The sequence below is a fragment of the Empidonax traillii genome, unplaced genomic scaffold, assembly GCF_003031625.1.
Source record: "Empidonax traillii isolate 1590-97213 ecotype Southwest subspecies unplaced genomic scaffold, ASM303162v1 scaffold229:size1690559, whole genome shotgun sequence".
NCBI lineage: Eukaryota > Metazoa > Chordata > Aves > Passeriformes > Tyrannidae > Empidonax > Empidonax traillii.
Window position 1 is genome coordinate 733,172 of NW_020955422.1, and position 144,179 is coordinate 877,350.

The 144,179-nt window shown below is 40.0% G+C and overlaps 3 protein-coding genes across 16 annotated transcripts in view; 2 read left to right on the forward strand and 1 right to left on the reverse strand.

Annotated features, from left to right (window-relative positions):
- Positions 1-2,763: 2,763 nt before the first annotated feature.
- On the forward strand, positions 2,764-84,922 carry ARFGEF3 (ARFGEF family member 3). 5 transcript variants are annotated; one of them, XM_027888050.1, is made up of 36 exons: positions 2,764-3,150; positions 4,248-4,299; positions 18,782-18,863; positions 22,188-22,319; positions 36,060-36,128; positions 39,967-40,089; positions 41,682-41,724; positions 42,739-42,817; positions 44,141-44,245; positions 46,462-46,786; positions 48,175-48,287; positions 49,029-49,939; positions 53,109-53,192; positions 54,348-54,514; positions 56,565-56,730; positions 58,120-58,227; positions 58,496-58,711; positions 58,970-59,080; positions 60,429-60,579; positions 61,168-61,482; positions 63,085-63,218; positions 64,764-64,909; positions 66,425-66,604; positions 66,982-67,126; positions 68,219-68,341; positions 70,564-70,667; positions 71,409-71,553; positions 73,772-73,900; positions 74,445-74,621; positions 75,174-75,288; positions 76,067-76,169; positions 76,805-76,936; positions 79,120-79,250; positions 80,538-80,546; positions 82,377-83,610; positions 84,360-84,922. In XM_027888050.1, the coding sequence occupies exons 1-36, from the start codon at positions 3,066-3,068 to the stop codon at positions 84,549-84,551; spliced, it is 6,636 nt and encodes a 2,211-aa protein (XP_027743851.1). In that variant the 5' UTR covers positions 2,764-3,065; the 3' UTR covers positions 84,552-84,922. The 5 variants fall into 5 exon arrangements, with proteins under 5 accessions (XP_027743851.1, XP_027743853.1, XP_027743856.1 ...); XM_027888052.1 differs by lacking the exon at positions 80,538-80,546; XM_027888055.1 differs by lacking the exon at positions 39,967-40,089.
- A 3,348-nt stretch (positions 84,923-88,270) lies between these two features.
- Positions 88,271-111,104, forward strand: SMIM28 (small integral membrane protein 28). The gene is made up of 3 exons (XM_027888056.1): positions 88,271-91,360; positions 103,094-103,333; positions 109,831-111,104. The coding sequence occupies exons 2-3, from the start codon at positions 103,223-103,225 to the stop codon at positions 110,227-110,229; spliced, it is 510 nt and encodes a 169-aa protein (XP_027743857.1). The 5' UTR covers positions 88,271-91,360; positions 103,094-103,222; the 3' UTR covers positions 110,230-111,104.
- An 11,981-nt stretch (positions 111,105-123,085) lies between these two features.
- NHSL1 (NHS like 1) overlaps positions 123,086-144,179 on the reverse strand; it is a 177,422-nt gene continuing 156,328 nt past the window's right edge. For 5 of the 10 annotated variants that reach the window (XM_027888000.1, XM_027888004.1, XM_027888006.1 and 2 more), the window contains 4 exons: positions 142,646-142,777; positions 130,479-133,892; positions 129,805-129,934; positions 123,086-126,289 (listed from right to left, as the gene is read on the reverse strand). In XM_027888000.1, the coding sequence (XP_027743801.1) occupies positions 125,566-126,289; positions 129,805-129,934; positions 130,479-133,892; positions 142,646-142,777 (4,400 nt within the window). In that variant the 3' untranslated portion in view covers positions 123,086-125,565. Of the gene's footprint in view, positions 126,290-129,346; positions 129,399-129,804; positions 129,935-130,478; positions 133,893-142,645; positions 142,778-144,179 lie in introns of all 10 variants that reach the window. The other 5 variants (XM_027888002.1, XM_027888005.1, XM_027888009.1 and 2 more) reach the window with 4 other exon arrangements.

Sequence of the window (144,179 nt, forward strand, 5' to 3'; positions counted from 1 at the left end):
GTGTTCAGAGCTCTGGGTGTATCCCAGGATATAATCAGCATTCACATAATGCAAAAGATCAGCAGCACTGCCAGGTGAGAGTTACAAAAGCACACTGCATATCTGCCACTGCATCTTAGAGATATATGACCAGTGCATCCTGCAGATACCAGATCTGCATAGAAGCCTTCTGAATTCCAGCTGGACAAGGCTTCAGCTGTGCAGGGAATCATCAGAACTGACTCCTAGGTAGCCTCTACCACTGTAGAAGGCTACTGGCTTTCAACAGTCAGGACAACGCAAGGAGGACTTATGAACTCTAAGAGTGACCATAGAAAGCTTAGTTGTCTCTTCATGGCAGAAGACAGGAGGTTTCTTCACCATCATCCCTACTCTGTACCTGGGCTTCCAGATATTGTGACACTCTAGGTCACTTGCCTTAAAGGGGATTCCAAAGCGCACAATTAAACATGACTTCCTCCCTAAGCAAAACGTATTCAGTGACTGACTTCCAGTAGGACATGGTTACTGTGTATTTATGTGATTGATACAGATAACAGACTCAAGGACTGATGGACTCCTGTTCACATGGAAATGGAGGGCCTCACATTAAAAGTGTCAATGAGCTGACTCATGGTACTCTGACATGCTCAGGAAGAGTCATCATGACTTACTTTTTCCATCTGCATAAATCTTATTGGCTCTAGGGAGCCTGAACACGTCCTTTGTTTCTCTCAATCTGGTGACATAACTACAGAGAAAAAGTGTTTAGCAGCACAGAATCCATTTTGCTTGAAGACATCGGACAGTGGGTGAAATACAAACAAATGCAAATTTTGGTTCAGTAAAATCGAGCATGCATGAAAGCACTGTAGCTCTGGTGAAGATTCCAGCTGCAAAGGCCCTCCTGTAGAGACCACAGAGAAATTAACCAGTGAGTTGATGATGCATATACTTAGAAAATAATCTGAAATTAAAAATTAATTAAGTTTCATCAGTGGTTCCCTGAAAATAAGCAATTAATTATTTACTACTTATAGATACATATTTATCTTTTAGCATTTTAGAGGTCCAGATGAACTCTGGTACATCATTTCTGCATTAAAAATACCTCAAACACCATCATAGTCCTTTTTGTTTTTTCCCTCAAAGAAAAATAAAAACAAAGCCTTGAAAAGACAGAAACTGACTCTCATGCTCATTTGCTCTAAGCACAACACAGAATAAAGAAGAAGCACATAGGTGGGGAAACAATTCATCACCACTTCAGCTTGAGCATTTACTTAAAACATCATAGTGCCCTGACAAACCCAGCCACTAGCTACATTTTTTTCATTCCAAGGAAGGTGGCAGGGCATGGTCAGAGATAAGAAACTTTGGGAACATACTTTTGGTTTCTTAGAGATTGGTTTATGCCCTGAAATTGGAAGCTTAACGGTACTTCTTTTAGAGATTGGGGTTTTTTGCTCAGCTGGGTTTTTTGTTTGGGTTGTTTGGGTTTTTTAACCCTTACTATTCTAGCAATAGGCATTCCCTATCCACCTCCTTATCCACCTTTGTGTCATCATTCTAAATCACTTTCTTCAGAGAGGAGTTTTACATTCCAGCCTTAAAAGACAACTATGGATTATGCATTCATTATACTTCTGAACACAGGATGAGCCCTTGTAAGTATTTGGATAAGGGACAGCCTTTGAAAGCCCAGTATCCTGTGGGAAATGCTATGGCTGATTCACCAGGTGCCAATATTCTGCCTGGTAATTCACAATTGGTACTCTTCCAATTAGCAGTAGGAGACATAACCGCTAATACTGCCAGCTGCTACCTGGAATGCCTTTTTTATCTGTGGTTGTTTTTTTTTTTTTTTTTTTCTTTCTTGTCTGCTTGTCCTCTTTTTACAGAGATTCTGCAAGAAGACAACGTCATTGTAACACTCAGTTAACCGATGCAGTCACAAAAAGGGCAACTAGGTATAAACTAGAGATAAGGCAAAAGAACAGCAAACTGAAGAAGGCAGGAGGCTTAATGGGTAGGATGCGTTCCGAGCCTGAGGAGGACGATCCGACTAGCGGAGTGGCTGTTTTCTCCCCGAGGGAATGGCTTGATGGGGGGCACATGAGTGTGCGTTCTTTTCAAGGCTCAAGACAAGCGACAAGTCGTGACCTTCTGCATTTGCCAGCTGGGGAGAGAGGCGTGGATCCCGCAGGGCTCACGGCCATTTATTTGACCCTAGTCATTTCAGGGGATAACCAGAGCCGGTACACACGGCGGTGTGCAGGCCTGGCTGCTCCTATCCGTCCGGTGCGACAGCGCCCACGGCTCCGCAGGACGCTGCGGGCCGGAGGGATTGCGCTGCGGGCCGGAGGGATTGCGCTGCGGGCCGGAGGGATTGCGCTGCGGCAGCGCTGCCTGGAGCGGAGCGCCAAGCTGGCAGGGCTGGGGAGCGGCAACCCTGCCCTGCAGTCCCGGGCCGCGCTCAGCAGCAGGGGGGCCGGGCGGGAGCAGGAGCAGCACACTCGCCCGACCACAAGAGTGCCCCGTTGGATCCCCGGAGCCCGAGGCGCAGGCGGCTCCCAGCGCGCCCCTCCCGCTGCCCGGGGGCGGGCAGGCCGCGCTGTCGGCGCCCCCCGCCGCCGGTCGCCATGGCGACCCGGCCTGCCCGCGCCGTGCGCCTCCCGCGGGGCTCCTGCCGCCGCGGGGTCCGGGTTCTGGCGGCGTCGGCACTGCCCCAAGGGTTCTCCGCACCCCCGCAGGGAAGGGAGTCCCTGCGCTCCCGCGGGCAGGGCCAAGCCCGGCCCCAGCCCCGCTGCGCCACCGGGGCCTGCCCGGGGTGGGAGAGGAGGAGGAGGAGGAGGAGGAGGAGGGACTCCGCAGCGGCAACAACTGACGTGTCCCCGCCATGGAGCTCGGCGTGATTCATCAGCGGCGGCGGGGCGGCAGCGGGATGCCGCGCTCCGCTCCCGCGTAGGCACTGCTGCGGCGGGGGCAGCCCCGGCACCGCTCTGCCGCCCGCACCGCCCTCCTCCTCCTGCTCTCCGCCTGCTTCTCTTCCCCCGCGGCTAGGCGAAGATCCCGAGGGAGGCAAGATGGAAGAAATCCTGCGAAAGCTGCAGAAGGAGGCGTCGGGGAGCAAGCACAGGGCCATCAAGGAGAGCTGCACCTGGGCCATCGGTACGGGGCGAGGGGCGCGGGCTGAGCCCGCCGCGGCCGGGCTGCCGCGGGGAGCGCAGCGGGGCAGGAGCCGCCGATGGAGGGGTTTTGTAACGGCGGGGGCAGGGAGACCTCAACAAACTTGTTCCGCGCTGGCTGCTGAGCCTCCGGCGGGCGGGGAGCGACAGGAGCGCCTCGGGCTCTTCGAAATGCCCGGGAGCTCTGCGCTGCTGTAAGAGGCCGTGGCACCTGCTGCCGGTCCCGGAGCGTATCCGCGTCCTTCGCCCTCCCCGCCTCCTGGATCTGTTTCGTGGCGCTTCCCAGGCAGATACGGGTATCAGTAGCTGTCAGTTTCCCCGTCAGTTTCGGAGGGACTGTCTTTTTCTTAAAAGGCCCCCTCGTTCCCCTAAATCATCGTAAAAAACCGTCCAGCATAGTTTTTACTGCTGGCTTATGTTCGGGAATCTATTTTAAAAGCTAGGAGTTTTGTTTTACTGGATTCCATGAGCTCTTTTATCCTTGCTAAATAATGGAAATAATGATCAGTATAACGAGTTCATTTTTTTAAGGGAATACAAGCTTAGGTACATTTTAACATCCACCCATTTTGCAAGATTGTTTGTGGCTTGAATTGTTTTTTGACGCTAAGAACCTGGAGCACTTGTCAGCACTCGTCAGCAAGACCTCTAACTTACATCATCATAACTGTGATACTTTCAGTTACTTTAAATTTTTATTTTTCATCCATACGTAGTGACAGCATTCTGTGATAATTCATACGTGTTGCTGTCTTATTACTGGCCTTTCATCCTGATGTTCCATGCACAGCAGCCATGCAAATACCCCATATACTGTTCCAGTTTTAGTATCTGTGCTGCCGAAGTGCTGATATGTGAAAATGGAAAAGATGGTACTCGATGCCTTCTCATTGGGCACCCAGGCTCCTGACAGATTTCTGCAAAGCTTTGTGGACTTGGAGCAGCAGTGATTGTTGTTTTGTCAGCTGAAGTAGGTGTAAACTTTAGGATCGTTAGTTCAGAGATTGTAGCCAGATGTATTACTGTGGTTGAACTCAGAAGTTTCTTTCAAAAGCCCTATTGTTTCTTTTGATTATACAGAAACCTTGGATTCTCCTGATGCTGCTATCAAGATACCTCCGTATCAGCTAAGGTAAGAACATTTAATGTTGAATCCTGTGTGTGTAGCTGTAAGTATTTGTAAAATTGAAGCAAAAGACTGAATTAAAAATGAGGTGGACAGAGGAGGGGGCTGAATCTTTATGATTTCTTTAGTTTATAGATACACCTATCTGTGCTGATAGTAGTGGATAACTTGCTGATGATTCCTTGGCCTGTGGCCATGAATGAAATGTGTTAGAATGGGTATGTATAGTGGTGACACTGGTTAGAAACCTTACGGTTTGAAGAGTTTTCCTTCTAATTACAGCTTTCGGTATAAATGATAATGTTTCCCAGCCTTCTGAGTGTGTTCGTTTTCTTTGCAATCTAAATCAGTTTTTGTTTACTGAAAATAAAAATTCTGGCAACTGAAAAATTATTATATAGCTAGGACACTGACTAAAAACTAAAATAATGCAGTTTCTATGCCTAATTCTTCCTTTAGCCTACTAGATTATCTTGAGTAAGCCTTCTTCCTTCTTCCTACCTCCATTTGTACACCTATAAAATGGGGGAGGTGCACAAGATCTCATTTTGGAAATTCTGATTGTTGTGGAGTCAGTGGATAAGCAAAATTAATCATTGTCACTTCTGACAGAACCATTGGGAATCATCAAAAGGAACTAGAGAGCATATTGTTTAAAACAGAAGGAGGCTGTTTCACACAGCCTAATCATATAGATGTGAAATACTTATGCTTGCCTTATTAAAGAATGTAATGGATGCTACAAAATTGCATGAGTGCAAAAATCACCTCAGCAAATCCATGGAAGAAATTGATTGAAGTCGATCAGGTGCAAAGGTACCCCATCTTATTCAGAAGTACTTTAGTCAGAGGTGATTGAGTTTTTATAAAAGGGTATGTAGGAGTCTTGCTGGATATGTGGCCTGTCCTGTAGTTCTTCTAGATATCTGTTATGAGCTGCTGACAGAGGTACCATTTTTTTACCACAATATTACTCTCAGTCAAGCAGTCACCAAGGTATAAGAGCAGTTCTTTTGCCACTCTAAAATCCTAGCAGCTGCAGTCCACAAAAGGCCTCAATGAAGTGGGGGATGGATGTAGCACAGGTCTGACGTAACCAATGCCAGACACATGCATCTCCAACACAGACTGGAAACAGCTGGATAACTAATTCCTTGTAGCTTCATTAGAATTAGGTTTACTTGTCACTGTGGCTGGAGAACACTTGGCTCTTCATCTTCCCTTTTATCAGCCTCTATCTTTATGGTCTCTCTCTTTTTAAGTGCTATTGTCTTTCCCTGTGAATTAATTAACTAGCTGTTACCACACTACTTCCTTTTTCACTTGCCTACTACCTCTTTACAGATATGTCTACCTTTTTCTCTTCTTCCTCCAGTGTTCTTAATGATGTATTTGTTTATTTGGGGCGTTTTTTCCACTGTAAATCCTAATCATTTTAAATAAAGCTAATGCTCTCACAGGTGTAGCTATGATGAAGTAAACTCTTAACGTTAGACTTGTCAGTAACAATGCACTGATTATTACTGAATGTTTTGCAAAATAAAAGGTACACAGGAGAATTTGAATAGAAGCTTTTGTTGTGGGACCCTTGGTAAGTCTCTGCCACACAACCTCAGACAGTGTGAGAGCTGTTGCTGAACTGACTCTTCCCTCTTTGATAACAAGAGGTGCCAGGCTCCAGATCAGCACACTGAGCCACATCTTGGGCTGGAGTTCACCTGCATGGTTTGCAAATTAGATAAAATTTCTTCTTTGCTTGGTATTTGTGGAAGAACAGCACTCTGATGGCTTGGGTCCTAACACTGGAAAAGAATAGGCTTGAAAGTATTGTGGCAGCTACAACCAGAAACACAGCCAGGATACAGGATGGAGACATCCTGACCATACCTCTTTCCTGCTTTTGACTTATATCAGGTGCAGGTTGTATCACCTGCTGTAATGCAGGTCAGCCTCTGACTGCTCATCCACTTGGAATCTGAGTCTGCACTTCACACTTTTTTCTATATTATTTTTGAGTGTAGTAACAGAGCATGGGAATGTGTTGTGGAATATTCCATAATACTAGAACTAATCTTTCCACGAATTAACCTTCGTCCACAACTCAGATCTGAGATTCATAGTGACAACATACTGAAAATGTTAAAGGCAGTGTGGCAAATAGTTCAGGAAAAAATGTATTTATGAGCTGAATTTTGAGTACCGTATGGGGGTGGGGCGAGGATGTTCCAGCCTGTTTAGTAATAAAGTTTGGGGTGTCCTTAGAATATAATGGATATAAAGAAAGGACATCAGCACTTCTCTACAGGGTATTTGGGAAAGTTCTTGATCTAGGGCACATCCATACTGCATAGGAATAGAGAACAGATTTATGAGCTACCACATCCAGTTGAGATAGATACTGACTTGGTTTCAAAAATAGGAAATGAAGTAAGTACTCCAGTCAGTATTGTTCTGTTTCTCCACAGAGCAGTGTTTGGCTTCCACTAGTGAGTTGTACTGATGTTATTGACATTTAACAGGTTGTCTGTGACTATGCTTAAGTTCTTTTCCTTCTAAAACTGAAGAACGAAGACTAGTTTCAAAAATGAGAGTGTGTAAACTGTATACTCACTTTTTTGATTTATAATAAGAAAAACCATTTGCTGCTTTTGACACCCCAGTTCCAGATGAGTAGAGGTTCTTCATAATGTTTTCTTGTAAGATCATGATCCTAGTGTGAGAATGAAGAGCACATGGTGTCTTTTTACATTTCCTCAGCCTATGACCCATTTGAGTTCAAGGGTTTTTTAACATATGTCAGCTACATACTTGTCTCCACAATAGTGTTGAGGTAGGTTCTGTGTTCCAGCTTGCTCCTGATCCCTCCATGGCTTCCTCTCTTGTTTTGGACCTCTGTTACTGAACATTAAGCAGACTACATAAGTTCTCTGTGCAATTAATTAGGGGCTTTAGCTGTACCATTGTATGGGAGCTGTTTCTAGCACTTGTCTGGTAGCAGATACTACAGGCCTGCTATGTTTGGGAGCAAGGGAATCTCAGTGACTGGACATTCAACCTGGAATGTCATTCTTTAATTAGTTTGATAGACATCTGTTGGATATATCTTTAGGGAGCTAAATGAGACTATTTTGCTGTTCCACTTCCCTTGATGTTAATTGGACTTATGAATCCAAATCCCACTTAATGACCTTGCATATTAATTCTAATGAGGGGCATCATTTCAATGTCTCACTTCCTAAAGAAATACAAATCTCCAACAAATACGGAGTTTCCCTTGTCAGCTCTGCCTTGAGATAGGAGTATGTGTGACTTTTTGGGACTTCCAGCTTATGTTCAGAGTGTTGGGCAAGGTTTGAGATAGTAACGAAGATTAAAGTGGATCAAGATGGAAATGACTTGAAGTTGGTTCAAGGCTTTGTTGTAGATGTTCTGGGAATTCTCCAGAAGGGAGAGTCACATAACCTATTGGTAACTGGTCTCTTATTAGCTGCGTAGTATGATGATATTTTTCTCTGAACAGGAGTTGTAACGATTGAATATATACTAAGTCCTTAAGGAGTCTGGATGGATGACTTCAATCATGAGTTAGATCAAAGGAATTGATGTGCTCGTGTTTTAATTGGTGAATTGATCACACAGAAAATAGCTTAAGAGTTGTCTGCCAGCAAACAGTTGTTTGCTACTAAGTTGGGCTCTGTTTACTTCAATATTTTCAAGATGACAAATTCTTCCCTAAGGCCAACAATATACACTGAATAAGCCTCTCTTCTTGGCTAATCCCCTGCCAGTTCCTCTACTGTGTTTTTAGAGGCTGAAATATGACCTATTACAGGTAACTGAACAGACACAAGAAAATAAGCTTTGAAAAAGAATGTTTGATCAGAGCAGTTTAATACTCATGAGAATTATCACCCTATCAGAGAATAAAATAAAAGGCTAGACAGCGCTTGCCAGTCACAAACCACTTTCAAAAAACTTGGGTTTAGCAGAGTTTCTTGGAACACTTTATAAACTTAAGTCATGCCTTATAGGCTATGTAAAACTTAGTGGCTTTTTATCAGCACAGACTTGGTGCTGCTAAGAGGAGGTGGATGGGACTTCTGAGAGAACTTCTTTTTGGAAGGAATGCAAATTACATCATGTACTGTGCCAGAAAGGCTCACTTGAATTCCTCTTGTATTTCACATTGGCCTTTCAAAAATTACCAGGATTTCTGGATATTACGACTGGGAAGTCAAAAGTCAGTGATGAGCAGGGTCCTCTGTAATAACCAGCTTACATCCAGTTCTGTCTCTTCTGTTTGTGTCCCAGTAGTAGTCATCTTGTGTCCCACTAGTTTTTGAGGGCAGTTTGGGAACTTCGGTAAGCCAATGTGATGAAGACCTGTCAGGAACAGACATATGTCTTAAATTTAGCTGAACTCTGAAATATCTATCCTCCTTGCATTTTTTTTTTTTTTTTAATAGTCTTGGGCATCTGGGGATGAAAGTAGTAGTTCTAATCTACTGCTTATTTTTACATCTCTAGCTTTGCATTTGACGTACTTCTTGAGAAATATATAGCTTATAAACTCTTAAATAAAACAACGTGCTCACTCACTTTATGTTACATGTGCTCAACAAATAATAAAAGCAGTAATTGTGGTGAGAACATTACCAACAACTAATGCTATTGAGACGTCCAATCCACTTACCTTTGCAGGTAATTCATCCACTTAAAGAATCTTGAGTCTTGGAATGTGTTTTGGCTTCTCCATTGTGAAGAAGTGTTTATGATTTCATCATTTTTGTATTTTCCTATCTCTTAATTTTGATCATATTTTCTGTTGGTTTCTTTCTGCTGGGAGAGGAAAGATATATATTTATAGCAGATCCCTAACCAGAAATAGTGAGTGTGAGAGGAGGAATGGCTGTCTCTGGGGTGTGGCTTTAGCATCTCTCTCTCTATTTTACTCTTTTGCTTTTTTAAAACACTTTGTTTCCAGCTCTTGCTCTCACAACCACCTGGCATTAAGTGCTCCTCCTGGATGTGACTGTTGGATACGAGACTCATGCTGCTCAACCACTCGCTGTCTGGCATTCAGCAAGTGGATTATGAATTCCCTGGCAGGCATGTGGCCAAAAAGAGGTTCTAGTTGCAGAGTGGATTGTTGAGCTCCATCTCTTGTGTTGGCAGTTTACAGTCTTAATCCAGACTTTTGAGGGCATTTATGTAACTCATTTGGTGTTTTGAATGATGTATACATACTGGTCTTGATTCAAAATGTTGCAATCCCAGTTCTAATGTTGAGGAGTAGGTGAGGGGAGGAGATTAGTGTTTAGAAAGGTGATGTGGCACTGTGTAATATAGTATTTGGATCATTCTGCATGTTCAGTCTGGGATATGTAAGTGGCTCTTCTGATGGGCAGGTATGTAATCTCTGCAAAACTTTGTTCTGGGACCCAAAAGACAGCACAGCTGAAGAGGAAAGGGATGTATAGGGTCAGTTTCTATAGTGCATGTCTGAACTCTTGCTGTCAACACAAGATTTCAAAAGTTTTCGAAGGCCTCTAGATATAGTACCTAAAAACCTGCTAGCCAGGGCTATTGACTCATGAATGTATCAAGCAAGGCAAGGTTTAGTGTTGTAAGGGAAACGGTGCGTGATTTCTACTACACTTACTTGTGGGTTTGTTGTGAGGGTTTTTTGTTTGGTTTTGTTGTTGTATTTTTGGTTTGGTTTGTTTGTGGGGTTTTTTTGTTTGTTTTTGTTTTTTTGTTTTGTTTTGTTTTTTAAGGGCAGTGCTTGCTGTTTCTGAAACTAACTTTCTACCCTTCCTGATATTCTCTGTGGTAGTGAACCTTAATATTCACCACTGCCATGGGTCTTTATTCCTTTTATAGATTCTTCTGAAAATTCATTCTACGTTTGTGACAAAAGTCCACCTTGTACTGGTCTTGGCTGGGCTAGAGTTGATTTTCCTCATTGGAGCTGGCCGTGTGGGAGTGGAGAGCATCTGAGTGGGGCCAAGGATGAGGGCAGCTGTAGTTTTAGCTGTTTGTCTAACTTGTAACAACAAATACAACTGAAATATTGACCTTAGGGTCTAAGGATGATAATGGGATAGCAGTGTGTGTCTTTGCTTTAAACATTTGATTCCTTTTAGTGCTCGCAGAGAAGAAAATGAGAACATCATGAGGCTGTTGATATTTGCCTTAGAGAATGAAATATTGTTGAGGGTGGGCAGGAACCAGGAGATGGAAGAAAAGTGGCACGGAAACTGAAAGGACTGTTTTCCTACTAAATGATGCTTTACTCTGCTGTGGTCTTTGTGTGATGCTGTGCAAGTCATGACTTTTCTTTGTTTTGAAAATGAAAGGGTTAGTGGGAATAATAAGTTGTTTCTGACATTTCTTTTATTTACATTCCATGAAAAGTAACAAACCTGCAGGAAATTCACTACCTTTCATTTCCTTGAATGTTTGTTTGCTTAAGAAATTGAATATGCTGAGCTGCAGTGAGTATAAAATTACATAATACATTGCAAAGGTGGGATATTTTTAACAACCATACCTTAAGGCTGTCAAGATTTAGCATTAAACTGCTGTGAAAGTTGAATGGCATTGCAGATTGCAGCATTGATATTCAAAATGTAACCAGTAATGACCAGAAATGAATCTCATTCTCCCATTTCTTCATCAAACTTCTGTAACTCACTGCAGGACATCCAACTGTAATGGAGAAAATAAGATAATTGGCAAGTTCTCTATGCTCTAGTACCTCTGTGTCTTTTTTCTGTTCCCTCAGTGCTACCTAGTCCCAACACTGTAAAACTTCTCCTGCAGGAAGTTTAATTTTCATAAGAGACTTTGTTTGTTATTTTCAGGGAAAAATCCTTAGCTTCCTTTCCAGGCTTACCAAGTAGAGGGAAGAGAATTAATGGACCAGTTTGATAAGCTTTAAAAATTGTACACTGACCAAGTCCAGTATGTCCTCTACTTAAGGGCAAGAGGTGTACACTAAGGATGAATACTCGGCTTCTCACCTCATCTTCAAATTGTAATCAAGGAAATCACCTGAAGGATACGGGTTGCTATATAATTAAGATATTGTAAAGTTTGCATGTCATCAGATTCCTTAGGAGAAGAGTTACTATAATACCTTGTGCACAAAGAGCAAAAGTCTGTAAGGGTGGATGTTCTAGGGAGAGTGATGATAATGTATCAGAGAGAGGGGAGCTTTGGAGACTGGCAGCATCTGATTATTATTTTGGCCTGGTCCATTTAATATTGTGTAGAATCTTTTGTTGTCTCTCTTCCTCTCCTCTCAAGTAAAGGTACACCATGTGCTTGTATTTTTTGTTTTGTTCTGTTTTGTTTTCATCTTGACAACACTGTCAGGCTCCTATCTAGGAACTTTGTGTTGAAATCAAGATGTTATTAGCCAGTATAGCAAGGAAGCAAATGACCTTAGAAATGCTCTCCAACTGAGTGAGTGTGCTGAGCTACTTAATTACAATGGTATGAATTTTGTGGTCTTGGCTGCATAAGGTTGGCTGGAAGATTAAATTGCTCATGTTTGCTTTTCCATAAGTAGAGCTGTGCTTCTTCTATAATGACAAATCCATTTATCTTGGAAAGTATGTAAATAAAGAAGATTAGAAATGCCATTATCTCACTTCTTTAATAGCAAGCAGTTTTAAATTGCTGTCTCGTTCAAAATTCCAGGTTGAAAAAAATTATTAAAATTCTAGCTAAGAAACTGTATGAAATTACATTTAGGCATTATTCTTCACTTCTTTTTTTCTGTGTCATTAAGCATCCCCTGATAAGCAACTCATATACTTCCCTCCAAAGGTAGGTTTGTTTAAGTGTTGAATGATTACTTTGTGTCTTGGTATGAAAAGCAAATAGATTGAAGGGAAGAGGGAATACATAAAACAAAAAGGAAGGAAAAATTAAATACTGACTTGGAGGGAACTCCAAGAGAGAGCTGATGTCAGCAGCTGAGGTGAGAGAATCGGATATGGAAAGGAGAATTAACCTCAAGTCAGATGAAAAGAAGCCTTCCATTGTAACTGGATAAAAGCAAAAAGTCTTGTACTCTGTAGGGAGGAAACAAATGAGATTAAAAAAAAAAATAAGATGCAAGTGGTGAGACAGAAAAATGAAAATGCTTTCAGCTAGAAATGAGAATTTTAGTTATTAGTAAATGTGGAACCTCACCTGATTATGTGAGAGGCAAATCTCTTGACATGAGAAACATGCACGCAAGTGTCTATGATTCTGAGTAACTGGAGTAAAATCCTGGCTCTGATGAAGCCAGTAAGCATTTTTATCTATATAGTACGACAACAGTCCCCCAACTGTTGGTTTTGGTTTTGTTTTGTTTTGTTTTGTTTTTTCAGGACCTGTAAACTGCAACGCTGAATGCTTATTCATTCTTATGTAGCACTGCAACAAGTTGTCTAATGCGCATGATCATCTTGTAATGATACAGCATCACAAAGATAATTTGTTGTTGGTTTGGGTTTTTTTCTTAAAAAGGAGGGTTCTAACTGGAAGTCTTCAGATTTTGTCTTTTAGAGACCTACTAGAGCAATAGGATAAGTATTACTGACAAACTCGTACTTGCATAGAGGCACAAATTTTAGTGCTAGAGCGGTCTGTTGTAGTCATCTGGTCTGACTTCCTGCATTGTGGAGGCAGGAGAACTTGCCCTATATTTATACACTGTGGACTCCAAACCTCTCTCTGAGCTTGACTTTAATACTCTTTGTACTCTTGTCATATTTCCCTAGTAGATAAAATCAATCATTTCTCTAGAATGTGAGCAAGGACCTAAAATTTCTCTTCTTCTCGAAGAGCTGTTGCTTGAAAAAGGATATATTTATTTCCTGTTCCTCCTCCAGGTTTTAAGTACGTCTATTATAAGCCATAAATTGTTGGTGGAATCTTTTATCAGTGTTCTCTAAGCTAGCACAGTAAGTTTCTACTTTTGTAGGTACGTGTGTTCATATATACAGCACTGGAATTTGTTTTACGTAAATTAAATCACCCCCTTTTGTGTAAGGATAGTGTTTACTTCTGTTTGGTTTATTTAAGAGTAACAGCTATGGGTACCTCCAGAATTCTGAGAATTCGTCCCTACCATTTATCTTTTCTTCATGGGCCAACTCTCTTTGTGAGTAAGTGAGGGTAATCATGTTACACTGTGCTACTCTGTTCGTTTTAAGCAGCCAAAATGGAGAAGGCCTTTCAATCATAAATGTTACTCTGGCTGTTACTGTTATCCCGCCTAAAAAACAGTGTATCAGAAAATGGCAACAGCAGCTAATCAAATTCTTATCTGTTCTTTAGTGGGTTTGTGAATTGCTCGATGGAATGCAAATTGCATGCTGATAAGGCCTTGGAGTTCTGAATTTTGCTTTCAGCAGGAAGATAATGCTGAGAGATGTCTTATTTTAAATCTTTAATTTTCAGAAATGGGATTAAAAATAATAAGTTTATCACCAATTGCATGAAGGGAAAAATGCCTCATTTATAGTACCCCTTTCCCTAAGTCAAGAAGCAGAAGGTAGGTTGAGACTGTGTTCTGGGCACTAACAAGAAGGAGTTAAGGTTGGGCCATTTTCTATCTTCCTTACAGTTTTTATCATGAGAATGAATTAATGTGCCATTATTCTCTTCTCACTGAAGGCTTTCTTCACTACAATTAGAATAAAAAAAATTTTATGATCTCTCTCCTTACAATAGTAATCTGTCTTTCTCTGACCTTTTTGGCAGTCTGTTTTGGCTGATGTGTCATAGCACCCCTTGTTCCAAACCTGCAGGGAAAGTGGTAGGTTGATGAGCCACTGCAAACACAGACAACTAGAAAGGTCGTTGTAACCTAGCGTGCTGAATATAAAGGCTATTTATTATTTATTTCTTCTCGTGATTCATTCTGGAGTTTGTGTAGTTGACAGTCACGGAGTGGGGTAATTCAGGAAGCACAGCCTGGTCTTGGATTATGCACTTGGTTCTGTCTCTGAGCTTTTTGCTTGACCCTGGGCAGATAACTTCCCCTTCTCTAAGTCAAAGGTTCCCCCTTCCATTCATCCTTCCTCTGTTTTGTACTCAACTCATCTCATTCAGGGTTAAGTTGGCCTTTGTGCCTAAAACTGCATGTGTATGTATGTCCATACCTGCGTGCAACTTAAGAGTTCCAGTGTGCAACTAGTTTCTGTACATTATGTAAAGGGAAAACATTCTTAAATGTGTTTTGAAGTATACTGTTGTGCACCATCTTAATCTGAGAACTTCACTTACGTAGAATATCTTACATGTGTTGCATTACAAAAGCTGAATGAATTGTAACTTAACAGTACAGAACATCAGACAGTGCAGTAAGCAATGGGATCCCATAGTTTGGAACCACTCAAAACAGGGTCGAATTATAAAAGGGCTGTAAGGTATAAGAGGAAACCTCAGTCCCTTACTTCGTTGCACTCTGAGACCAAATTCTGGTCTGCATTCTCTCTTGTGCATCCTTATTCAATCCAGTTTTTTAATGGTAGACCTTAGAAGGGACTGACTGAATTTACGTCATTTTCTCCTGTTCTTCCTGAGGATTATCTACCATGTCCTTCTGTGTTCTCATGCTATCCAATGATGCCTTTAAATAGCAGGTTAAACTGAAATGTAGAAGGTGCTCAAGCTAATCAAACATTGCAAGGTATCTCTGCATGTGTTTTATGGCTCTAGCATGGAAATGCTAAAGGTTTAATTGACTGAGTGTGTAACAAGAACAGGAAATGACACAATGGCAATTCATTTTCTCCAAGAATACAGTGGGAACACAGTCTACAGCAACCTTAATTAGATTTTCAGTTAAACTTTTTTAGCAAGGATGGGAAGTTCAGCTAATTGAATCTGTTCTAATTTCCATTCTCCTGTTTATCATTTTTTATTCTTCATTTTGGGACATATCTCAAGGCTCTCATTGTTCTCTGCTCATTGCAGTATGTGATGACAGATGGTAGGCAACATGCTGATGTGCAGGGTAGCTACACATAAGCTGTAGGAGCTCCCACCTGTCTTCATTATAATGAAACTGAACTGGATCCACTCCAGTAACTTTTGCCTTCCTTTTCTCCTCTCCTCCCGGTCTCCATCCACTTTAATGTGAGAATAAGTTTGTTCTGTATTAATAATGCCCAAAATGTTTATATGCTGTTGCATCGATCTGTAGAAAGTCTAAAAGCAAATATGGTGTTCAACCCTGAAGAGATTAAGGTCTAAATAATCATCTGGTTTTAGCATCTCTGCAGTTAGTATATACACTATTGTGATTTTTTTTTTTCCTATCTGTGTCTGGATGATTGAGTACTGGTTAATGCAAAGGTACCCTGTTTTGGCATCTGTTGATCTACTAATTTCAAGTGTGAGTTCTCTCCCACAGGGTGATAGTAAAAACTTCTTTAAAAGAGGTGTGATGGTTCGGACTTGGCTCCCTGCCAAATGCACAACCCCCAGTAGCAGCCCTTCTCTTCCCCCCTTTCTACTTCCCCCAGGGCAAAGGAAAAAAAACTATGCAAATTGAAGAACTCAAAAACCAAGCTAGTAATATATAAAAAATATATATATATTTTGTGTATATTACAGTTAAGATGCTATGTACACAGCAAACGGGAATCCAAACACCCCCTGAAGGGATAGGGAAAGGGGAGAAAAGGGACAAAAGGAAACAAAAAGGGACACCGAATAGATACGCACAATCAAACCCAAGAACTAGTAAAATAACTAGTAAAACAAATCTCACCACGTCCCTTAGAAAGCAGGATTGGCAGACACGGCCAGCACTCTCCAAGCTTCCACGTGGCAGGTCAGTGGATGCTGCAGGCCTCAGCCTTAGATAAGCGAGACCAACACAGGGACCCACTGTTCCCGAAGTTCAGCGGAAGAGAAGAAGAATGAAGGCCGCTCCTCCCCTCTTATTTATACCACGATTTACGTAAAAATTGTATGGAATACTGGGAATACTGCCCCTTCCTTGGTTACAAACTGGTAACCAGGGAAGGCCTAGATTAAAACCACCACAAGAGGAAATATGTCAAAGTCACAATGTAAAAGTTAGCACTTAAAGGTGCTTTGTGGATTAGAGATGTATTGCTGTGGCACCTCACTATCACAGTTTACCTGCAGGCTATATACGTTTCCAGATCCAAGCAAAGTTGGCATTAGATACATAGATGGTAACCAACTCTATTCTGGCTAGAGGATTGGTGTCTGAACTCTGGAGTAGATGTTTTGGCAGTTTCTGCAGATCTGGATTGTATGACACTCTTACAGGAAATATTTCCTAGCTGTTATGTAGTTCAAGCTGGTTTGGATGCTGAGCTCACAGGTTTCAAGAGTCCTTCTAGTTAAATTGATTCCAGAAACATTGAAGAAAGGAGCTTCTGCAAAAATTGGGCTTTGTGCTTGCCTGTTTCTCAGAATACCTCACAGAGCAAATTGTTACCTTTAAGTTAAAAATCTATTTTAAAATATACATGTAGTGTGCTTCAAGTTCTTTAGTATTCATGTTTCTTTAAAAAGATTCCAATAGTGTTATGCCAAATGGCCTTTTGCAAGTTCTCATAACCTGTGAAGAAGGTAAAAATTAAGACCTGCAGATTCTCAAAAATCTTTTCCAAATACAGAAGCTTGCTATATTGCTTAACTGAGTCATGCTTGCGACTTTCAAGTCTTTAATTTATCATTAGAGGAAGGGGTTGCATTTCAAAGAACAAATAGCAGATCTGTGCCCCTTAAGGTAGCTTGTAATTTGTGGTTTTTTTGGGAAAGGTGGAGAGAAAGGAATAACAACTGAACTAAATGAAAATAGAGTTGGTTTTTGGAATGGAAAATCAGTCCCTCTGCAACCAGGATCCACTGAAAGAGTTACAAGATGGGTTCCCCAAAGGTGAAATGGCCAGTGTTTGGTAATCTCCATTGAAATGTTTTTAAAAAGAAAGTTCAGGTTGTAGACTTCCTGTTTTTGGAGTGGGGTTAGTAGGTTATGGGCAGACTGTGCAAGACTTTAGGTAGCTTTGACAATGCCTCTGAAACTCCAGTAATCATTATTGCTCTGCTCTAGGGGTTCTCCTTAGCTAGTTATGAAGGAAGAATTTCCAGCTGGGTAAGAGGAGACTCAACTAATTGTTTTCTTCTTACCTTGCACACAATTGTCTTCATGGAGAGGAAATTAATGCGATTCCAAAAGGGCTCCTTGGGGTACAATCACAGAATATGCCAAGCTGGAAGGGACCCACAAGGATCATCAAGTCCAGCTCCTGACTCTGCACAGGACCATCCCCAAGAGTCACACCATGTGCCCAAGAGTATTGTCCAAACACTTCTTGGACTCTGTCAGGCTTAGTGCTGTGACCACTTCCCTAGGGAGCCTGTTCCAGAGCCCAACCACCTTCTGGGTGAAGAATCTTTTCTAATATCCAGCCTAAACCTCCCCTGAGACAACTTCAATGCAGACACTGGGAGTACTGAGACTCTTAAGGGCTGGCACAAATAGTTTGCCATAAGCAAATATGTCTACACAAATGTGAAAAATAGACTCTATGTACAGATAAGTGCCTGTTATGATATGTAACCTAGTGAAGTGCAAATCTTCAGGGAGCTACAGTTGGACATAGGCTGAGTATCTCTGATCAGGAATGAGTTTCCTGCCAACTAGCAGGATTTGCTTAAAGGGTTTGTGGTTACTACATGTTTATCAGATGCTGCAACCCTTTTCTGATAAAAAGCAAGGAGTAAACAGAGAAGTCACAGTTCCAGGCAGTGTTTGATTTGGTCACTAAATTAAATAAATTTAGTATCTGAGCACTGAGTCAAAAACATCTAAAATAATATCCTAATTAATAATTAATTTTATTATTAAATTTTTGCTATTCTATAATCAAAGTACAACTAAGTCATAGTTATAGCACATGCTAATTCAGGTGGAAATTGAACTCATTAATGTTGATTTACTTTTGTCTATGCCATTTATAGTTGGAGGGAGCTAACACAACAGGGTGCACTGTACTGTAGAGCAGGCCATAGACTAAAACTCAGTAGAAGGTGGATTATGAAACCAGTTTTCTGGAAACTTGAATATTAAACAGAAGGTAAGTGACTGAAGTCTAATGTTCAACACACTGAGTTGAAAGAACACTAGAGAGTTGTGAATCAATGTCATCTTTATGCTTTGCACATTCATATGCATACAGAGGGCTAACAGTTGTGTTTTGTGAAATTTCAATTGAAAGACCATTCTTAGCAGTGTGTGAAGAAACATGCCAGCTTTTCACAGAGTTGTGAAATTATCTTTGATTACTGTTTGCAAGTGTGATCTTACTGAAAGTGATACAGCCTTTCTGGAATGTTACTTGAATACCACTTTTAGTTTCATTTTTCCCTCTCTGTCTTTTTTTTTTTTTTTAAATTTTTTTTTTATTTTATTTTTTTTAAATTTTATTTTCCTCAGGGAGAAGTGTCTTCTTCCTCTTCAACTGGCTCTGGAATCCAAGAGCATGAAGCTGGCCCAACAGGCTCTAGCAGGGATGCAGGTATGGCTTTAGAGTGGGGGTGTGTTGGAAGGCAGTGGGTGTTAAGGAAAGCTAGGCTTTCCTCTTGAAAAATAGCACAGAAAAGGTATCTGTCCTCATGTTGATCTAACAATAATGTTTGTTTTTCTGTAATGGCGTTAAGAGGTTAGGATGCAAGCAAGGCCTGGTGATTCTGTAGAAGCTAAAAATATTTGCAGATAGATAGGAGTTCCTGGATTTTAACGTTGAAATGTAGATGTACTCTTCCTTGTGTGACCCTTTCCTAGTCTCAGTAAGCTTACCTCTGCTAAGCATCTGAGAAACTAAGCTGAGTCAAGACTTGCTGTTTTCTTTGATTGAAAGTGAGTATAAGGATGTAAGTGGATCATTCAAATTCATTTAATCCAGCATATAAGGTGTCAGATATTTGGTTAGAGTGTGCCCCATATTGGGGCACAAAATAGTTGTAGTGGTTCTAGAAGGCTCTGGCTAAGGAAAATGGTGTTTTTTGAAGAGATTCAGTAATACGTGTCTTCTGGAAAAGCCAGCGATCACCTTCTTGCAGCATGGTACTCTGGTCCCACTGACATCCTGTGCCCTGTGTTTCAGCTATGGAATGGAAGTTGCTTTTAAAGTGAAAAGTGGGACTTAAACAAAGATATGTCTGTTGTACTAGTGTGAGGATGCCTGTTAGAAGAGCATTGCAGCCTGAAGATCAGCAAAGAATAGTAGAAGAATTGTGAGTGACCCACTGTGTGTTGTAGTGTAACTTCCTTGGGAACACTCGATGAGAATAAATTTTATATTTTTAATCTTCTAACTTGCTGTACGTAACACTTGAGTTCTGTAAGAACTGGAATTGCAAAGTTGCAAATTTTCAGTATGGTAACAGTTAAATAAGAATGTTACCTCTGAAGCCTAAATAGATAATCCAGGCAACAATACAGTCCTTCATCTGCATTTATGATATATGAAGTTTTACGAAGGGCAGAAAAGCAATCCACATAACTGCTGATAGGGAGGTACGTTAAAAAGTAGGATAAAAGACAAAAATGAGATTAAGTACAACTTAAATTTATCCAAGTAGGTCACAGGATGGTGGAAGTTAGCAGGGACGTCTGGAAGTCATCTGGTTCAATTCTGCTGCTCATATAAGGTCACCTAGAACTGTTGCCCAAGTTTGTGTCCAGATGGCTTTTGAATGTCTCCAGGGATGGAGACTCCACAACCTCCCTGAGCAGCCTGTGCTTGATCACCCTTACAGTTTCCTGATTTTTATTGTTTCCTGATGTTTGGAGGAAACCTTCTGTGTTCTAGTTTGTGGCCATAGCTTCTTATCCTGTCACTGGGCACCACTGAAAATATCCTATTCTGTTCTCTTTGCAATCCCTCTTCAGATATTTATATATGGTGACTACATCCTCTTTGAGCCTTCTCTTCTCCAGGATAAATAGTTCCAGCTCCCAGCTTTTCCTCATAAGAGAGATGCTCCAGTTTCTTTGTCATCTTAGCAGCCCTTCCCTGGACTCTCTCCAATAGCTCCCTATCTACTGTACTGAACTAAACATTCTTTATGTAGAAAACCCCATTATTTTCACTGCAGTTTGAGTTAAATCTCATCAGGCAGTACAGTGCTAAAACACTTAATGTACTGATATGTGGGAAATTCTTTAAAACATTGTTTTGGGTTAATCATGGCTGACAGTTCCAAACCCAGCCACTCACTCTCTCCCTTGCAGGGGAATGGGAGAGAGAAACGAAAGATGAAAAGTGAGAGAACTTGTGAGCTAAGGTGAAGTTTAATATGGAAAGCAAGGCTGCATGCACAAGCAAAAGCATGTATGGAATTCATTCACTTCTTCCCGTGGACCAGCAGGTGTTCAGCCATCTCCAGGAAAGCAGGGCTCCATCATACCTCATAGTTACTTTGTAAGACCAGTGCCGTAACTCTGAATGTCCCTGTCTTCTCCACTTCCTTCTTCTTTCCCCAGCTGCTGTTGCTGAGCACAGTATCATATGGTATGGAATATCCCTTTGGTCACTTTAGGGTCAGCTGTCCCAGCTGTATCCCCTGCCAAACTCTTCTGCACCCCCAGCCTACTTCCTGGTCAGCCAGTCTGAGAAACAGAAGGCCTTGATACTGTCTAAGCTCTGCTCAGCAATAGTAAAACATGGGAGTGTTATCAATGCTGTTTTTTGGTCGCATATCCAGAACAGCACTCCATGAGCTCCTGTGAGGAAAATTAACTATTCCAACCAAAACCAGTACAAGCATAGAAAGTAGGAAGGAATGAACCAGTGAAATGTGCTACAGAGTTGAAGGTGAGAAGGAGCATCAGTACAAAAGTCATGCAAAATGTGCAGGGTGAAGTGGGCTGCACGAAGTCTGCACTGGGACACAGCAAGGTTGTGTTCCTGGGATCTAAGACAAGATAGTTTTGCTCTGTCGTGGGAGTTTCTAAGAAGATGGGAACTGGGAAAAAACTTGAGTAGGTATGTCTATTGCAGGATGCCTGCCACTAATAAGAGGCACCCATGAAGGTGGTTACAGACTAAATAGAAGAAGCATTTCTAGTAGAATTCCAAGGAAGTAGTACCACTGATCATGTTGATAGTTGCTCAGATACTGGCTTTTTCCAGGCAAAACAAATCTGATCAGCCTAAAATATTCAGTCTGAAGTTCTTTCAGTCTGTACTGAACACACTCCTGTGTATGTTTGTGTTAGTCACTTACTCACAGTACCCTTCCTTCTGAGAACTTGATTGTATCCATTATTAATCAATTTCTGAATGACGCAGAACACATCTTGTCCATGATCAGAGGTGCCTCCTTCACTGTGCTTCACCCTGTACCCTATTGGAACAACTGGGACAAGAAGTGCCTCTGTCACCTGCTGGGCAGAGGATCTGATAGCACCAGTTTGATGTCAGAATACTAGCCTGAGTGCAGCTTTTGGTTGTTTTTAGGTTTAGGGGGCTGCAAAGGTTCCACTCTCTCCCCACTTCTAAAATGTTGAGATGTTTTGCTGAGGGCATTACTTGCAGTGGTTTATCAGTTACTGATGCCCACTTTCTTCTGGACATTGGTGAAGTAGGATGGGGAAAAGATGATACCAGAATGGCAGCCGTCTCAAAAGATGTTGACTCCCCCACACTGGCTTCATGGCACGTTTCCCAGTTTTGCTGTATTTTTGCATTTTGTGTTATTTGCTCCATTTGAAATTTTTACATAAAAAACCTAACACCGTGGTACCAAGCACTAATAAGTTAGTTGCAGTAGTTCACAGAAGAATTGGGCAGAGGTAGTTTTGTCTCAGCCAGTACATTGCCATTTTCTCTCTGCAGAAGCTGCTGTCTGATGAGAGGTTTGTATCCGTGGAAACAGACTCAGATGAGAAACAGTTGCTTAATCAGATGCTGAATGCCGTCAAAGTGACTCCTTCACTCAATGAAGACCTGCAAGTTGAAGTGATGAAGGTTAGTGTTTCACACACATCAGTGCTTGCAACAGAGGCTGCATGAATGAATGCTGGAGTTAGCAAATAAATTAGCTGTTGCCTTGGAAATTTTCATTTTAGGACAGTATTTGATTCCCTTCTTCCTGATGGCAGATGTTGGTTGGCTTCATTTCTGCTTTGTTTGTGTTTCCCTGATTAAATAGGAGATAGTTTATATTAAGAGTCAGTACACTGGTGGTTCCAGTTTTAGCAAACTGAAACAGAACAATCAATCTGTTCCATGGGAGTTCACAGATAAATGACTTGTAGATTTTTAAGTTTGTTATTGAGCTTTAGTGGTCATGAGGTGGGCTGTGCAGGCTTGTAATTTTGTACTGTACATGCATAGGTGCTTTATAATTTGCTAGCTACATTTTCTCTTTGTAAAATTCTAATGATCAAGCATAATTTGTTTAAGCACCAAAATGTCACTGGACCAGTGCATAAGGGAGATAATTGTTTTGTAAACTCAGTGAATACTCCCATTTCTAGAAATGCTTTAGCATTCTCCTGTATGCATGTCATAACATGCAGAAGGGTGAGCCTAGCAGCAAAGAAAAGGGAGTAGTATTTGAGTGGACTCTTACCTGTTTTATGGAGCAGGCTTCTGCCCATGTAGAGGTTTAACTATGACACGCAGATCCACATTCCTAACCCAGTATGCCTCTTTCCTGCCTCTTTTGTCTCTAAAGTGGGAAAGGGGAAGAGTTAAGAATTAGCAGTACTGAACCAGTAGGTCTCTCTTGCTATGCAGTAATTTTTTGCAAGTTGCTTTTTTTACATTCTTGAGTGTTGCAGATTCAGTATCTGCATGCACACTGTTTATATGAAAGTCCTGGCATATATCTGTCAGAAATTGCCCCTACACTAAGAATGTGAGCACTGTATTTTGTTACACTTATGAGAATATATCTTCTCAAGTTGTTTTGATATGTGAGAAGCCAAAGAAAAAAAGGAATCAAGAAATCCTCAAAGCTTTAAAAGAGAGAAGGGAACATAATTTCACCGAGTGAAAGGGGAGCATAATTTCACTGAGTGAAATCTTGATGTACAAATATTTTTCTGGCTAAAAGCACAGTGAAATGCATGTCCGGTAAAATCAGGCTACAACTTTACATCCTGAGAACAAAGCAAAATTCCATTGACTTAAATATTTCAAGAGAGCGGAGGACCAAAACATATTGTAATCAGGACAATTTAAAGCTCAGAGACCTTGGATTTGAGCCTTGCCTGAAAGTCAAATCAAGGGACATCTCTTTACATTGTAACCTGAAGGTTACAGATGACACTGCAACACTTGAAAATGTTGTAACTAATGCAGGCCTGATAAATGGCTAAAGCCTTCGGGGAGTTTTCTAGCAGCTGGCCTCAGCAATGTGTTAATATCCCTGGATCTGCTAAAATGTGTCCTCAAGGCAGCATATGATTGTACATCAGACTGTGTTATTCCATCTGGAGGAGATTAAATATATCTTTATCTAGTGCAGATAGATATTAGACACTCCTGAGTGTGAGCAAGTTTGTGTGAAACTGGCTCAGCTGTGATACTGGCCTAGTTTTTTGCAACTTGCTGCACAATTGTACCAATTTCACAGGTATTAAGAGTGCAACCATCAAAAATTACACAGAAGACTAGTCATGCAAAATCAATGTGAAAGTAGAAGTGCAGGAGTAGTTTACTGCAAGTTACTGGTAGGTAAGCTTCTAAATCACTTAAATGTGTGTGTTTAGGTTTTTTGTTTGTTTGTTTGTTTGTTTGTTTGTTTGTTTGTTTGTTTTTTGAATCCTATCCAGAATATCTCCTGTTGTTCCCAGTAAGAGTACATCAGAAAGTCACACTTCAAATACTATCCAAACCAAATGTTTTGAATATTTGTTTTAATGGTTTGTTGTCACCCACCTGTATTACAGATGGAGGTGGGAAAGGATTTGATTGGCTGAAGAGAGCATTCTGTAAAGCTTTTTATATTCAGATTGCTGCAAGTTGAAATTGGCAGTCGAAGGGAGAACACAGGAGAGGTGTAAGGGCGGTTAGTTGCCTTGCTTGACACACTTTTGGAACCTGATAAATATTATTATAAATGGCCAGCATTAGACAGCAATGGAATAGAGTAATTGCAATGGTTCTTGTAAATAAATGGAGAGGTGTGCTAGCTGGACCTCTTCTGGCACTGAAAAAAGTGAACAGTTTAGGCCACTGTTGTAAAAGTGGAAGGGCACTGACTGATTTATGGCTAGGTACCAAATTCTCTTTATTTTTAAGTATGAGTGTCATGGCATGCTCAGCAGATTCCCAGATTGCAGGATCACAAAACCAGCATGCCGACAGTGTTCAGACTTAAGGGCCAGGGCTGGGGACTATGCTGGAGTGCATCCTGGGCAGCTACCCAAATGCAATTGTTAAGAAGAACTCAAAGCCTTTCCCTGTTGCAATCTCTCTCTCCACTGTGTTAGGTGAGGTACCTATTATCATTTTTATAAACTTTGATGTAAATTGGAATTTTACTTTTTGTAATAAACAAATATTAAACTAAATTCCAGATTAGGAACTACTCTCAGTATCTCTAGTTCTTCTGAATACCAGTTGTGGATTGCACCTTTCTCATAGGGGTTTCATACAGAGTGGTTATGTGGGGAAATTCCCCCCTTGGATTTCCAGAGTAGAAATGATACTCTGACATCCTTGTTTATTTTCTTTCTTGTAGGACACCCTTATGATTACTAAACACTGTGTAATTCTTATGTCTACAGCACTTCTATGCCCAAAAAAAGGGAGTGGTCTTTTCAGTGAGGAAGAGGGAAAGGCTATGGTTTCTCTTTGGCATGAATAGGCACCTATAACAAGTACAGGTGTACTAACTGGATTTGATTTGCCACATACCGGAGCAAACTGTCTGGTGTATATAAATTTTGCATTCAGACTTACATGTTATTTAACTGCTGCGCTAGATATTTCTTTATAATACCTCGATGACTATGTGGTGAATGTATTCTATGCCACGTGTTTTCTCTGTACCTCTGATGTGTTTTATGACAGAGATTTATTAGTATTTTCAGACTGGGGACTAAACTGAGGTTATTTAGGTGCTTTAATGTATATTACAAGATACTGAGAAACCAGAAAATCCAGAAGGTGTGACCAGAGGGAACAGTGTATCTGACACAAGGCCAGTTCAGTATTCTCCTCTGCTGTTGCCGTGATACTTTGCTGTCAGACTGAGAAGGCTTTTACTATATGTATTACCAGTTTGTGTTTTTACTATACTCAACTGGCTGTATCAATGGAAGGGAAAATCACACAATCATACAGTACCTTGGTGATGTTCTTCTTGTAATACATCAATAGCTTAACTGCAGTTTCAAATAGAATAATCTAAATACTTATACTTGTATATTTTCTTTATAATATTCATGGGGGAAGAGATATATGGATCACTAATCAAATTCAGCGTTTTATCAGTGAGATACCAAAGTGACTCAATGCTTTATTTATACAGTTATAGATGTGTAGAAAAAAATCAGGGGGGCAGTAATTTAAAACTTTCCTTAGATGAGCACGGTCACGCAATATGGCTGGCCCAGAAGTGGGAAGAATTTTGTTGTGTGACATGGTGCCATGTTATAATTGAGTGAATTGCAAGGCTATATCTCATACTGATGGGTGGGAATGTTTTGTTGACCTTAAGCACTAGACTAACAAGCAAATAGATAGTCTGCAGAAGAAAGGGGGCAGTTTCTAAACTGAGGATTAGTATCATTCATTTGAGTTTGGCTGTGGATTCAGGGGATCCTGATTTTTTTTTTTCCCCCCCCTAACTTGATGCTTTTAAATTCTGGTTTCAGATGTTTTTAAAATGGCTGAAGTACTTCTGCTTCATGCTATTAGACCTTTGCTTGCAGGAACACACATAGTATTGGCAAAAGCACTATCAGATATTGTCAGATCAGCAGTGGAAAAGGAAACTAGGAAACTAATCTATAGCTGAGTCTCTGCATTGCAGTCCCTCCCAGCCTCAACATTTCTGTGATTTTTTTTTTTCCCCTTTCTTACTTTGATTTTTTTTGATAATTTTTCATCAGCAGCCCTGACCCTAAAATGCATTTCCTTCTGGAAAGACTCCTGGAAAAATGGTATTCAGCTTTGAATGTAACTGTGGCAGCAAAGAAGATGAAATCAAATATGAAGGAAGTGGGTAGTATGGAAGGAATCCAAAACAACAGGGACTGGTTTTTTGGGTTTTTTTCTTCTTTTTTTCTTTATTCTCACTAATGTTATGGTCCCTTTCAAATATCAGTTGACAACCTTCTTAATAATGCCATACCTCTCTATCTGTGAGAACATTATTCTCAAATAACAACAAAAACAAGTTTAATGAGTAACTGCATATTAGTAGATGAGTCCTCACACAGAAATAAGTTCTCTAGACAAAGTGTAATGTAATGGGAACTAGCAGTAAACAGATTGTTCTTAAGAAAAAGGCATGATTAGTCATGTAAAATTTCCCTTTCTACTGCATGCTTTTGTTTTCTTCAGTCCCAGATAAAACTTTGTAATGTAATTCAGTGCATGTCAGTTCTGTTTGCCCAGATTTCCCAAGAAATTTACCACTTGCAAGGCTGAAATTTTCAAACATGAAAGAGAATAATGACCTTTTGTGAAAGAAACTCCAGTTTTCTGATTTGGTGGGCTTTCAAATATTTTTTCTTTATTTCACTATTTTAATTAATGGGATTATGATATGCTGGACATGTTATGAATATATAAGATGTTTCTGTCAGTGGAGCTTGCAAGCTTTGTGTCATATTACCTCTGAGAAGACTTCACACAGTTGAGTTGCAGCTAATTTACTTGTAGTGGGTTTTGAATAAACTTGGGGATTGTTTTGAAACCAAAAACTAATCTTCCAGAGTGACTTGAGAGAGAGAAGACTTTTCTAGTTCTGATTATTTATTTTTTGTCCATGGTGAACAGCTATTTCATTTATTAAAGGTTAGTTTATTCCCAGTGACTCCAAATTGCATTTGTTAGTGGATTAGGTGTACTTCTTGCTGATGGGCAAAATTTTAATGATTTTTCTTCTGTAGGCTTTCAGTGAGGAGTCAGCCAGAATTTTTTTTAACCTATGAATGAGGTTTAATAACCCTTGTTAAATCTGCTGTGTCAAGACAATCTTTTATCTTTGCCTCTGATCCATTAATACAGCATTTGGGAACTCTCCAATAATAATAGTAGATAGCTCTTTCTGCGATTTCAGTTTTCATTTCAGGTATATTCAGAACTGAAATCTGAATTACAGTTCTATGGTAAAACTTAGTTTGTGTAATGACAAGCTATCTTTAGATTAGGTATTTGCAGTTGTTCTTCCCAAGATTGCTACCACAATGGCTTAAAGATGCAAGGTGCTAAGAGTCATATCCTAGTTTTTATTAATTTATTTTCTTTAGTAACTAATTGATAGGGCCCCAATTATGCTGTCAAATTAGTAACTTGAAAAGGTCACTATTGAAGGTCTACAAGGAGTTGTAGAAAGGTTTTTTGTTTGTTCATTTTGGTGGGTTTTGTTTTGGTTTTTTGGGGGTTTTTTTGTTCTTAGTTTTTTTAACAATTATAGTTGACCTGTTTTAGATTCTGCACATCCATGTTGTTACAGGTTCAGGGAGGTAGTCCTGATCCGATGCAAATATTGAATTAAGATGGATTGTGCTTGAGCAACCAAGCAGAACTTATGGTTAACTTTTTCAGAAACTTGTCAAACTTTTTTGGTGTTGAGCTGGTCTTTTGTCTTCCATCACGAAGAATAACTTACGTATTTGAAAAGTTGTTCCAAACTGTTTGATCCAAAATGTTGGCAGAGTGCAACTGCAAAATCCCAGCCTTTTTGGATGATTATACTAGACACTTTTTTCTTTATTGCTAGTAAATGAGGTGATCACTGTAATAAACTGTCACAGATATATATGTTCTCATTGTTTTAAGGTTAATATTTATGATATGTATCCTTTCACATACAGTTTGGTTATGCTTAGTAACATATAATTTGCAACTGTTCTGCTTTGTCCTGAACTGTAAAATCAAATGGAGGAGGAAAATGGACTGTGAAACAATTTGGATTTAAAGGTATAAGTAAACTATGTTGTTCCCTGTGCAACCCTTTGAGGCATGGCATGTATAACAGTTTTATATAGGAGTAAAGAAAGTGATTTCTCTGCCCATCAAAAACAAAAATTCATCGGTGCAGCAGTAAAAATATAACTGCTAAATGGAAATGGGGAAGAGAGACTGCTATTATCAGGATGGGAATCAGCAATCCAATTGTTGGTACTTGCTGTAGATCTATGTATTTTAGTTAATATAGAGTTTTGGAATAAGAGACCATTTTATCCTCTCAGTATATTTTATGCACTGCATTAATGCAAACATTTTTCAACATTACTTGCAATATAAATTTTAGTCCAGTCATGTTCTAAGCAGAGATGGACTATGTTTTAAATAAAGTAAAAAATGAAAACCATTATGGAACTTTAATTGCATGCTTTAATCCTGAACTGGTTTAAAATCTGTATTAATGAGAGAAAAAAAAATGCTGAAGATTTGTAGAACAAAGTTTCGCCTGAATGTACTTTAGTTCTTATAATAGTGGTGCCTCGTATGAGCTGTTAAAAGCAATAACTAATTTTTTTTCCAGTCCATAATTCAGAGATGTGTTAGCATTGGCTCTGTTAAAGAGGGGATTCTGTAAAGACTTGCACAATATCATGAAAATAAGATCCTTTTCTAAGACCAGTCCTGCTGAGGAATGCTAGATAGAATTCTTAGTGCTTAGCCTTTTCAGAAATTAAATTGTTGAAATGTGGGCCAACTACAAACCCAGATTCTCTGGAGTTTGCTTCTCTCATTTTTTTCTGGTTATTTTAAAAAGTTATTATATTCATGTGCTTAGTTATAAGTAACCAGGTTAATTCTAATTGATTAAGTGACCTACCTTGTGTGCTTCAAGATAAGCTCATCCTTTCCCAAGTTAATTAGAACTATGATAAATGCCTAGTTCTGTGATTAAAGAACTCCCTTGGTTCTTAGGTGCCTGGTCATTGTAGCAGAAACCAGTCTTAAGTTAAATAGCTGAGCTTTCTCCTTAAGGGATGCAAAAGAATGACTATGATAATGGTCTGAATGTGAGCATTCAGATGAGAACTGGCTAAGCCAGTCAGTAGTGAATGCAGTGTCTCAAAAATCAAGCCTCTCTCCGGGATTCAGCTTTTTCTCAGTACCTTTCTGTGCTTGAATTCATAATCCTGAACAACCTCTCTGGGTTTGGACAGATGTGTAGCTTTAAAAATCTAAACAGAAGGCTGGTCATGTCTCTTGAAAGATTTACAGGCTAGATAAGTAGGCTTAGTTTCTTGCCTGAAGAAATTCCGATGCAAAACTTTTAGCTGTCTCAGTGCTATGAGGCTGTGAAAGTGTCTTCAGATAGAGAAAGTGCTCGTTCTGTCATGTCAGAACTGGTGTGGTATAATCAAAACTGTTGGCATCCGCACAAAAAGTAGCAAGTCCCTAACTCTGGAAAGTGTAATTTCACACCTGTCCAGAGTGGAAATACAAGTTCCTACAGACTTCCTTTAATCTTAGACACATACCAAGAACCTGGAGATCAGTTAACCGTTATGAAAATTAATTGGAAAGATGTTGTATATTCACAAACCCAAATGCAGAAACCCTTTAACTTTCATATATTGCCTTTTAGTCTTTTACCTGCTGCCAGACATTAATGCTTACTGGTGGTGGCAGTGCCAAGTTCTACCAGACAAATTGTCCACACAACAGTGACATTGAATGGTCACTTGCCGTAGCTTTTGTGTGCAATTATACACATATATTATGTGTGTATTATACACATCCAGATGTGTCACAGCTGTGCACAGGTGCACCTAGATTAGACCTTCTCTGCTTATGAGCTTCCTATGATGAGGGCCACTGACACTATAGCAATTAATACTGTCTGGTCCTGGGGGAGCTGAGGAGAAAACTTGTGTCCTAATAAGCTGTTCTGACACTGCCAGCCAGCTCCTTGGATCCTCTTTCTTGGAGCTCCTCGCGTGTGTCTTTTGTGAGAGAGGAGAAAGATACAGCAACTTCATGTGGCATAGCGGTTGGTGCTGCAACCACAAAACCACCTTATCTGGCTTCTTAATATCAATTTCCTCGATCAGATTGGGACATGGTCTGGAAAAGGGTGAAATTCTCTGGCTGGCCAGACAGCCTGTGTGACCCCACTTCTTAGGCTGTCTTCAAGCTAACTTCTTGCCAATTAATCTAGTGACTTGAAATAGTAAATTTAAATCAGCTGTTCTAACATACAGTGTCATATAGAACATCTCCCTGATATGTGGTGGAACCTTCCATATATCTGAGGGCAAGGGACTTGCCTTCCTTCTCTCCTTCACAAAACATTCTCTTGTTGTCAGGAATAAATGTCAGAATTTTCCGTGCAGCAGATATACCCGGTCTTTTTTTCCTTGACAGCTCTGTGTTTATTTACATCTACGTGTTGACATACTTCTGAATAGTTTTAGTAACAGATGCATTTATATTATTATAATATGCATTATGCATGATTTTATTATAATAACTTCATTTTTATTGAGGAACTCTTTAAACTTTCTGTTGGTATTTTTCAGTTTTGTACTTGTTCTTTTTCAGTTTTGTTTTACTCAAATTTGTATATTCTAACTTATAAAGTAATGCTGTACACCTAAATAGGCTGTAAAGGGGGAAATGCCATCTTAGTGCTGCTAGTCAACCTTTTTCTTTAATTTTCCCTGCCTTTAACTGCTATAATTCTAAAGCTAAAAGCTCCTGACAGAGTGTTGTGAAAAACTGTGAAGTATCAATTAAGCCTTAAATGATTCCTTTCCCTTCTACAACTGTACTACATAAGCAGGAGTTTCACTTGGTTTCATACCACCACAAACAGTGTTCAGCAGCAGTTCTGTTTTAGTCCGGTGAACTAAATGGGCATTGTCTTCTCAGAGCATTCAGCTTGTCACTACTGATAATATGTGAGGTGCTTCTGCACCAAATGCAGTCTTTATGTCTGAAGCTTTGATGCATTCATAATGCTGAGCAGTATTTACTAATTCATAGGAGACACACTCTCTCTTTATAATTAAAATCTGCTGTTTTGTACAGGGATACATGGTGACACAGTGTGCATGACATCATTAATAAATTTGTTTCTCCTGCCCTTGTTTTCCTTCAAGGCCAAAGAGTGCAACATGAGCACGTTTTCAGTTATTCTGACAATAGGAGGACGTCTCCCATCCAAACTGTTTTGCAGAAATACTGGATGACTGCTTTAAATGTCATACTACTGAGATAGTAGTCCTGCCTTGTCTTCTGTCAGAGTTTTTCCTCTAAGGGGGCAGGATTTGACAATCATCCCATCCCACATTGCATCCAAGTTTACAAGCCTGCAAGTAAAGCAAATCAGGAAAGGCTTCTATTATGAATCCCATAAAGGGATTAGAGGTGGCCGCAAAATTGTTTTGTTTTGAAATTTTAAAGTCTTCTACCTTTTCTCTCTTTCTTGCGGCTGCTATTTGCTTTCTTCTGTACCACATGATGTTTATTTGACATGCTTCCACCATAAAATCTTCAATGCAAGAGTTGCTTTATACTACAAGTGCAAAGCACTTGGGGAACTTGGCTAGAAATGCTTAGCAGCCTTATAATCTAAAAACATTCCCTCTTCTTCTCTTTTCAAGAGATCATAGAATCAGAATGGTTTAGATTGGAAGGGACCTTAAAGCTCATCTGGTTCCAATGGCCCTGCCGTGGGCAGGGACACCATCCACTAGACCATGTTGCTCAAAGCCCTGTCCAACCTGGCCTTGAACACTTAATCTCTCTTAAAATATGGGATCACACAGAATCACAGAATGGTTCGGGTTGGAAATCATCTGGTGGGTCATCTCGTCCAACCTCTCTGCTCAAGCAGGGTCATCCTAGAGCACGTGGTACAGGATGGATAGACATTGTAATGTCAGTTTAATTACATTGCAATTCAAATCCATCCACAAATACATTTTGTGCCAGTTGACCTTCACTGTGGCATCAGAAGCAGGGTTTTTTCGGTTTTGTTTCTACTTGTTCTGAAAATTACTGATGCATATGCTTTTATGCTATAGTTGATACCCTGGGACTTCAGGGAGTAGGAATTGTATTTTTTGTTCCATGACAGTCAGAGCTTCAAAAGTAATTAAAATAAATACTTTCATTATGGATAAGCCTTTTATGGAAATATGATCTCATCCAGGCATTTGCAAGACAATGCAAGTCAAGTAAAAAATCCTGGGAGTTATGTGACTTTGAAACTATCTCTACAGTCATATAAACTCCTTCTTTAATAAAAAAGAAAAAGGAACAAAATGTGATTTACAGTCCATACCAATCAGTAAAAGCTGATTTTCAATTTTGTTTTGCACTGGAATTGCTTTGTAGTTACTAGGAATTGCTCTGTAGTTTTGTTTTTGCTTTCCCTAAAAGTGATGTCAAAACCAAAATGTCATTGCTCAAGAAAGCCTATCTTTCTTTTCCTTATTTTTTTTTAAATACAGACTGTTTGAGTTAATGTCATGAGCAGTTAAGCAGCCTATGGGATATACTGTCTGGAGACTCTGTGTTTTTAGTGGATCTGAGTGATTAAGCTTGGTTTTGTTTGATTGGTTTTAATCCCATTTTTCATCCTGTAATTTAAAAGAGAAGCCTGCTGTCTTCCTGTTTGTTCCACATAAATGGGAAAACATGTAAGTTAAGTGTCTGGATCATTGCCAAGACTGCAAATGAGCCCTGCAGCAGTGCTGATGGGAATCATAGCTGAGAGCAGTTTTGTATGTTGCTCAGAGACTGTGTTTCAGAACTCTCAAATGACTTGTGAGGGAAGTCCATAAGAGTGGAGCAAGCTAAGAATATACTGGCTCATAACCCTTGCTTCTGTCATTTGATTACATCAAATCATATGCCCTTTCTCTAGCTAATAGGTTCCCAGATCTTCTTTTTCTACAAAAAGTAGCAATCAAAACTTAGTAGTCTTTTTGCCGAATTTCCCTTTTTTTTCATAGCAAGGATTTGATCATCACTTCCTCACTGCACTTGATATCTGACCTTTCTATCATTCACCTGTTACTTGCAGGTTTTTAGCATATATATATGTGTGTGTGTGTGCGCGCTAACTTTTCATAATTCGGCACTCTAAAGGAGGGAAATAAAATTAAAAGAAAAAAAATAAGGGGAAGAAGAGATTTGGAAGAGCAAGGGCTTAAAAGAATGCCTAAACTTGTGTACTTCTATGTATTGTAGTATATTGACTTCCAGGTTTTGATCTCTGAAAAGGATTAGATAATAGCACACTTTACAAAGCCAAGATGGGACAAGAGAGCAGAAAATCCCTTGAAGCAAATGAGGTCTTACAAGTAGGGAAATTCAGGACACACAAACCACTGGGTAAGATTAGTCATGTGCCTGGCTGTCCATCAAGGCTCTTAGCATAAAAAGAGATTTGTCAGTGAGAGGTGAGAGTTGTCTATCTCTGGGTTTCTAACTGTGTTTAGAACTGTGTTCTAAACCTGTGTTTTACACAGCAGTGTCTGGAGAGTATAAATCACAGTCTTTTCCTTAAGTAATGAATATATTTTTTAGCCAGCTGTTGAGCTCTCACAGCTATTAGAAAATTTCAGGTTAGTTAACAGCTGAGAAAGCAAGACCCAACAGCTGACTGTGAGGTTGGCCAGTAGCTTAGAATCCAGTTAATGCCAAACAAAATTGTTTGACTTTGGAGTGTTAAATTTTGTAGGTATATACTGAGTAGCAGATGAAAATAACAGCCCTTAGATACTTATTAACCAAATTAAATTATTGAGAGTTGTTGCAATTGACCACTTACTTTTCTGTTATTCTGTAGAATTTGCTCTGTTGACATGAAAAGACATCACAGTTTCTTCTCACTGGCACTTGTCCATGTACCAGTAAATGCTATGGATTGCAGAGAAATTTATGGAGTTCATATCAAGAAATCCAAAGCACAGCATTCTTAATTGTTTTTAGTTAGAATTATATTTATTTCTCTGGCAAGTTTAAGTGCTCTGTAGCTCATATCTCTCCTTGTAATACTGAGGTAGGCTGTGTAACACTTTTAAGATGAAAAAATCCATTTTGTCCATTTCAAAGAAAAGAGAAACCATAGAGAAGAAACTTGGCTGAGAAAGTTTGCTTTGCTCTAAAGGTAAATGCTAAGTATCTAAAAAAGAGTTTCTAGTGCAGGACTATTGTACTTCTGAAGAGTAGTATGCCCTTTTTTATTGCCATTACTTCTAGTATTTATCCACACTATTTGGCTTATTTTTATGAAAGACTGAGAGCCAAGGCAAGATAATACATACAGACAGTGGTAAAATTGCCATTACACAGTGGTTTCCTGGGAACTTTTTATAGTAAAATCATCTTCTGTAGTAATAAGATCAAGCTCCTGATAGGTATTTTATTTACAAAATGAAGCAAACAATCAAACAAAAAAACCTGAACAACCTTGGAGTAATGTGTGACATCCTGTAGTGAAATATGTTTTTTTCTGATGAGAAAAATATTTGTAAAGGTGGTGTGCATTTCAGTGTGTAGAAACTTTTCAGTCTGACTCTTAAAATGCAGAGAAGGTTATTTATGTCCATTTCCAGGAACATGTCACACTCATCCATGGATAGGCTCTTCTGTACTTTGCTTTTAGCTAACAATCAGTAATGCTAACTTATCTGATGCCCCTAATTTCCTTGTGAAGCAGAGGACAGTAGTTTTTAGGCGCTGAGAAGTTGTAGAGACCAAAACATTAATGTTAATGTGATTGGTATTTGCTGGTACACTTATCCCAGGAAACTCATACTATTTCAGACCAAGCAAAACAATCCCTCTGTGAGGCAGGAGGGATTGAAAAGGAGGAAGGGAAACATGGAGGACATCTCCAGACACTAAAGGCATCGCACTTTGCCCCACTAGATGTGGTAGATGACATCACATTCTCACTCTCCTTGTCTTCGAAGTAAGGGGCTTTTAGTTCTTATTCCTCTATTGGATGGGGCTTTTAGTTCTTATTCCTCCTGCTGAGTTCAAGACAGGACAAGCCTCCCATCATTAATTGGGACTTATGAATAGTTTTTTAGATGCTCATTATCAAATGACTGTAATACGCTTACTGGAAATATCCTATGCTGGGAAATCCTCATGTCAGGCAGTAATTAGTGGCTTGTCTCACATAATACATCTTTGCCTCTTAAGTAATAACTTGTATTGTAGGCACTTTTCCTTCTTCCTTTGTTATACTAATAGAAATAAATCAAGGGACTGATTATAAATCATTCAAAGCCTGTGGTTAAAATATAAATGGATTCTGACTATGGAGTCCAAGGCCAGAGTTGATCACTGGATTGTCTTTCTTTGGTGGTCATATGTAGGAGACAGTAAGAAGTAATCCATTGAGTGGTACCTCTGGGGCCAACAAATGCAGCATCTCAGCTGGATCTCCTCTATCCCAGTAACACATGGCACTAAGAAGCTTCTGATGCCTGCTCTAAAAATTGGAAGGAGCTGCGGCTAAAAGCACATGAATGGGAAAGGGAGACAATAACCAGTGACATTTAATTTTTTTCTTTCCTCTCTCTCTTTTGTTGCAAGGTCCTGCTCTGTATAACATATACCTCTACATTTGAACTGAATGGGAGTTCAGTGCTGAAGATTGCTGAGGTAAGTGCCTCTGTCGTACCATGGCTTGTGTCACTTAACTCTTCCCCGCTACCTAGAGCATGACTTTCTTACATAACCTAGAATTGAACTAGTCCAAAACATAACTACCATCCTAGGGACTGATATTACCGTATTTCTAGTGTGAAGAAATAGTTGCAAGTTGGGCAGGTTTGACGGGCTTGCATGGGAAGGCACTTTTGGAAGTGGACCAATAATAGTATGTTACAGTGTTGCACATTTACTACTCATATTTACTTTACTTTGCTTTTTGTCTTTATAAAACAGCACTGTGCTGATTTCTTACCTGCTGCAAGTCTATAGCTAATGAAGTTTTTCCTCAAGAGAGGTGTATAAGCCATAGTGTGTCATGTTAGCAGAAGTGTCTCAGTGTGCTTTGTTAGCCTTGTGTGTATCTTTTTTCTAATACATCCAAGTAAAAGATTTAAGCAAGCGTGCTATTAGTCATTGTACTCCCTTTATTCCATTAGATTTTAGTCTGAATTAAATTGTATAGGATCTTTGGTTGTAGAAAAACATACCTGCAGGTATGTTAAGTAAACCTTTATAGGTGGGTGATATTTTTAGTACATTTTGTAGCAAGCCACGGAGTTGTTTGTTCAGGTGAGAGAAGATGCACAGGAACACTTAATCCTCCTGTGCAGCACACACTGTTGTGTGTGGAATGTATTATAAAATTATATTATTAACATGGTATGGGCAGAGGAAATGCCCATGAAAAAATGTAAAGATTAAATACATGTCCTATACTCCAGGTGTTTGTAGACATTTAGAGACTTGTTCCTTCTCAGATTTTTGTTATTTTGGGTGGGACTTTTGTAAAAAAAGAAAAATCCCATGTGAAAGTAGCTCAGTTTACCTGAATATTACAATACTTTCCAAGTTTAAGAATAAAATTGACCTTGAATTGTTTTACTGGAAGCTGAGAATGGGGCTACAGAGATAACCAGGAACTGAAGAAAACAGCTTTGATTTTGTAACAAATGGGCTTTAAAAGTCCACAGTTCATGTGTATGACATATGCAGGATACAAAAAGGTAGTAATTATTCCAGATTAGCACAGCTTTGGTTTCTCCTTGTGCTGGGTGAGACTGTATAGTATACCTATTTTTGGAGATCATTGTAAGCCCCACCTGCAGATGCTGCAGCAAGGATGAACTGAATTGGTGTTTAAGGCAAGTCACAGTTTTTTAAGTTTCACTAAACCCTCTTTATGTCAGTGTCCCAAACCAAAGAAAACAGATTATTTCCGCTACTGCAGTTTTTCTCAGTGGACTTTCTAATATGCAAGGCAAAATTTGATGAATACAGCTTAGTGCATCTCTTTGCTGTAGGCAAAGAGCTCTAGTTTAAACTAAGTACTTTCTGGGAAAAATATTTGGTGACTCTAAACCCTTCAGATTTCAATCTTTAAGAGCACTGCCTTAGTCTGGGGGGAAACGGTCAATCAGTCATGTTCTGTGTGCTGTAAGCTATATCAGAAGTCATATTTTCTGTTCTCTGTGGAAATTTGGATAATAACAGGGCTGTTATTCATAAAAAGCATCCTGGAAAATGGCAGTTGTCTCTCATAGATAGACATTAAACACTGCTGTTCTTGGTAGCTGCACTTCACTTTCATTCCCAAAGGCTATTCTGGCTCTTAAAAACCATAGCTAGTGTACTGATACAAATTAGCACAGTGATGGTTCTTTTCTGTTTTGGTGAACAAGAGCTCAACAGCAGGCAGATGAGATGTGCCAGCAAAGTAAACAAAACTCATTTCCTTCAGTGAATTGGAACAAGCTGTAATACAGAGTGTGCGTATTTCTATTTGGAGTGTTTGGAGGTACAGTTATTTTCCCCACACTCCTTGAGAAAATACTGCCTCAGTGACTGCCTAGATCATTCCAAACAGCAAACCCTACCAGGCACATACATGCTTCTTTCTGCCCAGGTTTTAGGTAAGGCAAAGACTTTAATAGCTGGAATCACTATGCCTTTGTATCTGAATTCTGCAATGCATAAGCAGTAGGAAACAGAAAATAATTTCTCAGTTTAGCATTTGATTAACCTTCTGACTTGCTCTAAGGGAAAGGTGGCAGAAAGGAGCTTTCTGTTCCAGTACCCAAGCTATTTGACATTTTTTTTCCAAGTCAGTCCCTTAGTTCCTTTTCCTAGCCTGTACTCTGTAGCAAAGTGGAGCCACTGCAGAGTTGGAAAGGTGCTGCCTTTGTTACTGATAGAAGTCTCTGAGGACTATCTCTGAAAAACAAATCTGCAGTCTGGCCATTTTGCACTGCCTGATCATTTGCAATTCACGTGTACAAAATAATGGCATTCAAAATCTTTCTGAACCTTATCAGCTTCAAATTAAGAAAGCATCCAACATGAAGAGTATTATAATTTGTGCTTAAGTATTAATAGTATTGAAAATAGATTAATAGTATTAAAAAAAGACTAAATCTTCCCCTGGGCACCTTCCCATGCTTGCCTAGACACCTGCAAGAAAATTGAGTTTGTGTTTTCTTGTTTTTATGTGTATGTTTGTTACTCCCATGTACCTTTTGGTGGTTTGTTTTGTTTGACTCTGTTGTGTTTCATTAGCTAACCCTTCTGTGTTTTGCCCTTAGTTGTGTTTTGCATGCCATAGAGCTGGAAGTCCCCGAATGCATGAAATGATCAAAATGTCCATTACACACCTCTTTGGAGCCCTGAGCTCTCGCATTTTTACTGATGCTTCTTCATCAATGGCTTTTCAAAAGGTATCTTGCCCAGCCAATTAGAACACAGACCTTCTGTAAGATTGGAGCTCAAGTGGACAGTATTGTTGCTTACTAGCTCGCATGGGGAGGGGAGAGAAGGAGGAGATATCAACCGTGCTCTTTCCAGAAAGTCAGCCTACCTTTAAGAATGATATTTCATCAATTAAATCAGGCACTCTAGAAGAAAACTTACAGCTTGAAAGAATAATCTCAGCAGCACTGGAATGGTTTGGCCTCTGCAAAGGGCTGTACATGGTTAACAGGCTTTTAGGGGGTTTTTTTGTTCACTGGAGTTCAGGTGATAGCTGAATGATGGGCAGGGTTGGTCCAGGCCTTCTTTTAACTTAGAAGACCATCTTCATCACTGACCTTAAACTAAATAATATCCTTTATATATTTGTGGTGAACTTAGAACCTCAAAAAAGGGCAATGAGATGTGCTGTCAGTTTGGTCCCTTATATCCTTCAGATGCATACAACTAACCCATTCTACTCTGTTGTCAAAGAAGATAATCAGTCTCAGGTTGTCATTTGCGTAGTGTTTCTTGCATGAAGTAACGAGCAACATACATGCACTTGAAAATCTCTGGGATACTCTCTCTCTCTTTAGTTGAGAAAGGGAAAATAAGGCAAGAGCTTTCATGTGGGATGTCTTGAATCACTGAAGATATAGTTTGTATTCAAGAAAACATGAAAAATTGGGGAGTATTTACATTGCAGACATAGACTTGCAGAGGGGTGGTTACAAGTAAGTATCAAGAAATGAACAATCAAATCCACATTTAATGAATTATCTACAGAGCGAGGCAAGTGCCAAAATCACTTGTATTTGACAGAAGGAGACTTTGCCAGTTTTGCCCTACCATTCTTGCAGCTGTGAGACTGAATTGCATGCTGCTTCTAGATGTTACTTACTTGGTTTTCCATACTGCTGAAAACTTCTAATGTGCTAATAAAGCAATAGTAAGGAAGGCTGACTATCTGCATGCGAGAGACCTTGGTATAGATACCTCCTAAAATGTGTTACTGGTAAGTTACAGTTCATATCTCTGTGCTGCTATCTTGTTTCCTCATCAGGTTTGCATTGAGACATATGTATCTAGCTGTCACCAGCGGAGCATTAACACCGCTGTGCGGGCAACCCTCAGCCAAATGTTGAGTGACTTGACTTTACAGTTACGACAAAAGCAAGAAAACATGGTGAGCCTTCTGGCATCAACAAATGGTTCCGTGTCCATGGCTGCATACCTTTTTGTTTCTCTGAATGCAGTGTGTTGTACTGGCTTGTTGTGCCTTACGGCTTTTATTTGACACTTCCGCAATTAATCCTGTTTAAAAGCTTTTTTTGGGCTCTGACCATGCCTGCCTCAGAGCAGTCTATGGGAAACTCAGCTCTCACATTGTCAGCTCCTTTGGTTGGCTGATTTTTTTTTTTTTTTAAATTTTTATTTTTTGTTCCCTTCCATTAAACAAAAGAGGCTTTGTTCTGATGTCAGGCTGCCTTGGCCTTTTCCATTCTTTTGTTTTCTTTTCTTGTTTTCCTAAGATCCTTCTGCTGGAAGTTTTTGCATGACAAATATTTACATAAAGATAACCAATTCTCAACTAAGGAAAGTGTAATTGAGATTTTTCTTCTACTTTTTTTTATAGAAAATAATTTTAATCTTGTGAAATTCTTTGCTTAGTTGTTAGCAAAACAAAAGTAATTCTATTAATTGCATTATTAGAATCCATAAGAATCCATAAGAGCTCTTTGAATGTGCTCCCAGCACATTTTCAGTGCAACTGTAAATGTTCTGGGTACATGTATTACATTGACTTTTTACATTTGTTTGTGCTGCTTTCTATAATATCATATTGTCAAAAAAGTACTATTTGTAAAAATCAGTTTCTATGTATTAGAAAATTTTAAGGACTGTAGTTGTGCAGATTATTTTCCTTACATCTGTTTGGGTTAAGATGATCCCTTCTATTTTGGATTAGTAGACTAGATTGCTTTTATCTCACTGAGCAACTGCAGAACAGAATTACTCAGTTTAGGTAAACTTATCTTCTGTTTGTGCTAAGTAGGTTCACTTTTACTAACCAAAATATTTAGCAAAAACCCCAAACAAACAAATACAACCAGTACTTTTGAAATTTCAGTTTGAGTCTGCAAATTTTGTTAGATTTTGTGTCTGCAGTTTTGTTAGTTCTTTTCTTAGCTGAGGACTAGGTAAAAGCATATGAGAGATGCATTTAAGTCCTGGCAGTTTGTTATTGATGCTTGAGAGAAGAATTTGGCTTGACCCCTTTGTGCACTAATAGGAAGAATCCTATACCACAGCTGAACCACATGATGTAAGAGGTCATTTCCATTTCCTGACTGCCATTAATTCTGTTGGTACTGTAACCTTAACAATGCCAATGTTCTAAACTCTCTAATACTCAATTAACTTTGGTTTCTAAGTACTTTGTGAAACTATGATTTCCTCTCAGTTATTTTCAATGTAACTTACATGCCTAGTTATTACTAAGTTGTTTTAGGTATAGGAGATCCCTTAAGAAGTTAGAAATTTTTGTTCAGCTCAATGAGATGTGAGTTCCTTTAATCTAAATGACTGTTAAACAGATCTTAAGGAATTTTAACATTTAAAAAACATTTTGCAAAAACTTCACTTAAAAAAACCCTAACAAACAAAAAGCCAGAACAGGTAGAGGACATGAAAGAAAGCTCTGCTGTTGAAATATTGTTTCTATGGTGTTTTTCTGCTCCTTGCACCAATTACACCACCTTTGTCTTTCTTCAACAGACAATTGAAAACCATGACACCCTGCAAAAATTCAAGAGTCAAGGTACTTGTAACACTTTTTTAGTGACTCCTTACACTCCAGCATTTTTATTCTTAACTTTCCTTTCATCAACACAATGCTGTTTGATGTCATGGGAATTTCACCTTCAGGTTTTCGTACCTTCTCCGTAGCTTGATATTCTCTCTGTTGCCTGTGGTAAGAACTGAGACAGCCCTGTTAGCTCCTGGTATTTTCAGTTCTGTCTTCATTTGGACCATGGTAATGGTATTGCATTCAACATTGTAATAAATTATTGTTCCAAGATGCTAACTTCTGTAATTAAAGAATTTGTACTCAGGAGAAAGTTTAAGTAAGTGGCTTTACTTCCTAAATTGAAATAAATTCATGGAGTAGGATATAGAATCTGTAAATGATTGTGTTACTATATTGCAGACCAAAGATACTGTTTTTATAATGACCACTTTTGAAAGCACATCACTATTGAAGGTGTGCTTACACTTGCCAAATAACTATTTTACAAGAGAATGTTTTTCTACTCCCCTTCTGGCTCAACTCTCAACATCTTCTCCGATAGATAAAAATAATCCCTGCTTTTGACCTCCTCACAGGATTTCTGCAGAACCAGTGTGAAGGGAGGCTAAAATATTTGAAGAGCACAAGCATCTTTTAAGATCAGAACCTTGTCAGACACCAGAAGCTGTGTAGGAGAGACAAAGTGAAGGGAGAGATACAGAAATTGGCTGCCATGTAGAAATACTGGAGCCTTTTTTATTATTTAATTGTTTACTTATTTTATTATCTGAATTGGATTTCAGCTAATCTTCTGTAAGTGCATGTAAGCAATCAGTGCTCTCTCCGGATTTAATTCTGCTGCTTTTGCATTTTGTGGAGATCACTTTCTAATTTAGGACTTTTTCTATTGCATCTTCTCTATGAATTTTTGTAGCCTTGCTCCTTGTTTAGAATCTCTGACCAGCTCTGAAAGTCCATGCAGTGAATTGAGGTTGTAATCCAGTTGCTCATATGTAATGCCTCTGATCTTTGTCCTTTTTGGAGGTACTTCAGTGGAGTCTCTTTGTGATGATGTTGTGTCTGTCCTCACTGTGCTCTGTGAGAAGCTCCAGGCTGTCATAAAGTAAGTTATTTCAGTTCATAATTTCAATTTATTACCTGGAGTTTGAGAGTGTCATTGATACATGTGATTGTACTGTTGTAGTTCTGGAATTAGAGAGCAAAGCTGTGGTTAAACAAAGTGTTTACTAGAGGAAGTATTGCTTATGATGCATTCATTTAATCCTTGCTTGAAATGAGGAGCTAATTTGCCTTCTTTGTGCACTACTCAGCTTTAAAAACTTCTGGTAAATCTAACCTGTAAGTAACTTCCATACAGCAGTGAAATATTTATCAAAGGAGAAGTTTTCTTGCTGGAAGCAACTGTCATAGAAAGAATAACAAGAGCCATGGAAAGACCTAACAGAAACTACATTGGGAACGAATTAATATGTCCTTCTTAGAAAGGCAGCATTTATCCAATGGAAATAATTTGCATTATCAAAGAATTCCTTAAATTTAGGAATATCATACATTCTACTTACTTGGAAATGCATGAGCATAACTTTAAAACGTGGTTATTATGGGCAGTAACAGAGTGTTATATGCTCTACAATTTTCAGGAACTTACAGAGCCAGAAATAGCACAGACATCTGTGTGCAGTTTTTCTATAGACTTTCCTCCCACAAGTGTCTCTAATTACAGCAAGATTTGAAAGGGAAGAGTGCCTTACTTATCATTATTTAATCAGTGTCAACATTTGGGAAAATAAAATCAAGAGTGCAGGGATGCCCTGTGCATGACCACGCAAGTGTCAACTCTAAGAAGATGATGATCTGCATTAACACATTGTAAGAAGTGTATCAGTTCCAGGCATCCACAGCTTTTTTAGTATTCTTTCTCATGAAGCTTCCTTTATGGTTATGGTTCTGACAGAGTTACTGGCAAGGCCCTGAAAGGTAGTCATGTTATCATGCAACTTTCTGCCTGTAGACATTGACTTCTGACAATTGTGATTGTCACCAAGAAAAGAGGAAAAAATAACCAGAAGAGAGCAGCCTAAATATGCTTCAGAAATTATCCAAGTCCAAAATCTTCTGTTGTCTCCTTTTCCTCTCTTTAAGGATTCCTACCTTCTCAAGTTTAGATTGAATTTGAGTAATTACTTCTGCTTTATTCTTCCTCTTTTCTTCACTGAGATTTTTTTTTAAAGTAGCAGATCACTGCATGTGGTCAGTACAAAATAAATGGGATGATGGTGATCACACCATTATAGATGGATAGAAAGAAGCAAAATAAATCAAATGCTGTAACATATGGTATAATTTTCAAGTGAACAAATATAGTTATTGTAGAAAATTAAATAATCATTGTTTTAATATGATGTGAATGGCATTTTTTTGCCAGTGACAATCGGCAACTTCAGCTTCTTTACTTGGAGTGCATCCTTTCCATGTTAAACAGCTCCTCTCCCAGCATGCACCAGCACAAAGGATTCACTGATCTAATATGGTGAGTACATCTGAAGACTAATGCAAATACTAAGTTTGTAAATATAAAAGGACCTTCTCCCCCAGCCATGCAAACAAACCTGTAGTAAGTCTCCAGATGTGAGCAGAGCTTGATGCTAACCTATCATCTGTTCTTTCTGTGCTTCATATAAGATTGGGTAGGATCTCCTGCTCAGCGAGCACATTAAAGCCTGGTAGTGAATTCGTATAATGAAGTCCAGTATGTTTATCCATAACAGAAAATCTCTTATGCTTTCTGCACTAGTTTGAATTTGTGTGTGGCATTAAACACAAAGGTATTCTGCTTGTCATAGGAGGGTACTGTACAGATTCTTACTGGTCTGATGCAGTAATACAGGAAGATAAGCAAAATTAATGTCAAATGATGGGCTGATGACCAGAAAAGCTTATGATTTGCATTGTGTAAGGGCTGAGGCTAAACAATCTTCATGATGCTTCCCCTTTAACCAAGAAATTCTCTTTTTTTATACACTTCACCAGAAAGGCTTGATGTCTTTGGTGTTCATGTATACCTCTAAATTGTTTGATACCATCACCTCAGAGCACCTTAAATAATCCTGTTCTTTCTTTTTATTTGAAAGAGTGGGTTTTTTATAGTCTGTGGATAACTGAGTCACAGTAATAAAGCAAGAATGTAACTAATATGCCATTCCTTGCAGTTTATGCTCATCTTGTGACTTTGTCAGGTGATTGTATTAAGGAAAGATATATGTGACTGTTAATGGCAAATGTGTTTCTTGTACTTTTACTCTGTAATTTTTAAAATTTAAGTGTTTGACTTGAGCCCAGTTCTAAGGATGGAATGTGTAATGGCACCCATAACTTCCCTTGCTGTCCCAGGAACACTAGGAAGACAAGAAACAGTTTAAACTGCAAACATCGTTTTGAATATATAGTAGTATAAGTACACACTAAACATTACCTGTCTAGTGAAATTGTGATCCCAACTGGTAGCTGTTGCTATTCTTGAAGGAGCTGTTGCCTAAATGTACACACAGGGCTTTCTCTCTGACTAGCACTTTATAGTCAGTTCTGAACAGAAGATAAAGAAGGGAGCAGAGGAAGAAGATTTACCTCTGTTCTTTTGACAGTGTTCTCCATAGTTTGATACAGATACACTTAGATAGGACTGAGATGCTTGGGGAATATATTGGTGTTACAACCTGTGATTACACCTACTTTGAGACAAGCACAGTTCTTTAAACAGTAAGTGTGAATTGATATGTTTTGAAATGTACCTGGTTGGAGAGAGAAATAAGCAGACCCAAAGTCGTTACCTGATTCTAATGATTAAAGCTGTTTTTCTCTCTGTGACTTCAGGAAGCTGAGCTGCTTCAGCAGTCATGTTAAGAGAAGCAACAAAAATTCTGGACTGCATAAAAATCTTGAGAAAATAAAACATATTTACCTGAGGATATATTTTACAAATTGTTACTTGTCATTCGGTGCTTGATTGAGGCACTAGCTTGAACCTCTGAGACATGGGTGAAAACCAGGTTTGGGACTCATTCTCATGCAGCACTTGGCTTCATAAATTAAGGTCTTGCAGACTGAAGTAAAATGTTAAGTGCATGAGTGCAAAGCTGAACTAACAGCTAATGGAGCAAAGTGCTGAGTTGGCTTTGACTCTGCCAAAGAAGAGCGATCTGCTGGTGTTGAATCACTTAACGTGAGTGCTCATGCAGAAAGACGGTTGAGGAAGGATGGTTATTTAGTGTGTAGTGGCATATGAGTAGTTATTGTGCACACTTTGAGTTATTGTGGACAGCTTTAATTATGTTTTCAAAAGCCAGGAAAACAGAGTCTCACAGCTAAGGGTGCTTACTAAAATACATGCATGTGCAGTTCAATGGTGGAACATTAGGTCTTCTAGTTAACCTAGATTAGTACTTGTTTGGTCAGATTTTTATAAAGCTCCGAAGTTGGACTGAAGAAGAGACACTTAGCAGTAGAAACCTAGAATTTCTACCTTGCAATCAAGTTTCTAAAGCACCCAAAGGTATTTCCATACGTACTATCATGCTGATGTTTAGAAGATAAAAAAAGCCTGGCATAATTTGTTGTTCTATCTAAACACTGCTGTTGACTGATCATTAAAACAAGAGTGTGTATCTCATTTAACCATGGGCTATTTTCAATCTGTTCCTGTGAGATTATTTTTTTCCATTTACCATCTGCTGCTTTTCTCTTTCTCAGGAAGCAACTGTGTCCAGCCCTAGTAGTAATATTGGGAAATCCAATCCATGACAAAACTATCACCTCTGCCCACAGCAGCATCTGTCTTGAGGCTGATTCACCTTCTTCAGGGCTCTCTGATCATGGCCGAGGTTCAGGCTGTTCATCCACAGCACCTGCCCTTAGTGGGCCTGTTGCACGGACCATATATTATATTGCAGCAGAACTAGTTCGACTGATGGGGTCAGTGGAATCAATGAAACCTGTGCTACAGTCTCTGTATCACCGGATTTTGCTTTACCCTCCACCTCAACATCGAGTAGAAGCCATCAAAATTATGAAAGAGGTAGGATAATCACGTGTGCAAATCCAGGCAGGTAAAGCAAAATGTTTATTTAGCAGTAAATGTTGCTGATATGTGTAAACCAATCCATTTCAAACGTTCCCACCTAGGGATGTTGCGATCGTCCTTTCTGAGCAGAACTGTTACATCAACACCACTCAGACAAATATCTTTAGTTTTATGAAGCCATAATAGCTCTATTTTTCTCCATAACACAAGTTACTGTGGCAACTCCATCAGTGCTTGTGCTGTGGTACTGCGTGGAGCAGATCCTATCACTGAGTCATGACTGCTCTTTTGGGTGAGATAGAGTATAATGAACCAGTTTCCAACTTCTTTGGCATCTTTCCCCACTCTCTGCTCTTGTTAGAAGGAAACATTTATCCTCACAGTGTAGTTTCCAGGCATTAAAGTGAATATATGTTTTGATTACTTGCCAGTTTTTTGAATTACAGTTTCTTTGAGCATTTTTTGAATAGCCACAAGGAAGCTGCTAATGGCTTAAGCAGCCATTTCAAGGCCAGTCCATTCTGACCTCTTGCCCAGTGCCTCTGAGAGCACTAGAGCTGGAGCACAGTGAGACTTGTTTGAGCACCAGCTGAAATCATGCACTCTTCCATTCCATATGGGAGCTTTCTTCTCATGTTGTGGAACACAAGGCAACTTATGTAATTTGTAGGAACAATGGTATCTCTTAGAGAGTTTTTCTTCTAGCTTATGCATACCTAGGCTGTTCTGTTTCTGAAGATCTCTCTTAACACCACACAGCCACCCACTTGGTTGTCTGAACTAGCAGTCATCCTTTCATTTGGTGTTCTCTCATTTTAAATAGTAGCAAGGTGATAATTGAAGTTTTAGGAAAAGCTTAGTCTAATGTTGTTTCCTGCAGGATGGATGTTGCCTCTTTGGGCTTATTAATACATGCTTGTTTGTAATGCTTTCTCCTTGTATTTCCTGGTGGGCATTAACAAGGACCTACCCAGCAGGTTGAGTCTGAAGGAGTCTTTGCATGACTCTATCATTTTGTAACTAGGTGACTGAAGAGAAAGGTTCTCTTTGGTATAAACTATAGTGCAAAATACTTACTTAGGCATAAAAATTCTCTTGTGTGCAATATCACTTGAAACATAGTCAAAAATGTAAAGAACTGGAGAGTATTCTGTATGTGATTCTTGCTGAATATTCTGCTCTTCTTTATTTGCTTTTCTGCTTTTAAAAACAGGAAGGGTAACTTTAATAAATACGACATCAATGTGCTGCTCTCCTTTTGCTGTGAGAAGATACAGTACTGCTGCCTCAGATTTTAAGGCTTGATAGAATTATGGCTTACTTATTGTATTTATATAATGCTTAGATAATCCTCTACTTACTTCTGTTTCCTTTCCTTTCAGATACTTGGCAGTCCTCGTCAGCTTTGTGATTTGGCAGGGCCCTGCTCTTCTGAGTCAGAATCCAAGAAGAGGTCTCTTTCTAAAAGGAAGTCCCATCTGGATCTTCTCAAGCTGTATGCTTTGTTTCCTCCTTTAGCCTCTTCTCTTTTAAACCTGTGCACACAGGGCACTTAAGCAGTTGTACTTTCAGGAGCATACCCAATAGTAACCAGGGTATCTCCCTGGTTAAATAAGCTGTGACAATGGAAAGGGGTAAAAGCTGGTTTGTCATCACTCTGGGCTTATTTGTAAAGGCATAGATAACTACCTTGTGGAGTTTGTAAAAATACCCAGATATGTTGTTTTACAGCTGGAAATTTGTGGCTATGGGTCCCTAAACTTGCAATGAAATAACTGTGTGTTTATTTAGAGGTACATTTCCAAGATGAAGTCAAAGGAGGTCATAGAAAATTTAAACATTGTCAGATTGAGCAAGAAGGGTAATCAGTTCTTGTAAAGATCACATCTTGTAGACAAAATCATTTTCAGGACACAGATGGCTTTAAATTTAGTTCATTTGGGTGCTGAGATTTTTTTTTATAGTTTAAGTGCTTGTCTGTAAGGGCGAACACGCTGTGCATGCTGGTATAAATGCAAGGTAACTATTTCCCTAATTGGCACTCCCTTTACCGAATGGCCATGTTTGCATGGGATATTTAATAATTTGTTCTAATACTGGTTGTCTTTCTCAGGAGTAGTCCTATAGGATTAGTTCACTTCTTTTTTTTCCTGGTTATGAAGGGATGGTGTTGAATGACAGGGATGTGCTCCTTATACATGTTGCATCATCTAAATGAACTCTGTATTGATTGCAGTATCATGGACGGGATGACGGAAGCATGCATCAAAGGTGGTATTGAAGCATGCTATGCCTCAGTATCCTGCGTCTTTGCCCTGCTTGGAGCATTAGATGAGCTGAGCCAGGGGAGGGGTCTTAGTGAAGAGCAGGTCCAGCTGCTACTCCAGCGCTTAGAAGAATTGAAGGATGGGACTGAGACAAGCAGGGACTCCATGGAGATCAATGATGCTGACTTCAGGTGGCAGAGGCGCATCCTGTCCTCGGAAAATCCTGCCTGGGAATCAGGAAATGAAAAGAGTCCTGATATTAGCATTAGTGTTACCACAGACACTGGTCAGACTACTTTGGAAGGGGATATGGGACAGACGACTCCAGAGGATAATCCAGAAAGTCAAAAAAACTCACTGCCATCTCCAGCTGGACATGAAAGCAAAGAGATTCATTATAGAGAACCAGAGTCAGAAACCACTGACCAGCCAGATGTTGTTCAAAGAAGCCACACCATAGTCTATCCAGATATAACTAATTTCTTATCAGTTGATTGCAAGACCCGGTCCTATGGATCCAGATACAGTGAAAGTAACTTCAGTGTAGATGACCAGGACCTTTCTAGGACTGAGTTTGATTCATGTGATCAGTATTCCATGGCAGCAGAAAAGGATTCAGGCAGGTCTGATGTCTCAGACATAGGCTCTGACAATTGCTCCCTGGCTGATGAGGAGCAGACACCACGGGATTGTCCAGGTCACAGGTCCTTACGTACTGCTGCTCTCTCTCTGAAATTGCTGAAAAGCCAAGAAGCGGACCAACACAGTGCACGGCTGTTTATCCAGTCACTTGAAGCTCTCCTTCCTCGGCTAATAGCTCTTCCCAGCATAGAAGAAGTGGATGGAGCACTGCAGAGCTTCTCTTCAACATTCTGCTCAGGTTTGCAAGCAAATGCTTACTGTCTAACCAGCATGCACACTCTGACAGCAGTGCACGCAGAGCCTCCTGTAGGATTTAATCTTCAGAGAACATATCCAGAATAAGGAGGTTTGGGCTTTACAAAGTACATTCCTTCACAGCAACACACTTCATTTAGGGCAAAGCAAATTGAGTATGCAGGTACTGATTCAAAGGGAGATCAATCCATTGACTCTTAACAGGCTTTCCATAAAGAAATGGAATTTTCTGTAATAAAATACCTCTTCACAGTTTTGTGATGATCTGTTGAGAAGATTTGCATGTGCTGTCATTAAAGAGGTTGGGGCAGCCCTTTAGCATGACAGGGATGTGGGGAGTACCATCCCCTGTTTTGAATGAGATTTAAGTAGCTCAGTACATCGCTGCATTACTATTAATAATGCCAACCTCACAAAAAAGGTGATAACAATTCTACAGCAGTAAGCTCTTAAAAGGATAGGAAAAGAGGAGAGACACTATTCTTCACTCTCTTGTTTTTCCTAATTTTGTTGTCTGGTATGACAGGAAATGCAAAACTCAAAGCCCAGACAAAGTGAAAAATTAAAATCTTGCCTTTTAAGAGATTAAATACCTTCAGTTCTTTCCTGTTTAGAACTTTTGGGATCTTGACTTGTCAAACAAACAGAAAGTCACATAAAGGCTAGTTTGTCCTGTTGATTTAAAGTGTGTGTGTGTGTGTGTGTATATGTATATATTTAGAAGCATTTCACTCTCCTGACAGTGACCAAAATGGATATGTTTGCTAAAATATATTTCTCTGTTTCTTTAACTTACTTTACCACAATTGCCTTTCCTATTGCTTCTCTCCTAATCATTGCTTCATTCATTTGTGATCCCTCACATTAAACTCATACAGAGTCAGAAGGGCTGCCTCCCATCATCATACAGCAAAATTTAGATATGAAGCTGGGCAAATAAGCTGATATTCCTGCTTAAATGCTGCTCAATTAAGCTCAGGAAGATGGCGGGTGGTATTCTTAAGAAACATTAGCCATTTTATATCATAGAAAGGAAGTACCTTAAAGGAGGCAATGATTTTGGTTACTTTCCTAATTGAGGCGATCAAGAATGCCCTTTCTGTCACGGGGATTTCTTTTACCTGAAGAAAAGTGATCTTGAGTTTATGCTAAAAGACCAGTGCTAGACCTCTAGCTCCCAGCTTTTGTGCACCTGTTCCCTCATGCATGAATGAGTATGCTGTTTCTTTCCTCTTCTTTCTGTTAAGTCTTTTTAGAGTGTTTTAAAGTATGGGAAGATGCAGACTTAGGAGACTTCCAGATTTTTAAGGCTAAACATAGAGTTTTTTGCTGGCATTAATGCCATTATGACTAATACACTGAGAAAGATGGAAGAACGTAAATCAATTTCTGTGTTAAATCCATAATTTGTGGTTTGTACATATCTCTTAAGAAGATACCTAGTCTTGGACTTAGACTGTTGAGAGAGACCTTTCGCTTTCCTAAGAAAGCCACCCTCATGGCTAAATCTGTACTTTAAAAACGTACACCATGTTTCCATGGGAAGTAGTCTTAGAAGATGCCACTTGTTAAGGCATCATGGAAAAGTAGAGCAGCAAGTTACTGTATTAAGACATCCTGGTGTTTTCGTGGAGATGTGACTGTTGCAGAGTTGTACTTTTGTGCTCTCATAAGATCTGTGGGGTTCATGTTTCAGTTGGATACCTGGAATGAGACTCAATCCAGCTGAAACAGTCCCTTGTACCTCAGATCTTAAGCAAATGTCCATCAGTCCTCCTGAGGCAAGAACTTGCGTTCCTGTGTATGTGAGAGAACTGTGAGTTTGAAGACCTGTTAGAGAGACTTACTAAAGTTGAAGCAAATGTCAGGGGGTAGGAACACCCCCTGGAGAGTTTCCAAGACGCCTATCTGACCTGCCTCTATAAGCAACGCTGAGGTCCTTATTTCAGGAGTCCTTTGTTACCACCAGCAATTCAAGGCACAAATTTTAGATGATGAAGTTAGAGGGACTCATCCTATTCATTGTATATACACCGCCTATTAATGTATAATTCTTGAAGAATACATTAGGAAATTTGAATATTTCTTAAAATTTGGGTTGAGAAAATGAGCAGGTGCAGTTCTGAGGCCAGCCAGTACAGAAGCAGTATTTTTGTGTTTCTGGGAGACCTTATTTAGCTGCTTTATTTCATTTCTCAATTTCTCTTACACTTTGGGGGAAAAATATGATTTAATAGTCTTTCATACAAACCAGGTCCTTAGATAGCACTGCAATATTAGTATGTTTTTATAGGTTTGAAAAGCAATGAATGAAGGTAGGAATTTGGGGCACTGCCATGGGACTATAAGCATTAAAAAAGTGAAGTCAGCTGAACAGAGTTATAGTGAAATTAAGATTTGCAAGTAAGCAAGTTAACTCCTAAATTAACACTTTATGAATAAGCACCTCTTTTCAGTTTTGATTCCATAGTTTTTAGAGGCAAGGTTTCTGTTGGTAAGCATCAGCTAATCTGCTTTTGAGATCACAGAATCTCTTAAATGCAGTTTATTTCCCCATATTTTAAAGGAAATTGAGGATCATATTTTTCCTAAGCACTTTTGGTGCTCAAATACATACCCACTACGTAGTATCCAATCTTCTGTGCTGTTCTACACCTTCCTTTTTAATTGTAGTCTTGTATTGTTGCACAAATTTTAAAATATTTTGATGCAAAGTAGAATGGGCTTTTTTGTGTTTTTTCTTTTTTTTTTCTTCTTTTACATACCTCTCTGCCTTGAGGTTTTCATTATTCTAGCAGATTCTAGTCTTAGAGATGAGACATCAGATCAATGAGAGATAAGATAGCCACATCAATATCATGATCCTCCATTCAACGAAGTGTTAAGATCCATCTTTGCCTTCAATGATGAAATCACTAGAGCTACTTACAGGCTACTTTCAAGCACGTGGTTGCAGTTTCAGTACTAGTTAAAGATTCTCGGTTACTGGTCATCATGAGAAATCTACCCCAAGCACATGCCAGCCTGTGGGGGTATGGTTTGTAGCCAGCCCTATCACCCCTCTTCCACAAAGGTTGCTCCCTTGAACAGCTATTCATCTTTTAGACCCACCCTGGAACAGTTACTCTCTTTCTAAATCCACCCTCAAACAGTTACTCACCTTATCCACGCCCCCAAAGTGACGACAGTGGAAAGTCCGAGAAGGCAGCAGCACAGAGCTTTCAAACCCTCACGAGGCAAGAAAAACATTTGCTTCTTTTCTGTGTGTGGATTTTTTTTTTTTAATGTTAACAGTTTGTTGTATTTTGTCTAATAAGAGGTGTGAGCTTTATGGTGGGAGGAATATATTCACAGTAAACCACTGTAGCAGTTAACAAGTGACACAGCTTTGCTTCATCACATAACTAACCTTGGAAGCTGTTTTTTGTTTCATTTCAAACATTCCTCTAGGATAAAGCTTACTCCTTGATTTTCTCTAATTGACATTATATGAATGGATTTCACAGTTGATGTGAAAACCATGAAATATTGTGAGTCATATGGGGGGGATCTAGTATTTCTTATTTTTTTCATGGCTCAAACTATAGATCATGGAGATTTAATTAGGTCATACTTGATCTATGTTTTTCTACCAGTAGGTCAGCTAACTCAGAGGAAAATGTATGTGCCATCCATGGGAAGAAGGGATTGTGCCACTGAGCATGGTTGTAGGCTGTCGTTTCATACCGGTAGTGTTTTCAGGACTACTGAGTACTTTCATGTGGCTTCTTGGTCTGACAGAACTGAACGTGCTCAGCTGTTTACAAAGTAGGTCTTGTATGAACTAAGTAAGGTTTGGAGTTGTAACAAGTTCCAGCCAGCTTGGCCCCAGGTATTTGTCCACTTAACTCTAGGCCATGGAAAGAATGATGATTACAGCCTGGTTGAAAGGTGCTGAGCACTCCAATCCCCATCCAGCAACTGATTTAGCCAGAACAGTTTTTCAGAGGGGTTAAAAGGGATTTTAACCTCATTAACACGATTTGGTAAAATATTCTTGGTGAAGTACACAGGCTTTTGTGTCTGCCCCTTCACACCTCATCTTTCCAGTTGGCACTGCAGACCTACCCTGCCCTTTGCTTTGTACTTGCTGCTGCTCTTTGAGTATTTCAAATTTAGCATGTTGCTTTGCTGGACTGTGACTGGAGTGTTCAGTTTGTCTTGTAGCACTGCATTCTAGATGAACTACTTATTTTTCTGTTCCCTGTTCTAGTCCATTTAGTAATTTTAACTGATGACTCATTAACTATTCTAGCAATCTGTTGCTGCCAAAATGCTAGGAATAGTTTCTGATATTTTTTTCCAGGAAAAATCTGTGTAAAATGTGAGAGCTCACATGGTGTTTTTGTTAGGTATGATGCACTCACCAGGATTTGAGGGAAACCTAAATTTCAACTTCCAGACTCTAATGAATGCAGACAGTCTCTACGTGGTATCACATTACACTCTGCTGCTCAACCTGAAATTGGCCAACTCAGATTACTACAGGAAGAAGCCTGCCCAAGCCCCTGTGTTGCTGGTGAGTTGGGGAATATGGGAAAACTCTTTAAAAAAAAAAAAAAATTATTTTGCTTCCCTTCACGTAAGCCAGCCCACACATAAAGCCTTCAGGCTGCTTGCTAAGTGGAGAAATAGTAATTGCAAATGAGGCTGTTCTCCAGACTGCTTATGAATCTTGCATGATAAATGTCGTGCATTTGAATTGCACAGCTTCTCTGTAATTTGGGGGGAATGAATGCTGCTTACTGATTGTCATTGAAGTCGTAGTCATTTTGATGGGTAAACTGTTTTCAGAATAGATCTTCCTTGGCATCATGTGATATGGCAAGTATTGTCTCTTGATAGTGGGCATAAACATACCTTCATCTTGCAACTACTTTTGAGCCCAATGACAAATTTGTTGCTAGATACTTGATTTGTATTTCCATAGTTGAAGACATGAGAAGTTAAAGTGGAAAATAACTGCATTTTAATAATGTGAAATTATGATTTTCATGACGCATGGAATTCCTCAGCTTCTTGGGCTTTTTAAAGAGTTTTGAAGCCTGCAAGAGTTATGAACAGTGAATCTGTGTTTTTCAACCAAGTTGCCAAAGAGAAGTTTTTTCAGAGTTTTCTTAAAAAAAAAAAAAATAAATTGTGGTATATGGAACAACAGCAACAAAAATTATGTCAAAATATATCATTGTTGCTGAGCTTCCAGTGTAAGAGAATTTATAATCGAGATCATGTTAAAAACAAGTGGAGTTTACATCATCCTTGGTTCTGGTATGTTCTGCAGCTGCTGCAAGTGCAAATTTGTGGCTCAGAACATTCTCTAGGGGCATCACTGTACACAATAGACCTCAACATGACCAAAGTATTTTTGGAGATCATTCTGATGTATAATTGGACAAAAGTTCATCTGTGATGACTGTTCATGCAGAAGGGACCAATTGCTGGACAGGCAGAGTTAGGTGCCACAACCTCTTTTTATTGGATTTGAGATTCTACTCCTACCTTGAGGAAATAGTGTGAGATCAGCATGTCCCATTGTCACTGTCCAAGGACTGTCATTATGATTTGCATTAACTGCGATAGGAGAAGGGAGAGCTCCTTGTTCGTGTCATTCTCCACTGTAGAGGCACATACAGGAGAATCTGGACAGGCTGGATCAATGAGCCAAGGCCAGTTGTGTGAGGTTCCAAAAGGCAAAGTGCCAGATCCTGCCCTTGGGTCACAACAACCCTGTGCAGCTCTACAGGCTCGGAGGAGAGTGGCTGGAAAGCTGCCTGGCAGAAAAGGACCTGGGGGTGCTGATCATGAGCCAGCAGTGTGCCCAGGTGGCCAAGAAGGCCAATAACGTCCTGACCTGTATCAGCAGTAGTGTGGCCAGCAGGACTAGGGCAGTGATTGTCCCCCTGTACTGACCACTGGTGAGGCTGCACCTTGAGTGTTGTGTTCAGTTTTGGGCCCCGCACTTCAGGAAAGACATTGAGGTGCTGGAACAGGTCCAGAGAAGGACAGTGGAGCTGGTAAAGGGTCCAGAGAGTAAGTCTTATGAGGAATGGCTAAGGGAGCTGTAGTTGTTTAGTCTGGGGAGAAGGAGGCTCAGGGGGACCTTATCATTTTCTGCAGCTACCTGAAAGGAGGTTGTAGTGGGGTAGGGATCAGTCTCTTCTCCCAGGTAACAAGTGACAGGATGAGAGGAAAAGACCTCAAGTTGTGGTGGGGAGGGTTAGACTAGATACTAGGAAATTTTTTTCATGGAAAGAGTTTTAAAGCATTGGAACAGACTGTCCAGGGAAGTGGTAAATTCACCATCCCTGGAAGTGTTCAGAAAGTGTGTGTGTATAGCACTTGAGGATATGGTTTAGTAGTGAACATGGTGGTGGTGCTGGATTGACAGTTTGACTTGATTATATTAAAGAAATTTTCCAGCCTTAACAATTATATTATTTCAATCCTCAGTTAATTCTGATCTTTGCATAACTTCATTTCTATTCCTGCAGCTTCTTACTCAGAGTAGATTTGGCAACTGAAGCTCATGTTGTAGGGCTTACTGTTGTCTTACATCTGGTTCCCTGCAGAAGGAGTTCATGAAGCAGGTCCAGTCCAGTGGAGTGTTGATGGTTTTTTCCCAGGCCTGGGTTGAAGAACTGTACCACCAGGTACTAGAAAGGAACATGCTGGGGGAAGCTGGATACTGGGGAAGCCCTGAGGAGCACAGTCTTCCACTTATCAGCATGCTGACTGGTCAGTATTATATTATAGTGGCAAGGCTAAGTTCAAAAAACATGACTAAAACTACATAATGCAGATACACTGCTTCATTGCATTACATACAAAACGTGGTGTTTCAGGAAATTGTCAGTAGAGAAGCAACCGGACTTAGCTGTGGCAAGTATTTAAATGTTTGGCTTGGATCATCAGAATGCTTTTGAAGTGTGGGTTTAAAAAAAATCAAACCTGTCTGCAGGACACAGGGAGAGTTTTTTTTGTTCATTGAATCAAAACACCTCTTATTTCTGTCAGCTTCAGTTCTGGTAGACTTAATGATAAGCAATAAGGCTGCTGTTTTCTTGATGTCATAGCAAAGCCACTTCAGTGTGCCTGTGGTGCAGTAGAAAAATAAATAGTGGCATCTGATACTGGAAGACTTCCACAGATGAGACTCCCCTTGGTTCAGATTTGTGCTATGCCAGGGATATGCCAAATGGCACTATAGAGTAACTGAAAACCTGGAGCACCTCTAACAAATGCTTAGAAACAATCCATAGCTTCATTTGAAGGAAAGAAACTAAATTGTTTTAGTTGAATGACAGCAAGATGGCTATGATATTGTATTGCTATAAAATACACTGTCTGCTTTAATGTGTATGTAATTAAAACAGTATATGTAGGGAGAACCCTGGCTTCAACCAAGCCATTAACTGGTAATCAAAGGGCACTGCTCTGAAAGTTTTTTGCTGAGTTTACTGAACTCAGTATTACCTTTAGCTATTGAGCTGAGAAGCTGAAAGAAACACTTTGGAAAAACAATAGCCATGAAGTGTGTGGAAAAGCGGCTGCTATAAATCAGCCTGGTGTCCCTAATATTAAACTCCCTGTGAAAAGCTAATCTTTTGTTGTGTTGGAGAAAGGGTTGTATTTCTGTTGTTGAGATTGGACCTACACAGATCTACTAAAAATTGCATATAAGACATAGGATTCCAGTGCATCTTGAGGACTCGAACTGAGGTCTGGGAACATCTAGATACAGGATTTAGCAAGATTTAAAATTTTATACTAAGAAATGCAGAGATTTAAGCATGTGATAGGTTCTCAACTGTAAGAAATACCAGTAAATCTTTGCTGGGAGTTCTGTTCACTGTGTAACTTGGGGAGCAGGGTGGTGGGGAGGCAGCTTTTGAGAGTGGGATATTTCCCCTCTTCAACAAAACACTGGTTATTATGGGCAAAACATAAAATGCCACTACTCATGTTGATGCCAAAGTTTCAGTAACCTGCCAGAAAGAGTAATTAAAAAGCCTGAGAAGTCAGGAGTGATAGCACCTACTTGAACAAAGAGCCAGTAAGAGATACTTTCCTTGTACCATCTGTGTGTCAAATAGTAATCTGATGTGTTTTTTAATGTTCTGGCAGACATTGATGGCTTGGGAAGCAGTGCAATTGGTGGCCAATTGATGTCATCTGCTTCAGCTCAATCTCCTCTTTCCCAAAACCGGAAGACAGATGATTCTGTTATTGCAGGTATTAAGACTGTACTGTAAGTGCAAGTGTGTCTACCAGCAGTGGATTGTTATATACCGAAAGTATATTTGGATAAATTGTGTAGAATAACAATTTAAGGGCTGAGGAAGGTATATCAGTACATTCTACATGAACTACTCGTTCAGCCTACAAAGGACAAATGTGACTTGGTTTTTTACCACTGATGATAAAGCTGCTCTATGTCTAGTTGTAGTAGTTACTACTACTACATTTTCCAGTAGTAGTAGTGATGTTTTTCCCACTCCAGGAGTTGCTTTTGCCCGATACCTTTTAATTGGCTGTTGGAAGAACTTGATTGACACTTTGTCCACCCCACTGACCGGCCGCATGGCAGGCAGCTCCAAGGGGCTGGCCTTCATCCTGGGAGCAGAAGGAGCCAAGGAGCAGAACCAAAAGGAGAAGGACTCCATCTGCGTGAGTCTGGATGGACTGAGGAGGGCAGCCCGGCTGAGCTGTGCTCTAGGTACTGTTGCATGTGGGATGTCCTGACAGACTCATAAAATAGGATGGTAACTTTCCTTGAAGGAATTTGGGAGAAAAAAATGCAGCCTGCTGTTCCAGTTTTGGATAGGAACATAGATTGTGGCAATTCACATAGAGTGCATCTGCCCTACAATGTAGATATAGCCAGCCAACTTTCCTTGACACTGTCTCTTGCTGAGTTTGCATGGGACTGGGGAGGAAATGCTGGTCAACCAGTAACTGTGCTGTTGCTTTACAGGAGTTGCTGCTAACTGTGCATCTGCTCTTGCCCAAATGGCTGCTGCTTCCTGTGTCCAAGAAGAGAAAGAGGAAAAAGAAATCCAAGAACCCAGTGATACTATAGCTCAAGGTAACTGTGTGATTAAATTACCTAACTAATATTACCTGCAGAAGTGCAACTGGAAAGCACTTTGCCACACATAGTGGCATTCCCCTCTGTCATTCTTCTGCTGAACACCATTCACTTGCAGGCATATGGGATGTCTTCAGTACATGTTCTGCTGTCCTAGGTTCTTAACATTATGTTGCACTAATTATATTTAAAATGGAACTGAAATCAGTGGAACAACAGAAAAGCCAAAACATTTTTTAGTGTGTGCTTTTCAAGCCTTGTGATACTAGTACAACTAAAGGGCATCAAAAAAACAAACTATTTGGGGTTTTTTATGTGTTGGGTGGTAATATAAGCTGAGTTTGTGTCCTTCTCCCTGTCCTGTGTATGCATCCTTGATTGTCTTTCATCAGATCATCAGATGTTTAAAACTGTTTCTGAATCATGTTAAATGAAAATGGAATAAAAAATGGTATCTTTATAACATTTAGAAAGTTCTGCATCTCTGTACCACCACTCAAACTTCCACCATCAGTGGAAGTCAATAAAGTCAGTTGTTGTCTCCAGTGACTGTTTGGAGAAGTACATAAGATTTGTCTGATTATACCTGATTTATAATGGCAAGAAACCCATAACAAAACACAGTGTTGCACGAATGACCCTACTTAGCACTTAAATTTGGTGTCTTAGTAGAGAAAACAGAGCTGAAAAAAACTGAACTAAAACAGGCTTTCGATCGCTCTGCTAGGTATGACTGCAGTGTGTTGGCCAGGCCATGCTGAAGCAAAGAGGAGGCAGTAGGCCAGAGGCCCAACAGATCTGTTCTGTGTAAGCTTGCAAAGCTTCAAAATTTGATCCAATGCAGCATGAAAATTAAGCTTTTCAAGGATTCTCAGGAAAAAATGGGTCCAAATGCTTGTAATTCAGATCAAGATTAGTTTTGCTTTGAAAAGCGTATCCATTAACAAAAACTCTTTGGTGAAACTTATGTATGAGAGTAGATAAGAAATCCACAAATGCTTTTTTTTCCATAGCAAAGAAGATTTTGTTAAAAATAGGTAAATAGCCAGCCAACTGTCTCTGAAGAGAAATATGTAATGTCACTGGCAATCTGTTACTGTTCTGTGGGCAACAAGATGTGAATCTAGCATTGATTTTTCTTCTTCTATATAGGATCAGTCAGAAGGGATTTTTATTTTAAAACTACCTTAAGTTTATTAGGAAGAAATGGGTTTCTCTGGTTTGTTTTTTGTCTAAATTCATGGATTTTATAGCTTTCAGTGTGTAATACTTTGCCATCACCCTGTATACGCACCAGTGTTTGCTTAAAAGCTGGAGAAACTTATTTTTTTTTCCCATGCTGCAGTGAAACAGAAAGTGGAGCAGAAACTGGAGCAGATGGGGAAAATGCAGGGAGTCTGCCTGCACACTGCTCATGTTTTGTGTATGGATGCAGTCCTTAATGTGGGTCTGGAGATGGGAAGCCACAATCAAGACTGTTGGCCTCATGTGTTCAGGTACTTACTAGCTTTCAAAAAATAATCAGAATTTATACTACGTTGCCTGAAAGTAACGGACTGAGAAAAAGGGCTTGATAGACTCTGTGGGCGTTCTATATAAACAGTGTTTGAATTAACTGCCAACATCTGTAAAAGACAAGATGGTGCAGTTTTCCACCACTATTCAGAGACAAAAATCATTACTTAGAAACTTCAAAGCTACCAGAAGACTGTACCAGACCCAGGAATCTAAATGGGCTTTTGCGGCACCTCCACCAATCTATATGCTATCTAGGCACATGGGAGGTCAAAGGTTGTAAGAAGAAAGGTTATCCATGTGTGGTCTGAGAGTTAAAGATTGTCTATTCATGGTTTGAGGAAAATGTTCTGTGCATTGTATGTGATTCAGATGTAGAAATCGGTGCCTGCGAATTGGCAGCAGGTTTCCATGTCAGTTGGCTTCTCCCACTTATGGGGCTGTGTGGTAGACAAGAGTACTCTGGAGTACAGACCCAAGCATTTCTTCAGTGAGCCTGTGATTAGTGGGAGGAGGAGTTGATGTTTTGGGGTGTTTATTCGTCTCTCACTTCTCCTTTTTGTTCTCAGGGTATGCGAATACATCAGCACTCTGGAGCACACCCACTTCAGTGATGGTGCTTCCCAGCCCTCCCTTACCATCACCCAGTCACAGCAGGCACCTGGAGGGCTACACCTGGACTCTGAACCTGGTGACTCTCCTCAGGCACTCACCCCCGAGCCAGAGAGCACCCTGAGCAGCCATCCTGTCATTCAGCCAGTTTCTATCCAGGATCTCATCAAGGACAACAGTAAGGGCAGAGCTTTTGAATTCCGTGGAGGCAGTCTGCTATGTGGGACCAGTGCTGCCAAGGCTGTTCTCACGCTCTCCACACAAGCTGACAGGTAAAAACAGTGCTGTCAGGAACCAGAATCGTTGTTCCCAAAACAGTACCAAAATGACCTTTTTTCTGCTGCAGTTGGTCTAATCTTTGTTCATTGCAGCCACTTGCTTCAGCTGAATTTCACAAGAGGACTGCATGTTTGTCACAACCAGCAGTTTCTAAAAGACTGTTTTTTTTTTCATCTCTGCAGTACCTGCCCTGCAATTACTGAGCTGAGTATGTCTGTGCACAGCAGTGAATATGCCACATAAATCAAATGCATCCTGAGAGTGATGGATTTATTTCTTGCATGTGAATGAATCTATTGTATTCAGTAAAGCAAACAAAATAAGTGGGTGTCTTATCCTGACAAGAAAGGACTAAGTGATAAGACTGTGTCAGTTAGAAAGCAGCTGCTTCTGTCAGGACTGTGTGGACAGTTTTTCAGGTATCCCCAGTGTGTCCAGAGGAGAAAGAACCACCAAGCATGGTCACAGAGTGTCTAGGTTAAGTGTCCCTTCATCATGGTCTGCTAACTGATATGTGTCACAAACTTTTATGTTATTTCTGCTATTTTTTAAGCAGCCCAGGCTAGAGTTGAAAATTTGCTGGGTTTGCATGCTTGTAATTATCATCTTTTTTTCTCCAGATGACATTTTACATCTTGATCTCTGCCCATAGGAAGCTGTTATTTGTAAATTCAGATCCAAAAGTAATGCATGAACTGCTTGTAGAAGTTTGACTCTGGGCATGGAAAGTATCTTTTATTTAGGAAGCTCACAATACAACTTGGTTCTGAAGAGCAGAGAATAGCAGTACTTAATGAGGCAGGTTTGATATCTACGCTTTTACTTCAGTGTGCACATTTATTAGGACTCAATCTCCAGTTTCCTAGGACAATAGAAAGTTTTTCATGAAAAGCAATGTCAGAAGATCGTATTTTTGTCAATTTCTGGCTGCACCATATGAAATTTCACTGTAGTCTCTGTGGAACCCACTTCCTATGTAAGCATGTTTGATTTTTAAGTGTCCAGATTTTAACTGGTAAATCTGAAGGGCTCACTGCAGCTGAAAATAAGGACTCTGGCTTATATTTGTTGTAGTTTAATGAAAACATAGCTCTGTACTAGGCATGGTGAGAAAATTAACTCTACCCCAGCCAAAACCAGTACAATGTTCCAAAATAGCAATTCAGGTACAATAACTTTAGATCTAAGACTTGAATTCATTTGTTTTTCATGTAAGGCTCTGTGACTTCAGATGGAGCAAACTGGTGTTTGTCAGTGAAGCTATGATGATCTATGTTGTGAGGATTGGGAATGTTCTAACGGTTTGGTTTTTTCATTAGTGGTCCATGAGCTGCTTTGAAAAAGTGACTTTTTGTTGTAGTGCCATAGTTGGATCTCAAAAGATTCTGGTTGGTCCCACAGCAGTCCTTCAATTAATAAGGCTTCTGGATTGAAGTCTTTCTGTAGTACTATATAAAAGAAAAAACCCTCAATAACCCAATGTGTCATCAAAGGCCACACATAGCAGCCATAACAGATAAGAGTTTTCTTCTTACATACACATTGAAGTCTGCATCTCATTAATTTTTCAGTTGGACTCTGTTCTTTACTTATAGGCTCTTTGAAGATGCTGCTGACAAGTTAAACTTGACGGCACTGGCAGGCTTCCTTTACCAGCTCAAGAAGGCTTCTCAGGCTCAGCTTTTCCATTCAGTCACAGATACAGTTGATTACTCACTAGCAATGCCAGGTAAGTCACCTGAAGATCCCTTACAAAGTGTTTCATATACAACTGTACTGCTTACAGGACTTACTATGTGTCCTTACAGTTTTGATTTTTTCCAATTGAAATTTCAAGGTATAAATAAAACACAGAATTTAGTCTAACAAGATCTCTCTGTAGGAACAATTCTAAGTCTTTAGAAAAGGCTTAGCATTTTTTTGAGGCAGGGACCACATCTACATCTGCTTTGAAGCACTTCAGAGAGCATTCATTTAATTCTTGGACTTTGGGGGTTTTAATTATCCACAGATACTTAATCACAACTTCACTTTGGAGCCTAGTCCAGTATGGAAACTTGAGCGAATGTGGACCTAAGACAGTGGATTTAGGTTAGATGCTTGACAGTGGGATAACTTCAGAAGTGTTCAGAAAATGGGTAATAGGTGAACAAAGCACACAAATGAAGAGTGTTAAATAAAGCAGTGGGATTTGTCCTGCTTGCTCTTCCCCAACAGAGTGGATGGGGCATGTACCTTATGGTACAAATGGTTGTTTTCATCACTGTCTCAAATAGATCAGAAGGATTGAGCACAAAGGAAGATCTTTCACTTAAATTTATACTGTGCCTGTAGAAGCTAAATTACTCATACAGGTTTTGTTCTGCCCTGTAGCAGACATGGATTTTATCTGATATATGTCTCCAGTTTAATCGGTTTCCCCTTTCCCTGAAGTGCTGTTTGTCATTTGCCGATATGACACTTCAAGTTGATTGGTTTTTTGCTCTTGCTTTGTCTCCAGACCTCAACATTCATAACTAGTTTTAATAGCTATCCTCTTGTCATGTATGTAGTAGTCAATCAACAGTAGTAAGCAATAATGAAATTAAAATCGGGATAGAGCAATTAAGTGCAATTTTTTATTTTAAAAGTGGTATGTCCCCTGATTATATATCTCATCAGAGATAAAAGCACCAGTATATGTTTAATGAGGAAATGAAATGTCTTTCCAAATTTTATAAGAACAATGGAAGATGAATCCCTTTCAACAGCAAATAACAAGTGACTGGGGAACAGAAAAGCATTTTCTCACATTCTGTTCTTTGTATCCTTTGCTTGATAAGGAATACAAAATTAAGTACCCAAACTAAATAATTTGCATTTTATATTCTTTCCTGTAGATGTCACCAAAGGCTTTTGTAACTACCATTTTGAGTCTTACTATCAATTATTTAACTACTTGCTTAACTTTTCTGCAGTTTTTCTCTAGGACTTTGTCTTTAATACGTTTGCAAAAAACAGGAGTGATCACTTAAATCAAAATAAATTATGTTTAATAAGTTGTTCTTAAAACATGGATCCATCTCTTGTTCTTTTACTTACACAGGTATAGGCTGCGTTTTTCTTTGGGTTTTTTTTTGGGTTTTTTTTTTTTTTTCCTTTTTCTCATCCCTCCTTAAACCCCTCCTGACTTAAGAAATAATTTTCAACCTGATTTCAATTCCAATTTAGACATTTACCGATGGAGGAACAGCTGATGCTTAGCTTCCATTTATTTTCTTATACTTTCTTGTAGGGGAAGTAAAATCTACCCAGGACAGGAGAAGTGCACTTCACTTGTTCCGACTTGGTGATGCCATGCTCAGAATTGTAAGGAGTAAATCTCGCCCGTTGCTCCACCTCATGCGCTGCTGGAGCCTGGTGGCACCTCACCTTGTAGAGGTAGGAATGGGGAACAAAAATGTGAATGTGTGGAAGAGATGATAGAGGTGAAAAAGATGGAGAAGGCTTGGCAGCTCTTAAAATGTATAACAACCCTCAACGTTTTCAAATCTGCTAGGTGTTGTATAAACTGTGTCATATACTGCAATACTGCCACAAAGGACTGTGCTTTTAAGTAACTGAAATGGGCAGGACCAGGGACAGGGTGTTGGATTTTTTCAATATGATGAAAAATGTGTCTGGTGAAAAAACTGAAACCACACCAGGAGGCTATAAGTAACTCCTCCATCAAGTCTTCCCCTAAAAGCATGCAGGTTTCTTTTCCTGCATAAAACCAGCTCAGCTGGAAGGATTATGACATTTTTCCCTTTCCTTCTGCTTCCTGGTGAACACTGCTCAGTGGCATGCCAGTAGCAGACACAAAATGGATTTCAGTCATAACAAATGACATTTCCTCAGTCGAATTTTCAGTCTTTTTTGATGAGATACTGGTGTCTTGGCTTCTTAGAGCTTTTGGATTTGTATCATTGGTATGAATAAATGTGCAGTACTTTTTTTCTGTTGATGAGGTGTGTAGTGTCATTTGTCCAGGTCTGGTGGAAGCATGCTTATCTGAAGTCTAAAGATGAGCTGTTTAGTAAATTACCATAGCACTTTCTTTCATTGACTTGTGAAATATGTGGACCATCTCACAGCAGAGATCACACATCAGGAAGTCTCAATGGAATCCCTAAAGTGAAGTAAAAATAACAAAGAATGGTTTTGTTGTATGCTTTACAGCCCTTTATCTTGAAAACCAGCATTCTCCTTGCCTTTGTATAACACCTTGAGATATCTTTAAATACTTTGCATGTTTTGAACACTTTAGGGTCTTTTAAGATCCCGCACCAGTTTTAAATTCAAGTACCGTCTATGTTTTCAGATGCAGGAGTGATCAGACTTTTGGGTTGACTTCAGTGAAGATGAGGGCATTATCAGTAAAAAATAACATCACAGAAAGGATAACCTACATAGTTGCTTAAAATGGTAACTTTATATTCAGATTCACTGTTCTTTAATTTTATAACAGTTCTTCCAAAAGTGTCAAGAACCTTGAAGTTCCATAAATAGCCAAGTAAGTGGCACTTGTTCATGCCTACATAGGTATGGTGGATATTTGCAGAAACTCCCTTTTTGAAGGCAAAAATGGTCACCCAGTAGAAACAAAAGACAGTGTTCCACATGAGTTCTGTTCTGTGGGGTTTAGTGTTTAATTTATTTATTTTTAACTCTGTACTTTTGGAATTGTTTACAAACCTTCATGCATCTGTGGAACTCCCAGCAACTCAGAGTCTCAGTCATCTGTTTCCGTGGCAGTACTCCCTCATTTTCAGTGTAGTGGGATCCCTAGTAACATCAGTGGTGAAGCCACTTTTAGGGTTCAGCAACATGAAGTGCTTACCTCCCTTGAAAGTGTCTCACTAAAACCAAATGTTTTCTCTTGCACATACTCTAATACTTCTTCTTTCCCTGCAGGCTGCCTGTCATAAGGAGAGGCATGTGTCTCGGAAGGCTGTCTCCTTCATCCATGACATCCTGACTGAAGTGCTGATGGACTGGAATGAGCCTTCTCACTTTCACTTTAACGAGGCGCTTTTCCGCCCCTTTGAGCGCATCATGCAGCTAGAGCTGTGTGATGAGGATGTCCAAGACCAGGCAAGTCAGTTCTGATCGGGGTGTCTGTATTTGGCCTACCATGCCCGTAAGAAGAGTGGTTTCCAGAGTGCACTTGGTCCACCTGAATGTTTCTCAAATTCCCTTCAAATGCTGTCCCTTAATGATCTTCAAGGAATTGAGAGTGCTCTGCCTACCTAAGCCAGCATTGTGGTACAGCACAGAGACAGTACACCTGGCTTTAAAGCAATTAAATAAAGCTTTTCTATTATCTAAAGAAGTTTAAATAATAAATTAGTCTAGACTTAGTGAAATCTAGGAATCTGTTTGAAGACATTGTCATTCCTTCTGAAGATCCATCTATATATCAGTTCTGGTTTTTGATTTTGTTCTTTTAACCCCTCTTACACTGTCTGCAGGTGGTCACCTCTATAGGAGAGTTGGTGGAAATGTGTTCTACCCAGATCCAGTCAGGATGGAGACCCCTATTCAGTGCCCTGGAAACAGTGCACAGCAGCAGCAAGTCAGAGGTTAAAGAGTACCTTGTAGGAGAATACTCTATGGGTAAGGACTTACTGCAATGACTGTTCCATATGTATTTTAGATTCCCTGGGGGACACAGTAACTAAATATATTTAAATGCCCTAACTGAACAGTGGCACTGCAATACTCCAGAACTGAACTCAAGTATCTGACTTCTTAGTTGAAAGGGGAAGGGAAAGCAGAGGTATTGTTCTGACTTTTTGGCCTCCAGATTCTGACAGATGAGTAGAATGAGAAAGAAATGCTTCAAACCTACATGAATAATTTCGAGCAACACAGTAGTGGAGGCTGAGCTTGACTGAGCCCTGGTCACTGTCCTGCTCAAGAAAGGGAAGCAGACTGTATACAACCAGCATGTCTCATGTGGACTGTCTTCCTTATTGTGTGAAACCTAGTGCTCTTAAATATCATGGTAACTTAGTGTGATAATCTAGACAAGTGCTTGTCCAGGTAGTTTGATCACAAGATTTTCAGATTGCTAGTGCTGCAAGAATGTGCACCCCTCTCAGAGATGTTTGCTTGTATGGAAATGGAGTAATAGGGGAAAATAATTTCATTCTGTTCTTTTGCCCCATTCAAAGGTATTTTAAATGTTACAAGTCATGTGTAAGGGATATGGGTTTCTTCCTAAACTTTGTCTTTGAGATCTGTTATAACTGATGGCTAAATGCAGGTGTACACAGCTTTTGAAGATTGATAATCTACTTGGGAAAAACAAGGCTATTTTGTTACTGTGTGGTCTGAATAGTTTTCTGTGTGATTGATGTCCTCTTGGCAGTTATCAAAAACTGAACTAGAAAATAAACATAAACCTCCACCAAACAGAAGTATTAGCTACTGAACTGAGTTCAAGAGCTCAAACCTGCTCTTACCATTTGGACAGGCATACACTAGTATTTGTCATAGATTAGGCAAAGGAGGGATTCTGTATCTCTTTCTACGAAAGGCTACATGAGTTGCCTCAGGAGCAAGAGAAGGTTTTACTTTTAAGATGATTTCTGTCTCTGCTCAGAATAGAAAAGATTCTACAGATTCAATTTAATTTTTGAAAAATGGTTGGAAAATCATTTTTGTGGCAACTGGGGAAGAGTTCTCATATTTTTATTTCCACAGGGAAACGCCAGGCTCCGGTGTTTGATGTCTTCGAAGCATTTCTAAACACAGACAGCATCCAGGTCTTTGCCAATGCTGCCACCAGTTATATTATGTGCCTTATGAAGTTTGTCAAAGGACTGGGTAAATATTTTCCTTTCCTATTAAGTCAGGGTATTTCAAACTTGATCCTGAAGAAGAGGATAATTCAGTTGTGTAATACATAGTATGGTAGAAGAGAGAGAGAAAATGAAGAACATGAGTCCACAATGCTTAAAAAAAATAAAATCGAGACTGAGGGATTATTTGACAAACATTTTTAATACTCTCAGTTCTTCAAGTTTTTATAGCAGCAAAAATGCATCTCACTATTAAGTATCTGCTTCATCTGATCTTAATTTGCAGCAGAACTTGCTTACATTAATTTAAATAATAAAAGGTGAAGCAAACCCACCACCTAGAATATTGCAGAAATGGCCTGGCGTTGTGCAGAGACACCAGGGAGTGTCTGCCACAGAATAGGGTATGTTTTATGTTCAGAGGTCAAAGGCACGTCTCCTTTATATCCTTGCCCACCTCAGCAGCAGTAGTTTGGCATATGCACTGCTGAAAACCTGCCGAACCTTCTGTGAGGTCCTGAGCATTGCAACTGACACCACTGTCCCTGTGCTTTGTGTTGTGTTACTGAGGGCAGCAGAGACCAAGAACATCATGCTAAGGTGACCCTGCAGAGTAATTGTGGTGCTTCGCCAAAATTCAGAACAAAGAGAAATGCAGGGTCATTCTGATCGCCCATGCTTGCCCTGATCATTAGAATTCGACACTTTTCATTGAACTGTGACAATGATGGGGTATTTTGGTTATCTAAATTACAGAACTTTTAATGAGTGGTAAAATTAGACCTTTGGTTTCTATATGTATATTGATTCACAGAGGTTTCTGTCTGTAAATAACTCCCTTTGATCTAAACGAAGCACCTAACTGCAGCAAATCTAGTCTTTACTCTTATCTTACTAAGCTATTTCACCATTGATTTAAATGGAGGCAGAATTCAACTTGTGATAACAGACCATAATTACTACAAAAGAGAAATAAACTTGCATGTCCAATACCAATAGAGGGAACTCATGTTTCTTCTGGAGACTTCAAAAACCTGTCTTTATGTTTCTTTAGGTTTCTTAGTTACATGAGATAATTTTGACCCCTTTGTGGTCACATGTCAAAAAGCAAGATGTTTTTTTTAATTAAAGGTGTAGGACTATGGGATACTTCAGCAAATACCATACTATGTGTGCATTTTATTGTAGAACTAAAGGTTTCAAACTTCACTGGCTGACTTGGCTGATCTCAATAGTGGACAAAACTTTAAAATACGTTATGGAGGGAATCATTAAGGGCATAGAAGAAACAAATAAATATAGTGAAAGGAGAATAAAGTAGGACTTAATAAAAGGATTTAATATTTATCTTGTGGTTTTTCTGAGAGGAATAGCTCTTAAGACAACAGAATGTTTATGTGTATAGGCATTTAGTAAAGTTTCAAATTTGGCACTGAATTGAAAGTAGTTGGATAAAATGGAAAAATGGTTGTAAGCCAAGTATTCTAAGGTGGACAGAACACTGGCTGACAGGGGAGGAAAACAGACTGTGCAGACAGGAAAATGGTGGAATGAATGGAGTTATCCAGAGAGGAGCTCTGCAGCAGGATGCCTTGGAACTGCTCTGCTTATTGAATTCACTTAATGAAGCTGACCTGAAAGAGAGAGTCTGCTGATGTCATAGAGCTGGTAATACTAGCAGTTTTTAGCCTGAGGATATATATCATACAGTTGAAACTGTGAGACCTTGACACCTGAATTAGACAGCAGAAGGAAATATAGTAGCACAAAATATAAAACGATGTATTTAAGCACTAAATAAACTAAAAGGAAGAACTTGTGCTATAAAAACTTTCCAGGGCACTGAGGTACAAATGAATAGGAAAAAAATGAGTATAGTAATTGAGCAAAGAATAAGAATATATGAGCAAGTAATTACAATACCCTTGGAATAAAGTGAAGTGGATCGATATACCAGATAATATAATATATGATTATAAGAACTCCCAAACACTTTACTGAAGAGTCGTTAAATAGGCATATCTGTATCAAAACATTTATTCATATACAAGTTTGTGGGCCAGCAGTGACCAGTATTACTGTATTGTTTGTGTGGGGGTCATCTGGTTGTCATCTAAGATGATCAAACAAAGAATGTTTTCTGGCTTCTGTTCAGGTATTAAGGCATAAGTGAATGAAAAAGGAAAAAGAATTCTATGTTTGTTTATATTCTTCTGTTCTTCCCAATGCTGCCTTTTCTGTCCCCAGGGGAAGTAGACTGTAAGGAGATGGGTGACTGTGTGCCAGGATCAGGATCTGCATCTACAGACTTGTGCCTTCCTGCGCTTGATTACCTCAGGAGATGTTCTCAGGTATGATGAACAATCTCATACAGGCACTAATCTGGTGAAGGAAACAGTTCTAGCCTACAGGCTCTGCATCAGTCATGAGATGGTTTGCATGAACCCAGCAAAGTCTGTGGTGACCCTGATGGTAATAACTTGCACTGCCAAATGGTCAGTCACTATATCTGAAGGAATATCATATCTTGTAGGCCAATTAATGGTGGGAAAACTGATGAAATAAAAACACCCAGGGAACCTGTGGGAAAATGTGAACAATCAAAACCTAGTAGTAACATATACAAAGCTAAATTCATTCTTATTTAAACAGTAACTGTAAACAATGTTAGGAATGAAAGACAAAAAACCCCAACCAAATCAAAACAACAACAACAACAAAAACAAACAAAAGACCAAAAACCACAAAACAAACAAACCAACCAACCCCCCCCCCCCCCCCCCCCCCCCCCCAAAAAAAAAGGGGCAAAAAAACAACTTGAGAATGCCCAGATCTTAAGAGCAACGGGTTACACCCTCTGAAACACAGAAGCAGCTTATTCGTACCATGAAAACTTATCTGAAGCTTGGGGCAAATCTGGAACAATTGGAATGCTGGGGTGTTTCCTCTAATCTTCTGGCCTCTAATTGTGTTTTCGTAGCTTTTATTTTATTTTACGTACTTGTGCTGTATGTGATAGCTTCTACAAACTTTCATATATATGCTTATCTTCTCTTTTTTTTCTCTATCTCCTCTCCACTACCCTCCCCAAGTTGTTAGCCAAAATCTATAAAATGCCCTTGAAACCCATCTTCCTCAGTGGTCGGCTGGTTAACTTGCCCCGAAGAGCGCAGGAACAGTCAGCCAGCAGTGAGGATGGTATTGAATGCATCCTTTCTGACTTTGATGATGACACCGGTAAGTGCACTGATAGCAGTAAGTGCAGAATTAATCAATTGCTTCTTCCACAGGTTGCTGTAAATTTTGCCAGCTGCTGAAAGCAAAAACTTCATAATTTGTCTCCCTGTTGTCTACACATACACATGTGCACACACAGAGTGTGGAAGTTCAGATCACATCGCCTTCTTTATGTAAAGATACAGTTCATATATAAGAAAAATACAACCTGTCTGCTAGGGCAAGACAACAATATTTTAATGAACAATTATTTTGATTATCCTGATATTCATAATACAACCAGTGTATATTTCTGAGACATAACAGAAAAAAACTTTCTAGACCACAGCTGAAGTAAAGGACTGAAAACCTTTTAAGGTTGGTATTGGCAGGCCTGCCTTAACAGAAAAAAATATCAGTATTTAGTTACAATCTAGAAAGGTAGGGAATAATTGTTTAAATGTTTTCAAACTTGTGTCCTGTGGTCTGTTGAAATAAACAGTGAATTTCTGAAGTCCATATAAAGCTACATGACCTCCAGAAAAAACAAGCAGCATTTGTCTCCTGATTATTTGTGTGGTTTATATAGGTTGTGGATTAATCAGGTGTTTGATGAAATAGATCTGTGCAGAGCCAAGTGGTAGGGGAACGCAGCCTTACAGCTTCTGAACTCAGGAGGCCTTCACAGCAGTACAGTCACTTTTGAATATCTGAACTACTGAGCTGTTCCAAATAGGCTGCTTCTGCGAAGAATCAGCTCCAACCTGTCAGAAAGCAGGCTGACTCCAATGCATTTCATTCATATGCCTCACCAGGCTGGCCCTTGGTACCTACTTTTATCTAGACTCTTCCATCACATGGATTGTCCTGTTCCACTGCTACCCTGGATAAAGGAGAGAAGAGCTGCTCTCTGAAAACAGAAAATCACAAGTCCTATTTTTTCACAAAACAACCTTTTACTTTCTTCTTTCTATGTTTGTGTTTGGTTTCAGTTTGGTTTTTCTAAGTCATTGAAGCCTCTGTTTGAGTCAGTCTTGGGACTTGACCTAGGGTCTCCCCACCTCAGGTGAACACACTTTGCCTACTGTTCTGGAGTGGTTCTGCCTATCAGTGTCTTTCTGTGATTAGAAGTGCCATCCTACAGCAAAGAAACCTTCTGATTTGATTTTTGTCACAGTTAAGCACTAAAACTGTCACCCAATTTGTTATTTAGATGGTAATGGTGTTAGAACATTGCTAGGTGAACTGACTTTACAAAGACAGGAGGCAGTGTTTCATCTGGTGCTCTAGAGTTCAAAGTCGCTACCAGGATGGGGCAAAATGTCTTAGCCTACTTTGCCATATTTGCAGTGTATTTTCATAGTGTATTTGATACCAGCAAGTGTCATGCACACACAGACTACATCAGCATAGCTACCAGTGGCAGAGAACATGAGCTTATTGGTGAATCAAAGTAAAATCCGTTTTAGCCTAATAAACTCCTAGCCTTCTTGACTTAACTCAAGAATAACACTATATAATGACAGGAGTGTAATATGCAAGATCCTTCTAGTCATTCATGATATCACTTTAAATACAAAGTATTTAAAGTGATCTGTGAAAAATTAAAGGGCAGCAGTTCCTAATCATCTTCAAAATTGTATTGAAAAATAGTTGTATCCCATAATCTTTTAGGGGATACGTTTGCCAACTCACCTGTATCCTAATTGCTGTTCTGGCAATTGTCCAGCTCTGTGACCTCTTAAGATTGAAAGATAGTGTGAGGCAGTGTGATGATACCTTATGAGACATTTTACTGTTCAGTTTTGGTCACCAGTTAAATTATGGCTAGCTACCTCAGGAGCCTTACTTAAAAGCTTAACCTAAATGAGTTCAATCTCTTCTGGGCAGGATTTGAAATGATAATGAGGTAGGGTTTTACTTATATACTTTATGTGGGACATTTTACGCAAGATTAAAGAGACTGGATTAGAGGGAGAAGTAAACTAAGACCAGAATAAGGTGTATGTGGAGGAGGATGGCACAAAACACAGACTTAGTAAAAAGGGTGGGAAAAGGAGACTATCGTTTCAAAAATGGGTATTGCCCACAGCCACTACACAGCAAGAGTAAACATGCAAGAACCCATGATCTTTATGTTAATTAATTTATTCGTTTCCATCACTTTGAGGGCAAGTTTCACCTGTAGTCAATGCAGTATCTCACTCATGGTTTTTAATCTTCCTTTCTTTACTTGTAGGCCTTATCAATGTCTGGATTATTCTGCTGGAAGAATTAACAACTGCCATATCCAACTGTCCCCGTCAACACCAGCCTCCTACTTTGGATCTGCTCTTTGAACTGCTGAGGGACGTTGCCAAAACACCCGGTAATGAAAGGGATTGACAAAACATGAGCTAGTGGAGTCCTGACCCAAACCTTTTAGAATTCTAAACCACTTCTGTAAAGTGTACTACTCATGCTAAAGCTGCACAGAGACATTCTCTTGTAGAAAGGGATTTTCTTGGAATGGATTTGTTGTTCCAGTTAGTGCATTTTTCTGTTGACAAAAGTTGTCTTGTAAGAATATATTGAGCATGTTCTTACATTCATTGCACAAATAGAGAGGTGTGGTACTCTATTGATGTCCTAGTTACAGAAAATGTTTGCTTGGTGTTTAGGAAATTGAAAGAGAAAACTACATAACCCTGCAGACTCTCTGGGAGAGACTGCACCTGAACAGTTGGCTAAATGTTCGTATAGTATCTCACAACTAGATCTGAAACTCTTACTACTCTCATTCCACAAAAAAGTTTCAGAATTTCCTTTCTTTAGCATTACCCCAGGTCTCAGCTTGGAACAACTTAGCAAATTTACTGAGCATGGAGGCTTTGTAAGCAAAAATATACAACCCTCATTATGTTTATTTTAAGGACCAGGATTTGGCATTTACGCAGTTGTACATCTTCTTCTTCCCACGATGTCTCTTTGGCTCCATCGCAGCCATGGTGACCATTCTTACTGGGATGTAGCATCTGCTAATTTCAAGCATGCCATTGGCCTTTCCTGTGAACTTGTAGTGGAGCACATTCAAAATTTCATACACTCAGGTATGTCATTTTACTGTCATCTGTCATCAGTGACACGTTACTGATAGCTACTTGTGGAGATGGTTTCATTGCTTTTTGGTTGCTGAAACATAAAATAAGAGGAGGAGGAGGGTTAAAATTTTCTGTTTAGGATTTTTTATTTTTCGTTCTTTGTAGGATTAAGAATTATGGGGAAAAAAATTGTAAGGGACTTATAGAAGTTTATGGTAACTTCCTGCTCAGAGCAGGGTTATCTTCAAAATTAAATCATTCTAGTCTTTAGTAAACTTTCCAAAAGAAGATACAAATACTTTGATCATAAGGAACTAGAACATCAGAAACAGCATCTAAGAGAATTTCTCCTGTACCACTTAAGCCCAGACATTTTATATTGTTAACATCAAAAGGAATTGTCTTATTTCAACTTGATGCAATGCATGTTTCAATACCTGCATAAAAAGAATTTGGTTTTGCAAATTCTCTGAACAGCATTTAAGTGTAGCAAGACTGTGTATCTCTAATTATAATGAAAAGGCAATGATGTCAAAAACAGCCTGTGTCTTTTCCTTATAGATATTGGTTATGAAAATATGATCAATACTATGCTGAAAGATCTTTTCAAGTTGCTGGTAGCCTGTGTAGCAGAACCAACAGAAATTATTTCCAGAGTTGGCTGCTCTTGTATCAGGTAACCCAATCTGTTCACTCTTAGCATAAAATTAAAAAAAAATGTCTATGTCTTTGAAGAACTTGTGGACTGATTAAGTTGGTCAGCATCTCAAAAGATGTCCACAATATATCTTACCTCTTGTTATTTGAATAATGAATTTTAGACTTACTAGCCTCTCCTTGCTGTTTTCAGTGTGCTTCAGAGCCTGAGATTTTAGGCATTACTATATGTATGGTTCCCATTAAAAACTCTTGGACATTACTTTATATATAGTTAGTCAATAATCAGTCCTTAACAAAAATACTCAAGAGTTTTTCCATTGGAATTCACATGTCTGTAGAGGTAATTAATATCTTCCACAGTGTTCAGGTTATTACAGTCATAATCAAAATAAGCACTGCATTTATATATTTAGACAACGTATGGTTCTTGTGGCAAGATGAGTACTTAAAGAGGAAAAACAAAGGAGAAAAGAAGTCAAAACTACAGTGTAATTACAAAACCAGGTCAGGATAACAACTGAGATTGGATAACATTAATTAGCTACTAAATAAGCCTTTTGTTCTGTTTTCATATAATCATAGAATGGTTTGGGTTGGAAGGGACCTTAAAGATCATCTAGTTTCAACCATGCTGCCATGGGCAGGGACACCTTCCACTAGACCAGGTTGCTCAAAACCCCTTCCAGGCTGCCTTGATCTCTTCCAGAGATGGAGATTTTCAACCTTGTTCCTTTACAAGTAAGAATTGTCTAGTTCCTGCTTTAACATGGTAACATTTTCCTGTGTTCTTGCAGGTACGTGTTAGTGACAGCAGGGCCTGTTTTTACTGAAGAGATGTGGAGGCTTGCCTGTTGTGCCTTGCAGGATGCCTTCTCTGCCACTCTGGAGCCAGTAAAGGTAAAACTGCCTTTTTACCAACAGTCAAAATGTAATCACACTGTATATAGACTCATTAATCTTTGACAGGTTGTTTTTTCTTCTTCAGACAAGTTTTTGTGTACAGAGCCAGGAAAAGAAGCCTAAAAGTTATGTGGTAGCTTTTGTTAATTTGTCAATTCACAGTGAAGCATGTTGGATCAACAGTGGAGATTGAAACCAGTTTTTCTAAACATACAGACAAAACTAGTAGCTAACAGACTTATTTTAAATTACCTTGCCAGCATGAAATTAGAAGAATTCTGTAGGTGAAAGCTTCTTTTTTGATCCATTTCTTCCTCTGGATTGACTAAAACTAGGCAGAAGACAATGTTGCTTATTTAACCTTGCAGCTGCATGCTCCATATGGCTTAGTTTTCAACTCACTGGCTGTCTTGTAAACAAAACATCCTCTTAAGTCACTGCTGACCAGAGTACATAAGAAGCTGTAGTGCCTTTACACTGGATGTATTAAATTGCTGAATGGCAGGTGACCACCTGATGGTAATGGGACAGGTCACTCTGAATCTTGTATTTTACACAAACAGGCTGGACATTGCTACAGTCACTGAATTGTTTAACGTAGAGTGAAAGTCTGATGTTTTGTCCATCTGTAGAACCTGCTGGGCTATTTCCACAGTGGTTCTGAAAGCTTTAGTGGAGATGCCTGTGAAGTGAAGGTGGCAGCCCCCTCCCTCTCGCCAAGTGCTGAAGCTGAATACTGGAGAATCAGAGCCATGGCACAGCAGGTACTGACGGATGTTTCAGGGCAAGTCAGAGAACCTTTTAAACTTGGAGGTTTTCTTTATGAAAGTAAATTTTTACCACCACCTTCCTCACAAACCCTACAGGCAAGGACTTCCTCATCACCACACTAACACTTATGTAATAGCAGTATTCAGAAAAACTTATAAAACCCAGAAAAATAAAACCTAAAAACTGTCTCCTGGTAAATAGGGATTAGGAATGCCTAGAGTGGGGAAAGATGCATGAGTACCTGAGGAGAACTGATGATGAGCCTATTGTGTAATTAGCAGCATCAGCATACATCAGTGGAAACCTTTCTGATAGAGAAACATGTTACCATGAATCCCCATCTAAAATGTCATATACATTTCTGTTTATTCTGTTAAAGAACAATAAATTCAAAGGACAAAAAATGTGCTAGAACAGAGATGGGGATATTAAATTAGGAAAACAAGATTTGTTTAACCTATCAAAGCAGAGTTTTTAGAGAAATGCAGATTTTTTTTTTTTTACTCTATAAATATCTAGGTATAGGTTGCAGAGAAGAAAAAGAGTTGCTGGGAACTAGAAGATAATGCTGATATTTAAAAAATTATTTAAAACTCACAACTAACTCCTCATTAGCAAAGCAAACTTTGAGACAACTTTCTTAGGGTCCTTTTGACTACAGTGGAGGTTATTCATTTTATGGAAGTAGTTACATGAAACAAGTTCTTTGAAATACAGAACACTGAAATTAATGACCTGTGGGGAACCATAAAACTCTAAATACCATATGACAGCTTTAGCATGGGAAAGCACCTAGATCAAAACGGCTAACAGATGTTTGGTATCAATTTCTGACTTAAAAAATCATATCTTGATGCTGCTTGAAAATCTGAAACACACAGACACACAATTAATGTGGCAGTGGCAGACATTGTTTGAATAGAAAAAAATGTTTTAAAAAAATGTTTTAAAAAATGTTTTAAAAATGTTTTAAATTAAGTTTTAAAGATGCAGAACTCAAAAAAGCGGGGAATGTGGCATTAATACTTTTCTTGTAGACACTATCAGTGGCACTCCCTGAGTCCTTCTCAGTGGGGATTTACCGCAACTATGAAGCTACAAAACAAAGCTACAGCAACTGAGTTATTTCCCCATTTCCCACCGTCCTGGTTTTGGCTGGGATGGAGTTAATTTTCTTCCAAGTAGCTGGTAGAGTGCTGCGGTTTGAATTTAGTGTGAGAATAATGTTGACAACACACTGATGTTTCAATTGTTGCTGAGCAGTGGTTACTCTAAGTCAAGGGCTCTTCAGCTTCCCATGCTCTGCCAGGGAGGAGATGCACAAGAAGCTCAGGGGGACAGCTGATGGAAACTAACCTGAGGGATATTCCATGCCATAGAGTGTCACGCTTAGCATGTAAACAGGGCAGGTTGGCTGGCAGGGGCTGATGACTGCTCAGGAACAGACTGGGCATCTGTCAGTGGGTGATGAGCAACTGTACTGTGCAAGTTCATTTCTCTCTCCTTCTTTTGTTGCCTCCCTTTTTGTGGTGGTGGGGGTTGTTGTTATTATTATATTTTATTTAAATTATTAAACCGTTTTTATTTCAACCCATGGATTTTACCTTTTCTTTTCCCTGTTTCTCTTCCCTATCCTTGAAGGGGGTGGGTGTGGGGTGTGGGAAGCAGTGGCTATGTGGCACTTAGTTGCTGGCTGTGGTTAAACCACCATCCACACACAAAGAATTGCATACTAGATTTCTGTATCTTAATGGCTGAAAATAATCCTTCTGACAACCAGCCTTTCTAGGTGCAACAGGGCTAACTATGCAAACAGGTCCTTGTCTCCACTATACTTGATATTTTCTGATAGTAGTGTACAGGCAGCAGAAAGCTTGTTTTGGCTTTTGGTACTATGCCTTATACAAGTTCAAAGAAAAATATGTCTGTCCTTTGCCCTGTTCTCTATGGATGTCTGGAGGTAGAGCCTGTCAGAGCCTCATTGCTCTGAGACTGTTTTACCAAACCAGCATGCTCCAGGGAAGGTCTGCCTTGGGGGATACCTTGCATTCTCTCTATCACTATAAAATAGTTCAATATGACAGATTTTTTGCAATTTAGATAATCCTATTCTTGGGTGCCTCCAAGAACCCAGTGCAAGTGCTAAACTGACTGTTTTATGTCACTTGTTTTCTAGGTCTTCATGCTGGAGACTCAGTGCTCTCCAAAGACCCCTAGCAACAAGGAAGGGTTTGAACATGCCCAGTCATGTGTACTCATCATTGACTTGCCACCAGATAAGAAACCAAATGGGCATAGCCAGAGAAGGTAAAGTATCTTACCAGGAAACTACTGTGTCATTAAAAGTAAAATAGAAATATTTCCCTGCAGATATGTGAACTGAGTCTGGCAAACTATACCTCTCCCTAGAACTCATAAAAAGAAATGAATACTCTGATCAAATTAGGTTTTGTGACACTGTTATGTTTGTAATGATACCTTGCAAGTGCAATGTCTGCTTCACTAATGGTCTTTTAAATTCAGTATTACTCAATTAAGAAGGTGAAAGAAGTTAATGGATAAGCTGGAACAGTATAAATTGAAGAGACCACATCCAAAGCTATGAAAAACTGTCAACATATTTGAGCTAGGGAACATTGATTTTGCTTGGCACTTTATTTTTGTGGAAGTCCTTCCATTATGTTACTGCCTCAAAAATTCATGCATTTGCATGACAATCTGATCCTGTCAAAGAATATTTCTCTTTGCTTGCACTCAGTTGTTTTAACAACTGATGTAATGTCAGTAGGGCCAAGAATCAAATTCTGCATTCAGGGTTTGTGTTTTTATTGCAAGGTATGAAATACATGGCATGAAATTGTCTTTTACAAAATACCAAACCTACTTCTGTACCACTTCAGGCAATCTCATTCAAATCTAAACTATTACTTGCAACAAGGAGCTGGGATGTGATGGTCCTTCTTTGGCTGAACAGGAAGAAAGACCATACAAGATGTCTCTGTTCTTACACTGCTTGCAGAAGTTTCCCCTGAGAGCAGGTGCTCTGTTTCCTTGCGTTCCGAGCACAGGGCCCCGTGCAGAGACAAAGAAAGCTTAAGATCACAGTCTAAACCCTTCGTTTGTGGTGGGGAAATATCTGCTTTATCCAAAATTTAGCAGATTATTATTCTTGTTAAAATGAAAGCAGAGCGAAAGACTGGAGTACTTACCTCTCACAGCACGTAAGGCCATGCAATCTAACAGGCTCTGTTTGTAAAGGGAGTGTGGGCCTTGCTTGTCTTTAGACAAATAAATAAATAAAGCTTGCAATTAGTACAAACTCTGAATGCTCTCACACTGCGCTTTGTCTAAACAACTGCAAAAAGTGTATATGCCAGTAGGCAAGTGCTACCCCAGCAGTACTCATTTTTTCACCAAAACATAGCTCAAAAGTTGACTGTGCCACTGTTTTTCTCATTATTTGCTACAGCAGTGCAGTAATATGCCAGTCATGCATGCTAGTAACTGTGGCCTTTCAAAAGTTTTACTTTAACCTTAGCAGGGTTTCTCTTCTCCCTTTTGCTTTTGTTTCCTTAATGCTGCATCGTTTCACAGGAAGCTGGGGTAAGGGAGCTTTTCTTCTTCCTAAAAAATAATCATAATTTCAGTTTGAAATTTTGGGCAGAATAAGAAAATACTATCCTTAACCAGCTTTGACACTGTGTTTTCACCTATATTGCTGTACTAGTTTGTTTTGGGATTGAGCAGTGCTTTACACTGTACTTGTAAATTGCTTTTTTGGCTATTACAAGGAAAGCAGATCTCCTTCATTCCTGACTACGCTTTTGAAACAGGATTAGTTGCTTGAAATCACTGCAAGCTCTCATTTAACTTTATACATGTTCTTAAGAGCTTTTCTGAGTCAGAGCCTCTAATGATATTTACAGCAGAAAACTACTTCCCCATAAAGAACTCCACTATATGTGTTAAGAGTCAAGATTTTAGCACTGTGAGATAAGTTTTACTGATGTATCAGCACTGACAGCTATATCATAGTACGTGAACTGACATGAGTAACTTAACCCAAGAAGAACAGTCAGAATTTTTTTTTTCAATGTTTCATTCTCAAAACTGAATTTTTATATGATTTCTCAAAAAAAAAGAAAATTAAAATTAGACGTCTTATTTTGGTATTCCCAAACACTTTTGAAAGTTGTTTAATGAAAGTGGAATAATTTTTGCAGCAAAAAATATTAAAGGTCTACAACTGAACTTTTCATGTTACATGAAGATTTGCCTTAAGTTAGACCTAAAAGTTCAATATTGCAAGCAAACTGAAAAATCTCTTCCTCACTTGATAGCCATGCAAATTAAAACGCAACCCATCATACATCGAAACAAGTATTGCTATATGCATCTGCTCCATTTAAAACATTGCCGCTGTAGTCTTATGCAAAGACTTTTTTTTAAAGACCTTAAGATAGGTTCCACACTTTATAATTTTAAATCCATGAGATACCAAACAACAATTGTGTCCACCCTTTCTTCCAAGCCTTACTTGCCTGTAAGCCTCTCAATGTTACTTACCGGTGAATGACCTAAAAACTTTGTTTGGAGGAATTTGCCATTCCTGGGTCTCCTGTGCAAATCAAATATTAGTGAGGGCTAGAATAACTCCCAGCATCTCTCTAACAGGAGCACAGCTAAGAATACCCAGTATTGTATGTGAAAAACAGGGTTAGGAGTACATATTTCCATGCTAGCTTCTCAGTGTTCAAGTTGGTCTTAAGAGCAAACACAAGAGTGACATGTGCCTTCAGCCAGACTTCAGCTTCTTTGCATGCTGCATTGCACTGCTGCTGTTTCTGTACATGTTTATTTGTTGGTTCATTGGCTCTTTGAGGTTTATTTTTCAGAAATACTCTTGGCATTAGTGGAAGTGGAAACCAAATAGTAAACTAGTTTTGGCTTCAATTTGTCATACCAAAGTTAAGGTTGTCTGACGTTGGTGGATGGGTAACTTCTGTGTTAGCAAGTCCCTCAGTTATAGCAGGCTGAAATACTGAGCATACTTGCAGCTGCCAGAATATTAAAAAACAGAATATTTAATCCTTCAGTGTCAGATACTGGAGAAAAGGACAAAAATCATATTAGAGTTTTGTTTTAATACCACCTTTACATAAGTGCCGTTAGTGGCTTGCTGTGGGCAATTTTTGCTTAACCAATGCAAGAATCTTCTCTTTTAGGAAACTATTTGAAAGAGTAGCCGAAAGACCATTCTAGACTGCTTTATCTTTCTCCACTTCTTTAGTAACAAGGCTGTAAAAATTTGCCCTTTCATTTGCACTTTTCACATTAGGTTTTACAATATATAGTTCTCTACTCCTAGTAAAAGTGCAATGCACCGTTTTAATATTCTGTGGTTTTTTTCCTTCTTATGCTTGGTTTACCAAGTATTCCTTTCAGGACGATAGTGGTAAGCTTGCTGTCCCACCAAGTACTACTCCAGAATTTATATGACATCTTACTGGAAGAATTTGTGAAAGGCCCTTCTAACTTGGAGGAGAAAACAACAATACAAGTACCAGAAAACAAGTTGGCTGGTTTTCTCAGGTACATTTCCATGCAGAACCTGGCTGTCATCTTTGACTTACTGCTGGACTCCTACAGAACAGCCAGAGAGTTTGACACGAGACCTGGTTTGAAGTGTTTGCTGAAAAAGGTGTCTGGCATTAGTGGAGCTGCCAACTTGTATCGACAGTCAGCAATGAGCTTCAACATCTACTTCCATGCCTTGGTCTGTGCAATCCTGACAAATCAGGAGAACATCACTGCAGAGCAAGTGAAAAAGATCCTCTTTGAAGATGATGAGAGAAGCACAGACTCATCACAGCAGTGTTCTTCAGAAGATGAAGACATTTTTGAAGAGACTGCCCAGGTCAGTCCTCCCCGAGGGAAGGAGAAGAGGCAGTGGAGGGCTCGAATACCATCTCTGAGCGTGCAGCCCATCAGCAATGCGGACTGGGGGTGGTTAATCAAGCGGCTTCATAAGCTCTGCATGGAACTCTGCAACAACTATATCCAGATGCATCTGGACCTGGAGAATAATGTAGAGGAGCCTTCAGTGTTCAAAGGTGACTCCTTCTTCATTTTACCATCTTTTTACTCAGAAACTTCCACCCCATCAACTGGAGGGCTATCTGGAAAGGACACACCATCGGAGGATGACCGGAGTCAAATCAGGGACCAACTGGGAGACAGCCTGACGCCTCGAGGAGGGAGTGGAGAAATGTTGCTGCTCCCCCCACCCTTAAGTCCTAAACCAGAGAAAAAAGAGCAAACCAAGAAAAAAGAATGGTGGGAGAGTGCTGGCAACAAGATCTACACCATAGCCACTGACAAAACCATCTCCAAGCTCATGACAGAATACAAGAAGAGAAAGCAGCAACAGCAGGCCATGACATCCTTCACCAAAGAGGTCAAAGTGGAAAAGAAAGGGGAGCTCCTGGGTTCAAGAGGGCCAGACTCACCCGTGCTCCAGCGGCCACAACATCTTATAGATCAAGGTCAGATGAGGCATTCATTCAGTGCTGGTCCAGAGATCCTGAGACAAGAGAAGAGACCACGCTCAGGATCTACAGTCAGCTCCTTGAATATATCTGTTAGGGATGCTGAGGCCCAGATACAGGTAGGACATTCTTGTGGAATGCTAATAATAATAGCAATAAATAAAAATATACCTATACATATTTTTAATTGATTTTATTATAATCCTTTCATTAAATACCTTTTTAGATAAAGAAGTCTTCATGATGAGCACTGAATCTTGCAGCAGCTGATACTGATAAAAACCTGATTTTGTCCTATTAAAAGAAAGTCAGTCTTTAGGGAAGTGTTATCAGGCATATACTAGTTCAGCTTTCAAGTGTGTTTCTGTGACTTAGGTCAAAGCAGCACTTAATATTTAAAAACTGATAACCTACAGCAAAATCATTGCTTACTGCTGAGGGCTCTAGCCCACTTAAATCTTTTGAAAACACCATGCTCCTTGTCACAATGCTTTTGTACTTGAGGGTTTTTTTGTTAATTCCAGAGCAAAAATAGTGGTCTCTGTTGCTGAAAAGAAACTTGCTGCTTTCATGTCCAAGTGAACAAATTAGTGAAAGCTTCAAACTTGACAGACTTCGTTCACTGTGGGACAAAAAAAGGGTGATGAAGGGTGAGCATGATACCTGCAGTACAAAGTCAAACAATTACTTATAGTAATGATTGTGAATTAGAAAAACACAATGAACATTAATGAATATGCTGGCATTACTCAGTCCTCTTCATGAGGCTGTAGCCACCAGATATCTTATTTTGTGCCTCAACCCATGGGCTCATTTGTTTCAGAAGGTCTTCTAAAGAGTCTTTTCTTTCTGTCCAACTTATTTATAGGCATGGACCAACATGGTGCTGACAGTTCTCAACCAGATTCAGGCCCTGCCAGATCAAACTTTCACAGCCCTGCAGCCAGCAGTGTTCCCCTGTATCAGCCAGCTGACTTGCCACGTGACAGATATCCGTGTCCGCCAGGCAGTACGGGAATGGCTGGGAAGAGTGGGCCGAGTTTACGACATCATCATTTAAACCAAGCAGTGCTCTGTTGCAAAGGGCAACAAGGTATACAGCAAAGAAGTATTTGGGGTTCATTAGTTGCCTATTTGTTGGTCATAAATTAAGAAACAATGACCTTGTTGATTTATGTCATCCACTTGAGATTGTGTGTTCCTCGCTCACACTAGCAAAGGAGGCAAAACATGAGTCTGTCCAAGTATCTGGCATGGCCCCAGAACCCAGAAACTACCAGTAAATCAGTCTGGTACCTGAAGGGGTGATACATTTCAGTACCCTTCATTTTAATTCAAATTTGTGACTTGTGGGAGCCACAAGAAACTGCAGCAAAACTTCCACACTCGCAATTAGCTGTGAATGCAACTGTCACGTGGATGTCAAACCAGGTCAGTAAGCCTATGTAACTTTAAAAAATAAATAAATAAATGCAAGCTGGGGAAAAGATGGAGCTATAGGACAAGTAAAAAGGTGACACTTTTTAGGGTAACATTCTTCCTTCAAAAATTAACATGAGAGAGGATAGGCAACTAAAGACTATTGTAGTAACCATATGCATCACTCATTAAAGAAAGGGGAAATTTATTTTGCTCCAAAAAGAACCTTTGAAGTCTGGTCACATTTGGAATAGCTAAAGTATTCCCAGTCTAAAACTGGTGAACCAAGCACAGACTATTCCTTCTTTCATTGCTCTTCTGGAGTATTGCTTGAAGAGAAATGGCACTGTCAAGCTGCCCTCTCTCCAGTGCTACCCTGGCTGCCTCTTCAGCTATGCCTACAGCTGACAATTTTTCCACAGGTTAAATTCCCCTAAGGGTAAAAGGGAAGTTTGTGTTGTGTTTCCTGTGAAGCTGTGAGTAAATACCAGAGTAAATATCAGCATGTGCCAGTATGCAGCATTCAACTAAGCAGAGTAGGGATAAAGTTTTCCAGTTTAAGCAACACTGGCTATGATTCTACTGGAAATTTTTTTGCTTATATAGAGCTGCTGTAGCCAGGAACACCCTTATCACCTTTGTTAAATGTAGGCTATCACTTCACATTGAGCTGAAGCAAGATGGAAAATAGTCTGAAGGGGAGGTATCTTTCCTGTTTCTCTCCCATTTCTTGCCTGCTGCTGTAAATAGAAAGGGACAGATCCTCACAGAGGTTCAACCCCTTCTGTGCAGCACTCCTACAGGGACTACTGCAATTTGCTGTTATGAGTAAGAGGGAGGAGAAGGGGAAGGACTGACTATTGTGTTGTCAAACTCATATGTGATGCTCTTCGCGCTAGGCGCAGCAAAGGGTTACCTTGCTGCACGAGTTATGTCATGGCCCCTGGGACATTCCATCTTGAACTCCCATGCCACATAATTTGTTTATCAGAGTTGAAATAACTTGTTGAAAATAAGTTGATTTTTAATCTTTTGGACCCCTTAATGCTGTTCTCCCAAGACTTTTAAAATGTGCTTACCAACTAAATATACAGCTTCAATCCCTTCTCCAAAGCGTTCTAAAAATGTCATCTCCTTATATCAGGCCTGGATTTTGCACAACTAACTGCTTTTAGCATCTTAAACCTAGAAAAACGGAGCCAAGAGGCTTCACTGAACAGCCATCACCCAAGCTGCTGTGTTTACAAAGAGTCTGCCGCTATCCTCCTGCCTTTTCCCTCTATTGCCTACTTTCCATTTGTCACCTGTTAGACTTGTGCAGCGAATATTTGTCCCATAAATTTCTGTAGTGTCAGTCATGCTGTTTCCCTTTCTTTCAAAACTTCTCTTTGCTAAATTGTTTAAAGGACATAAAAATTCTGTGAAAACAACTCTTTCCTACCACCTAAACTGAATTTATAAATGACCAACAATTTTTTCAATTGTCAATTTTCCCCCAACAGTTTAAATACTTCCTTGGGGACAGGTTAGATTAGCCTTTGGTATCTGGGAGAGCAGTAGCACAGTTTGATTTCTGTTGCCATGTCTTTCTTATACATCTTCAGGTATAGAAAAAGAGTGGTTATATATTTTGTGCAAGTTTTTACTGGGCATCTAGATAGAACTGGTTTTAAAGCAGTACATTATTTAGGTAACAACAGAAATCAGAATAATAGACCATATGCAAAACAGGTTTTCGTTATTAAAAAAAACCAAGTTTTCATTATAAATTTCCTTATAATGTATTTATAATGAAAACAAGTTCTCACTATAAATGCATTGAATGGATGGAGATCCTTGTGGTACTGATCTAAAACTAAAGGAAACCCCTAAATTACATCGGGGAACTAAAATTGGCAGCAGTACTGGTGAAATCACTCAGGACTACAGAAGAGGCCCTAGTATCTAGGAAACACTATGGTTATGTGTTCTGGTTGAAATACAAAATCCTTCTGTAAAACAGAAAAAAAGCTCTAGGAGTGACAATACCACTACCACCTCCCTCAAGTTCATGAACAGTATAATCTAGTGTTATCTGATAAGCCATCTTGACCTAAAATATAATTTCATTTCAACTACTTACACTACAACTACCATACTGGAAAATGAGGAGGAGTAGATTTGCTATACTGCTGTTGCCCTGTTTTAAGCTTTGTCCTTCAAATTGTGCACCAAGTGCCCATTGTCACCCTCAGTGCCTCTTCTTATTAAAACCCCTCCATAAGATGTCATGAGTAACTTTGAGTAATTCCAGAAATGTGATTTAAAAGGAGGGGTGTGGGATTTGAAGCAACAAGCTTTACATAGCAAAATTCAGCATGTGCTGCTCTTCTTTATGTGTAAAATGATAAGCAGGTGAGGAGAGCAGTCCAGGGCCACTTCAGTAACCATTAGTCTGAGCTGTAGGAGCCTTCTGATGCACCTTCAAATTATAAACAGATAAAAAAATTGAGTTGATTCATTGGATTCTCAGCAATTTTTTTGGTAGTTAAGTCATAGACATCAGCAAGCCCCAAAGAAGTAGAACAATAAACATGTGAAGTTACCATTTCATGCCTCATGGCTGCCAGCATGATACCTTCTGACCTCAAGCTTTTAGCTCAAAGGAGGAGCCTGCCAGGACAATCCCAGGAAAAGGTGACTGGCATCAGCCTATCATAAGCTTCAGGAGAGGATTCCCAAGCATTCCAGTCATGTCAAGGTACGTGTCCATGCTACAGCAGCTTTTCTGCTTTCCACTTGTGAGTGGGGAAGAACCTCAGTCCGTAGCACAAAGTAGCCCTTGTATCCACATGTGTAAGTCTTTCTCACACACCTGACCCACTCAAATCCTCACTTATAGCTCTGTAACCTAATGCATGAGCTACAGCAGCATCTTGGCAGCTTTACTGTGGTGGCTTGACATCCTTCTCAGGTACCAGAGCTGCACCTCTGCTGCCATTGCCTAATTCACACTGCCCTCCTCAGAGCCACTGCAGCAAGCAGAGGCGAGGGCATCCCATTTTCAAATCTAGTAGGCAACCACTAACAGAGAAAGTTGCTGTTGTCCAGCATCAAGTACCTTGAAGCACATGAAATAGCTCATCACTGCAAATATTTAAAGCAGACAAAAGCAGAGCACTCATCAAGAAAGTGATTCTTCATAACAGAAGTGGGGTTTGACCCCAACTCACACGGTCTCAGGCCATTGCATGTGTTTGCACTTTATTCTGTACTGTGAACATATGCAGACATATGAGATGATTGATGCAACTACAGATACCTATAGCTCCAGTCACTGTCATATTCTGAGTATTCAGCGTATTTTCAGAGAGCTATCGTGCTGTTCAAGTGTTTATATCACACCTGCACTGGTTAACGCAGTTACTGTGGTACATTTTCTGAGCATTCATCAGCCGTAGAATTACCACCACTATCTCTTGGTTAGCATGCTTTCATGTCCTTAAGATACTAAGATACAGATTTAATACTTTCCTGGGGATAAACACTCATGTGAGAATAACTGACCTAATTTAGCATCTAGAAAGAATTACTAGGAAAAGGTTTAGGCAAAACTTTCCTTGTACAACTCCAGGCACAGGCAACACAGTTTTTTGCCTCATCACAGATAAAAAAATCGTCCTCTGCACTATGGCTGGCTCGTGCCAAGGCCAAACACAGTTTACATCTGTGACTTGTAAGGTGCTTTGCCTTTCAGGCTGAGCTTAAAGTTTTGTTTAAAACCTAAACCTTCACTGTAAAATGCACTGACAAATTCTCGCTCTCCAGAGATTAACTCCCACCTCTAAGTACCTTGCGTTACTGTGTGTAATCTTCATCTGTACTTGATAGAGCAGCATTTCAGTGTTGGTATTGACACTTCAGAGCTTGGCACAGCACTGGCATGAAACTGAGCAGCATACAGACTAGCAAGTAGAGAGGTCCAACTCCATGTGCTGCCTGCACTTTGTACCTTTCTTCACAGGTTAGGCCCACGTTCAAAGTGCCAAAGCTCTTGAAAGCAATGGAAATTAAGTACCTAGACATCTTTATTACTCAGGACTCGGTCCTCGAATCCTTTAGTCTCAACATACGGGTTTACAAGTTCTCAGGAAAGGGTAAGTCCTGTACAGTTCCTCGCATCACCCTTTCTGCTGCTGTCCTCTATACAGCTCCTGCTTGAAAAATCCACAGGAACCAGCAAAAGGTCCCGTGCATCCCAGTGCTGCAAAATTCGAACCTTCACTTTTGCACAGATCCAGTATTAGCACGTAGGAGGCTGACCCAAGCAAGGTGAAGTGTTTTATTTTTTACCTAGCTCCTCATCTGTGTAGAAGCCTATTGAGAAACTGAGTGTGTGGTTCGGCTTTGTCAGCTTTAGCAATCCATTCTAGACATGCCATTTCTCAGTGATAAATTGTTTTTAATTCACAAAAAAAGTGAAGTGCTTTCTCTTTTTTTCCTGCTTTTGTACTAAGATCATGTTTAAGCAAGCTACTTACTCATTACTCCAGTTATAGTCATTTATGGAAAGACCTGTGTGCAGGGCTAATCATGGCATATGACAAAAAAACACCCCAGCTGTATTTTGTAAGTGTAAAAGGACCAAGTTACCATAGCACAGAAGCACAAATGTTGGATTTTATGCAATATAGATAATAGCATCCGGCAGCTAGTGATCTCTCTTCACTATTTTGAGTGGAGCTTCTATAGGGATATGACGAAAGGGTCTCCTCCTAGTGGCCCTCACCAGCAACATGCCTGGGATGCCAGGAAGTTGTACAGCTGCAAGGAAGAAGTCTTACATCCTCTTTCTGTTGTTTCCACTAATCCCCCTCAGAACATATACTTTATATGTGACACTAATATTATACTAAACAGATTTGGCCAAATGTGCAGTGCTGGCTATTTAAAAAGAAAAAATGAAAACACACATGGCCTAAGTATGCACCAGTCTTTTCACTTAGTGCTCAGAGGTCTCCAAGCTGAAAACTAAAAGCAGAGGGAAAAAGAAATGCCCTAATTCTGTGGTTATTAGTGGAGCTGCACTGTATGATCCTGGATTAATGCAATAATGAGCTTGCCTGTGGAACCAGATCCCTCAAATTCCAATTTTTGGCAAAATCACAAGTTGAGGTTTGCATAGTCTCTACTGCCACATTGAATCAGGGTTTATGGAAAGCATTTTTGGTTAAGAAACATGGCAACAGGATCTATTTCAATCCTTTTACCCCAACATCCCACTTTTCAAAAGGTAGTTTATGTACTTCCATAAATTTCATCTAAATACCATGGAGCACCAGGGCCCTGTTTCCTCTCCATGCATTTGGTCCATCTGAGCTGAAGTGCCATGTTTTCACAAGAAGCAAGCTGCAGTGAGAGAACTGAGCTAGCAGAGAGGCACAGGTACACAGATTAAAGCAAGGGACAAATATCACCTCCACAAGCCGGCTGTGGCTCCTGAGCCACCCACTCTGCAGGGGAAGGCAGGATTCGATACCAAAGGGGAAACAGCCAGGAAGGGCAGAGCATGGTGGTGACAGAGCCCTGTACTGCATGCTGTTTGCTGGCGCAGAGGGGAGCAAGAGATTAAAAAGTACGCAATGACAGCAGCAAGCACCTTCTTTCAGTTCCTCCCACTTTCTATTCTCTGCCTCTTTTCTCTCCCCACTTTTTATCATTATTTGTGAGACTGCAAGCATACTTCTGTGGGCCCTTCAACCAGAACTGAAAGTAAGCCAAAGGGAGTGGACACTCCATTTCACCAAAGATCTAAGACTTTCCTGTTTGAAAATTAGAAAAATAAAATTTTATTTCTATGATGATGGCTGCCACAGGAAGCATTTTACCACAAAACATGATTCCCAGGACTTAATCTCTCTAGCTGTATATTCAGGAGGAGTCAATAGTATTTTTTAAGAGAGACTATAAATCACCTTGTCAAGCAAGTGCTTGCATGGGGTTTACCTTCTGCTGATTTGATACCTAGTTGCAATTCCTTGGTCTCATCCGTGTTTCCTCCCTCTACCTTTCTGCTCTTCTTTAGAAAAACACCTCCCTGTGTCTGCTGCGTCCTGTTGTGCCGCTAGCTTTGTATGGTCCTTGGGTGTCCAGTGGTCGGGCAGTCACTGTCAGCTGGCTTGCAAATTGTATTTTGTGTATATTTTATTCTGATTGAATTCTGAAATGGAAATATTTTAAAACAAAAAGTATAAACTATTTATGTTGTTTGTGTTGTAGAATAAAGATTCAAATGCAAAATAAATTATGCTCTGGTTCTAACAAAAGTTACTTTACAGTTCCTGATGAAGCAAAGGAACAGAACTGAGAAAGAGCCTGAAACATGTGATATGTACCAGCAGGGACTGCAGTTTTCATGAATCACATGGGGAATTTAGTCACACTTGAACTGCTGGGTTTTTTTGATGGCAGGTGAGATCTAAACACTGTAACAAATGAGTTGTGCAGCACTCGTAGCCGGAGTCTGGGCTTGTAAGGGTAGAAAAGGATAAAGCTACTGAGACAGCTAAAGGTGCAAGTAGATATACCATGCAGAATGTTTGAACATCTAAACTGGTGAATCATTTCTCCCTCCATTAAAATGAGGAAAATACTTTTGTTTTTTATTTCATTAGAGATTGGTTCATTGGAGCTCTCATGCACAGTCAAACTTTTGTTGCATTTTTAAGCTAGGCATTCCCTGACCACAATCAGTTTAGCTAGCGCTCAACACGTGTTCCCAACCTACAGGAGCATGCAAACAGTATGGTTGCTGCCGTGTTTCATCCTGCTGAAAAGCTCAGCAAGGGCTCTCCCCATCACCTAAATTCCTCTTTTGATTAAAGTTGAATCAGTGATTGCTCCTGATGACAAAAAACCATTTGTTTAATGCAAATACTTAATGAAAACAGCAAACACCTTCACAGCAGCATCACATGCTTTTGTATGCAACCAAAATTAAAGTACTGGAGGAGAACGGGTTGGCCACTACCCCTGTCAAAATAATTGCCATAGGGCTTCCTGAAAGCAGGAGTGTTCCAGCAACAATACATAGCATCATGTAATAACCTTTAGGGTACAACTCTGTGTGCTCAGGGATGCTATCCCCAGCCCAAAGGCAAGTTTGCCACGTAAGAGTGAAAATGCAGCCGGCATTCTCACCTGGCCTCACTGGGTTCTCTGGGCGTGGGCTCCCATCCACTGAGATGACACAAGGTCTGGCCTTTGATGTCTGTTATGTAACAGCCTCATCAGCATGAAGGTTAAGAGCAGATTACAAAGCAAATAAATGAGGTTGTGATGCTTTAATAATCTTACACACTTCTGGCAAAACAAGAGTGTGTTAAATCCTAACCGTCAGATCTAATTTCATTCCAGGAGACTACCTTCTGCTGCTCCATACGTCGCGTTTAGATCCCATTAGAAAGATTTTCATTTTCTCCTAAACACCACTCAGGAATGTGAAACAGCAACAGGGTAAATACAGAAAGTACTGCTCCACTATTTCACTCACTCCTTACATGTACAAATTTCCAGTTGCCTTCCCACTTAATGCTGGAGTCAGACTAGCATGGCTTCTGCTGCCACTGATGCAAGAGGTCCACATGTGATAAAAGGGGTGACCTTGCTTCGTACTTATCTAGAAGACACTAGATCTTCTTCTATTATCGAGGAGCAAAGTGTTAAGAACATTCGTCAAAGAAACCAGCTATCAAGAAATATTTAAAAAACAAACAAAAAAAAACCAACAAAGGGACTAAACAGGCACATGACTAAATTTCACTATTAAATTGGTTCACTGAGCAGTCCTGTGGCAGAAGCCAAAATAAGAAGTAGAAAGGCCTGGGTTCTGTCTGCTGAACTATGTGAAATGAAGGGTGATCTCTTGATTTTAGAGCTTTTGGCAAAGAAGCTAGCATCAGGATAAACCTCTTAACGTCTAATATCACCGTAAACAAACACAAATTGAACTCTATCCAAATGCTTGACACAGTGTCCTGGAACAGTGCAGTCAGTATCCAGATTTCAAAACCCAGAGAATCCCAAATAAATTAAAACAATTTTGTTGTAAGCACAGGTCAGCTAGATCCTACTCTTATCATGGAGGAAAAAAAAAAAAAGAAAAAACTCAAACCCAACAAATTAGTGAGGCTGCGTGTGCAATTTTCTGACTCATGATAGAAATCTACTGTAGTAAATCTGATTTGTTTTTTTGTTTTTTTTTGGTTTTTTTTTTGTAAGAGATTTGTACCTTTATCTACACTGTAATTACTGGGAAATCTGTATCCATAAAGTAGAAGCAATACTTGTGATTTACCAGCTCTCAGGAAAGATGCCCAACCTGAAATGTTTTTGTTCGTTGTGGTTAGTGTGACCACTTCTGAGGAGATCTCTCATCATCTTCCTTCCCTACCACAGTCAAACAAAATTAGTAAAGATTAATTTAGAATACTTTACTGTGTAGCATTTATAAATTATTTACTATGTTTTTAAATGTTACATTACATCCCTGGCAGACTGCTTTGTACTTCAAATCAGTTCCTCCTTTGTGCCAGAGATTACAGGGAGAAAGAGATCAAAACAAAACTGGATAAGATGCTATATTGAAATCTATCCTTGTAAGTAATTTTGTCCAGGAAGTGAGAAACAGGCAAATCTTCAAGCTTGTGAAACAATAATGTCAAACATAATGAGAACGTGGAAAATGGCTTTGAAAATGTATTGCAGTAACTAATCTAACGAGAGGAAGGTGACAAGGCTCTTGGTTCATAATGCTCACTTGTAAAAATAATTCATCTTCCCTTTAGAAAACACAGGAATCGATTTCTGGGTAGAATTGTCATGGTGGCACCACAAACGCAAGGGCCCTGATAAAAATGTTCTTTTAAAATCCCAGCTGCAGAGATGGTCACCAGAGCAGATCTTATATCTCTCTTGCATACATTACCTTTTCTTTTAAAAGGACACTAAATAATTGAATATCTCAATGCAGGCTCTTGTGACCAGCCCTAAGCCCAAGAGAATAAAGACTGTTAGTTTGCAAAGCCAACCATGAAACAAAACAAAAGAAGATTTAAATCTAGTTTGATAATTATTTTTTACAAGTTTTCAATTTTTTAGACAGAGCTGTGCTGCAAGTAGGACAAGAAGTATGACCACTGTTAAGTGTTTGTTGGAAGGGAGGGTGCATAGGGCAAGCTGTGTCTAGACAACAGCACAGATCTGCACAGATATGCAGGGACTGCTAAAGAAAAACAGGATGAGAAAGAGCCTGGGGCAGGACACAAGAGCGAAACTACATCACTTTTTGTGTCTCTTTTAGACACTCAAACCAAGCCAGGCTGGCTGGACATGCATCCCTCTCAAGAAGGCTTCATCCTGCATATGGCAAAAAGTAATGTTTGGAGCCAAATAAAGTTTAAAAAAACCTAAACGCTGAAGAGCAACATCATAACATAAATACCTCTAACCAGTCGGTTCTAGTGCAGCCCCTACAACCTGGGCACATTATAACTGCTCACCCATACAGGCCCTGTTGACCCACAGCAGCCCCCTGGTTCCTCTTACTGTAACAGACCAAGTCACTTGAGACTGAGAGTGTGAGGATATGCTGTGATAGGAGGATCCCCACCTTGTAGCAGGATCGAATAACTTTATTTATCCAACAGACAGTACCCAACGACAGACATACCTCAGACGTTCTACTTACAGCTGATTCTCTTTGTATTCCACTGCCCCAAGCAAAACCTACTTGTTCTCTAAGAAGAAAATCCACATTTAATCAGCCTGGTCCCAGGCTTTCGCCACTGTCCAACTCTGAGCGACACTGGAGTTTCACACAGGAGCAAGATTTTGCACGGCAGCATCAATGCAGCCCATGCAGCCTGAATTGGAACACACATTGGGGCACCCTCTTCCCGCCTATCCAGAATCAGGTCTTTTCACAATACTCAGTCTTTTCTGAATGCAGTTCCTATTTTCTCAGTACTCTCTCAAATGACAATAAAATCTCCTGAATTTAGGACATGACGGACTGTACACTTGGAAGAACTGTTCAGATCATCCATGCAACCAGCCCAAACGCCAGAGCAGAGTCTTCTTTTTGTTTTGCTACAGTTTTGGCCCTTCTTGTAGAAGCCCTCACCTCAACATCAGCTTTTCACAGAAGGCACTGTCACATAACTGTGCATCTGTGCACATCAACACATCATTCTTGGGCTGCAGCTTGCATGTGCTAGCTGAAAACCTAGCCTGTTGTAAAGCTGCTCACACTGAGTAGTGGTTCTCAGCAGCACCACTGTCCAGGTATTCCTAATGTGCAACTATTCCCCTCCAAGCATTCAAACACCCCTTAGACAACACCTTTCTTTCATGATCCATTTGCAATGCCACTCCCAGCTGCCAGGCTAAGCCTCTCATTTTAAGAAGCCACATTTAAAGCCTTTGCATCCATGGTTTTCTGTGGAGGGTGTTGCATGATTCCTTATTTTTTCTAATACCAAGACCCTTTCATTTCCAATCCTGTAGCATACTTTCCACTTGCATCTCCTTAAGCTCTTATCTCCCTAGCCTGAGAGAAACTGTGGCAGTGCCTTTACCCTGTTGTCCCAAGTGTTCTTGTCCTTATGGCCTTGTACTGGTCATTTCTGAACTATTTTTACATTGGAAATGCCTGCCTTTCATCTTTAACTCATTCCCTTTTTCCCCTCTGCCTCCTGACATCTTAAGTTTCCAGTCTACAGCTCCATTGTAAGAGCTCTTGAGCCTTCCCCTCGCAGTTTTTAGCAGGCAGTTTCTGCACCTATGAGGGTAATAGCTTTTTATTTATCCAACAGACAGTACCCCATAACAGACATGATCAAGGCACAGCAAACAACCAGCATGCAGCTCAGGCACCACATCAAGTGTGACGTGACTGACGCTTAACAGCATCATAAGCAAAAACAACCAATGGGGAATTTGAGCAGCTCCCAGTGGGTCACGCTCAGCACTGTTACATGCCACCTGCTGCACCAAGAGGACACCCCAAGGAGGAGGACACCTGCCTGGGTGTCCCTCACTTCCCACCTCCCTGGTGGGGAGAAGTTTTCCCTTTTCTCTGCTGCTTCAGGTACCCCTACCACCAGCTCTGCTAATAAAGCTTTATGCATTTAAGGTTAGCTGACCTGCCTTTGTACAACAAATCTAGGCTTGACTGCCATTTTGCTGACAAGTTGAACCATTAACCAGTGTACTTGAGAAAATAAAGATCTTGCCACATCTGCAGATTTGGGGCCTCTTTCATATACAAGATTTTCTTAATGTATTTCATTTCTATAGCAAACTTTTTCTTACATGTTGCAGGAGGCTGTGCATCTTGTCCATGAGTTTGAAGTAAATATCTTTAGATTCAAATCAGGAGATTCAGCTTCAGGATGTGAGCTCTGAATTGGAACAGTACACAAAATGTGTGTTATTTCAAGCAAAACAGTACAAAATTGCTCAAAGCCTCTCAGCTGATGCTCTGTTAAATAACACACACTTCAGTTCAGGGAGTGTCATATGGATTCTGAAGCCCACGGACAGGAATAATTTTCTCCCTTGTCCTGAAGGGCCAAAGGGTCTTCCTTGGCCTTTCCTTGACAACTGTGTAAAACACTGAACAAGCGTATCCCGATTTACAGCCCCAGTTCTCACATGGATACAGCCTGCAGCTTCAGGGAGGCCATCTAACCAGGGACTGGGGTTAAGGAGAAGCAAACAACCTGCCTGATCTGTACTACAGGTCAGTCAGTGAGATCTGGGTAACCTCTGCTACTTGAACTCAATCTTCCAACATACTATAGCTTTCCTTTTATGGTTTCTCCCTTGGCTCTCCAAGAAGCCACTTGAGGAACTGGTAATGCTTCCCTGTGGTATTCCAGAAGTAAATTGAATTCAGCAACACATTTGGGAATGTTATGGTAAAATGGTGGAAGTATTATTGCATAATTTTTGAATGGCTCTTTCTTGTTCCTATTCTTTTTGCATATATATATATATTTATTCCTGATTTTGTTTGGTTAGGTAATATGCTACAAAGTTCAGTTTTAATTATTGATGAAAAAAACAGCCTTGAGTCACCACATGTTGCAAAAACAATGTTTTATGTATCTTGGAGAAGCAGAGGACACTTATTTGCAGGTGTCAGCCTGAAAGCAAGAATCCCTCACAGAGAAGCAAAATCAGTCAATAATGTTTTTTCTTCAAAGCTGGAATCAGAGCACCCAAACAGCCATGTCTTCCTTCCAGAGCAGGAAGCCACAGGTCTGGGATAAATTACAGAATAACAGAATCACTCAGGTTGGAAAAGAGATCTGAGATCATCGAGTCCAACCTTTGATTGACCACCACCTTGTCTACTAGACCATGGCACTAAGCGCCACATCCAGTCTCTTCTTAAATACCTCCAGGGATGGTGACTCTGCCACCTCCTTGGGCAGCCCATTCCAATGACCTATTACTCTCTCTGTAGAGAACTTTTTCCTAATGTCTAACCTAAACCTCCCCTGGCATAGCTTGAGACCAGGCCCTCTTGTCCTAGTGCTGGTTGCCTGGGAGAAGAGACCAACCCCCACCTGGCTACAACCTCCTTTCAGGGAGTTGTAGAGAGTGATGAGGTCACCCCTGAGCCTCCTCTTCTCCAGGCTAAACAACCTCAGCTCCCTCAGCCTCTCCTCATAGGACTTGTGTTCCAGTCTCTTCATCAGCCTCATTGCCATTCTTTGGAAATGCTTCAGCATGTCCTTTCTAATGTCCTTCCTGAACTGAGGGGCCCAGAACTGAACACAGCACTCCAGGTGTGGCCTCACCAGGGCTGAGTACAGGGGAAGAATCATTTCCTTGCTCCTACTGGCCACACTGTTCCTGATCCAGGCCAGGATGCCATTGGCCTTCTTGGCCACCTGGGCACTCTGCTGGCTTATGTTCAGCTTCCTGTCAATCCAAACTTCCAGGTCCCTTTCTGCCTGGCTGCTCTCCAGCCACTCTGTGCCCAGCCTGTAGCGCTGCAGGGGGTTGTTGTGGCCAAAGTGCAGGACCCGGCACTTGGCCTTGTTGAACCCCATACCATAGCCTCTGTATATGTTCAAGCAACTGGAATTCAGATACCGGGGTAATTAAGCTGCCATGGCCATCTTCGCAGTGTATTCCTTATGCCAGATAAATGCATTTTTAGTTAAGCTTTACTAAAGAAGGAAGAAAAAAACCAAAACAAACACAAACACCCAAAGCCAAAAAAAAAAATCTCATTTGATTTTGTTTACATTGAACTTAAGTAATATAACACAGTAGGAAATTGGCCCATAGCCCATTTAGCTATGACAGGTAAGACAAAATACAGAGCATCACATTTACCCCTTTCTCAATCACAAAATTTTGACTTACTGTGATAGCACAGGGTCAGTACTGGGGATGGCAGCACAACTTTTGTACCCCAAAACATTAGCATAAAAAAGAGAGAGTCTCACAGCATCAGGAAGATAGAATAAATAAATTGAGCATATCTCAGCCTGAAAGTAAAAAACATACCCAAATATTTAATTCTCACTTTCCTCAAAAGAAAACCCACAATCCATACACAACCCAACCTCCATTTCCCCAAAACATAAACTAATGCTGAGATCAATTTCCTAACACTTTAATAATACACAAGCACACACAGGGTTTAGGACAGTGATGAAAAATGTGTCATGCTTTTCAAGGTTGGTCCCACTTTAAAAAAATTTGTGTTTTCTGGCCTTTGTCCTCACCGTGGTCACCTGGAGAGAGAAATGTCCTTCAGGGGCACACTGACAGAGATCACTGCACACCCGGGCCCAAAGAGACATTGGGAATTTCAGCTGCCAGCACTGCTGGGACAGGCTCTGTTAGCCACGCAGCAGCTGCAGGACACACTGGGCTCCCAGTACTGGGGAAACTCTCACATAGGGCATTTCAGCCTCTGCAACAGTTCAGGGGAAGCAGCTGATCCCACTGAGTACCTGACCCTCTCCACCAGGTACTGACTGAGTTGAAAGATAACTGCTCGCTTTTGGGCAGTGCTCTTACACAGCAGGTTGTTCGCTGTCCCGCTATCCTGACAGGTTTACAAAGTATTGACCAGATGGCTAAGTAGTCACACAAGACACCATGAGCTGAAAAAAAAATCACCAAAATTCCAACTACAACACCATCTCCTTCACCCTCCCTAACAAACAAAGAATTTCTACAGTTTGGGCTAAATAGGAACAAAATTCCATACAGTGCGTACTGGCAGATACACACTCTTAAATGTAAGAGTAGCAGATTTTTCTCTTAAATAAGAGAAAACAAGGATTCAGGGTAAGTATGACCAACTGTAAATGAAGGGAACAAACCTAGATTGACAGAAATTACAAAAAATAAAAAAAAAAAGAAAAAATAAAACCCCATAGCTCCAGTATCATCAAATAGGTGCTGCCCAGCCACCAGCACTCTGCCATGGCCATATAGTTTTTCAAGTGTTATTACACTTACAGAACTTTAAGGGATATTTGCAGGAGGCAACCCTGCTCCTGCAGCAACCTGAGCTCTGTCCCTGGCACTGTCTCTAAAGGTTTTGCTTTCAGCTACCCATCTGCAGCACGAGGATTTGGGATCAATAACTCAGCAGTACCTCCTCCTGCCTCCATGGCCACTGCTGCTCCTGGACCAAGATAGCATCAGCATGCACACATTTTGTAGTGGAGTCTTCCTGTCTCCAATTTCCACAGGCCATGAGTATGTCCACCTTGTCCGCAAACACTGATCTCCAGAACACTGTTTCTCAGCAGAACTATGCAAACTTGTATCTATCCTTTGAAGTGACAGTGGTTTTAGTTTTGTGGGGAGAGGAGATTGCGCTTCAGAAGGTGCTTTGTTTTTGAAAAAACAAATGTATTGATAATTAACAAAAAAAAAGTAAACCCAAAATTTCAATATCATGAAAAATGTATCAAAAAAAGAGCAAAACAGTATTGCTTAGTTACCCAAGTAAAAATAATGGACAGAAGCCCACACCGCTCCTGCCTGAAGGACACAGAAGCACCTACCAGCTGGTTTTAGGCAAAAGTCATCATCTTCCTCCATTTCACCTGACAAAACTGAACAGTTTACACTGGTAATGCCTCACCCACTAAAATTCTAGTTCTGCATTACTCAGGTTAGCCCTCATACCCTCTCTCACAGCAGTGCAGTCATTCAAGGAAGGAGTTTCACCAGCACGTGTGGAAAGCAGCAAAAGAAACTGGAGGAAGAAAGTAGCAAGAAATTTGAAAGGTATCTAGGGCACTGTGGATATTCTGTTCCCTGCTCATATTAGTGGCAATACAGCCTAGACTTGCACTGCTAGCCTTGAACATCTCAGCAAATCAGAATGATGAATTATTTATGACAAACAGTTTGAGCTTCGGACTGAGGACAGTGGAGGTTCCTGTTTTCTGCAGTGGCTGCCTCAGACGGTCTCTCCCTGTTCCCCTGCTAGGATATTGGAAGTGATACTAGGAACACTGCCTCAGTTAAAAAAACTGGCATTGTTTCACAAACCTTTACCAAACTTTAACCAATTAGGTGGTACTATTCCATGACAGCTATTTTCTCCGGATTATTTCACAGTGCAACTGCTAAATTAAGCTATTTCAAAGAACAAATTCAGTGCCAAGAGAGGGGAGGACATTTTGTACATGTCAAGACCTGATGATTTCCAAAGGTCAACCTGATCCACACTTCAAAGTGACAAGCCTGACATCTGGCCATGTGGCTTGAAATCAAGGATGAACATCCTCCCCCCAGCTTTCACATTACAGCATGCCCCAGCTGAAACGGTATTTATGAATTCCTTGTGAGAAGGAAAAGTGTCACGTGTGCCCCATAGGGTTGGCAGAAATCTGCAACAAACTGGCCATCATAAACCCAGGCTCAGGTGGTACTATTTCAGTTCTACACAAGAGCAGATCTGCTCTACAAGGGTAGTGTGTCAAATGGGCATCCGACCACTGGCAGCAGAAACACAGTACAGTATCCCATTACTCTCGGTAATGTTGCTGCTGGGTCCACTGACGATATAAAAAGCCAGAGAGACAATCATTATTTTATATTCTAATTACCTGCATGACAAAGGCCACTGCATTTTCCCAAATTCCCATTTGGCTTCAGGTCTACAAAATTAAGTCTTTGTTAAACATTTTCCAGAGGCCAGAAATCCAAAGCAGCACTTTGCAAATCAGGTCAGTGAGTCTTAGAAGTGCACATTTTTTAATTTTTTATTTTTTTTTTTTTTTTTTTTTTTTTTTTTTTTTTTTTTTTTTTTTTTTTTTTTTTTTTTTTTTTTTTTTTTTTTTTTTTTTTTTTTTTTTTTTTTTTTTTTTTTTTTTTTTTTTTTTTTTTTTTTTTTTTTTTTTTTTTTTTTTGTAAAATCCATCTAACTAGAATCCAAGGATGCCAAACAGGGTGTTTATACTTTAAGGAGATGTAATTTTTTACTTCCCATTATTCATGCACAGTCCCAAAGCAAATTTATAGCAAGCTCCTAAAAATAGCATTAATAATAGCATAGGGGCTACATTAAGACCCTAATTAAGATGGTATATGAATTTTTCCTGCTTGCATCTAAGATTATAGATTTAAGCTACACAGTCACAAGACTCCTTATGGAATTTATTTTCTTAACACCAGTTTGGGGAAGATGGTCATCATTCTTGCTTCCATACAAGGTGCTGAGACATCAAGTCAGAAGTATTTCACTACCTTGGTGTGACCTGTTAAACCATGTTTAGGGCCCAGTTTCTCAGTGGACACTGTAGTTCACAGCATAACTCCCCCGGACCTGGCTGCAGCTGGAAACACTCATCAGCTCTGAAAGTGCTCTCCAAGATGAGAAGTGAGGCACTGAGGAAAGGAGGAGTCTTCTCACAAGCATGCAATGGCTTTTCTGAGGTGAGCTTTTTGTCTTCACACAAGACCTTCTCAGCAGAAGCAAGAATGGGGGTCGGTTTCCAATAAACAGTGCAGCTCCTTCAGCACCAAAACCAGGCCTTCATGCAAAGTTGTTGCTCCCTATCCACTGCTCACCTGGCAACTTCGGTAACAAAACAGGATTGACTTATCAACCAGTGGCCTCTCTCTCCCACAGCCATGGTTCACCTGCAGAGTTAATCCCTCCTGCTGACACAGGGATAAGAGGTGAAAATTCTAACCCCAATTTTGTACCATCAGTCTCAAACACAACTTTTGCTCAAACAGGTTAGCTTTGAGAAACCATGCAAAATGCACTACAGTTGAAAGGATGTTACTAACAGCCTCTCTCTCTGCTCACAACAAGGTTGAAAAAGACACCACCAACTTTTCAGTAAGAGTTAAACTTTGATTCAACTTGCAACTTCGGTTAAATACTCCTCCCCTCAGAAGTTACCATACCTCAGTGAAATAAGTTTGTGTTGCTTTTTTCTGCATAAAGAGCTCAAAGTCTTCTCACTGGAAACAATTGCCATTTAACAATGAGTATCCTAGAAAGCTGCAAACAATCCTGATTTAACTGAACTGAAAACTCGTTATTACCGAAAGCAATCACACTCTAACAGTGACCAAAGCTTTCCTGGCAGAGCTCTCTCTCTGGATTTATCATTAACATCTACATCCTAACACTGCTAAATAATTCAGCACAGCATTTAGCCCTATGTCCTTGCCTCTCTACTCAGAAACCACTCTCACAGTCTATTTCAGCAACAGGGAGGAAAAATCTATCTGGATTGTGGTTCGTTCTTATGCTGTGTAACTGAGGGGGGAACCTCAGCTACCCTTTCACTCTCAGCATAGAAGTGTGGGTTTTATTTATTTTATTTTTGGGGGGAAAAAGTGTTTATTAGACAACTAAATATAGAGCGTTATTTATCCACACAGAGTCATGACCATGTGGGCTCAGATTCACATGCAAATTCCCCTTTTAATAATCCTAATGCAGGGAGTGCTCCAATCAGAGCGCTATCAGCCCCAGCTCCCAGATACCTGATGCCAGCTTTGCTGGTAATGTAGGCCACCGAAGCAAATCCAGAGAGATTGAGTTGGAAGTGGAGAGAGGCTCTGAGATCTATTTGCTTGGCTTTCCGACGACGAGGGGGTGTGTAACTTCTTTTTGTCTTTTCCACTATAAAGGGGATATCATTAAAGAGGGATCATTAGCTGAGAGCAGCCCAGCTGGGTCGAGGCTGGGAGGCGGGGACGCAGTTGCAAGCAGTGAAGCAAGGTGGAGGCACGAAGAGAGAAGACCAGATTAATGAAAGCATGAGGTGGCTCTTGGGCAGCAGCTTGAAAAAATTTGGACACGCTGACAGGGGAAACTATGACTGGCTAAACAGTGAACCAGGTGGGCCACTTCTGGAAACAGAGCTTCAGGTCTGTACCCCCCTGCTCATCTCTGTGGCATGTCCTTTGACTTTGCATGTGTACGTATGTCCGTGTAATGCCTCATGTATAGTGCAGAGTAAATACCTGGGTACTGGGACGTATCAAAGTGGTACTGCTCAATTACACAGAGTCAGAGCATTTATTTATTGCTGTTAAGCAATAAATGTTTTAAACACATTTGTGGGAAAAGAAAAACATTAGATAGGAAAATTCTGTTCGGGTGGCAGGTAAGAAAGTTTAGTTATTTCTTTTAAGCATAATGCATTTTGCTATTCCTTGATTTTCTTTCTCTTAAATGCATGTTTATGCTTTTGATCTGGTCCTGTGAAGCCTTTCTGCAGATGCTGCGAGTCAGTAGCAGGCAGCAATGAACTCTTGTTCCCTAAGCTGTGCGCTGATTACTTCTGCGAGAGAGGATCACATGCAGGCAAGTGGGGGGAGGGAAGTAGCCCCCAGAGATGAAAACACAGCCTGCCTTTCTGGCTTTGTCTGACATACAGTGAGAGTGTTTCTCTGATCAAAAATAATAATTTAAGGTGTACATACATCCCCAGTAAATGTACGAGTCAAGTAGCATTAACAAATGAACTGGCCACACTACTTAGCTGAGATATGAAGTGTACTGTTGCAAAATAAAAGCCGGTAGGAGTGTGTGTGGGTGTCAAAACAGGAGAAAAAGTAGTCTTTAATGACTCTGCAATTTTAACAAAATCTACTTTATCTGTAAGATTGCCAGAATTAGAGTAGCATTGGCAGTGTCTTCACACCTCAAGACTGGTTTTATGTGACAGTGGGAAACAAAGAGCATCACCAGAGTCACATTCCAACAAGTATTTGAAAATTCTGTGAATCAAGGCTCACTTTTAAATTGTGTCACTATTAATGTATACAAAACCACATCAAAATGTTTTTCTATTTGCCAGATTTATGTTTTTGCTTTTTACAAGCAATAATAAATCGGCTTTAAGAAGCTTGGAAAAGCAGCTATGGGGGGACCACAGCCTAATGACTTCAAAGCAGACTTTGTTCCAAATGCACTTAAACACTTCTGAAGTACTGGTTTCCTGATTCAACTTGAAAAGATACAAGTATAAATATGGGCTATTTAAATAAAAATAATTTTAGTAGAGTTCTAAGTACTCTAGCAATTCATTAACAACATAATAAATCTTAGCACCAATCAGTCACTTCAATGGGAAATTCAGTAAGCAAAATAAACTTTCACTTTTCTATCCTTACACCAAAGCTTTCTTTAAACTCATGTTTGGCCTTACTAGGTCATTCTCTCCCAAGCCAGGTAGTATCCCTCTTCTGTCTAGACACATGGTTCAGCTCCAAACCCATTCCATTACTCATCATGGATACACCACACAACTCAGCTCCACTCTGCATTTTATTCCTTTATCAACAGGCTGGAGTAAAAGCTCATCTTAGCTGATATGGGTCACGTAATCTGAAAGCTGGCAACTGTACATGCTCAGCATGTTAAAAAAACATAGGCAGACAGATTACTAATGAAAGGCTTTACTACTTTAGTCTGTGCTCAGTGTTTGGGAAAACTGACCCTCTGCTTCAGTTCCTACAACTATATAAATGAAAGGAAGAGAATAAAAATGAGCCTACGATGACCATACCATCCTAAGAATTAGTTCTGGGAAAACAGAAAACTTTTTCGAAACATGATCCCTTTTACTCCCATGCCCTTTTCTGCCTTTCTCTATTTTATAAAGGATATTTTCCCTGTATTTATGTGTCTGTAATTTATTTCATGCTGGAAGTCAGATTCTTATTTTTGTCAATTACAAACCTGACAACAGCTGCTTGTGATGACACAGGCAGAGCACACTGATGTCCAGTGAAGCAGCGTCCAACCAAACCAGTCAGGAAAAGACTGCCAAATAATGTCCTCAGTCACTTCATTTGCCGGGTTTGGAAACTTCCAGAGGTTAAACAGTAGAGGATCTTACTTCATATATGTTCTGCAGTTGATTTACTTTCATTTCAATCAACGAAGATTCAGTTTGATTTTTAGATCATTTTATTTTCCAGTTCTGGCAGCTATTCCTGTTACCTATACACAGTGCTTACTTTTATAGTTTTAGAGGTTAGTTTTAGTTCCATTTAGAACTTTTGTTATAGTTTAGAATTTCTAAGTAATTATTTATTTTTTTATTAAGTGACCCCTGATTCATTGTATTAAAATTATTTTCATTTTTTGTGTAAATTTTTTTAGAGCCCATGAGATTTTCCAAGTCTTTATGTCCAGATCTGTGCAACATTCTTTACTAGCCCCTTAGTCAGTCATAGAAGAAATGGGCACAAAACCATGATGGAAAAACAGGGACTGATACTGATCAGTTGTATCCCAATACATTCGATAATATATATGGATTTACCTACAAGAAGTTCATCAGCTTTCTGAACTACATCTCAAACTGAAATTAGCCCATGTAAAAGGCTTAGCAGAAGACAGTAACAAAATGAATTTATAAATCCCTGTTCAGATTCTCTGCATCTGTATTAACTTATTAAAAACTATTTCAACTCAAATAATACACTACGAAGGCTACAAATTATTTCACCCAGATAGAAACCCTTTGAAACATAGACTGAGGAAAACTGGGCCTTGCTGCCATCTGTTAGCATACAGAAAAAAAAGCATATTGCCCAATACTTAATCCTACCTGCCTCACATGCTATTATTTTGCAGATTGTAGTAAGACACACTTAATGTCCTTCCACAACTATACAGGACATGGTATTCATTTCATTACTAGCCATTCAGTGTGCTACTTTCTCCTCCCTTTCTCAGCATACATCTCAGGATCTTATTTACTGCATCTTCTTCAAAAAAACAAATTTATTATGTCTCCTTTTGTGCACATTACACAAGCGCCTGGTTGCTATCTATTCAGTAGTTATTTTGCATAGAATAGGATAAAATAGGAGTAATTCAGTTGGAAGGGACCTGCAATGAAAATCTATTCCAACCACCTGACCACTTCAGGGAGTACAAGAGGATATGAAATGCTTCATAATAACGTATGCATTTTTTGCCCAGATCCCTCGGTACAATAAAGTACTTGCAGGTTCAGGGCATCCCTCTTTCCCCTTCAGGTGTAGCAATACAGATGCATTCTAAGCAAGGTATAACAAATGAGTAACCCACAACAAACACCTCTGCTGAACTGTCTTTCCCTTCTCCTAGACCAGTCAGTAACAGAGGCAGGAAGACAGTTCGTCAGGACAGCATTTGCTATCCCGCACTGGGAGGCAGTCCTCTCAATCCCCCACTCTTCTGACTCAGTCACTACGTACCCTACCCATCCTGCAGCACAGTACCCTGAGGTATTGTGGTCTTCTTCCCTAAGCAATTTATCACAAACCTCAGTAGGTACTTTGTGCACAATAATGTAATTAAAAATTATATGCATTGCAGAACAAATTAAGGAATCATAGATTTCCAAAATGCTGGCATTTATTCAACCTTGAGAGCTTGATTTTGCAACTTTAGAAACAATGCTACAGGTTACTCCTGGGAGGCTTTTAGCCAGTAACCCACTGACATTCCAAGCTGTCCTTTTGTACCTATGTCACAGACTGTGGTCATCTGAGCTGGCTTATACTACAAATAGTTTCACTTCCTCAATTTTTTTTTTTTTTTTACCATTAGATGCAACAATAATATGTTTTACATATTTCTATTGATGGGTATTTCTTTACAAGGCCCAAGACCACTAGGTTCCAGTTAAGGCTTTGGAGCAATGTATTTCCCTGAGACCTAAGACTATTCATTAATTCCTTCTATCAAACTTAACCTTTTCTTTCCTTCTCCTGCCTCATAGTTTCTCACTAGCCCTTTCCTTTTCCCTTCTTATGCGAAAAGAATGGGACTGTTGCAGTCAGAGTGTTGTTCCTCAGATTTCTACTCTCAGTCCTATCCAGTCCTACTGCCCTCAGTCTTGGTTCCCTTTTGGCTTTCCTCCCCACAGTTTTATATCTTGCTCTTACAAGCCTATGCTCTCCTTCCACACTGCTGCACAATTCTGATTTTTACCCTTCTCCACTCTTCCCACCCCTGATGAGTTCACAGCTCCTCACTTCAGAAACATCAGTTCTCATCCTGTGCTTCAAATCCACATCCAACCCACCAATCCTTCCCATATCTCCCTGCCATCCCATGAACTCTCTGAAATCTAATATTTTTAAGAGGCCATGTCTTATAACAGGATGCATCAGGCACCCATAACACCAGGCTGTTCTTCCACCAGCACATGAAGGATACACCGTCCTTGACCAGTATTTAACACATGAATATCCTTTCAGTGAAATATATAGGGAAGATGCATCGAGTTTAAAGGATAATCAGGGCTTTATATACCTTTTACTAATCTCATGTAGGAAAAGCTGGCAATCTCACTCTCTGTCCTCACAAACCACCAGAATACTGTACAACTCACAGGTCCTAAGAACAGCACTTAACCTGCTCCCTACAAATGAAACTCAAAACTTGGACTTGGATCTCAGAAATTTGCTCCTCACTGATAGTGAATAATGCTGTCCAATACAAGCTCAGCTCTTCAAAATATTTACCGTAAGAGTATGGGTAACGTTAGTATGAGTGAGTCTCTGTATACATACTGCACAAATACAATACTGAATGTTTCTTTTCATATTCCCAGGAATTGTTTTCTACCCTTCATAAGACCCACTAAAAAAGCATTAGTGAACCTAAAGAAAAATCCCCTCATTTTTAAAAAAAAAAAATATTTAACGACTGAACTAAAAGAACAGTTGGAACAGTTTCTTCCAGCTCTGCTCTTTCCTGTAGCCCATTTAATAGTCAGGTAAGACAACAGCTTGTACTGCCAGAAGCTCTTTAATAAAAAATGATCAGTAAATATGAAAAGAGTTCTTTAGTATGCACTTTCTGGGTAAAAGACAGCTGGGGTAAAAAAAAGCTTAAAAGCTTACCCACAAAAGTTTCAATAAATTTTAAAATTACTTTAACGGGTCTGGCTTCAGACCCACAATACTTTAGGAAAAAAACAACAAAAAAAGAAATCTCCCCTATATTATCTGTTAGAAGTCAAAACCTATTTACTTTGTTTTTCTTAGGCAGAATTTTATAATATGACAACAAAGCAGAGAGGTTACAAATACCTCGTAGATAATCAGTTGAATGTAGGTTGCAGTGTGATTTTGTAGCTGGAAGAATTACTACAATTCTTGGAAGAATAAGCACAAAAAGTTTCTGTAGACTAAGAAGGGGGCACTGTGGTTACTGGCCCTTTTCACAAAGCCATTGCTGCAAACAGCCAGTTTGCATCTCTGCTTCCAAATGCTTTGAGGAAAGAATCACTCAATTTCTCCTAGCTTGAACAGGTACCTTCATTCAAAATAAAGGAAATCTGATCTATTGACCTGTTGAGTCTCACCATACAAATGTGAAAAAGCCATCTGGGAGCACTCTTCAGAAACTTACAAAGGGAATGAGTTGATAATAAATAGCATTATAAGGTTTGGGTTTTCCTCCCCCTTTTGACTGGACTCTGAATGAGATCCACTAATTAGAAGCTAGAGCAAGATAGTCATACTGAAAAAAAGATACATTAAATTTTAAAACTAAAGCTAATACAACAGAAGAGCACAAATGGCTTTGTTGGTTTTGTTTGTTGCAGGTTTTTTAGTAGCTTATAATTCCAGTTAACATAACAACACAATTAAAAAGCTGTGGGACAGAGGCCTATCGTGCTACATATTGCAGAAAATAAAGCTGACAGTAACAGTCACGACCGTTATTACTCTTACACAAGAAGTTCTTTTTCCACAGTTTTAAACAGGGGAAAATGATTCTTGGAAAGCTGGCAGAACAAGCTCAAGAAAGAGCTCCAGTTCAGGCCGTGCTAACACACCATGTCAAGGTCTGATCTGTAAGATTAGAACAACCCAAAGAATAGGTATTGTAGGTAATGGGCCCTGTTTTGAAGGGCTAGTTGTCATAACATTTGTTCTTTAAACAGTTTTCCAAACACAAAGAAACAACACTAGATGGTGCTTCGTCTGGGTCATCTGCAATTCACTGTTCTCACAAATTTTAAAAGCTTGACTAATCTCCCACAAAGTGGACTGGTCCCTCTGTAATCCAAGAGCAACAAAATGTCAGTGTCAAACAAAATTACATACACTTCCAGGTTGTTGGGGTTTTTCCCCATTGGATACAGGGTTTCCTAGAAAAGCATCATTCTTTCCAACTTCTCCATTTCTTTTGTCTCTAATTGCCAGTTGTTTTAATGAGTCAGCAAATAGAATTTGGCCATTCAGGAGTCTGCAAAATATATTGTTTGACTGGCATTAATGCAGACAGAAAGAAATTTGGAAAAGCAACTGCTGTATCATAAGGGGGGAGATGGAGAATACATTTTTGCTCTCTCATTAAGAGGTCTCCAAGAATCCAACACACTACCTATTTGCTTTGATTACAGAGCAGACAACAGACGAGTTCAACCAAAGACGACATAGAACCATTTCTGTGCATCATACTGCCTGCCACCATGATGCTCTTCCTGGCATTCCTGCTGCTCTTCCTGTACCGCCGTTGCCAGCGCCCCACTCAACAGGGGCAGATCTTCAGCATCGACCTTCCTGAGGCCCTGCCTGAACATGATGTGTCCAATTTCCTTTCTGCGCTGCCCTGGAACAGTGAACAGAGTTTCCACTACTCCACGCTGGTCCCTGATGCCACATTCCTCTCTGTGTGTTTGCCTCCATCATATGAGGAGGCCACCATGAAGACTTCTATGGAAGAGGCTCACACTGAGCTCTCTCCAGACCCAGTGCCTCCTTATGAAGAGAGCATACTGCAGACCAGCAGCGCCGAATAAACTTCCTATGGAAGCACCTTAGCTGACGCATGCAACCCCTCAAGCCACAAAGGTAGAACTGCTATGGCCTTTAAAACTTGTGAAAAGATTCCAAATGAGGCACTAAACCAATGAATTTATGCAGGAAGAAACTTGAAGTAACAGGGAATGACTCTCTTCACCTCATCCTAGGACTCTTTACCTTTCATTTGTGGCAAGTGTACGCATGGTGTAGCATCAAATCTGACCCAGACTGGCAGCATGGGTATTCCAGCTAACAAACATGTCATGAAAGGATTAAACTTAAGGAAAGTTGAGAAGCTGTTCCTCTGCCATCCATCAGCTACAAGGAAATAATGCTATAGATTCACTTATCACAAAAAGGGCTTTTAGCACATATCTATTCCAGTTTGGAGTTTTTTCTTTTTTATGTGTTTATTTTCAATTGAGTCTTTGACAAGCTTAGTCACTCTACCTGTGTGTATTAACATAACATCATTCTGCAGTGCTCTGGAATGATCACAACAACTCTCAGGAAAGCAAATAAATATATAACATATACAAAATATCCAGCAACTGTCCCCGAAGATTCAAACATAGACTGTGGATAAAAGCTGTCTTTTCTCACAGTTGAACAATGAGGACAATCAGAGAAGATCTGATTGTTCTGGGTGTGGAAGACTCCATACAACAGTCTTACAAGAGCACATTCATACTATTGCTGCAAACTACCCGCCAAGGTCTGCAAGGTCCCAATGTTCCAGACTACTCACTTGACTTCTTTTCCAATTTACAAGTCTAAAATAATAAACTGTGTGACTTGTTTGGTGCAGTGTGTAAAGAAGTTGGAAAAAAACCTAATAAATTCAAATGCACCAACAAAATCTGGTCTGTATTTCAAAGCAGCGTTATCACCCCTTCCCCTTCATCACTAGGGCAAAGTAAAGCTAATTCAAGTGTGCTGGTGGCAGTGGCTCAGAGGGTTTGCACGTGTATGCTTTTAGACAATGCTGCATGCTATCTTTAATTTTTTCTTAGAGGATAGCATTTTCACTATGGTGATAGATGCTCTTGTTACAGAAGGTGGCTACTACAGATCCTGACAGCCTCAAAGTTATGATGGCAAGCCACAGACAAAAGTAGTGTCATGGAATAGCTGACGCCTGCAAGCAAGAAACTATTGTAACAGCTGTGTGCAGTCTTGGTGTAACTAACAAATTCCAAGGCTGCCCTGACCTGCACTCTGTGATCTCAGCAACTGTCAGGAGGTGTCAATAACAGCCAGTCCTGTTTTATGAACTTACCACATTCCTTAAAAAAAACAACAAAACCAATAATACAATAATGGAAGAAAAAAATCATTGTTGTACAGCAGAAGAAAGGCCACTTTCAAGCTGCAAGGTACTTAAATTTCATGTTATGTCAACAGTGACACAATCACAGTAACCAAATAGTCCAGGTCAAAACCGATGTTGCCATTCATGCATTTCTCTTATAACAAGAAAAAAAATCTGCCTTTTATAATTCAGAAATGGGATTGTTTTCTTGAATTACAATTTTGAGATCATTCCTTTTCTAATGTTCCATTTTGGTCATCAAACCGCAGCAGCAGATGTTTTGGAAAAATCCAAATTCAATCAATCATTTTTCTTTTCAGACCGCATCTGGGAACAGTTTCTGTATTTGCTGGTGCATTTGAAAGTACTAAATTCCATTGTTTCCTTGCATTTCCTTTACCTTCCTAATATTTGGTACATGCAGTTGTTGCCAGCTACAAGGAAAACGGGAAAAACATATGGGCCCCAAACAACATACCTAATTGGAAAGGTACAAAGCTTTGAGGTTCAAAGCTAAGTCACTTCTGCCTCTGGTGTCTGTATATACCACTATCTTCAGAAAAGTTCTACAGATATGCTTGAAAACTAAGCCATTGTAATATCAAATGGAGTATATTTTGCCTTTAAAGATCTGCTGTGTTCTGAAATGAGTTGCACTGTTATTCAGCACAGTTTCTTGTTTACCCTTAACATGGGTAGAGACCGGTACTCAGCCCCTGGGCTCATCATTCTAAACGGCTCTCTAGTTACCTTAGTTACAATTAAGAAAACTTTTTGACTGCTTTCTTGTGACTAGGACTAATATATTTCTAAAATAGCTGAGGATTCCTATTCTCTGCAAGAATATCGAGAGTGATTGTGTTTCACATAGTATTTACTGGATAACTCTCAAATCCTGTTTTAGATAAACAGTTTCTGATTGTTTGCATTACTATAGACAATTAAAAACAGACACTTGCTCAATTTCAAATTAACAGAAATACTGCTATGACTTAAATTCTTCTTTCTTGTAGACTGCTTTTTATTCTATCTGGAATTGGTATTTCTTACCGTATTCCAGCACAGATTTTTCTAGTCTTGCATGTTAATTGTTCCTAGCAGGTTTCAACCTCAGCAGCACCTCTACTCTTAAATCCCCACCCCAAAGAGAAGGTCCACTAAAACAAAAAGAGAATGTTTCTCATGCAAACACATTGAAATTAAATCTCCATTACCTAGGAGGTACCTCTGCTCATATCAGATTGTGGTAACCAGTGTTACTGGTATTAGTGCTACTGCTTGTGGAACAGCTCTCAGGTCCCTAGGGCGAGCACCTTCTGCATCCAGAGAGCTCATGACCTGAAAGGAACTCATGCCTGGCTATAGAGCAAGCATAAGTGCAAGGGGAAGATCTTTTTCTCAGCTCCAGTAACCTGAAAGGTGAAGATTTTAGACTGAGGAAAGACATTAAGTTTTCGATTACCTAAAAGGTAACTGCAAACAAAGCAAAATAAGCACCCCTCATGCTTGCACCAATCTGAACTGCTGCTGGTGATCTTAAAGTGAAACAAGTTTAAGTCAGAAAAGAGATTTCTAAAAGTGAAGTGAGCCTGAAAGTGCACCAAAACACTGGCAACATTATCTCTGGCCACACTAAGAATTTAGACAAACTTATGCCCAGAATGATGAAGGCTCCTCATTGGAGCAAGGAATGGATTGGATGTCTTTCCGAGTCCTTTCTTGGTATAGCTAAAGCTATATCAAATCAAATTTTGCCCATAATTTCTAAATTTTGTATGAAATCAGATGGCTGGTTCTTTGAAAATCTGATACTAGGAGATTTCATACGCATCCAGAAATCACTGTAACGCTACCATTGTACTTTATAATCACAAAGTTTTTTTGTAGTTTTTTTTTTTTTTTTTTAGATCTCATATCTGCTAGTACACATATGAAGTCTTACAAGTTGTTGACTCTCCTAATGTGAGATTAATCGTGTATATACAATGCCTTGTTGTTATGGGAAACTATGGAACAATAGGGACTACCCCATTAAGGAGGCTTCAGAGAGGGCCATCTTTGTGCTTCTCCTCTCTGTGAGAGCTGTCAGAGTCTCTTACTGACAGGGATCCACTGCTCTGCAGACCAAGATGCAGATATACCTTGCACACATGCCAGTTACTTGCTCAAAAGACATTTAAAGGAAAGCAATGCAGGTAATTTATACAAAACAGTTCTACTAAATATCCAGTGACAGTATTCAGCATGCATCTCCAGTAATAATACAGTACTTTCACATCCAGTAATAATACAGTACTTTCAAATTATTAGAATATCCTCTCTCTCATTCCACCTGAAGGAAGGAAAGATGAGACAGCTCTTTGCAACCACAGTAGGAGCTCAGAAACCAACATCTTGGATAAAAATGATTCATGCTTGTGCATAGATCGATCATCTGGCACCTAATCTTTGCTGAGCTAAAAGCTAACTCATGACTCACTGGTTTTTACTTGCCAGTGACAAAATAAGTTTTTCAAAACAGGACAGTCATTTCTTGGCCTTGGCCTAGGAAAGACAGAATAAGCACTTAATTTCTCCTCAGAGAGATGCTCGTTTGTAACAAATACCTTGTCTAGAAATTTAGATCCCTCACTGAAATGGAATAACTTTACACTAAAAAAAAAAAAAAAAAGAAGCAAACTCTGACATTGAGTCAGAATATCTTTATGATAGTTTAACAATATCACAGTGAACAAGAAGGAACTGCCCCCAAAATACAACATTTGGCTTAATCTGCACTTGTAAGGATTTTGCTTGGGTCCCTATGCCAGCAAAGCCTCCAAATACAGACACACAACTACTTTTGCTAGTACAAACTCCACTAGCATGAACTATATGTGCTCTAGTAGTCAAATAACTCTTAAAGATGTAGGTTTTATCTATATTAGAAGGTGACTCAGCAGTCTTACTCTGGCTAAATACAAAACTGCAGCAACTCAGAAGCAGATTCACAGAGGAATCTGTCTTGCAGAGAGTGGTCATTGGCAAAGATGACACCTACTGCTGTCCAGTTTTAATTTACAGCCTCCATACATCTGACAGTAAGTACACCATTAATTCAGCTGCTGGTTCAATCAAGGGCAGAGAAGCTAATGGGTAGCAGTAGTAGTCCTTACAAGAGTCAGCTGAAGGACAAGAATGAAAAGCGAAGGCTTTCAAGGCACACCTTGTTCACCAGAAGAAATGTGTAACACAGCTCTTTCTACTTTCCAGTTTCTTCCTCTTGAAGGCCTGTAAGTTTTGCATCCTCCGGTTCCATTGCTTGCACCACTCAGAAAGTTATAACTTCAGATTAAATGCAATTTGTACCAAAGAACAAAAAATGATAGCACAATTTTTATATTATTTAAGGCAACTTAAACATTTGACCTACATTGAAACTGCTTGATTACAACCATTTTGAGAGAATTTAAATAGCTGTTTTCCATACTGTACAAAGCCTTTCTTCAGCTTTGATACAGCTTCCTGAAAAGCAAATTTTTCCCTTAGACAATATTATACGAAGGCAAGGATTCTTCCAATAGAAGGAATGACTTCTGTTCTGGGTCACAGTCAATAAAGCAGCAATAAATCTTGTAATGTAACTCAACACACTTTGAAGTATTTAAAATTACCTGTAACAATCAGTGCTTGATAAACCATGGGAAAGCAAGGCTTGGCATCCCAGATGTCTTCAGATGAACTATTTCTTGCACTGTGCTTTTCAAAGCTCACTCCCAAACTAACTTTAACTCATAATACTCATACTTTAACTCATTTTGACTGTGGCCTGTTTTTGGCAGTGCAATCAAGGGGTTCTCAGGACTTAAAGGAACCCTTATGCAACCATTATGCAGCCAAAATTTAACTTTCTTGGTTAGGTTGGCTTGTTTCAATGAGATGCTAGTGCTGCTCTTGACTTCCTTGAGGATTCCTTGACTGCTACCACCTGGCCTAGTCTTTCCAATCCCACAGGCAGCTGTGGATTTTATTGTGCCCATCTGTGAGTAAAATTAACTCTTTCCAGTCCTCAGTGAGGAGAAAGCAACTGAGACAAATAAAGACCATCTAGGGATAGGAACATGCGTTTTGTCAGGTCCGTAAAGTGCTTGGCCCACAGGCTTGTTACAAAACAAACAGCCTTCAGGACCAGTAGTGATCCTTCAGACATATCTCTTTGGTCACAGTGCTAGAAGCTGAGGAAAATGTAGCTGAGGAAAAAGGATGTGCAAGGTTTCCTCAGAAAACTAGTCCAGTGTAATACGATTATGTTGCACGGAGTCTCAGAGCCTCTTCTTTTAACTAGCTTTTCCAGACTGTTTTGGCCTCTCTGCGAAATCTGTCTGAAAATACATCGTTTCAAAAATACAAAGTGTCTTTCAGTTTCGTGGAAACTCAAGTTTCAAGGAAAGCGATTATAATAATGACTTCAGTAAAGTCCTGTAAGACACTGAGAAGACCCACATAGAAGAAAGGCTTTAGAAAGACAGTGAGTATGTTACTGCAGTGTGCACTGTGCAGTGCAGCAGAGGATCCAACAAGTTGTTAAGGTACAGAAAAAACAGTGCTTCTGCTCTGTTGCCCACAGAACTATGGCAGAACAATTGAGTTACACTAGATTTATTTGCAGAATTAAAGGAGCAAATGCAGCCTCTGAACAAGTCACCGAGACAGATGCTTTCTTGAACTCTATGCTCTTTAGCTGAAATCCTTGAGTTTCTAAGTGCCACTGAACTCTTTTTACTTACCTGAGTAGCCAGCGAGCCTTGTGCACATCCACTCTGTGCTCACCTTTGTAGTCTTCTGTTAATGCCACTCAAACATCAGGATGATGAAATTAATCTGTTGGAATTGGGTATCTTTGCTGAACAAAGAGCAGAAACGAGTGGGTTTTCCAGGTGTGGATTAATTTCTGTAGTGCTACCAAATGGTTTGTGTCCCTATAATCCAAAGAGAATCTCAAGAATAATAAAGGTGGCAAACTAGTACCTACTTTCCTGCATTGGGGAACTGAGTTTTCATTTTCATCAACTAAATCATGCAATGTCTGGAGACAAAACCTGGTCTGAATTAGCCTGTAATACAGCAAAGATCATCACCCTCTTACCACAGGTGCTCACTGGGGTAATTCTTATGCTAAATCCTTTACAATTTTCTTCCTTTTTCTTTTTTTTTTTCTTTACCAAGGCCACAATTTTCGTAGTTGTATCTTATCAGATTACATATTAGTTTCTATAATCACACATTTTCCCTACTTAGTTGTGTGAGTCAGCGCAAGCAGGACACAGGAACAACCACAAAACCTCAGATGAAATACAAAGACTAAATTTATTTCTGTTACCTCACCAACTGGAGGATTCCCCAAGCAGCACCCAGGCAGAGGCACACAAGGAGGGACACAAGCACCTACATCCTAGAGGATCACCGAAACTGCTGTCTTTGCCTGTTTATCAGGGATTTGCACAGGCATGTTTTCCCACTGTGCTTTGATCTTTCCCCAAGCAGAGCAGGAATCTCAGGCATGTCTGATAGGGTGCCTCTGAGTCTTTGTTATCTAAACACAGATGTTCTACTTGTCAAACACACAAGGCTAAACAACAATTAGTATGATATATGTGTTTTTCTACACCCCAGCTGCAAGTCACTTGAGTGTGTTTATAATCCTCCTCGCCAGTCTTCCGCTATTATCCCACATTGGTTGTTCAATATCACAAAAAACCCGTTGTGCCAACAGGAGCTCAGGAGGAGGGGAAAAAATCGAGTACTTTACAAATGTGAGGGAAACAAACTAAATTCCACATGCCAGTGTCTTCTCAGAGTTACAGACTACTAAAAAGCGCAATTGAAGACTATCAGGAAAAACTTAAATTTATTTTCAGTGTTCAAAATTAGGCCCTATTTTGCTGGAATTCTACATTTTCAGGTAGCATCTCTTGGGACATCAAGTTCTTAAGAAATGCAAATCAAGATGTGCAGCCATTTATCTTACCAATTTGTCCATTGAAAAGATGTTTAGTACCGACTCTCTTTTTTCGTAGGACCACCTTTCCCCACAAGCCTTTAGGAAACCTAAACAGACTGTGGATGGATTCCCCCACTGTGGGCACAAACCGCAACCTGATGTTGGGTGCTGAGGGCAGAGACACCTCCCACCGTGCATTTAAGTGCACACTGCGAGCGCCTGTCTGGGCTGTTACTGCTGGAGTGGTGCCATCGCTAGCTGGAGCTGTCTGCAGTCCTCTCATGGGTGAGAGAATGAGGTGGGGTGCCTGAGCACACAGAGCTGAGCTTCTAGTTTGTGGGAGCTGGGTGTGAAATGGGACGGTGAGTGAGAGCTTGGAGGTCAGCATCAGTTCCTGGAGTTCTGCTGGAGCATCCACAGGTGGCATCTGGGGTTGGGATTAAGGAAAGCAGACGTGCCAAAAGGCACGTCAGAGGGTTGGAAGATCATGTTAGAAAAGGTGAGATTATCTGCAGGAATCCAGCACAAGATAGGGCTGGAGACCCTTATGCTGTCAGGTATGCATATGGACTGGCACAGAAGCAGGAGTTGCTGTCCCTGATGGCATTTTCCCAACTAGATGAACTTTGAGAAATCCATGGTCTACAGACTAGGGTATAACGGATAATCAAGCTTAGATTCCTTTAATATTTATTATTCTCAGCAGGCCTTTCAAAAGACCTATCAATATTGCAAAGAAAGACTCTTGATGCTAGCAAGTCTCAAACAGGAAAAGGAAATACCTGTCGAAAGAATACTGCTAAGGCAGTCTAGAGAATTAATAGATGCACATGAGATCTGGTTTATTCAAAGAAGGAAAAGTCCAATGAATAACAACCAGAATGACTTTTGAGAAAGACATTTCAGTTTATTGTCAAGATACTTTCTTCCCTCTTTTCTCAGCATTTTACATAATCTCTAATGTGGAAATTCAGTTCTAAGGTGTCACTACAATTTCTCAGATACCGGTGATCATTTGAGAGAGCATTTTTGTGGCACAGAAAGTAATTTTTTAGATTCTTTGTTCCCAAAATCCAACATGGGTCTACATGAGGTTGTCACATCACGCAAGAAACTCATCCCATGAATTAGATGACTTACTTGGTGCATAGTCAGTCCTGGACTTCAAAGCTGCACTTCAGAAAAAGCTTTTATGTTACACAACTTTTTTGCCTTGGGTTGTGCATAACAGTTTAGAAACAAAGTATTGTCGATAGATTTTTAAACTCAGAAATAACCTATCAACTGCTTTTCATGTCCCCACAAGCCTCAACCTTAAATTGTGACAAATTTTGCAAAATCCTGCATCAGAAAATGGAGAAAATCACTCTTCATGTTCCATGTTGGAATAAATAAGGTGCTATCTCTTGAATATCACATCGAGGTAAGCTTTTCCCCCCTCAATATCACATGACAGAGATCTTTCTGTGGAATTTAAGTTTGGTTGATCCTGGATAACAAAGTTTTGCCCTAATCGATCAAGTGTGCTGTGTATGACAATATGCCAGTCTCATTTGACATCATAAGTGGCTTGGTACCTGTATCCATAGCTTGCAAATGGATACAAGGCACCCTAGACCCAAACTTCGACTTCGGTGCAGCTGCATGACCTCTGCTCACAGCTAAATGCTCCCCATACACGTTTTCATTGTCTTAAGATCTCCTTTCTGAAATGTTCTTTTGCTTTGTATTAGGACTCTATAAAAAAGTAAATACATTAAAATCATTATCACTCCATAGTCTGTGCCTGCTGTACTGACTATATAAATCTGGGCTTTGCTTTTTTTAATCCTTTTGACTACACTGCAGCTCCCAGCTGGCACAGTAATTTGCAATAATCATAATTTTCCAGACAGCACAGTACAACATCCCAATTAAGGCAAAAAGGATGGGTCCATCTTTCAGACTCCATTACGGCAGCTTCTCAAATGGTGACGCTGCACTGCACACTGAATGTTCTTGTCATTGTAATGCTCTTTTACCTGTTTTAAACTGACCTAGAAATCCTTCTGAAGGCAGGAATTTCTGTGTCATTTTCTGCAACCCAGTGTGAAAAGAGCATTAGAAACATAGCTAGCAATTCCATTTGCAAAAAATTAAACCAAATGGATATTTGATTGACTTTTAAAGAACATGTAGAAGAACAACATTCCTCTTCAGATGGCAGACGGGATGTTTTGTTTCTTGATTTTCTTGTTTGTTGACAGATTTTATCTATGTCTCTTTGTAATTTACATGTGCCCCCCCAATCAGTTTTTACCATCTAAACACAGAACTGAAATTTTTACTGTTTGTTTTCAAGAGGTACTGAATATGCAGAAACTTCTGCTATCTACATGTCCTGACAGATTTTCACTACTTTTTTTTTTTTTTTTTCCCCTTCAGTAGCTAAAATTTCTGGTTTTATACTGAAGGATGGTGCACAAATAGAGCAGTATACTATAGACAGGGGCAACTCATGTACAATTGTGTTGCACTTTCTTCTCTATATACCTCCCCCCATGCATATACACACACATTTGGATTCACTATTAACAAACAATTTGCGACTGAAAATCAATGACGTTTTCCATCAGTATTGCTGAGAGAAGAATTGATTGGCCCTCAAAAGGTTGGTTGCACATTATGTGAAAGAACCCAATTGCAAAGAGCTAAATTTGCAACATAAAATGTTGCAAAACATTCTGCGAGGGAAGCACTATTGTTGTGGGACAACTATCAAGGCTTTTACCCAGTTTTTCAGGACAATTTATGGCATAGCACATCTTTATCAAACACCTTTGTATTTTACTCTGTTGAGTGTTTATTAATTCACAGCAGTAAAGCCACAGTCAACACTGAACAGCTGCAAGATTTTAATACTGTACTCTGATTTAAAGTTGATAATACCTTTTCAGAACAAACAAAATTATCAATTAAGACTTTTCTAGTCTTAACCATGCAAGAATTTTTTCTGAAAGTTACTTAAAAAATAAAGTTTAAGGCGGGAACTAAGAAAAATCCCAAGGACATTATATAGCTATTGTGTTCTCTTTTGTGAGTACTGAAGTTATTTTAAACAGATAAAACGATTCCTCATTGCCACTGTAATTTTTGTATTATGTTGTTCTACCCCTGAAGTTCACCTTTCTAATTCTCTACTATAGAAGCAAACAATGCATTATTTTGAATCACTTAAGTGTTCTGTAGCAGCAGGTTTGTTGGAACAGTGACTGCTGCTATATATGGCTTTTCCAGAACTTTGTGGTATCCAAACAATACCTGACAAGATCTATTTGCTTGCAGAACTATGAACACACCCATCCCCGTGCTGCATGCATGAGTGGCTTCAGGAAATTACTGAAAGTTTAGCAAGATATCCAAAAACAGGTGCCTGGAGACCTGTAACCAGTCCACTGAAATCACTGGATGCAGAGTTGTTGGTAGAAATTAGGCAGGATGAATCTGAGCTTTAATCTTCCCAAACCCCCTTACTCTTTCCAGATTTCAGGCCTGGTGTTTCTGTACAGAACTTTTCCAGGAGTTGTGCTCGAGCCTGTAGCCACATACTTGGTGTTGCCTGTGGTCCCCTAGAGCATTCCTTACTTCAGCTTATTACTGTTTCACTAAGCTCACCCAATTTTGCGTTTTTAACTCTTCTAAAATTTTGGGTTGTTTTTTTTTCTCATATTTAACTGACTTTGACCTTCTACAGCCTTTGAATTAGGAGGAAACACGTAGGCTAAAATTTTTCTTTCCTCTATGACTATTCCATTGTTCCTTCACCTTTTTCTCTCTTCTGGACTTGCTGAAACTTCTTTATCTTCAAGAATCTGCCTGCCCACCCCATACCTTATTCTGTGCACTTCTCAGTAATTTCCCTGCTTCACCTTTCCTGAAATTATTCTGTGCCTTCTTTCAGGCCAAGCATCATGCATGAACCAGCATCCAGTCCCGTTTCCTCAAAACCCTGTCTTCATCAAATCCACTTCTTTCCAATTCTTTTAACTGATTTCCAGTAGCCTTCCAAACCTCCTCTCACCAAGCTATTGCTCCTTGCATAACCTTCATAATTTTGATTAAGTAATAAATTCTCCTTTTCAACATACAAACAGTAGTGAAGACTTGTAAATGCCCCCAAGCCTTATGAATGTATTAATGTAATAACTGGAGGGCTCTAATTCTCAGGGGGATTATAGCTGCCTATATCTGACAGCACTAAGAACAAACTTTGAACATAAAGAGGTGAAGTATGGAATGAGTTAATAAAGGGTAAAATTTAGAAAAAGACTAAAGTTGAAAATCACTCCCAATAAAAGGAAACTCGGATATTAATCTCACATCTAGCTTCAATAATGGTTGTTTTAGAGGCAAACTGTAAATTAACTGTAAACTCTGAACAAGGCCTGTAACAAGCATGATACATTAAGCATCAGGATGACAAGTCTGCTTTTTCTCTTTAGCACAGACAAGTTTGTGTATGTGTGTTCCTCTCCTACTGCTCAAGATACCTTTAGATGAGTTTTGCAAAACTTAATCTACACTTGTTGACCAATAAAGCCACCACTGCAATAATACCTCCCTGTGGAGGAACCTTATTACAGAATAAAGTAACTTTGAAGCTGCAAATGTGACAAAAAATTAAGTATGTTTTTCTTATTATAAATACATAAACACCAAAGCTGTTGCAAGCACATGAAACATAGCCTAAAGCTGCATGCTCTCAAGGTTTTCAGGGGAAACTTGGTCCAAGGACTGCACTGCTGAGAAAACCAAGGTACTAACCAGCTCTGTGTGCTGCTACAGAGGATGATGCAGCAGGGAGGTGATACTCTGATACCTCTCCAAGAAAGTTATGTCAGTTACCAAAGTATTATAAGCACCATTAAACATAATTCAGCACATTTCATGTATTTCACTGTATCTTTATACTGTGAAAAATGTAGTCAGTAGCAATGTCAGTAGGGCTACATAAATGCTGCTTTCTGCATACTAACCAAAACCTGAGCTTCAATCCAAATCACCTTACACCAGATGTGGATTTCAGATGAGCATCAAGGCTACCTGTGGCCAGGGATGAAATTCAGCCCATGCTACACTGAAGTTTAATCTCACCTACCTGCATCAATAAGATGACGTACATTTAAGCTGGGACTTTCCAAAGAGTTCCCCGTATAACCTATAAAAGTGACTGGCAGTATCATCTGGCCAGCATAAGGGAAAAAGGGAACAAGCTGGCTAGGCTCCCTCCTACATGCACTTGATGCACAGTGCTGCTGTAATTTTCTCCAGTGCAGCAATTTTTATTTTACTGTAAACAATAAAACAAAGCCTAAGTATTTTCCTGTCAGGATGGTGGTACGAGGACTAGCTAGTATTTATGCATAGTTTTGAAAGGGACAGTACCTTTCATGTTTCATGTGATCATCTCTGGGAAACACACAAAATCAAGACTCTTAAGATGTTTAGCAGTGGCAGAATGTTTTGCCCTCTTTGCAACAGAATGTAGTTCAGATCTGTACTAATAATATCTGAAACAATCTACTTTATCCAACCAGGTTTTAATTTAATTTAAAAAATCCAATGGTTCTTTAAATATAGTTAGCACATAAAAATGGCAGGAAGTTTACTGTGCACCAGTTAATCCCACCCTTGTTCCACTGAGTGCAGCTGGATTCACCTTCTCCATTTTATTTTACTCCTTGCTTATTCTGCTTATAATCTGGTTCTCCAAGAATTTTAGTTTTCTGGGACAGGTTGCAAGTAGGAGAAAAGTAGTAGAAACATTCACACATGACACTGGAAAAAGCTTATTATTATTTCAATTTTTTTTAGTCTCAGAATTGAGATGCCAAAATGCAATGTATATGTAAGTACACTTTAATTGTCTGTAAAGTGAATTAGTAAATTTTGCAATGAAAAATGGGAGATTAGTAGCTGGATGCATGGATTATGGCATTCAGTGGGTTGCCATACACGGAGGGACACATCTTTTGAAGAAGATTTTAATCAATTCAAAAGACAATATGGCAACTGGCAGGCTTTTTCTTTATTGAAGCAAAGTCACAGCATTTTCACCACTATTCCCCTCTTATGAAGGGAAGAGTTAAACGAAGGCCCCTGAAATTTACATTACTAACAAGTAAAGGATTGAAGAAAGAGATTACAAGCATATTTCTCTAAAATAAATAATCTACAAAGAGTGCTTTTTCTTCTTAAAAGCAATCTAAAAATGTATAAATTCTACGGTACGGAGATCAAAAGATATTTTAACAACTTTCAATATTTACAAACAATACAAAAACTGCGCATGCCATCAAATGATGCAAAATTCTTCTTAAAAATTAAAAGCTTCACTCCTACTAAGAACCAAAAACTCCAGCCAGTATTTCAGTTTCAATTAATTTTCTTTACAATTGGGAAACCGTTAAATGTTTTTATTATCTGTAAAATATACAATAAAAATGAACCTCACTAAATTATTAAGGTTAAAAAATAAGAGAAATACTGCAGGCAAATCAAAAAGTAAGGTAACTGTAACTTATTCTTTGGTAACCAAAAGTTAGCAAGTATCTGTATTTCAAGTGATGAAAAGTAATAGTCTTCCTGTTTTGACAAATGGAAGACAAAACTTCTGGCAAAACACAACTCCCAAGTTTCAGTTTTGAAAGACAGGCTCCACCTACAGCTTTGTAGTGCAAGTTCTAAAAGTCAAACTTTGCTTTCTAATTCAGAAATCTAACTGTCCTGGTTCCGGCCAGGACAGGGTTAATTTCTGCAGTAGCCAGGAGGGGCAATTATTCCATACCACCTCACATCATTACCAGGGGCAGGGAATGGGGGGCTCTCCCAGTCGGGGTAGCGTGGTGGCAGGTTCGTGTATTACTGGGCTCCGGTGAGCAATTGCGTGTGAATCGTTTTCCGCTTTCTCCTGCACTCTGTCATTAGTATTGTTGCTGTTACTGTTCTTTTTCTTATCTCATTGCTGTTTTCAGACAACTGTCCTTACCTCAACCTGTGATCCTTATTTTTTGTGCCTTCAATTCTCCTCTCTAGCCTGCCGAAGCAGGGAAGGGGAGGAGGGAGGGAGGGAGCGGCACTTGGTTTAGAGTGGTTCAGTGGAAAAACTAAATTGGGGAATATCATTCCTAAACCACAATAGTAGTAACCCTTCCAAATTCTAGCAGTACACTGCTTCATTCCTCTCCCACTTTTCAAATGTTGTCTGCTTGCATCCTCTGCAGACATCCAGTTGTTCCAGTTCTCTAAGGGAATACTCCAGTCAAGAAAGCAATTCACTTGGAAATGAGTGTTTCACCAAGCATAATTGTGTGGCTGCACAGCAGCTAGTAGTGTGTTATAAAACTCAGCTCCCTTTTCCACGTTCACTGTGTATTTCATTTTCCCTCAGGAAAAAGAATAAAAATTACAGTACTCTGGACCAATTCAAAATCTGGTGAGCTAATCGCTCAAGCAGGACATGCTTCATCGAACACTGGGCCAATAACCCAGTAATAAACCATGTAACCCCAGCACCAACCCTACTACCTTCTCACAGGTGAATGGGCCTCACCGTGCCTCTCTCTGCTTAACATATGCACTACGCTGCACCACTACAATGCTTTTGAACCAAATGTCCAGCTTGTACCACAGGAGCCTTCCCATTTCAGGTTTATTCCTAAATTTTTCTTGCACAACTGCAGTCTCAAGAAAAAGAAAAACTTCACACCCCTACAGACTCTGAGAAAACTTCCCTCCCACCCCACAAGAGGACTTCTAAGGCTTTACACAAAAAATTCAACTTAACTTTCTTTAAGCCACAGACCACTCATTCAAAGCAAGTGCTCCCCAACCCAACCCAACCATGCAGAACCACCATCGCTTTAGCATTTAAACATACACATGCAGTTCATGGAATAAATGCTCAGCAAAGTAAACTTGTCCTGGTCTGGGCTTTCTTCGGGAATCTAGTCCTCTGTGATTTTCTAGACTAATACCCAAAGCCTTCTGTCACACTGCCTTTTAACTTTCTTCAGCTGAAGGGCTTAGATACTTCCTTGAAGTACCTGGTTGAGTCATTAAGTCTAGATGGGCCGGATCCAAGGTCTCCTTGCATCCTGCCTCCTCAACATATGCAAAGTCATTCATGTCCATTTCATCACTGTTAAACATATTAAGCTGCCTCTCTTGCTGCTCTTCCAAAGTCCTCCGGACCCTGCCCTCTGACTGTTCCACCACTTCCCCATCTCCTTCACTAATGACAGTCATGGGGCTGCTCTGGATGCGGTTGCGGACGTTGTACTTGCTGCTGGCAGCAGACGGGGGTGTTCGTGACCGGCCGTACCTAGTGCCAGAGAAGGACATGCTCCTTGGCATCAGGCCCTCGCTCTTGGCCCATTCTTCCTGGGCCCGTTTGCTCTTGCTGGGTGAGCAGCTGGCAGGGTTGTCAGAAAGGTCAGCGGGGGCATCTGTCTTTGTCCGATGGAACCGCGGGTCCGTGTTCTTCAGCATCTCTGCCGCAGACATCCGGGAACTGGTGTCACAGCGGCTCCCTTTCTTCAGCAGCAGGGCTTTGAAGTTGTCGTTGCTGGTGCTGCTCTTGCGAACGCTTCTCTGAATAGATCCGGCTTGTTTGAGGGTAGCTAAATTTGGGGAAGCACCAGTGGGAGTTACGGGGGGCGACGGAGAATGGTTGCGGGTACGGTCGTCTTCAGAATCTTTACGGCCAAGGACTTTCCTTTTGGATCTGAGTTTGAAACAGAACAAAAAAAAAAAAGAGGAACAAACAAAAAATGAAACTTTTTGACTCCCCTAATTAAACTCGATTTAGAGGAATGACAATGAATTAAGCTAAAGCAGAGAGAGGGAAAAGGGAGAAGTAATCTAAATCTAAAGCATGAGTAAGAACACCACCAGAACTGTGCAGGTATTAATGCAGGTATTAGAGGTATAAGCTAAGTTTACTGCTCTTTTTCTGCAAATCTGGAACAATGAAACTACTAAAACTGGCAATACTGATGTACAAAACACTTAAGCAAATTTCGTTTATCAGATTTTCGGCAGTCAGTATTAAACTGCTAAGTCAGTATTAATCTGCTAATCTAATATGCTATAAAGATTTAGACTCAACAATATTTCTCTGTTAGTTTAGGGACTTGATTCAAAATATGTCATCTAGAGTATATTTGGTTGTTTTGTTTTACTATTTCATTTGACATTCTATGGAGAACAGGTGCACTTTCCTTTAGAAAAGGACACTGATTCAATACACTGCTGCTGAAGTTAAGATGGAGAAAATGGAGCCACATGCAAATATTCTGAATTAAATGATTAAAAAAACAATACCCTCCCTAACCAAAATATTAAATAAATACTCAAAAGAGTTTTCCAGTTTCTCTTAAGATGCATGGACAAAATTCACAGTTATGTTGGTGCTCTGTCATTGCAACTCTTCAACTAAATGAAGGAGAGACCAACTTCCTGACAAGAAAGTTATCTTTCCAAATGAAAGGGTGGAGTGTTTTTCAATTTAAATGTAAAGTGCAGGGGTAACAAAAGCAAAATTAAAAAACAATCATGGAACTGGGAATAAGTGGAAATTTCACTTCTATTGTTCCATTTTTGCATTATTAGAAATCTTAAAGAAATGTACATGCCTGGTATCTGTGGCAAAGCTGTTTTGCTTCTTTGCTGACGAAGCAAGAATTTATTCAGAAAGACAGTATAAAGCCTAATTTCAAATATGGTATTTTGGAAGAAGTTAAAAAGAAGCCAGCAGACTTGTTACAAATACAAGATTATAATGCTGTAATACCATATTAATTTTTATCAAGCATGTGCTCAATACAGACCATTCCCCTTGTAAAACAGGTTTCTACTTAATGTGATCTTTAGCTTTACTTTCTTAAAAGCCTTGAGATTTTACCAAGGCAAGCTCAAATGTTTTTATGTATTGCATTAATAATAATTAAAAAGAAACCCTGAAAACAAAGCAGAAAGATGCACTGTCTGAGTAGGTGGCAGCAACAGACATTGCCATAGATCTGCCAAGACTTTGGAGTGATCCTGTCTCTCTTAAGTGGTGGTGAAGTTTATGCGTAGATTACTTATGATACCCCCCACAGATAGCTGTACCACCTGTTATTTTCAGCAGCTGCTGCTGCCTCCACCTGTCCTTCTGGAAGAATAATGTAATACCAACATCCATTCAGCCTGAGGATGAATGGACACCAGAAGACAGCATAGAGATAAAATGATGACTTCAACAGCAGCAAACATACAAACCTTATCTAGATTTAACTGTGTATTAGTATTGTAGGCAGCAAATTGTTAGGGTGCTTGGATGGTCTGCAAGCCTGTATGTGAATATGTCTGTGCATTTGTTAAAGGGAAAAGATTTTCCTTCATTAGAGTTTTGGTTGCCTACATGTATCTTTAAACACTGCAGTGCTGGGGTTGTACTGCTGCCAAAACCCAAATTGAATTGGGGGGGGGGGGGGGGGGGGGAAAAAAGGAGAAATTCAATTGCAAAGATCTGCAGGGAAGACTTCATTATCCTAGCTTGGATTAATCCGGTAAGACTGTGAATGCAGTGCAGTGCAGAGCAGTCAGTCACTTTGCTGTCAGCATGTAACCAGCTTTTCTCAGTATGTATCAATTATGGAAAAAACTTAATTTTAAGAACCAGATTTGGTTTTGGTGGCTTTTCAGACAGATAGGGTATATATTTAAACAAAACTGTGACTTAAAACTTAAGTTACTCTTTCTGTCCTTAACGCACATACCACTAAATTTCTTGTCTTACTCCAAAGCACATACTCAGGAGTGCCAATCACTGAAATAATACCTTTTAGAAACAGTGGGGGGAAGACCAAAACCTTTCTTTATTAACAACCAAGGAAGATAGTGGTTCAAGTCTAGAGCCAGGAAAAGCAAGGTCTTAATAACAAATGTGACAGCTTTAATTATGTCACATCCGGTTCCATTGTCCATTTCCCCATAAACTCACAAATTGCATGTGTGTGCACACACACAGAGATCCCCTCTCTATCTGCATACATAATGGAGAAAGGCTCCAGGTTTCATTCTAAAACCAGATTTGTTGCAGTTCTAGTGATGCCATGCAACATGAATGCAACAGACCCTTTTTAGAACACCTCCTACAGGCCAAGTCCTAAGAGGTAACAGTAAATTATAAAAAGTCAGTGTCATATATATGTAATTTTTGTAACATGTGAAAGGGAATAGTTTCAAAAATGAAAAACAATAGCATTTGCATCCGAAGTGCTAGAGGCTCCCAGCTGCTCTGCCTGTTCTTCATTCCTGATGCAGAACTCGGCCACAAATGGGCAAACTGACTAAATACCTGGATAAACCCACACGGAGCTGCTGAGCACATTCCCTGAGCAGTTACGGCGTCCTCTCTGCAGTTTGCAGTATAAGACAAAGCCGCAAGATGGTGCTACCACTACACCCAATCTAGTCTACAGGCAAGGTCTGTGTGTGCTGTTTAAATGGTGCACACGTTTCCTTTTGTGGTTTAAAGCTTTTATTTGCTTGGGGTTTTCTACTTTTTATTTTTGAGAACCTGATTTTGTGAACAGCACAAAAACCTAGCTGCCGTTCAGGGTGATTTTGTTTTCAAGGGAAATGAATAATGTCATCAATAACAGAGCCAGTACTGCACATTTCATTCATGAATCATTTTGACACAAAACACCGGACCTCAGGCTGGATTATGGCAAACTATAATCCAGCGTTTGCCATATGTTTTGCCATATGACTGACATGTTGTGTTACTTGCCAGTTTCAGCCACGCTTGCCATGAAGCATTAGCGTTGAGCCTCTGTCCCAAACTGCACCATATAAGCAGCGAAGAGAGTAAAAAGATGGAGAAGAACGAGAATGAAAACAAAAAGATACACAGAAAAAGCAACAGTAGAGTTAATATGGCAGATTGAGAACAGTACAATAACTACTAGACATAATTTGGTATTTTAAGGGGTAAGATATTTATAATATAATCTACAATGATTTAATCTGGTCATTTCTAGTTCAGCATGGATTACATATATTTGTAAAACAATAAAAGGCAAGTTCTTTTCTTTATCTTTCTCATATATAGCCTTAGTAGAAAGTTGATAAATGTGTGCTTTTTCATAAAGCAATGACTGTTGTAATTGAGAATTTTAGTAAATGTTAAACTAATTTTTGAGAGACCTACTGGACCTGACAGTATGGGAGGGGCAATTTCTGCAGTACCTGTGAATGGCTGCAAAAAGATCTTCAGTAGTCCTTGGTCTCGCTGGTGTTGCCACTCCATCCGTCTCTTCCCCATAACTACAGCTTGGCAGGAATGAACTATTTGCTGTATCTGATTCAAACACTTCCACTACGCAGAGAGAATGAACAAAACTGTCAGTCCATCATGTGAATCCAACAGGCATATAATGCTGAAACCAGCCCTTGCTGCCTCAAAGGCAAAGCATCTGAGAGACTGAGTGCACTGTTGTCATAATTGTGATTTCAGATCAACATTTGCTTAGTAAACTGCAGTGCATGAAATGCTTGTGTTTGGTCACACATACACACGCAGAAGAAATACAAGAAAATTTGTATGATTCCCACTAAATTGCAAAAGCAAAATTTCCAAAGCTAACTATGTTTTCATAGTATGCTTTAACACTAGCACAGTCAAATAAAGCATCATTTTCTTTCCATGTCTGCAATGAGAAGTCAGAAAGGAATTATAAGAAATCTCATGAAATATTAATCAGATCCCTGCAACTTTCCTTAGTCCTTTAGTTATAATAATCACAAGAGGTTCTTTCCTCTACAGAATCCCACCTCAATGCTAGGATTGCTATTCTCACTCCCCAGCTTCTTTAAAACAGCTACTGCTGTATCTGAAGAGGAGTCAGAGAAAAGAGACTCACCACTTTCGTTCTCTTGAGGTAGGTGCCCGTCAGCGTTACTGCCGCTGTCTTGGCTGCTGCCTGAACTGCTTCCTTCATCAAAAGCAGACTGCTCCTCCTGCCTGGGCTCTTCTTGAACTGGTGATGCAGCAGGCTGTACCACAAAGGCATTTGCTCCCCCTGCCTCAGAGAAGGTGAATCCAGCAGCTCCTCCCTCAGGAACCAGGCTGCCAGAGTCCATCTCGCTAGAACTGAGTCCATCTGTAAGACAATTTCTCGCCTCCTCGCAGTGTGCGAGCACAGTGTCTCTCTTAGTCGGACTTGATGTGCTTCTGACAGTATCACTCACTTCAGCTGCTTTCTCCACTGTAACATCTAACTGTGGAGGTGGTACAACAAGGAACAGTTTGGGTTTCTTTGAAATAGGAGGTGGTTTCTTGCTTGGCAATATGACCTGAACCTTGTCAGGAGATGCTGGTGACCCCTGAGGTGACATACCAGAACGAAGGCCTTCATTCTGCACCAAAGACTCAGGTGTGTCTTCAGTAGCTGTCCCCAGTGCATCAGCTTCAGAAGACTTTTTTAGACCTACTGCATTAATAGGTTTTTCATCGCTGTCAAGAGCAGGTGTGTTATCAGAGAGAATGAGAGGAGAACCTCGAGACAGTGTTTGAACTGCATTTTTAAATGAAGTGCCTTGAGTTTTCATTTCCTCATTGCCTAAGCTGCTACTGAGTCTTAGTGAGAGAGACGACTTTAGGGAAGACTGTGACGATGAATTTAAAGTACCCTTCTCCTCAGAGGTGGCTTCAGAAGCAGATTCAGGTTCACCTTCTGTCGCTTTTTTCACAGACCTCAACTGCACCATTTGCAATGCTTTGGTAGTTACTAATGGCATCACAGGTCTCGATGAGTCTTGCTTGTTGAGTGGTTGTTTCACTGGACTATAGCAAGAATCTTCCTGATTGCGTTTCTTAAAAGAATACTGTGGGTATATTGTTGCACCTTTTGTTAACTTGGGATCAAGAGGTGGTGCTGGTGGTGGGACAGCTAAGGGGCAAGTAGGAGGAGGAGGAATGGTGGAAGAGAATGAACTGATGGAAGCTTCTTGAGAAAACCAAGGGACAGTCTGAGCAAAGGAAGAATTTACATTAGCTTCTGGTGGAGGAGGGGGGAATGTGGGAGAGGCTGACAATGGTGACGAATCCATGACTTCTGCTGGAGGAGGAGGAGGGGGAGGAGAAAGTTCGGGGCAATGTGGAGGTGTTGGAAGAAGAGGTGGTGGAGGAGGTGCACCAGAATCCAGAGGAGGGCTCAGGGCGGGGTCTAGTTTCTTCACACTCACACTCCCTTCGGTAGATGTATTTGAAGAAAGGGAAGTGGAGGATGAAGACATGGAAACTGAAGACAGAAGAGAGGATTTCCTTTCAGGCACTTTAGGCTTCAGCTTGGATTTCCCATTTCCTGATGATGCAGGTTTTAAAAGTACAGGCACTGGAGTAAGCGCAGTGGGTGTATTGGACTGGCTGGAGTACCCACTTGACGGTGACGTGACTCGGTGGGATTTCTCTGGAGAAGTGCTCTTTGGTTTTGCCAGCCCACTGGGCACTTGTGGCACAGAAGCCCTTGAGCCATCACTGAAGTGGCTGATGCTGTAATCGCTGAGAGCCGACGATGTACTGACAGAATGGGTCACTGGGGATTTCACCTGGTCGTCTGTCACTGCGGCATAGTCGCTGTAGTAGCCCCACTGGTCAGCATACTCTGACTTGATGCTACTTGTTTCACTCTGTGAGGGAGTGACTGTGCAGATGGAGTAAAGGTTTGGAGCAGTGGTGGACATCATGCTGCTGCTTGCACTGACCGAGCTTTGGCTGCGGGAGCGCAACACCCAGGGATCCTCGTAATCACTGGAGGGGCTCTGGGAAGGGGAGCTGCCATTTTTGCACTTGAGATTTAACTGCAGAGAATGCTGGAGGGTGGCAATGAGGGTTTCATCAAGTACCTGTCCACTGGATTGGACTTTTTTCTTAGGCAGCCTTCTGAGTGAGTCTGTTCTGGATGGTGGCAAAGGTGGTTTCTTGGCCTTTTTCAGAGAGATGTTTCTTGCAAGAGATTTGTCACCTTGGCCTGACTGGTCATCCTGCTGTTTCTTCTCCTTTCCTTCGAAGACATTTATCACACTGTCTCTTGGGTTCCCAAAACCATTAGTATTATTGTACGGCATGTCTGACTTCAGCCCGGAGTCATTATGCACGGAACTGTAATAACCATCGTGGTCCCCAGAATACAGAGAAGTAGAATCATCCCTGACCGATGTCCTCTCCAGGCTGCTGCTGCTCAGGTTGCTACCAGGAGTGGCATAGCCTGGTGTGGTACAAACCACCTTGCGTGAAGGAGTCTCACTGTTTTCTGAAGACTTGTACAACCAGTGCTCTGTGCTGTCCACTGCTGCCTGTGCTCGCTCCCCAGAATAGCTAGATTCACTCCTACCGTCGCTGTCCTGGGAAGGGTTTGGTAAAGCAACATTGTTCCTGCAGCTGTAGGTTGTGGTCTGAGACCCAGCCTCTGCATTCCCAGGAGTGGTAAGAGAGACAGCAGAGTCACCAAGAGAAAGCATCATGACAGCATTCGATGGGATGGTATCTGAAGTCTGTGAGTGACGTGTGGAGCTACTCTCACTCCAGTTACCGCTTGAAGAATGGTGATCTTCTTTCCCACTTATTGCACTGCTGGTAACAGGATTGTCTCTTGGATTTGGGTAGGCAGTGGAGCTGTTCATTTTACTATCCAATGATCCAACACTCTGGGCAGCGTGAATAATAATAACTTCTGAGGAGGATGACAGTGTTGCATTGGGTATGATGCTTGTTGAGTAGGTGGCATGAGGAGAGACCACACATGCTGGGCTTGCGGACTTCTCACTATCACAGCTTCTCACCTCTTGAGACTTTGGCCTCGACAGGGTCCCTGTCGTGGGATTATTCCTCAGATGCACAACACTATCATCCACTTGCAATTTACTTATCTGGTGAGGTAAAGTGCCAGCAATGTCTTCCGTCTGCCTAGAGATGCTCTGTGTCTGGTCTAGGGACTGCAGAGACACTCTTGCACCGACTCGAGGCAAGCTGTGAAAACCTATGTCGCTATTTTGGCGAGAAGCAAATATAACTGCAGCAGAATCACTCATCACTGACATGTTTCCAGATGAGCTGGAGAACTGAGACATCTGGGCTGCAATGCCTTGTCCTTTCTGTGCTCTTATTCTTCTCATTGAAGGGGGCACAACTTTAACTTCCTCCGTCTGGCAGCTGGTGTCCTTGGTTTCCGAGCGCTGCATGGCAGAGCGATAGCTGTCAAGTCTCCCTAGCGTGGAACAGTGATCTGGGACATACATCGAATGCCCTCGGAAATCACTTTGGCCAGTGCCAACTGCTGGAGTCAAAATAAAATAATTATTTCTTGAAGCATAAACTCACATTTATCTTTTCACTCATTTAAAAACAACCTCCCCCCCAAGCAACCTGCTCGATCCCCATGCTCCTGCAGGTTATGCCTTCTAAAGAAAAATCTGCAACAATGGATTTTGCACAAGCATTGTCTGATTTCTGCATTTCTCTTCCCTTTTGCCTTATTACCAGGAACCTCCTGCTTACAGAGTCGTCTGCGTTCCTGCCACACATTCGACCCATGAAATCCTCTGTTTATGACATGGTAATAATTTCCATAGTAATCAGTTATGTCAGAAACCAAGTAGCACTGTTTGACTTCCAGTAGGCAACGCAGCAGGAACAGACAAAAGCCTGAGAAACGTGAAGGGTGTTACCACGCTAATGCCTCATGCAATAAAGAAAAGGGGAAGGAAATCTGGAGACTAGTATGAATAAAAAGATTTGCTTTTTACAAGCATTACACTTCAGGAAAAAAAAAGATTCAGGGGACACTGACAGCTCTCCCAAGTCCTGCAGTTTGTCTGAAAGAAGGCTAACATGGAAACACGCATTGTTTTACCACAAATAATACATATGCTACAACAGCACTTTCTATTTAAACATTCTCCAACACTGCAAAGAAAATCATTAAATAACAGTTCTCCTTACAAATATTCTCTAGTTATTTTACAGGAAAAACTTAAGAAGTGGGGAAAAGCTAGTATTGATGGTCATCTTATCCTCAGCACCATCAGGAAACAAAAATAACTGTGCTTTTTCTAAAAGAATGAATAACCATATATTGACATAACCTCCTTCTCCACAACTTTGAAGACAATGGAAAACCAGTTTCAGTTCAAAATATAGTTATCACTGGGTCGACAGAAAGGACTCCAGGGTTCTGTTAAATTTACAATTTTATCGGTAGCAGCCTTTCAAAACCACAAACCAGAACACTGCTTTAAAATTAGTCTGTGTAAGGCTGCTGCTTTTGAATTCAGTTGCGTTGCTGTATAAATAGCAATAGAGAGGCAGGCGTGCTGCTGGAGATGCTGGTAAGGATGCTGCACATGTCACTGCGGGGGAAAATTGGTTATTTCAAGTCTCCGCTTTAGCTAGTCTCAGGAGCAATGAAGCAGCATGCCTGATAGGACTGCTCTCCTTTCGTATTGACTATAAGGAACTGCATCTGGAGGATAGGTATTCTTATCATGCAGCTTTAAACACCACTTAAAGGACATTTAATTATCCTTATTCTTGGCAGACAAAAGAGGTCTCTGAAAACGCTACAGTTAAAGCAGCACACCACACAAAAAGGACTGTTTACTTCTTTTCCCCAGGCACATAAGTAGTCTTTTAGCAGCTTGAAGCCTAGTTAGTTTGCTTTGTGTAGACTCTCTTGTTCTCATGAAAATGCAGCCTCTTTCTGCTTCTGGTAGAGGTTTGCTAGAAAGACAGATACTCAGATGCTGGCAAACGTCTTGGATAATCTAATACAAGATACTGTCAGAACAGATGGACGACTGCAGTCGACCAAGAGAGGGATTTACATATTATGTACACAGTTATTAAGTAAGAAAAATAATTTTACTTTCCAGGTTTATTTTTTTCTATAGAATCAGTGTACATCTTTGTTAAGAGAGAGAAAAAAGTCAAAGTAGGCATTATGAATGTTTCTGGAACCATGACATCACTGATGACAACTGCGAGCCAATTAAAAATATCCTGCTAAAAAATCTGCATACCAAGGCATATAAATAACTCAAGATGGGGTATTTTTCTTCTTCTGCCACTGTGAAATACACACATGCACACAAATACACACACGCAGACAAGACAGAAGGATGGGGCTCGTGGAAAACGAAGCTCTCAGCGCTATAATGAGTATCTAACACCGCCACATACTGACCTGTGGCTGAGAGCACCTCACTTCAGTGTGTGGTATGTCTGTATTCACAGAGGAAGCTAAATGCACTCTGTTCCACAAGCAGTATAACGCAGATGGGTGGTTTATGCTTGTTTAAAATGCTACTGCTACGGAAGGTAAATGGCAAAGTGGAATGACGCTGGACTTGCCAACCTGCCCTTTTCCTTCTTCCAAAACCAGGAGTGTTAGAATGCACTCACTAGGACATACTGCTCATGGTAAATGCACAGCGAAAGCTGAAATACTAACTTAATGGCACCGTATCTTTGCCACTGAGTACAAGATGTCAATGATGGCAATGTCTTGGGGAGCAGCGCCTGCCCCATCCCTTGGCACACATGCCCCAACAGAGCCTGGAGACTGGTGGCTGGCCCCAGCTGAAGCAGTGCTGGAGGAGCACGCTAAGAAGAGGGCAGCGTGAACAACCAACCTCAGGATGCTGCTGAGAACCAGTGCTAACCCTGTGTTACCTGAATAGATGTAATTTAGGGTCCAGCCTAACATGCTCTGGGGAACTGCATAAATTGGCTCAACACCAGTAAATGTTTACAACCTCAATACTGCAGGGAAGCCTGTCAGGGCAAGTATTTGCACCAGTGAAAGACCTCTTATAGTTAGAATTATTCAGAGCCCAAATAAATACAGCATTCAGAGAGAGGAAGGCAGCCCAGCCTCAGAAGTATAAAATACAGGGCTACATCCTTAAATTATTCTATGGGATATGGTCAGGGAAGAGATTTTTCACGGCTGTTGTTCTTACAAGAACACAACTTTGGGGTTTTACGTATTTTTGTAGAAATGCAGCATATTCTTAAGTTGTTCCAGCTTTGGTTTTGGCTTTATACATATGCACCACCTCATGCAAAGATGTGAGGATTTACTTGCCCTTTATAACACAGCAACTGTTCTTTTTACTGTTCCATTTCCTAAAGAGGGACAACAGAAATCTGCAGGGGAAAATGGTTCAAAAACCAACCAAATGAACAATTTAAGACTCAGGTATACTTTTAAAATGTTGACAGTTTTATGATTTTGGTGGAATTCAGAGGAGGGTAGCGAGGAATATTGTATTTGAAATTTACAAATGCAATGTAAACCCCTCACTTGCTTCCAGAGTAATACCGGAAAGCAAGTATTTTCAAAAACCCTTAAAATCAAACCACCTTTGTTGGTACTGCAGCTAGAAAGTAAATAATCTAATTCTAAGGGACAGCTCAAACCTTTAATTGACTATTACACTGATAATGCTATTTCTCAAAAAACATCCGCTTAAATAAATAGCAGTAAGAAGAGAAGATCTCTTCAACACCAAAATTCTTGAACTGAATCAGAGGTTTTAAAGAAAACAGTCTATCTAGTTGCATGGGTGATGTCTTGAGCAGACAGCGGTAAAAAAATACTGCAGAAGTGGACATCAGGTTACAGATGCTGAGCATTATGAAGTCAGAAGTAGCTGCAAATTGGGTTATGTGATAAATGTGGCTCAAAGTAATTGTTATCATGCCTGCATTTTATATTATCCTGTGTTCACCAGCCCTGCTATGTCCACCACAGGGGACCTGTATCTACACTCCTTTCTATTACCCTACTATGCTGAAAATATCTCCCAGGGCAAATGGTCTTCCCTAACACACATGTTCAGTGCAGACTCCAGCAGCAAGTAAAGAACACCCATTATCTGGTATAAGTGAAACATGCAACATGTGGAACAAGTTTTCCATGGAAGCGTAGAGAGGACATTCAACTGCTTACTTTAGCTCCAAGCTCTTGGTCAAAGATAGGCATTATACAGGTTACACCCAGTTCTCCCTGACTCTGGTAGTTTCTGGTGTTGCTCATTAGAGATGACAGGGATTGAGACTGTCTGCAAATTTGTCGGAAAAAAGAAAGTGTCTGTACATAATCCCTAAGGCCAGGTACTAGCTACCAGAAGACTCCCTGTGACTCTAGCTGATCTGATGGCACCAGCAGCTTGCTGCAGAGAATCAGACAAAAAGGTCCTCTGCACTGACACGAGTATAGAAAACTGCAGGTTTGAGAGGACAAACAGTATGTGTGTTGATATCAGGAAGTATATGCTTGTTTCAACTAGCATATAGAAGTAATCTCTCTTCCCTTCTGACTAACCATTTCTAATATAAGCGTTTGGCTCTTATGCCACAGGCACATTCTTTGGAATTGTTGCTCTCATTGCCTCCCCACGCCCCTCCTAGCAATCCTCCTCCACCTAGTAACCTGGCCAAGTCAATGTGCAGTGTTACAAAAAACCCCCAGAGATTCTTATTCTGTTTTACCCTAGTACTTACATACCAAATGATTTTTAATAGACGCCCAACAAGAAATAAGACAAGTACGTTTGGCTCATGACAATTTTAAGGAAATTTCACTGTGCTCCATGAAGCATCTGTAATTTCTGAGGGGAGAAAAATATTGTAGAGAATTTTGTGATACTTTTCAGTACTGCCAGCTAAAAAATATCTTGAATGCTTGAATATATCACTGCCACCCTGAAAGGGAGAATTTTGATGAAAATATAGGCAATTTAAGTTTTCTTGATTTCTGTTAATTTAACTGAACAGCCTCTAGTAAAGTTTATATTCCTGGCACCTCTGTCTTTCATCCCTCATGCATACTTTCTAACACCCTGATCTGTGGATCAATAGCGCTTGAAACATACAATGTTGAAAAACTACAGCTGTAAAACCAGTACTAGTCAAAAGACATTGCAACTCTGAAAGAGAGATATTATCTCCAAAGACTGCTAAAGTTGTAATTGAAGCAGGTGCAAAATTACTTGTCTGGAACAACTGGGTATATGTATGGTATTTCTGTAGGACCACTGGATAGTTGAGACTCTTCTTACCTGTGGGACCTATAACTTGAGTGACTGCTAGTCCTGCAGGGATTAATTGGAAAGGGGTATCAATTAAGAGTAGTCTTCAGTAGAACAGCTGAGTTCCCGAATATCAGAAGGACTTACTTGCCCCCAAGCTGCTGAGAAGGAATTGCTTCCTCTCAGTCACGTCAAATAAGAAGCTTCAGCAGTCCCAAATGATACCTGATACACCAGCTGGTACCACCGGGGGTCTGAGCTGCATTTCAAGAAAGCAAACGAAGGGACTGACAGTTCAGATGTCAGTCATACCCATCCTGAAGACTGAAACCAGATTCTACAGGTAACAACTCCTTGTGAGCCACTGAAAACGTGAGGTAGGGAAATAAGCTGAAGAAAATTGTATAAGGTCATTATTCTGACCCTTTGAACCCTTAGGTAAGGAAGTAAAAAAAAAGTAGATAGGGGGAAAATCACAGAGACAAAAAAGCTATGAATTGCATCTTACGATGGAAAGAAGTATTTAAGTAATTCAAAGAAAGTACACACAAAGCATAAATTAGAAGACATTTTTGAAACCCAAGAGGACAGAAACTTTCTATATGATTAAAGAGAAGCAAAATGCCTGTCAGAAGAAGAATAAATCAAAAGGTGGGAAAGTTGAAGATGTTTTCCTCTCCTCTACTTTGGTGAGGTTTACTTATTTGGAAGTTGAACTGTGGTGGAACTGATACTCAGGTCTGGGACCTACTCCTCCTGCAAGACAGGGAGGGAGTCTGGGACTGCAGTGGTGCAGAGCTCTGGAGAAACACAGTCAGGTAACTTGGTTCCTTCACAAAAAGTTAGTCTGAGCCAGACCCTAGAGCACTGACACAGAGAAGGAATCATGGAAATGTTTCCTTCCATGAAGAGACTTTGCTGCCTTTGTTTCACCCAGAGAGTTGGAACATGTGAAGGGAGCTGATGACAACCAAGAGCCAAGAATAAGCAAGGCCTGCAACAGCTTCTCCCAGAGAGGCGCTCATCTCTACCAAGCTTCTGTTTTGGAATCTTCTGGCCTGAGGGGAGAATACAGGTTTGCATATAAGGTACCATCTGAAGACAGCTAGAGGCAATGGATAATGGCAACACAGAGCAGAGTAACTTGAAGTAAAATATCATCTCAAAATTTCCTGCCCTTTCTGCAGTTTTGATCCAACACTGACTCCCATTAAATACGTATATAATATTTATGTTCTGTAAGACAATGAAGGTAATTCAGAAGTATGCAAAACTAATTTTTTTCATTGTTGTGTTGGGCAGAAAGAAGAATGCTTCACCTTCTCCTCTTACTTTGGTGTCACTCTGCTAAACAGTACTGAGAGAGTCCTGCTGTTAAAAAGCAACTTCAGAAAATAACTGCTATCTCTAAACTGGTAGACAGCTCACATTCTTACTCTGTCTCAGAATCCCATCTATCCCATTACACTTTATTTATGCAGAATTTTTTATGCAGAGAGATTGGTTCATCGCTGTGAAAGACACCTGTGAAAACACAACTGTATTACCACACTAAAAAGTAGAAATTATAAAGATACCTTCAGCACATGAGTGCAGTTAATACTTCCTTTCAGAATGTCTGGCTGAATTCTACTAGGGCACCTTGTCCACTGACCTCAGGTCAGCAGTCAGGCAGGCTCTCTCTTCTGTTTGGTCTTTTCTGTTCCAAAGGAGCCAAAGCAGCCAGGGGAGAACCTCAGCAGCTTGGCCTGGCAGAATTTCTTCCAGGCTCTCTCACAAGAAATGAAAATAGTTCAAGCCTGGTTGAAGCTTTGAGGTTCTCTCAAATTTCTGCTTCCTTCTGAAGGATAAACAAGAGGTAACAAGAATGTGCTGTATGTGTTGGTTATTTAGCCTGCACGCAGCAACTTTGGTGTACCAAGGGGTTTTAATCTTTGTGTAAATATTATAGCCATTCACAGCAATGCTTTAGGGGAGAAACAAAGAGATTTATTCAGCTGAAACCACAGGGAGAATGTCAATAGACATAATGCAATTGCTTGATTTGGAGTTTAGTCCGGATCCTTGTTCCGATCAAATGAACTGTGGAATGTTTTAAAACAGCTCGTTGTTTGTTTTGGGACAGCGTAAGAGAAATAGGGAATGGACTACTACAGAAATATTTGTGCAGTGACAGGGAAGAAATGGCAGAAAGAGCACTGAACAGGGATGAGGGAGACCTAATTTATTCCCAGCCTTGCCTGTGGCCTGGTGGGTGACTCTAGCTAAGTCACTTCACTGAATGGTTTCCTCATGTATCAGATGAAGACACTATCACTCTTTTCAAGCACACTTTGTTTCTAGTGGTAGAAACCAACATGCTATCAGGATGGATGCTGCCATGACAGAGTTCTCCTGGCATACATTTTGCTGTCTGGAAGACCTACAATCACCACAAAAGCAACATGAAGTTCCTCAGACAACTTCCACTGTAGGGCATGTGGCTGAAGCCCTGTGTGCCTGCAGGCTGTGGGCTGGGGAACCATCCAGAGAGAGCTCCTGCAGTGGGATATTGCCAGCCCTGAAATTTCCACAAGTGAAACAGAAGGCAAGGAAAATCTTCAAGCAGTGCAGCATGAAACATGCTCAGCACAGAGATGAAAGACCAAAATCAAGGCATAAAACTTGTCACTCCTAGTGAACAGACTGGCAAATGTTATGAAATTCTTTTAAGATGTTAACTGAAGGATTCTTTTTAGGATAGATGGCAACTACATTCTCAGTTTACTCCACCAAGCAAAACTACAGTTGATGTTTTCAAGCATCAAGCATCTGTCTGAAGTGGTCACAAATGTAATCTCTAAATTTTGTAAATGCTTTCTTGAGGCAGAGGATCTCCATGGCAGGGTACTCTTTCATTACAGATGCCAAAGGAGCACAGTTCCACTCACAAACTGCTCTTCATGTAATTGTTTGTTTCTTGGCTTTCTCTATGCTTGGCCCTCTAGCTCATTTCAAACCCATCCAAACAAGTTACATATTTTTGCTTCTCTTTCTGAAAAATCTAGACAAAGAACCAAGAATTGAAACTGTAATTAAAAAATGAATAGATGCAAAATGCAAGGTAGTAAAACTTAGTGAAATCATCAATATATGAGACAATTTCACATGTAAAGCACCAATAATTATGTTCTGCCACACTACTTTAAAAGACATTCTTTCTCTACTGGAAAAAAAAAATAAACAGGGGAACAAAATTTGATCTGTGAAGTTATCACCTGGGAAAAACCGAATAACTAAATTATCTTTTTAAAAAATAAAAAGAAATTATCAGATTTAAATCAAAGAGTTCCGCAAAAAGTGTCCGAACATTCTGCCAAAAATTCAGACTGCTTCATCAGCTTTGTATTTATGTCTGTTACTACAAAAGAGGTCCCTCTGAGGTAGCGTGAATGTGATTGAGTAGGTATTTTTCCTTTGGAATATATGCAGTAGCTAATAAGCCCATGTAAATTGTTTCCAATCAAATAACTTAAGGAGTTGCTATTTAAAACTGATCAAAACTGAACAGAAAAATAGGTTTCTCACTCTTGATGAAAGTTTCGGCAGATTCAGGAAGTAATTCTAAGTAATTATTCTAATAAAGTAACTAATTAGTAAGTAATTAATTTTAAGTAATTATTTACAAGCCAAAATGCCTGCCCACTTCAGTTTTGCTTCAGTGAACATTCAAATCTCAAGGAAAGCACTGAAGTCCAGAAATCTTACATCCCTGCAGGTTTTCATTGTACCAGAACATCATTTTCCAAACACCCTGTTCCCTTTAACAGATGGAAGTCAACAGATAAAAGGTCCCAATTTCCCAATGCAAGAGGTGGCAAGGAAGCAGACGTGTATTTGGAACTGTAATAGGCTATCAGACTGTATTGGTTTCATGAGCACTGGTAATGTTATTAGTCGAGTAATGATAAGCAGTGACAATGAACAATGGATGGAATACAGTTCTGATGAGCCATACCTAGCTCCTTTTGTATGTTGTCAGGGATTCCTGTAATAGTCTTTCTCCTTTTGACTTTCTTCGGCCGTCTTACCACCGTGTCTGTGTAAATAAGAGACCGCCGAATGCTGGCCTGGCGGTCGAAATTCTCCCCTAATACATGGTAGAACAAGCAAAGCAACATTACTTCCAAGCACACTGACATGCACTTTCTTCCACTAGTTTTGTTGTAGAAATGGAAAAAAAGGCATTAATAAATGATGTTAGCTTGGTCCTACAATGAAGGTTTACACTGAGAGAAGATACAGCACATTGTCACATCGTAAGGCTTTAGACGCAAATATCCACTACAAGCTTTAAAAGGAATTTTGACTTCCTGAGCCCAGTTCAGATTTGGTGAGATCAGCTCTAATTTCACAAGCAAACAGACTCCTTGCTTTAATTTGGCCCTTCAGAAGTTTTTGGAATGGTTTTGTTATTTTATTTTAAAGTAATGAGCTGTAGAAAAAGCAAATCTGCTCATGAAAGTGAAAGATCACAATGGTTATGCAGGAACAGACATTGCTATTGGCAATAGTTATTAGGTCTTTGCACAGCTCCATCATTAAATCACATGAGACCCTTCTTTTTCATTCCCAGTTGCTCTGAACCTGTCAAGGGTACCACATTTCTGGTGGTGATCTTTTAACACGAATACAAATAAGTACTATGGAGCATGCAGAGATCAAACTGATCTTGTGGACTCATAAATATTTCAGAGTGAAAGATGATTAAAATTGAAACTTTACAGATGAATATAAAAATAAACAATGCCAGGAGCTGAAAAAAACGCGTGTCTAAGTGCATGCTGCCAGACAAAGCCTTATGATGACCACGTGCTGTATCGTAATGGGACCCAGAAGCACCACTATCATTAAGCAGCTTTTCTTTAGGAATTCACTTCTGTTTAGAGGTTTATAATTTGGCCATTTTACTAGTAGTAAGATAAAGCTTCCCTACAGACTGTGAGTTAATTAATTCTCTGTCCCATCAAAAACTCTAATGACAACCCCCACAGGTCACTTTTAAGTTTCCTCTTCAGAGGAAATTACTGTTAAATATCCTTTATATGACTCTTTTAAAACTTCAAGGCAGAAAAAGCTTGATATATTTTACCTTTGTATATATTTTTTTACCTTTGTACACTGTTCTTGAAAATTGATGACCAAATTATTTACCTCTAAAAAGTGATTAATGCACAGTAACAAATACATCATAAATATTAACTCTGGCTGACTGCACATCTGTATGATGTGTGTCATGAAAACAGCATAGAAAACCCCATTACCTCTATAACAGTTAAAGACACCATCACATATTAAAGTATAGCATGTGGACTTGTGAAAAGGCAATGAAAAACGTAGCAATTTCATTCACCACGTTGTAAATACAAAGACTGACTCTGTTTGACCATAGCCTTGACCATGAGCTGCAGCTGTGCTAAGCAGATCCTTGCAGTTACAAAGAAGTGCCAGTTACATCTAAGTTTTGGATTGACTGAAGTCTGGCAGATGAA

What these genes read in the sequence shown, in the direction of transcription:
- SMIM28 (XM_027888056.1), top strand. Translation starts at nt 103,223, where the DNA reads ATGAGGTGGCTCTTGGGCAGCAGCTTGAAAAAATTTGGACACGCTGAC. An exon ending in TTCTGGAAACAGAGCTTCAG is followed by an intron (nt 103,334 to 109,830) that starts GTCTGTACCCCC and finishes CTTTGATTACAG; the next exon opens with AGCAGACAACAGACGAGTTC.
- ARFGEF3 (XM_027888050.1), top strand. Translation starts at nt 3,066, where the DNA reads ATGGAAGAAATCCTGCGAAAGCTGCAGAAGGAGGCGTCGGGGAGCAAG. An exon ending in GAGCTGCACCTGGGCCATCG is followed by an intron (nt 3,151 to 4,247) that starts GTACGGGGCGAG and finishes TTGATTATACAG; the next exon opens with AAACCTTGGATTCTCCTGAT. An exon ending in ATGAGGATGTCCAAGACCAG is followed by an intron (nt 66,605 to 66,981) that starts GCAAGTCAGTTC and finishes CACTGTCTGCAG; the next exon opens with GTGGTCACCTCTATAGGAGA.